The sequence below is a fragment of the Ascaphus truei genome, chromosome 9, assembly GCF_040206685.1.
Source record: "Ascaphus truei isolate aAscTru1 chromosome 9, aAscTru1.hap1, whole genome shotgun sequence".
In the NCBI taxonomy this organism is placed as follows: Eukaryota; Metazoa; Chordata; class Amphibia; order Anura; family Ascaphidae; genus Ascaphus; species Ascaphus truei.
Window position 1 is genome coordinate 12,442,382 of NC_134491.1, and position 106,844 is coordinate 12,549,225.

At 49.3% G+C, this 106,844-nt stretch overlaps 1 protein-coding gene across 5 annotated transcripts; it reads right to left on the minus strand.

The window, feature by feature from the left end:
* Positions 1 to 29,384: 29,384 nt before the first annotated feature.
* BMF (Bcl2 modifying factor) lies at positions 29,385 to 105,311 on the minus strand. 5 transcript variants are annotated; one of them, XM_075613364.1, is made up of 5 exons: positions 105,236 to 105,311; positions 83,348 to 83,458; positions 65,902 to 66,221; positions 54,920 to 55,074; positions 29,385 to 34,273 (listed from the first exon to the last, which is right to left on the minus strand). In XM_075613364.1, exons 2-5 carry the CDS (start codon positions 83,377 to 83,379, stop codon positions 34,175 to 34,177), a joined length of 606 nt encoding a protein of 201 aa, XP_075469479.1. In that variant the 5' UTR covers positions 83,380 to 83,458; positions 105,236 to 105,311; the 3' UTR covers positions 29,385 to 34,174. The 5 variants fall into 5 exon arrangements, with proteins under 5 accessions (XP_075469479.1, XP_075469484.1, XP_075469481.1 ...); XM_075613369.1 differs by lacking the exons at positions 83,348 to 83,458; positions 105,236 to 105,311 and adding an exon at positions 92,519 to 92,650; XM_075613366.1 differs by lacking the exon at positions 105,236 to 105,311 and having other exon boundaries at positions 83,348 to 83,463.
* Positions 105,312 to 106,844: the final 1,533 nt, after the last annotated feature.

Consider the following 106,844-nt stretch of genomic DNA (forward strand, 5'->3'; position numbering starts at 1 on the left):
ATGTATTATGCACGCCACGTCCCTGCAGTGTCCCGTGTAATATCCCTGCTATGTATTATGCATGCCACGTCCCTGCAGTGTCCCGTGTAATATCCCTGCTATGTATTATGCACGCCACGTCCCTGCAGTGTCCCGTGTAATATCGCTGCTATGTATTATGCACGCCACGTCCCTGCAGTGTCCCGTGTAATATCGCTGCTATGTATTATGCACGCCACGTCCCCGCAGTGTCCCGTGTAATATCCCTGCTATGTATTATGCACGCCACGTCCCCGCAGTGTCCCGTGTAATATCCCTGCTATGTATTATGCACGCCACGTCCCTGCAGTGTCCCGTGTAATATCCCTGCTATGTATTATGCACGCCACGTCCCCGCAGTGTCCCGTGTAATATCCCTGCTATGTATTATGCACGCCACGTCCCTGCAGTGTCCCGTGTAATATCCCTGCTATGTATTATGCACGCCATGTCCCCGCAGTGTCCCGTGTAATATCCCTGCTATGTATTATGCACGCCACGTCCCCGCAGTGTCCCGTGTAATATCCCTGCTATGTATTATGCACGCCACGTCCCCGCAGTGTCCCGTGTAATATCCCTGCTATGTATTATGCACGCCACGTCCCCGCAGTGTCCCGTGTAATATCCCTGCTATGTATTATGCACGCCACGTCCCCGCAGTGTCCCGTGTAATATCCCTGCTATGTATTATGCACGCCACGTCCTGCAGTGTCCCGTGTAATATCCCTGCTATGTATTATGCACGCCACGTCCCTGCAGTGTCCCGTGTAATATCCCTGCTATGTATTATGCACGCCACGTCCCTGCAGTGTCCCGTGTAATATCCCTGCTATGTATTATGCACGCCACGTCCCTGCAGTGTCCCGTGTAATATCCCTGCTATGTATTATGCACGCCACGTCCCTGCAGTGTCCCGTGTAATATCCCTGCTATGTATTATGCACGCCACGTCCCTGCAGTGTCCCGTGTAATATCCCTGCTATGTATTATGCACGCCACGTCCCTGCAGTGTCCCGTGTAATATCCCTGCTATGTATTATGCACGCCACGTCCCCGCAGTGTCCCGTGTAATATCCCTGCTATGTATTATGCATGCCACGTCCCCGCAGTGTCCCGTGTAATATCCCTGCTATGTATTATGCACGCCACGTCCCTGCAGTGTCCCGTGAAATATCCCTGCTATGTATTATGCGCGCCACGTCCCCGCAGTGTCCCGTGTAATATCCCTGCTATGTATTATGCACGCCACGTCCCGCAGTGTCCCGTGTAATATCCCTGCTATGTATTATGCACGCCACGTCCCCGCAGTGTCCCGTGTAATATCCCTGCTATGTATTATGCACGCCACGTCCCTGCAGTGTCCCGTGTAATATCCCTGCTATGTATTATGCACGCCACGTCCCCGCAGTGTCCCGTGTAATATCCCTGCTATGTATTATGCACGCCACGTCCCTGCAGTGTCCCGTGTAATATCCCTGCTATGTATTATGCACGCCACGTCCCTGCAGTGTCCCGTGTAATATCCCTGCTATGTATTATGCACGCCACGTCCCTGCAGTGTCCCGTGTAATATCCCTGCTATGTATTATGCGCGCCACGTCCCTGCAGTGTCCCGTGTAATATCCCTGCTATGTATTATGCATGCCACGTCCCCGCAGTGTCCCGTGTAATATCCCTGCTATGTATTATGCATGCCACGTCCCCGCAGTGTCCCGTGTAATATCCCTGCTATGTATTATGCACGCCACGTCCCTGCAGTGTCCCGTGTAATATCCCTGCTATGTATTATGCACGCCACGTCCCCGCAGTGTCCCGTGTAATATCCCTGCTATGTATTATGCACGCCACGTCCCTGCAGTGTCCCGTGTAATATCCCTGCTATGTATTATGCACGCCACGTCCCTGCAGTGTCCCGTGTAATATCCCTGCTATGTATTATGCGCGCCACGTCCCCGCAGTGTCCCGTGTAATATCGCTGCTATGTATTATGCACGCCACGTCCCCGCAGTGTCCCGTGTAATATCCCTGCTATGTATTATGCACGCCACGTGCCTGCAGTGCCCCGTGTAATATCCCTGCTATGTATTATGCGCGCCACGTCCCCGCAGTGTCCCGTGTAATATCCCTGCTATGTATTATGCACGCCACGTCCCCGCAGTGTCCCGTGTAATATCCCTGCTATGTATTATGCACGCCACGTCCCTGCAGTGTCCCGTGTAATATCCCTGCTATGTATTATGCACGCCACGTCCCCGCAGTGTCCCGTGTAATATCCCTGCTATGTATTATGCACGCCACGTCCCGCAGTGTCCCGTGTAATATCCCTGCTATGTATTATGCACGCCACGTCCCGCAGTGTCCCGTGTAATATCCCTGCTATGTATTATGCACGCCACGTCCCCGCAGTGTCCCGTGTAATATCCCTGCTATGTATTATGCGCGCCACGTCCCCGCAGTGTCCGTGTAATATCCCTGCTATGTATTATGCACGCCACGTCCCCGCAGTGTCCCGTGTAATATCCCTGCTATGTATTATGCACGCCACGTCCCGCAGTGTCCCGTGTAATATCCCTGCTATGTATTATGCACGCCACGTCCCCGCAGTGTCCCGTGTAATATCCCTGCTATGTATTATGCACGCCACGTCCCTGCAGTGTCCCTTGTAATATCCCTGCTATGTATTATGCACGCCACGTCCCTGCAGTATCCCGTGTAATATCCCTGCTATGTATTATGCACGCCACGTCCCGCAGTGTCCCGTGTAATATCCCTGCTATGTATTATGCACGCCACGTCCCCGCAGTGTCCCGTGTAATATCCCTGCTATGTATTATGCGCGCCACGTCCCCGCAGTGTCCCGTGTAATATCCCTGCTATGTATTATGCACGCCACGTCCCCGCAGTGTCCCGTGTAATATCCCTGCTATGTATTATGCACGCCACGTCCTCGCAGTGTCCCGTGTAATATCCCTGCTATGTATTATGCGCGCCACGTCCCTGCAGTGTCCCGTGTAATATCCCTGCTATGTATTATGCACGCCACGTCCCTGCAGTGTCCCGTGTAATATCCCTGCTATGTATTATGCACGCCACGTCCCGCAGTGTCCCGTGTAATATCCCTGCTATGTATTATGCGAGCTACGTCCCCGCAGTGTCCCGTGTAATATCCCTGCTATGTATTATGCACGCCACGTCCCTGCAGTGTCCCGTGTAATATCCCTGCTATGTATTATGCACGCCACGTCCCGCAGTGTCCCGTGTAATATCCCTGCTATGTATTATGCACGCCACGTCCCCGCAGTGTCCCGTGTAATATCCCTGCTATGTATTATGCACGCCACGTCCCGCAGTGTCCCGTGTAATATCCCTGCTATGTATTATGCACGCCACGTCCCGCAGTGTCCCGTGTAATATCGCTGCTATGTATTATGCGCGCCACGTCCCGCAGTGTCCCGTGTAATATCCCTGCTATGTATTATGCACGCCACGTCCCTGCAGTATCCCGTGTAATATCCCTGCTATGTATTATGCACGCCACGTCCCTGCAGTGTTCCGTGTAATATCCCTGCTATGTATTATGCACGCCACGTCCCGCAGTGTCCCGTGTAATATCCCTGCTATGTATTATGCACGCCACGTCCCTGCAGTGTCCCGTGTAATATCGCTGCTATGTATTATGCGCGCCACGTCCCGCAGTGTCCCGTGTAATATCGCTGCTATGTATTATGCGCGCCACGTCCCGCAGTGTCCCGTGTAATATCCCTGCTATGTATTATGCACGCCACGTCCCGCAGTGTCCCGTGTAATATCCCTGCTATGTATTATGCACGCCACGTCCCGCAGTGTCCCGTGTAATATCGCTGCTATGTATTATGCGCGCCACGTCCCGCAGTGTCCCGTGTAATATCCCTGCTATGTATTATGCACGCCACGTCCCTGCAGTATCCCGTGTAATATCCCTGCTATGTATTATGCACGCCACGTCCCTGCAGTGTCCCGTGTAATATCCCTGCTATGTATTATGCACGCCACGTCCCGCAGTGTCCCGTGTAATATCCCTGCTATGTATTATGCACGCCACGTCCCTGCAGTGTCCCGTGTAATATCCCTGCTATGTATTATGCATGCCACGTCCCTGCAGTGTCCCGTGTAATATCCCTGCTATGTATTATGCACGCCACGTCCCCGCAGTGTCCCGTGTAATATCCCTGCTATGTATTATGCACGCCACGTCCCTGCAGTGCCCCGTGTAATATCCCTGCTATGTATTATGCACGCCACGTCCCCGCAGTGTCCCGTGTAATATCCCTGCTATGTATTATGCACGCCACGTCCCTGCAGTGTCCCGTGTAATATCCCTGCTATGTATTATGCGCGCCACGTCCCTGCAGTGTCCCGTGTAATATCCCTGCTATGTATTATGCACGCCACGTCCCGCAGTGTCCCGTGTAATATCCCTGCTATGTATTATGCACGCCACGTCCCGCAGTGTCCCGTGTAATATCCCTGCTATGTATTATGCGCGCCACGTCCCTGCAGTGTCCCGTGTAATACCCCTGCTATGTATTATGCACGCCACGTCCCCGCAGTGTCCCGTGTAATATCCCTGCTATGTATTATGCGCGCCACGTCCCGCAGTGTCCCGTGTAATATCCCTGCTATGTATTATGCGCGCCACGTCCCCGCAGTGTCCCGTGTAATATCCCTGCTATGTATTATGCACGCCACGTCCCCGCAGTGTCCCGTGTAATATCCCTGCTATGTATTATGCACGCCACGTCCCTGCAGTGTCCCGTGTAATATCCCTGCTATGTATTATGCACGCCACGTCCCCGCAGTGTCCCGTGTAATATCCCTGCTATGTATTATGCACGCCACGTCCCTGCAGTGTCCCGTGTAATATCCCTGCTATGTATTATGCACGCCACGTCCCTGCAGTGTCCCGTGTAATATCCCTGCTATGTATTATGCACGCCACGTCCCCGCAGTGTCCCCGTGTAATATCCCTGCTATGTATTATGCACGCCACGTCCCCGCAGTGTCCCGTGTAATATCCCTGCTATGTATTATGCACGCCACGTCCCTGCAGTGTCCCGTGTAATATCCCTGCTATGTATTATGCACGCCACGTCCCCGCAGTGTCCCGTGTAATATCCCTGCTATGTATTATGCACGCCACGTCCCTGCAGTGTCCCGTGTAATATCCCTGCTATGTATTATGCGCGCCACGTCCCCGCAGTGTCCCGTGTAATATCCCTGCTATGTATTATGCGCGCCACGTCCCCGCAGTGTCCCGTGTAATATCCCTGCTATGTATTATGCACGCCGCGTCCCTGCAGTGTCCCGTGTAATATCCCTGCTATGTATTACGCACGCCACGTCCCTGCAGTGTCCCGTGTAATATCCCTGCTATGTATTATGCACGCCGCGTCCCTGCAGTGTCCCGTGTAATATCCCTGCTATGTATTACGCACGCCACGTCCCTGCAGTGTCCCGTGTAATATCCCTGCTATGTATTATGCACGCCACGTCCCCGCAGTGTCCCGTGTAATATCGCTGCTATGTATTATGCACGCCACGTCCCCGCAGTGTCCCGTGTAATATCCCTGCTATGTATTATGCACGCCGCGTCCCTGCAGTGTCCCGTGTAATATCCCTGCTATGTATTATGCACGCCACGTCCCCGCAGTGTCCCGTGTAATATCCCTGCTATGTATTATGCACGCCACGTCCCTGCAGTGTCCCGTGTAATATCCCTGCTATGTATTATGCGCGCCACGTCCCCGCAGTGTCCCGTGTAATATCCCTGCTATGTATTATGCGCGCCACGTCCCCGCAGTGTCCCGTGTAATATCCCTGCTATGTATTATGCACGCCGCGTCCCTGCAGTGTCCCGTGTAATATCCCTGCTATGTATTATGCACGCCACGTCCCCGCAGTGTCCCGTGTAATATCCCTGCTATGTATTATGCACGCCACATCCCCGCAGTGTCCCGTGTAATATCCCTGCTATGTATTATGCATGCCACGTCCCGCAGTGTCCCGTGTAATATCCCTGCTATGTATTATGCACGCCACGTCCCCGCAGTGTCCCGTGTAATATCCCTGCTATGTATTATGCACGCCACGTCCCTGCAGTGTCCCGTGTAATATCCCTGCTATGTATTATGCACGCCACGTCCCTGCAGTGTCCCGTCTAATATCCCTGCTATGTATTATGCACGCCACGTCCCTGCAGTGTCCCGTGTAATATCCCTGCTATGTATTATGCACGCCACGTCCCCGCAGTGTCCCGTGTAATATCCCTGCTATGTATTATGCACGCCACGTCCCTGCAGTGTCCCGTGTTATATCCCTGCTATGTATTATGCACGCCACGTCCCCGCAGTGTCCCGTGTAATATCCCTGCTATGTATTATGCACGCCACGTCCCTGCAGTGTCCCGTGTAATATCCCTGCTATGTATTATGCACGCCACGTCCCTGCAGTGTCCCGTGTAATATCCCTGCTATGTATTATGCACCCCACGTCCCTGCAGTGTCCCGTGTAATATCCCTGCTATGTATTATGCACGCCACGTCCCCGCAGTGTCCCGTGTAATATCCCTGCTATGTATTATGCGCGCCACGTCCCCGCAGTGTCCCGTGTAATATCCCTGCTATGTATTATGCACGCCACGTCCCTGCAGTGTCCCGTGTAATATCCCTGCTATGTATTATGCACGCCACGTCCCTGCAGTGTCCCGTGTAATATCCCTGCTATGTATTATGCACGCCACGTCCCCGCAGTGTCCCGTGTAATATCCCTGCTATGTATTATGCACGCCACGTCCCCGCAGTGTCCCGTGTAATATCCCTGCTATGTATTATGCACGCCACGTCCCCGCAGTGTCCCGTGTAATATCCCTGCTATGTATTATGCACGCCACGTCCCTGCAGTGTCCCGTGTAATATCCCTGCTATGTATTATGCGCGCCACGTCCCCGCAGTGTCCGTGTAATATCCCTGCTATGTATTATGCGCGCCACGTCCCCGCAGTGTCCCGTGTAATATCCCTGCTATGTATTATGCACGCCACGTCCTGCAGTGTCCCGTGTAATATCCCTGCTATGTATTATGCGCGCCACGTCCCCGCAGTGTCCCGTGTAATATCCCTGCTATGTATTATGCACGCCACGTCCCCGCAGTGTCCCGTGTAATATCCCTGCTATGTATTATGCACGCCACGTCCCCGCAGTGTCCCGTGTAATATCCCTGCTATGTATTATGCACGCCACGTCCCTGCAGTGTCCCGTGTAATATCCCTGCTATGTATTATGCACGCCACGTCCCGCAGTGTCCCGTGTAATATCCCTGCTATGTATTATGCACGCCACGTCCCTGCAGTGTCCCGTGTAATATCCCTGCTATGTATTATGCACGCCACGTCCCCGCAGTGTCCCGTGTAATATCCCTGCTATGTATTATGCACGCCACGTCCCCGCAGTGTCCCGTGTAATATCCCTGCTATGTATTATGCACGCCACGTACCCGCAGTGTCCCGTGTAATATCCCTGCTATGTATTATGCACGCCACGTCCCTGCAGTGTCCCGTGTAATATCCCTGCTATGTATTATGCACGCCACGTCCCCGCAGTGTCCCGTGTAATATCCCTGCTATGTATTATGCACGCCACGTCCCTGCAGTGTCCCGTGTAATATCCCTGCTATGTATTATGCACGCCACGTCCCCGCAGTGTCCCGTGTAATATCCCTGCTATGTATTATGCATGCCACGTCCCCGCAGTGTCCCGTGTAATATCCCTGCTATGTATTATGCACGCCACGTCCCTGCAGTGTCCCGTGTAATATCCCTGCTATGTATTATGCGCGCCACGTCCCCGCAGTGTCCCGTGTAATATCCCTGCTATGTATTATGCACGCCACGTCCCGCAGTGTCCCGTGTAATATCCCTGCTATGTATTATGCACGCCACGTCCCTGCAGTGTCCCGTGTAATATCCCTGCTATGTATTATGCACGCCACGTCCCCGCAGTGTCCCGTGTAATATCCCTGCTATGTATTATGCACGCCACGTCCCTGCAGTGTCCCGTGTAATATCCCTGCTATGTATTATGCACGCCACGTCCCTGCAGTGTCCCGTGTAATATCCCTGCTATGTATTATGCACGCCACGTCCCTGCAGTGTCCCGTGTAATATCCCTGCTATGTATTATGCACGCCACGTCCCCGCAGTGTCCCGTGTAATATCCCTGCTATGTATTATGCATGCCACGTCCCCGCAGTGTCCCGTGTAATATCCCTGCTATGTATTATGCACGCCACGTCCCCGCAGTGTCCCGTGTAATATCCCTGCTATGTATTATGCACGCCACGTCCCCGCAGTGTCCCGTGTAATATCCCTGCTATGTATTATGCACGCCACGTCCCTGCAGTGACCCGTGTAATATCCCTGCTATGTATTATGCACGCCACGTCCCTGCAATGTCCCGTGTAATATCCCTGCTATGTATTATGCACGCCACGTCCCTGCAGTGTCCCGTGTAATATCCCTGCTATGTATTATGCACGCCACGTCCCTGCAGTGTCCCGTGTAATATCCCTGCTATGTATTATGCACGCCACGTCCCTGCAGTGTCCCGTGTAATATCCCTGCTATGTATTATGCACGCCACGTCCCTGCAGTGTCCCGTGTAATATCCCTGCTATGTATTATGCACGCCACGTCCCCGCAGTGTCCCGTGTAATATCCCTGCTATGTATTATGCACGCCACGTCCCTGCAGTGTCCCGTGTAATATCCCTGCTATGTATTATGCACGCCACGTCCCTGCAGTGTCCCGTGTAATATCCCTGCTATGTATTATGCACGCCACGTCCCTGCAGTGTCCCGTGTAATATCCCTGCTATGTATTATGCACGCCACGTCCCTGCAGTGTCCCGTGTAATATCCCTGCTATGTATTATGCACGCCACGTGCCTGCAGTGCCCCGTGTAATATCCCTGCTATGTATTATGCGCGCCACGTCCCCGCAGTGTCCCGTGTAATATCCCTGCTATGTATTATGCACGCCACGTCCCCGCAGTGTCCCGTGTAATATCCCTGCTATGTATTATGCACGCCACGTCCCTGCAGTGTCCCGTGTAATATCCCTGCTATGTATTATGCACGCCACGTCCCCGCAGTGTCCCGTGTAATATCCCTGCTATGTATTATGCACGCCACGTCCCGCAGTGTCCCGTGTAATATCCCTGCTATGTATTATGCACGCCACGTCCCGCAGTGTCCCGTGTAATATCCCTGCTATGTATTATGCACGCCACGTCCCGCAGTGTCCCGTGTAATATCCCTGCTATGTATTATGCACGCCACGTCCCTGCAGTGTCCCGTGTAATATCCCTGCTATGTATTATGCACGCCACGTCCCTGCAGTATCCCGTGTAATATCCCTGCTATGTATTATGCACGCCACGTCCCCGCAGTGTCCCGTGTAATATCCCTGCTATGTATTATGCACGCCACGTCCCCGCAGTGTCCCGTGTAATATCCCTGCTATGTATTATGCGCGCCACGTCCCTGCAGTGTCCCGTGTAATATCCCTGCTATGTATTATGCACGCCACGTCCCTGCAGTGTCCCGTGTAATATCCCTGCTATGTATTATGCACGCCACGTCCCGCAGTGTCCCGTGTAATATCCCTGCTATGTATTATGCGAGCTACGTCCCCGCAGTGTCCCGTGTAATATCCCTGCTATGTATTATGCACGCCACGTCCCCGCAGTGTCCCGTGTAATATCCCTGCTATGTATTATGCACGCCACGTCCCTGCAGTGTCCCGTGTAATATCCCTGCTATGTATTATGCACGCCACGTCCCCGCAGTGTCCCGTGTAATATCCCTGCTATGTATTATGCACGCCACGTCCCGCAGTGTCCCGTGTAATATCCCTGCTATGTATTATGCACGCCACGTCCCGCAGTGTCCCGTGTAATATCCCTGCTATGTATTATGCACGCCACGTCCCGCAGTGTCCCGTGTAATATCCCTGCTATGTATTATGCACGCCACGTCCCCGCAGTGTCCCGTGTAATATCCCTGCTATGTATTATGCACGCCACGTCCCTGCAGTGTCCCGTGTAATATCCCTGCTATGTATTATGCACGCCACGTCCCGCAGTGTCCCGTGTAATATCCCTGCTATGTATTATGCACGCCACGTCCCTGCAGTGTCCCGTGTAATATCCCTGCTATGTATTATGCATGCCACGTCCCTGCAGTGTCCCGTGTAATATCCCTGCTATGTATTATGCACGCCACGTCCCCGCAGTGTCCCGTGTAATATCCCTGCTATGTATTATGCGCGCCACGTCCCTGCAGTGTCCCGTGTAATATCCCTGCTATGTATTATGCACGCCACGTCCCGCAGTGTCCCATGTAATATCCCTGCTATGTATTATGCGCGCCACGTCCCCGCAGTGTCCCGTGTAATATCCCTGCTATGTATTATGCGCGCCACGTCCCTGCAGTGTCCCGTGTAATATCCCTGCTATGTATTATGCACGCCACGTCCCGCAGTGTCCCGTGTAATATCCCTGCTATGTATTATGCGCGCCACGTCCCCGCAGTGTCCCGTGTAATATCCCTGCTATGTATTATGCACGCCACGTCCCGCAGTGTCCCGTGTAATATCCCTGCTATGTATTATGCGCGCCACGTCCCTGCAGTGTCCCGTGTAATATCCCTGCTATGTATTATGCACGCCACGTCCCGCAGTGTCCCGTGTAATATCCCTGCTATGTATTATGCGCGCCACGTCCCCGCAGTGTCCCGTGTAATATCCCTGCTATGTATTATGCACGCCACGTCCCCGCAGTGTCCCGTGTAATATCCCTGCTATGTATTATGCATGCCACGTCCCGCAGTGTCCCGTGTAATATCCCTGCTATGTATTATGCACGCCACGTCCCCGCAGTGTCCCGTGTAATATCCCTGCTATGTATTATGCACGCCACGTCCCCGCAGTGTCCCGTGTAATATCCCTGCTATGTATTATGCACGCCACGTCCCGCAGTGTCCCGTGTAATATCCCTGCTATGTATTATGCACGCCACGTCCCCGCAGTGTCCCGTGTAATATCCCTGCTATGTATTATGCACGCCACGTCCCTGCAGTGTCCCGTGTAATATCCCTGCTATGTATTATGCACGCCACGTCCCTGCAGTGTCCCGTGTAATATCCCTGCTATGTATTATGCACGCCACGTCCCTGCAGTGTCCCGTGTAATATCCCTGCTATGTATTATGCACGCCACGTCCCCGCAGTGTCCCGTGTAATATCCCTGCTATGTATTATGCACGCCACGTCCCCGCAGTGTCCCGTGTAATATCCCTGCTATGTATTATGCGCGCCACGTCCCTGCAGTGTCCCGTGTAATATCCCTGCTATGTATTATGCGCGCCACGTCCCTGCAGTGTCCCGTGTAATATCCCTGCTATGTATTATGCACGCCACGTCCCTGCAGTATCCCGTGTAATATCCCTGCTATGTATTATGCACGCCACGTCCCCGCAGTGTCCCGTGTAATATCCCTGCTATGTATTATGCACGCCACGTCCCCGCAGTGTCCCGTGTAATATCCCTGCTATGTATTATGCACGCCACGTCCCTGCAGTGTCCCGTGTAATATCCCTGCTATGTATTATGCACGCCACGTCCCCGCAGTGTCCCGTGTAATATCCCTGCTATGTATTATGCACGCCACGTCCCTGCAGTGTCCCGTGTAATATCCCTGCTATGTATTATGCACGCCACGTCCCCGCAGTGTCCCGTGTAATATCCCTGCTATGTATTATGCACGCCACGTCCCTGCAGTGTCCCGTGTAATATCCCTGCTATGTATTATGCGCGCCACGTCCCGCAGTGTCCCGTGTAATATCCCTGCTATGTATTATGCGCGCCACGTCCCGCAGTGTCCCGTGTAATATCCCTGCTATGTATTATGCACGCCACGTCCCGCAGGGTCCCGTGTAATATCCCTGCTATGTATTATGCACGCCACGTCCCGCAGTGTCCCGTGTAATATCCCTGCTATGTATTATGCACGCCACGTCCCGCAGTGTCCCGTGTAATATCCCTGCTATGTATTATGCACGCCACGTCCCCGCAGTGTCCCGTGTAATATCCCTGCTATGTATTATGCACGCCACGTCCCGCAGTGTCCCGTGTAATATCCCTGCTATGTATTATGCACGCCACGTCCCTGCAGTGTCCCGTGTAATACCCCTGCTATGTATTATGCACGCCACGTCCCTGCAGTGTCCCGTGTAATATCCCTGCTATGTATTATGCATGCCACGTCCCTGCAGTGTCCCGTGTAATATCCCTGCTATGTATTATGCACGCCACGTCCCTGCAGTGTCCCGTGTAATATCCCTGCTATGTATTATGCACGCCACGTCCCTGCAGTGTCCCGTGTAATATCGCTGCTATGTATTATGCACGCCACGTCCCCGCTGTGTCCCGTGTAATATCCCTGCTATGTATTATGCACGCCACGTCCCCGCAGTGTCCCGTGTAATATCCCTGCTATGTATTATGCACGCCACGTCCCTGCAGTGTCCCGTGTAATATCCCTGCTATGTATTATGCACGCCACGTCCCCGCAGTGTCCCGTGTAATATCCCTGCTATGTATTATGCACGCCACGTCCCTGCAGTGTCCCGTGTAATATCCCTGCTATGTATTATGCACGCCATGTCCCCGCAGTGTCCCGTGTAATATCCCTGCTATGTATTATGCACGCCACGTCCCCGCAGTGTCCCGTGTAATATCCCTGCTATGTATTATGCACGCCACGTCCCCGCAGTGTCCCGTGTAATATCCCTGCTATGTATTATGCACGCCACGCCCCTGCAGTGTCCCGTGTAATATCCCTGCTATGTATTATGCACGCCACGTCCCTGCAGTGTCCCGTGTAATATCCCTGCTATGTATTATGCACGCCACGTCCCCGCAGTGTCCCGTGTAATATCCCTGCTATGTATTATGCACGCCACGTCCCCGCAGTGTCCCGTGTAATATCCCTGCTATGTATTATGCACGCCACGTCCCCGCAGTGTCCCGTGTAATACCCCTGCTATGTATTATGCACGCCACGTCCCTGCAGTGTCCCGTGTAATATCCCTGCTATGTATTATGCACGCCACGTCCCCGCAGTGTCCCGTGTAATATCCCTGCTATGTATTATGCACGCCACGTCCCTGCAGTGTCCCGTGTAATATCCCTGCTATGTATTATGCACGCCACGTCCCCGCAGTGTCCCGTGTAATATCCCTGCTATGTATTATGCACGCCACGTCCCTGCAGTGTCCTGTGTAATATCCCTGCTATGTATTATGCACGCCACGTCCCCGCAGTGTCCCGTGTAATATCCCTGCTATGTATTATGCACGCCACGTCCCTGCAGTGTCCCGTGTAAAATCCCTGCTATGTATTATGCACGCCACGTCCCCGCAGTGTCCCGTGTAATATCCCTGCTATGTATTATGCACGCCACGTCCCTGCAGTGTCCCGTGTAATATCCCTGCTATGTATTATGCGCGCCACGTCCCCGCAGTGTCCCGTGTAATATCCCTGCTATGTATTATGCATGCCACGTCCCCGCAGTGTCCCGTGTAATATCCCTGCTATGTATTATGCGCGCCACGTCCCCGCAGTGTCCCGTGTAATATCCCTGCTATGTATTATGCACGCCGCGTCCCCGCAGTGTCCCGTGTAATATCCCTGCTATGTATTATGCACGCCACGTCCCCGCAGTGTCCCGTGTAATATCCCTGCTATGTATTATGCACGCCACGTCCCCGCAGTGTCCCGTGTAATATCCCTGCTATGTATTATGCACGCCACGTCCCCGCAGTGTCCCGTGTAATATCCCTGCTATGTATTATGCACGCCACGTCCCTGCAGTGTCCCGTGTAATATCCCTGCTATGTATTATGCACGCCACGTCCCTGCAGTGTCCCGTGTAATATTCCTGCTATGTATTATGCACGCCACGTCCCCGCAGTGTCCCGTGTAATATACCTGCTATGTATTATGCACGCCACGTCCCTGCAGTGTCCCGTGTAATATCCCTGCTATGTATTATGCACGCCACGTCCCCGCAGTGTCCCGTGTAATATCCCTGCTATGTATTATGCGCGCCACGTCCCCGCAGTGTCCCGTCTAATATCCCTGCTATGTATTATGCACGCCACGTCCCTGCAGTGTCCCGTGTAATATCCCTGCTATGTATTATGCACGCCACGTCCCCGCAGTGTCCCGTGTAATATCCCTGCTATGTATTATGCACGCCACGTCCCTGCAGTGTCCCGTGTAATATCCCTGCTATGTATTATGCACGCCGCGTCCCCGCAGTGTCCCGTGTAATATCCCTGCTATGTATTATGCACGCCACGTCCCCGCAGTGTCCCGTGTAATATCCCTGCTATGTAATATGCACGCCACGTCCCCGCAGTGTCCCGTGTAATATCCCTGCTATGTATTATGCACGCCACGTCCCCGCAGTGTCCCGTGTAATATCCCTGCTATGTATTATGCACGCCACGTCCCCGCAGTGTCCCGTGTAATATCCCTGCTATGTATTATGCACGCCACGTCCCCGCAGTGTCCCGTGTAATATCCCTGCTATGTATTATGCACGCCACGTCCCTGCAGTGTCCCGTGTAATATCCCTGCTATGTATTATGCACGCCACGTCCCTGCAGTGTCCCGTGTAATATCCCTGCTATGTATTATGCACGCCACGTCCCCGCAGTGTCCCGTGTAATATCCCTGCTATGTATTATGCACGCCACGTCCCCGCAGTGTCCCGTGTAATATCCCTGCTATGTAACAAAATACATTTCTGTATAGAAATATTATCTCAAATGCCTTGACCCAGATATGTGTTACGTTTGACTGAATCACAGACCATAACTCGCATCTCAGTTTACACCCGGAAGCCCCTGGAAGCCCCCGGAAGCCCCCGGAAGCCCCTGGAAGCCCCCGGAAGCCCCTGTGCATTAAGCACATTAGGACACATTTACTAAGTATGTCCTCGGCACAGAGTTCTGATGACAGATACATGGTTACATTAAGTGAGCAGGTTATACATTATATACAATACATGGCACGCACAGTTAAAGATAATATATGTTATTGGCGTATAAGGCAGGGGTCTCAACTCCAGTACTCAAGACACCCAAACAGGTCAGGTATTCAGGATATCCCTGCTTCAGCACAGGTGGCTCAATCAGTCCCTACTTCAGCGCAGGTGGCTCAATCTTCGACTGAGCCACTGATTGAGCCACCTGTGCTGAAGCAGGGATATCCTGAAAACCTGACCTGCTGGGGGGGGAGGGGGTGTCTTCAGGACTGGAGCTGAGCGCCCCTGTGATAAGACACCCTTTGCTGCCTTATATAGCACATTCGTGAATAGACAGTATGGTGTCTCATCGCTGCTTAGTAGATAAGTCCCGGATGTGTCCGGCTGGTCATCCGTTATCGGCGCACGCAGCGCGTCCATTGTTTTGAAACGCCTCACGGAGTTTACACAAGGTCGCAGAGAAGTTACACAATGCAGCCAGGGCATGCTCCGCCTGAGTCAATACAGGGCCATGCTGGAGTAAACAAACACGCCGTGCAGACAATGGGCTCACGGTGAATTAATAAACCCGGCATCTCGCGTTTAGCGGAGTGAGACTGGAACTGGCGCCCGTCCCTGGCACGCGTCCAAAAACTATTATTACTAGACAGAGCCAAGCGAGACTTGGCATGGAGCGCACACAGCTGTGAGCGGTGGCCGTGCCAGCATTGTGTGTGTGTGTGTCTCTGTGTTTATGCATTAGCACCAACTGTGTACGTAGCACTGTGCAGAGAGGGGATAAGACATAGTGTAATACAGAGGCATGCGGTATAGCGGGGGTACGGTCATCAAATATACAACATTACCCCACAGAGCTTACAATCTAAGTGGTGTGTTAGGAAACAGAAATAGTACATGTAATTGTGTGTTTTTATTCATATTGCAGCTACAATGTACACAGCGCTGTACAGTAAGTGCATCGCTCTCACAAGCACGGGATGGGAAATCCCGGGAAGGGCCTGAAACTCCCTAAAATAAAGCACGTTTTCCGAATATAAATGGGACAGCTGTAAATAAAGAAAGCAGCGGTCATTTTTACCCCCCTCAGTGCATCGTCATGGCAACGTGACACCTCAATGTCGCAGGGAGGAGGCGATAATGGAGAGGAGAAACCGGATGGAAGGTAAGAAGCCGCTGTCACCACTGGGTCAGTGCTGCCATTAAAATGCAGTGTTCGTGTTCGTGTTCGTGTTCGTGTGTGTGTGTGTGTGTGTGTGTGTGTGTGTGTGTGTGTGTGTGTGTGTGTATATATATCAAAATAAAATGGCGGCATGCAAGTCAGTGGTGCTCAATTCCAGTCCTCAAGCCCCTCCAACAGGTCAGGTTTTCAGGATATCACTGCTTCAGCACAGGTGGCTCGATCTGTCTTCAGCACAGGTGGCTCAATTAGTGGCTCAGTCTTCGACTACACCACCTGTGCTGAAGCAAGGACATCCTGAAAACCTGACCTGTTGGGGGGTCTTGAGGACTGGAGATGAGCCCCCCTGCACCTAGTGCCCAAAAAATGCAATCGTGGTGCAAGGTAGAAAAAAGCAATTAGAGAAGTGGACTTTCCCCTCCCCCTGGGACCGAAACGCCGGGTTAATCATTACCTTTTGTACAGAATAAATGATTTTTTCTTTACCTTTGTGACGTTCTGGTATTTTTGACCACTTCTGTTATCAAAACTGACTATACACGCACGCACACACGTGCGCTGTATACACACACACACACACACGTGCGCGCTGTATACACACACACGCACACACACACACGCACACACACACGCACACACACATGTGCGCGCTGTATACACACACACGCACACACACACGTGCGCGCTGTATACACACACACACACGTGCGCGCTGTATACACAGAGAGTATATTATTATAAATCATACACATATAAATATATTATATATATACTAGCTTTTGTACCCGGCTTCCCCCGGGGAGCTGCCGACACATATCCCCTCCACCCCACCACTGCTGGCACATCTCCCCTCCCTCCCCCACTCCACCACTGCCAGCACATATCCCCTCCCCCCCACCCCACCACTGCTGGCACATCTCCCCTCCCCCCCCCACCCCACCACTGCCGGCACATATCCCCTCCCCCCCACCCCATCACTGCTGGCACATCTCCCCTCCCCCCCCCACCCCACCACTGCTGGCACATCTCCCCTCCCTCCCCCACCCCACCACTGCCAGCACATATCCCCTCCCCCCCACCCCACCACTGCCAGCACATATCCCCTCCCCCCCACCCCACCACTGCTGGCACATCTCCCCTCCCCCCCCCCCACCCCACCACTGCTGGCACATCTCCCCCCCCCACCCCACCACTGCCAGCACATATCCCCTCCCCCCCACCCCACCACTGCTGGCACATCTCCCCCCCCCACCCCACCACTGCCGGCACATATCCCCTCCCCCCCACCCCATCACTGCTGGCACATCTCCCCTCCCCCCCCCCCACCCCACCACTGCTGGCACATCTCCCCTCCCCCCCCCACCCCACCACTGCCGGCACATATCCCCTCCCCCCCACCCCATCACTGCTGGCACATCTCCCCTCCCCCCCCCACCCCACCACTGCTGGCACATCTCCCCTCCCTCCCCCACCCCACCACTGCCAGCACATCTCCCCTCCCCCCCCCACCACTGCCGGCACATATCCCCCCCCACCCCACCACTGCCGGCACATATCCCCCCCCACCCCACCACTGCCGGCACATATCCCCTCCCGCCCACCCCACCACTGCTGGCACATCTCCCCTCCCACCCCACCACTGCTGGCACATCTCCCCTCCCTCTCCCACCCCACCACTGCCAGCACATCTCCCCTCCCCCCCCCACCACTGCCGGCACATATCCCCCCCCACCCCACCACTGCCGGCACATATCACCCCCCACCCCACCACTGCCGGCACATATCCCCCCCCACCCCACCACTGCCGGCACATATCCCCCCCCACCCCACCACTGCCGGCACATATCCCCCCCCCCACCCCACCACTGCCGGCACATATCCCCTCCCCCCCACCCCACAACTGCCGGCACATATCCCCTCCCCCCCACCCCACCACTGCTGGCACATCTCCCCCACCCCACCACTGCTGGCACATCTCCCCGCACTGCTGCCGCATCTCCCCCCCCCACACACACCCCACCACTGCTGGCACATCTCCCCCCCCCCACCACTGCTGGCACATCTCCCCCACCCCACCACTGCTGGCACATCTCCCCGCACTGCTGCCGCATCTCCCCCCCCACACACACCCCACCACTGCTGGCACATCTCCCCCCCCCCCCCCCCCCACACGCCCCACCACTGCTGGCACATCTCCCCGCGCTGCTTCCGCATCTCCCCTAGCTGCCGGCACATTTTCCCAGTCCCCCCTCCCGCTGCTGGAACATCTCCCCGCCTCCCCGCTGCTGGCTGCGAATTGGAAGGAGGAGGAGGAGGGCAGCAGAAAGGAGGCGGCCAGCATATGTAAGGGTCTAGGGGCGGCGGGTTTTGCTCTGAGGTCAGGGTAATACCGCCAGATCACCTCTTGTTATGACAGCCGAGTTTGCACTATTTCCTCCTGAGCCAGAACGGGTTTACACCCCACTTTGGCCGTGGAAAGCAAAACCAGCGGCCGCGGGGCAGATTTTTAAAATAATTTTTTGAAGTGATGTCATGTAAAGGAAATGAAGCCAGCCAATCAGAATGGCTGTGCTTCCTTTCCCTTTAACATGATGTCACCACATCTTAAATGGCCCCATGTGGTACATCAGCCAATCATATTGTGAGAACTATATCCCCAATCTGATTGGTTGTCGTAGACCATGTGACTCCCTTTGGATGACGTCACATCCTTTCCCAGAAATTAGTCCGGTCACATGGTCTACTACAGCCAATCAGATTGGGGATATAGTACTCACAATCAAATTGGCTGAAGTTCCACGTGAGACAGCCATTTTAGATTTAGTGACGTCATGTTAAAGGGAAAGGAAGTACAGCCATTCTGATTGGCTGGCTTCACTTCTTTACATGACGTCACTTCCAAAAAAAAAAGGGCACATGATTCTCACAGCCAATCAGAGCCGTGAGAACCATTTTCCAATCAAATGTGATGTCACAGGCCATATTTAAGGCCGTGACGCCTCATTTCAGCTCAAAAAGCCGACGTGTCAACATCGTGGATTTAACATGGGGTTCTTGGATTGACAGATGAAGACAGAAGCTCAAGACAGAAGATAAAGAATTTAAAGAAATAGTCACAGATGAAGAAAGAAGATGATGATTGAAGATGGAAGAAAGAATAATTTGGGTACCTGATCCGGATATTCATGGCGGATGGCATCGGATGGAGTTTGAGGCCTTCGCGGTACGTGAGCTTCCTGATTCCCGGGATTCGGAGGGCCAACGCTTCTAAAGGTAAGAAAAATATTGAATATATGTTATGTATTTTGTACAGATTTTTTTAATTGTATTTCTTTATTTTTATGTTTTTGATTGACCATTGACTTCCAATGTATTAATGTGATCCCGTTTTGGGTAAAGTTTAATACAGTGATTTGCTTTTTTGCAAATTGCTTATTTTCTATTGAGTTTTATTTTTCCGATTTTGCATGATTGTTTGGATTAAATTCTGTGTAATGTGGTTGGCTTGTTTTTATTAATGGTTTCGATTGAGTAGCGTTTTTAAATATTTATTTGTTTGGTTGGCTCTTGGTTTGAATTGATGTGTTGGATACTGTTTTTATTAATTAATTGCTTTGTTGGCTACTGGTTAAAATTAATTAATTGTTTTGTTGGTTAGTGTTTTTCTGTAATTGGTTGGCTAGTGCTTGTAGTGCTTGTAGTTATTTCACTGTTTTGATTTATTGAATGGAGTTGATTAGCTGCTTGTGTATATGTTTGATTATTGTTTATTTTTGGCCTTCATGTTTTTTGATTAGGGTACCCATTGAGTGCTATAATGGCTTATCATGCCCATATTATATGGGTATGATGTACCACTATGCCATTCAATGGGTACAGGGTGGGTATAGTGGGTCTGTGGTGGGTGGTTAGGCCTCCCGGATGGGTGGGCTAATCGCCGCTCACTGCGATTTATTTTTGATCAAAAAATTTCGGGCGATTCAGTCATTTATCACCCACTTATCGCCGCTTACTGAATAGCAGTAGGCATTTTGGGCGACAAGTGCTCGATAAGTGACTAATGAACGCTTACTGCATAGTCCCCTAAATGATTTTAACACTTCAACTTTTTGTTATAAATAACGTGTAGGATATGCTGAGGGGGACACAGTAACATATGAGGTAAACTCCTATAGTCAGGTTCTTCAACTGTGGCCCCCGGCCAATTTGGCCCCAAAAGAGCCTTGATGTGGCCCCTAGTCTCTGCTCCTGTTAATTTCATAATAGTTGTTTAGGCAGCTTCTCACAGTGACACTCCCGTGTAAGACAAGGTGATGTAAATGTATATATGGCACAGACAGTATACATGATCGCATTATTTTAAGTCTTTAGAAATACCTAAAATTGCATTAAATAAACTTGTAGGAACAAGTAGATGATGATATGTTACTCGCTTTCCAACCTCTCAGGGTGGGACCCGATGAAGGACCCCGAGAGGTTGGAAAGCGTGTATCATATCTACTACTTGTTGGTCCAATACAAGGTAACATACCCGTCCTCCCTCTCCCTCCTGTGTACATGGAAGAAAGGACCAGCACGGCCCCCCACCCTCCTTGGCCATTAAATAAACGTGTGGCCCTTCTACTCCTAAATGGTTTTTGCTCTGGCCCCTTAGGAGAATTGCTTGAAGAGCCCTCTCCTTTGGACTTTTGGGAGGGATTGCTACTTTAATAACACTAAAAGAAAGTGTTATTAAGACCAGTGTTACAATTGCAATGAATCTCTCTGCGGAGCATCAGATATTCGGAGCTTGTCTCCACCAGTGAGGTTTCCCGGCTGCCGTTAAACACCGCAGTAGTTGCCAAAAAAGCAGAACAGGGCCTGGCAGAGGGGGGCCGAGGTTATCCGTTTAGATACTCCTCTTTCCAAAAAACCTATTATGCTGCTGACTGAAATGTCAGGGTGACATGATATCGAGAGGCACGAATACTGGTGGTGTTGTGCAGTGTTACTGGCCCTCGAAGAGCATTTGGATGTGGAGAGTTTAAGGCGCGCAAATACGCCACTGGGTCATTCTAAAGGTGCAGGACAACCTGGGACCATTACAAAGCGATGACAGTGACATGTCTCAGGAGGCATATCTGGGTGGTTGACACCTACAAGTATTTTGACATTATTTTGTTAGCTCCTCCGCTGCCATGTGTTACAGACCCTTATGGTGCCAAAGAATATCACATTAATAAATACATTTGATACGCTAAGACAGGGGGGCGCAAACTTTTTTCCCTGCGCCCCCCTGCCGGCTGTCCCCTCACTCCCGCGCCCCCCCCAACCCCAACTTACCCGCGCTCCGGCGTAATGACGTCACGTTGCCATAGCAACGTGACGTCACATGACCTCGCAGCGTCATTTTGACGCCGCGTTGCCATGGCGACGCAGGGAGGAAGCCGCCGGAGCCACGGTAAGTTAGGTTTACAGAGGCCCTGCAGCTCCCCCGGCACTTAATTTAAGTGCCTTCGGGAAGCGCGCGGGGCCTCTGTAAACCCCGCGCCCCCCGTCGGCAGTGTCGCGCCCCCCCTGGGGGTCGCGCCCCACAGTTTGCGCACCGCTGCGCTAAGACACGAAGGGGCTTGATTTTCTCAGGGTGCTTTTCTTTTGAAATCCTTATGTGCTGAACAGGAGTTTGCACAGGCAACCCCCCCTCTTCCTAATCACTGGAAGTTCAGAGGACATCTCTAAGCCGGGCTCCATTTGTTAATAAAGACAATGATATTGTTACATTGTATTTAAAATGTTTTTATTTATTTTTAGAAAAGTAACAGAGCTCACAGCGATCTAAGGCCCAGGCCATAGAGGGGTGAGGAGTTCCGAGCCGCGCTGACGCTGAGGCTCGCCTGCTGAAATCTGCGCGATTTCATGCCCATGCAGGCGAGCCAGCGGGCGCGATCGGAGGCGGGGGGAGACTGAGGGAGGCGGGGCAGTGACGTCGCTGCGCAAATCGCTCGCGACGCACTGACGTCGACCTCACGGCGCCGACGTCACGGCGCCGTGACGTTGACGCAGCTCCGCGCTGATTGGATGTTTTCAGCCGACAGCGCGCTGAAAAACAGCTTGGCGCTCGGCTGAAAACTCCAGCGCCTCAGCACGCCTGCGGACGCTCGCGTGAGCCCCCTATAAAGGCATCCTCATTGAGGATGCAGGGGCTCAGCGCGGAGCGTCCGCACGGCTCAGCGCGGCCTGTCCTTCTATGGACTCGGCCTAATGCAAGTGATATATTTACCAGGTTAAGGCTTGGTAACGTATGCCTTTTATTACCTAAAAATAGCTTGAACTATAAGGACTCTTATATAAGGGTTGAACGTTCGGCAATTCTTTACCTCCTGCTTAAGCTTGGGGAGTATAATATGAGGCGTTAAGACACAGGCCGCGTGTAATCAGACGCATCATATGTAGGTTTCTCGCTGCATCATTTTTTCATTCTCCCAGAAAACGGCCAGGATTGGGGGCTGATCTAAACACAGATATTATATTCTTGTGTTTGTTTTAATATCTCAAAGACTGAGTCACTGATTAAGCAACCTGTGCTGAAGCAGGGATATCCTTAAAGACTGACCTGTTGGTGGCCCTTGAGGGCTGGAGTTGGCCGCCCCTGATACAGACTTTCTGTATACGAAGCTGTGTTGTTTCTCTCTGGATTTGGAAGCTGAAAAGAGATATTAGTGGAGCTGTGAACTTATCATTCAAACTGCCCAATAGCGAGGTTTATATGCATTAAAAAAACCATATTCCAGTTTGTTTTGGGATCCTCTGGTGTCAAAGGTGTTCATTTAGTTTGACCCTTTCAGTGCCGGTGCAGAGCAATGCGTGCCTAAAAGGGTTACCTGTAATTTATGGCAGTGAAAATATAATAGACTCAGTCATTTTCACCATAATAAATAATAATCCCATATTTACGGCAGTTGATTGGACAATTAGGAGCAATTTAACACATCGGCCTGTCGTTTATTTGTTGTGTCACATTGTATAATATTTGGCAGCAGGTCAAATGCCTTTAAAACTGAACGAGCTAAAGACATTTTTCCTGTCACAGACGCCAATAATCCCTCGCGCTATATCAACATTAGGGAGAAAAAAGCGTATTTTGTTTGAAACACATTTGTACAATAGTTACATTTCTCTATGTCCTGAGTTGTTTGTAAGAAACATCTATAAATGATTGTGAAGGATAGGAAGAAGTAATTAATCTATTTTATGTGTCAAACTCCCCTTGTACGCTGAAATTGTGTGTTTTAAAAAAAAGTTTCTGAAGCAAATTCTCTAGATGGGAAAACATGCAGTAAAAGTATCTCAGTACAGGCGGTCCTCGGTTATCCAACGGAATACGTTCTGGGAGTAGCGTTGGATAGTGAAACCGGTGTAAAGTGAGTCCCATGTTAATCAGTGGCGGTGAGCGTTGGAAAATGGCCCATAGGGTTGCATTGTAAAGCGTCGGATATGCCGTTCGTCGTAAAGTGAAACATTGGATAGCGAGGACTACCTGTACCAATTTGTAGACAATGTAGTCCAATGAGTGAAAGTGTCTTCCACTGTGTGACGTCACTTCCAATGAGTGACAGTGTCTTCCGATGAGTGACAGTGCCTTCTGATGAGTGAGAGTGTCTTACAATGAGTGAGAGTGTCTTACAATGAGTGACAGTGCCTTCCACTAAGTGTATACTTTAAGAAGAAACCTATGAGGTTTGGAAAGCTCTATGCATTATAACTTAATCTATGCAAAACTCCTGTTGTTCCACTAAAATTTATCACAACCTAACATCTAATCTACTTTTCCCCAGGACCAATACAGCTACAAGAAAGTTAAACTTCTACTAAGTGACAATGTCTTCCAATGAGTGGCAATGTCTTCCAATGAGTGACAATGTCTTCCAATGAGTGACAATGTCTTCCAATGAGTGACAATGTCTTCCAGTGAGTGACAATGTTTTCCAGTGAATGACAATGTCCTCCAGTGAGTGACAATGTCTTCCAGTGAGTGACAATGTCTTCCAGTGAGTGACAATGTCTTCCAGTGAGTGACAATGTCTTCCAGTGAGTGACAATGTCTTCCAATAAGTGACAATGTCCTCCAATGAGTGACAATGTCTTCTAGTGAATGACAATGTCCTCCAGTGAGTGACAATGTCTTCCAGTGAGTGACAATGTCCTCCAGTGAGTGACAATGTCTTCCAGTGAGTGACAATGTCCTCCAGTGAGTGACAATGTCTTCCAGTGAGTAACAATGTGCTCCAGTGAGTGACAATGTCCTCCAGTGAGTGACAATGTCTTCCAATGAGTGACAATGTCCTCCAATGAGTGACAATGTCTTCTAGTGAGTGACAATGTCCTCCAGTGAGTGACAATGTCCTCCATCCAGTGAGTAACAATGTCTTCCAGTGAGTGACAATGTCTTCTAGTGAGTGACAATGTCTTCCAATAAGTGACAATGTCTTCCAATAAGTGACAATGTCCTCCAATGAGTGACAATGTCTTCTAGTGAGTGACAATATCCTCCAGTGAGTGACAATGTCCTCCAGTGAGTGACAATGTCCTCCAGTGAGTAACAATGTCTTCCAGTGAGTGACAATGTCCTCCAATGAGTGACAATGTCTTCCAGTGAGTGACAATGGCTTTTAATTAGTGACTTGCCTTGTGTTTGCTATGCATTCAAATGACAGATCTGAAAAACAAAACAAAAATACCCTGCTGTTTGGACACTGGTCACTGCACTGGGACAAGGCGGTCATTATCACCAATAAATGTGGCTGGAGCTTATTGGGTCCCCAAGTAGGAATATACTGGGTACACAAATGTACTTTTGAACCCCTGATCTTGCACCTGCTGTCCAGCCCAAAGTCTCCGAATGTCTCTCCGCTATATTATCCTAGATGGCAATCTGCCGACTCAAATGTAACATGTCAAAGACAGAGCTCCTCATACTTCCTCCCCAACCTGATCCTATTTCTTCCGTCTACATTACTGTTGGCAGCACTATCATACACCCAGTATCACAAGCACGCTGCCCAGGGGTCACATCTGACTCTTCACTCACATGCTCCTCTTGCATTCACAATGTTGTTAAAACCGACCTATTTTCCTCCGTAACATTGCAAATATACGATCGTTCCTCTGTCGCTCTCCTGCTAAAACACAGGCCCTCATTCTCTCCCGTCTCGACTATTGCAACCTTCTACTGTCTGACCTTCCTGCATCTCACCTGTTTTCCCTACAATCTATCCTAAAAGCTGCTGCTAGAATCACTTTACTCTTTCCTAAATCTGTCTCAGCGCCTCTCCTGCTGAAATCCCTCTCCTGGCTTCCTATTAAATCCTGTATTCCTTACAAAATTCTCCTCTCTTTTAAGGCTATACACTCCTTTGCCCTCCTTACATCTCAGCCCTACTTTCTCGCTATACACCTGTCGACTCTTATGTTCTGCTCAAGGATGTCTTCTGTCTATCCCTTTTGTATCTAAAGCTCTCTCTCTCACTTAACAGCTTTCTCGCTTACTGCCCCACACCTCTGGGATGCCTTTCCCCACAATATCCGACAAGCTTCTTCTCTCTCCACTTTCAGGCCCAACACAAAAATCTTTAACAAAGCATTTCAGTATCTCCAAAACACTTACCCCTACATACGCAGTTAACCATAACACCCTCCTACTGTCTCTGTACGTTCTTCCTACTTACCAATTAGATTGTAAGCTCTTCTGGGCAGGGGTATCTTTTCCTAATGTTACTATTATCTCTATAGCACTTATTCCCATTACATGTAATATTATTATGTCACGTGTATTACTGCTGTAAAGCGCTATGTACATGGATGGCGCTATCCAAATAAAGATATACCTACATACAGCTTGCTCACTCGCCCATTAACCCACCCGTTTTTGGTTCTGCATAAACTATTGTAGCCCCCCGTTAGGGACTACTAATGGTTAAGGCCGTAAAGGGTTAACACTATGTGCTTCGAACGTGTAACGCCCCCCTCCCGTCACATGGTACAGAGTGACTGGGCAGAAACCTGGCCACGCCTGCCTTCTAGGAGCTGTTTAGCCTGCCACCTGATTCAGGATACTAAGTATAATCCAAACCACTCCCCTTGTATACATGGTGACCAGTGATGTCACTAGTAGGTGTGTGTATATAGTGGGGGTAGAAAATCCTAGATCCAGGTCCCAGGAGGAGACTCCGATGTGGGATCTCACTGTATATAGTGTGTATATAGTTGATGGATGTCTGGTCACCTTTATTACGTTATAGTTAGAGAACGTGCCCCTTCCAGTCATAGCCCATAGCAATGGTCAGAGTTTAGTCGTCTGCCCTGAAAGAGGAGGCTGCATAGTACTTCGGGGGGGGATCCTTCTAAATAAAGGGTTCTGGAGCACGGCGGGATTGAGCCCTACTGACCAGTTCTAACTGCGAGCCCCTTGTGATAAGGAGGGGACTCCTCAGGGTGACGGGATATGTATCCCGGACGATGGAAGCATCTCTACCATGGGTCCTGGTGGGAAGGAGGCCAAGCCAAACGCAGGGATAGCGGATACCATGAAGATCCAGTGCTCAGGGTACCAAGTCCAGAACCTGCCTAGGATAGTGGTGAGAGCTGTCTGGGGAAGAATACCTAATGCGACTGTATCATTTGCCACTCATTATTGCTGAAGGGAAGATGTGGAGCATCATCAAGGCAACGAATAAAGCTCTTGCTTGTACCAATAAAGTTCCTGGCGACCTTCATTACCACCTCTTTACATACATGTCCAGCCAACCTGGCGACCTTCATTACCACCTCTTTGCATACACTGGCGACACACTTTATTCGAGCTCGGCTAGTCCCACGAATTCGGGTATACCCGGGTGTATTGAGGTTTGTGACTGTTTTCTGCCCGAGTGCATTGGGTTATTTTCCAGGCAGGGATTGAAGCATTTTATTCCCGCTGGCTGCAATACTGCACAGTATATATATATATATATATATACTGCATTACAATTCATGAATTTATGCCATCTGGTAGACACGCGAAGCATTGCAGCCTATTAAATCCTAATCATTATCATTTAACAGATCAGCCGCCCGTCAGCCAGGCATGAACCCAGGCTGGGAAGGCAAACGCAACGGGGCTTGTCAGAGGTGAGGAGCGGCGCATTCCAGGTATCTGCCAGGTACAAACTGGGCATTTGCTCGAATAAAGTGTGTCGGTGCAGTACATGTCCAGCCAGCCTGGCGACCTTCATTACCACCTCTTTGCATACATGTCCAGCCAGCCTGGCGACCTTCATTACCACCTCTTTGCATACATGTCCAGCCAGCCTGGCGACCTTCATTACCACCTCTTTGCATACACACCCAGCCAGCCCGGGTGCCAGCAACCTGAGAAGGTAAATAGAGACGCTAAGCCCCGCGGTATATAAGACACGTGGATGTAGCACTCTTTTTGAGTCGAGCAAAAAGGGGTTAAACTAAAGATTTATTTACAGATATCCAAAACTAGGGCTGATTGTAAAAAGTATTCCATTTCACCCAAATAGATTCAAGGACTCCAACCATGGAGGATTCTGGGACAAAACCCCCCAATGGTTTTTAGCCGATCTTTAGGATACTGATTCCAATGTAATAACCAGTTGCTTAGTTTGCTCTCGCTCCATGTCAGGCAAGTGGGATCTGTCACCAAAATACGTGCACAGAATACCCTGCATTGACGAGATTTCAAGTCGAGAAATATTCAGCTGTTCTTGCACAATACAGAGACCACGTGTCCGTGTCCGTTTCTCGCTCGCTCTTCACTACTGTTACTGTTATGATTTGTCTGTGAGACATAAACAAGGTCGGCTCAAACCACAAGGGGTGAATGTTAGGACTGCAGCGTCACCGTTAGGAGGGGACACGTGACTTTACTGAGCAGGGAAAACAAACAGAGAAGGGCTTTATCATGTACTTTAAGTCCCGGGGCCCATCAGACAGGGAAGCTTAAAGCTGCAGACCAAGCAATATCCTACGTGAGTTCTTTTTTAATAAATCCGTTCTGTACTATGAAAAAATACTTGTAGCATTTAAAAACTAAAAAAAACATTTTAATGTATTCTAATGTAACGAGCATTTTTTGTTTCAATAGCAACCATTTACAAAGTCACATCCCCTTTCTCTTCTGAAACAGGCTCTGGCACACACCCTTTTTCAGCCCTGGCCTCTCTCTAGCAGTGCACCAATTGTATCTAGTGACTGCCTGGTCACATGATCTTCCCCACAGAACTTTGCATTTTGGGTCCTCTTCTGCTGCACTGACAGCCATTTAGTGAACCCCTGAGCTGAATCGTCACCAACCGATCACAGGAGAACGGATCGATCGGCAACTTACTTATTATTCTGTGGATTGTATTGATGCACATATTAAAGAGGGGGTGGGGAACAGCAGCTTGGACAGAATGATGTAATACAGAGGGAGTGGGCTTCCATATCCCGCTGCTAGTAGCCCACTCAACCCGCAATGGTGTCCTTGCAATGTGTTGACCCATTGGGAGCCATGGATTTAAATGTACATTGTCACATGTAGTGGATGTGTTTAATGGGTCATTAGAGAAGTCTAAAAAGTCTCTTTTCCCCCTGATTGCATCGCCTTTACTGCTGTATATCTAATCCCACAACAAGCAGCTCGCATCTTCTCCTCAGGCCCCTTATGTGTCCACGCTCCCTTCTGTTTAGATTGTAAGCTCCGTGGTTCAGAACCCGCCTCACCTTCTGTGCATGAATATTTTCTTATTGCCGTATTCCGATCCCGCCGTACATCGCGGCGGAATATATCAGCGCGTTATGAACAAGTGGCAATTCTAATCATTAACATACGGGCTAATAATCAGGGGAAGGGGCGCGTGTACGTACTGCTCTCCCCACCACGGACAGGGAATGTTACTCACACTAACAACATACATGATCTACAGTTGCTCTCGCACACGGACACAATGACTGCGACACAATGACTGCGACACAATGACTGCGACACAATGACTGCGACACAATGACTGCGACACAGGTGTTTTCTTTATAATACTTTATTATAAAACGGTACCAGTTATTTCAAATATTAAAAAGAGGACAGTGTGATCAAAAGCACAATATACAGCTGTATTGCACGGACAAAAATACACTTATTTTCCCAAGCAGTGGGAGTCCTGATGGCACACAGGATTAACCAATTCACCCCCCCCCCCCCTAAATTTTGTAGTCCGGGAGTACTGCAGGAGTAGGGTTACCACAAGCTAATCCCCACTCACAAGGAGTAACTTCATTCTTGCTCTCATCGGTACACGCAGCATGCCTAAAAGCCCACACAGTGTCCCATCACACCACAGAAACAGCTGTCAGGGATGAAGTGGTTAATGGATTGCTACATTATCACTGGGTCTCCGTTTATGGTAAAAACACGTGTGTGAGCTTCAGGACTGTCCCGTGTTATACATTTTAACCCCATCTCTGCCAGGGAGGCCCGCAGCACGCTGCAGGAGGGATTCAGGAGATTCCTTTCTCACAGGGTGCAGATACGCAGGACAGTTACTTTAAAGCGCCAAGGATTGAAGCAGGGGGTCCCCGGAGCTGACCCCCATTAATTTCAGCTCCGGGGACCCCCTGCTTCCGGAGATACAGACCTCCCTAGGAGGTGTCTGTAGCCACTCCGCTGGGCTCGCAGGGTTCACGTAATGGCGGCGTTTCAAAACTCCCACCCCCTGCGGGCCAATAGGAAGCCGTGACATCATCAGTCCATCTTCCTATTGGCCCGCGTGATGCGGGAGCTTTAAACTTTGCAGAGATGCCGGCGCCCCCTTTGGAGGGCTGTATCTCGGGAGGCAGGGGGTCCCCGGAGCTGAAATTAACGGGGTTCAGCTCTGGAGACCCCCGGCTTCAAACGTGTTAAAATAATATTTTTTTTATAAATGCAGGAATTGCTCCTTTAAGGGCGATTCCATGTTTTTAAGATGCCAATTACAGTGACAAGTCCTGTGTGTGACCTTTGCTAACTGCCACCGCTCACCCACTTTAACAATCGGAACCAGGGGTGGCCAACTCCAGTCTCAATGGCCACCAACAGGTCAAGTTTTCGGGATATCCCTGCTTCAGCACAGTCGGGTCAATCAGAGGCTCAGTTGAAGACAGCCACTTCAGCACAGGTAGCTCAATCAGTGGCTCAGTCTTGGACTGAGCCAGTGATTGAGCCACCTGTGCTGAAGCAGGGATATCCTGAAAACCTGCCCTGTTGGTGGCCTTTGAGGACTGGAGTTGCCACCCTGATCTAAACAACCGCACTGTGTTTTCTGTCTAAGTAACACTTTTACCGGCAGCTAGAAAAAGCCATCAGGGCGAAACCCGTATCCTCGGCGCTGCGCTGTGGGGCGGGCGGGGGGGAAAGTGTTACAGACACCTTCTACGTCTCTGGACATCTTATCTTGTAACATTTGGGATCCGAGATACAATTAAAGACACCTTAAAAAACAAACAAACACAAAAACATGTATTTACAGTTACAAAATGTACAATGGGTCTTAAAACAAAGCTATTGTGAGGAGCAGAAGTGTTTTTCTGTTCATACACCATTAATATATCGCTGTTCACAAGAAATACGTTCCATAGTGAGGGGTATAGCCAGCATTATTTACACACGAGCTAGGATTTTCCAGTGCATTTCACGCAGACATTACTGCTGAGCTGACGCAGAGTATTTATTGGTACTCAGGCCTGTCTCACAACTCATCCTCTGAGTATCAGCGACTCCTGAATGGTTGCACAAGAGCAGTGTGACGCCCGCGAGCTTCCTAATTCTCCGGGGTAACAGACCAAAGGGAGTGTAGCTCTGGGTTTACGTGATAACAGTTGGAACTCTCCCCTGACCCCAGATCCCTGGACGCCATCTTTAATAGGCCCAGGAGAAAAATATATTTCAATTCATTTTCATCCGACACAGGAAGATATTGAATTATTACACAAAGAGGCAGGACCAACGTGATACATAGAATACAATCATGTAGATGTATTAAAAGCTGCAACCTAACCCCCCCACCCACCACCTCCCCTCCCCCCATTATTCAGAATCAGCGGGCTTCCCCTGGGGCTGAATCCCACCATTCGCCGCTTGCGGGGCTCCCCATTCACTGGAAATGTACCTTTTAATGCACAGGTGGGTAATTCCTGTCCTCAAGGGCCACCAACAGGTCAGGTTTTCAACACAGGTAGTGCAGTCAAAGACTGAGCCACCCGTGCTGAAGCAGGGATCCCCTGGAGGACTGGAGTTTTTCACCCCTGTTTTAATGTGTCAATATTATTCCTCCCTTTCACGATGGCCACCAAGTGAAACCTCCCTCCCACTGACGTGGCGCGTGGCGCGTGGCACGTGGCGGCTCATCGCAGCTTCCGATTGAATAACCCTCGTGGTCAACTTGGTATTTCTCTTTACAGTTCACCGGCACATTAAAGAAGGTCAATGTCTCAGGAACCTCGGGGTCCACTGAGCGGGGAACAGTGTGTGGGGTTCTGACCCGGAAGCCGCTCTCTGATTCTGAATCAAAGGAACCCAAAGAGTTGTGGGATTAACCAAAAAGCCACAACAACATAAAACCAGCAAAGATCATCATCGAAATGTGCAGGCGGGTCACGTGACCGATGCGGAGATCAGGGGTGCTCAATGCCAGGCCTCAAGTTCCGCCAACAAGTCAGGTTTTAAGGATATCCCTGCTTCAGCACAAGTTGCTCAATTGATTGAACCACCTGTTCTGAAGCTAGGATATCCTTAAAATCGGACTTGTAGTTGTAGTCTTGAGGACGGCGTTGAGCCCCCCTGGATTACGTCAGCGCACACCTGGCGCCCGCGCTTATCGAGTTCCCGCGCTCTCCCCGGCCCCGGAAAATATTTAGAAAAAACAGCAACATTTGGAGCCCTTTTAAAACAAAACAAAATCCCTGTAACGTTTGTGAATTTGTGAACATTTGTGCGGCCGGTTTCCCCGCAGATCGCTGGGCTCAGTTACCGAACTCTGCGCAGCATAAACTCCACCGCGACTTCTCTGCGCTGGAAGCAGCTTCGGCGCTGGGTTTGCCGGATGCCGCTGGCTGTGCCCTGCTCAGTATCACGGGGACATTGTCCCCTCACTCAGACTGGCTCAGCTTTCAGCAACTGCAGGAAACCAGGGCAGAGATTAACATACAGCAGAGGGGAGGCCAACCCCAGCCCTCAAGGGTCAGGTTTTCAGGATATCCCTGCTTCAGCACAGGTGGCACAATCAGTGGCTCAGTCAATCACTCAATAGTCATGGGGAGGCCAACTCTAGTCCTGAAGGGCCACCAACTGGTCAGATTAAGGATATCACTGCTTCAGCACAGGTTGCTCAGTCACTGCTTCAGCACAGGCGGCTCAATCAGTGGCTCAGTCAATGACTTAATAGCCCATGGGTGGCCAACTCTAGTCCTCAAGAGCCACTAGCAGGTCAGATTACGGATATCCCTGCTTCAGCACAGGTGGCTCAATCAGTGGCTCCGTCTTCTACTGAGCCACCGATTGAGTCACTAGTGCTGAAGCAGGGATATCCTAAAAACCTGACCTGTTCGTTTTTATTTATTTCCGAAATCGAAGTGTTCAGCGCGGGTGGGTTCCTGCGCTCCCACGAGGGCGTTTTAAAGATGGCCGCTCCCAGCTTGCAACAACAATATTTTTATTAGTGGTTTGAGGCTAATGCCTTGGATTGTCAGTTGGAAAAGGCTTAACCCTTCCACTGCCAGAAGAGCAAGTAACGCATTGCGCTGCAAAGGGTTAAATATATATATATATATATATATATATATATATATATATCAGAGCTTGTTGGGTATCTGTGTGTGTTATATATATATATATATATATATATATATATAATGTATACACCCATGAATATTTGTTTAGAAATTAACAACATGAGATACACTTTGCGAAGTTCCATCCAGATAACAAAGCTCAAATGTACACTCTTAACAATACACATTTTAACTAAGAAAGACATTTTTTCCAAAGCCCCGTTTGTGTTTTACAGTTTGAATAATCCATTCCGACTGGAGGTAAAAATCAGCCTCTTTGTGTTTGCCAAAGTGAGTACAGAAGCCGGGCCCTCCCTCCGCTCACCCTGCTCCTGCCACGTGGATCTGGGGCGCCAGGGAAGATAGAGAGATATATTTTACAATCTGCCACTTGATAGAAATGAACCAATTCCAGATGGAATCATCAGGATTGGAATGGATTTCCCTGCTCACTACCTTTGCTTGTGTGGTTGTGTAAATGCACAGTGCGCAGCAGCACAGAGACAAACGTAAGCCTTTAAGGCAGGGGCGGCCAATGCCCATCCTCAAGGGCCACCAACAGGTCAGGTTTTCAGGATTTCCCTGCTTCAGCACAGTGGCTCAGACTGAGCCACTGATTGAGCCACCTGTGCTGAAGCAGGGACTGATTAAGCCACCTGTGCTGAAGCAGGGATATCCTGAAAACCTGACCTGTTGGTGGCCCTTGAGGACTGGAGCTTCCCACCCCTCCTTTAAGGTCTGTGAATAGGCCACCGCAGGCTCACATACTAAGCCACAAGGCTTCACTGCTCTGGCTAGTGATGGCCACCGATTTCTCTAGCCCTCGCCAACAACCGCAAGCCGTTTCCTTCTCAGTGTTTGACCAGAATTCCCTGATGATGCAGCGACGTCGTGTCCTGGAAATACTCGGGGACAGTGACACAGTGGGGTTTCCACGCCCGCTCTTGAGACCCGCGCCGAGTCGTTCAGTGCGTGCCGGGGCTGGGGGTCCCCGGAAGAAGTGGGCGGGTCTCACCTCCTGCCCACCTCTCGCCCGCGTCTCTCGGGGTGGAACAGGTTACGGAAGAAGAGGAGGATCTGGGACCACAGCTGATTTCGGTTCTGCTGAAGCTGCAAAAGAGGAGAAGGAGCAGATGTGAAACGCCAACGTTGGGATGAAATGTTTTTGGATTAAAGAAGCAAAAACATGTGAAATCTTATATGGCTTTAAAATAAATAAATAAATAAATCAGTTCTGTAATATTCGATATTTGTGACTGTTTTTTATTTATTTATTTTATTCAACTCTTAATGCCGTTTTTAATGAGTTGTAATATACTGAGCATTCTTTGATTTCTATAGCAGCACCTCCCCAGCAGGGCAAGATCTGTGTTACACTTTCCTGTTTGTGATCATTTGTTGCCAGTGTTCCCAGCAGTGTGAGCTGCAAACTGTAACAATAGGCAATGTTACCGTAGAACAGGGGAGCGCAAACTTTTTGTGCTGCGCCCCCCTGTCTTCCCTGCTGCGTTGCTCGCCCCCCCCTCCCTACCTAACAGCTGCGTAAAATAACGTCGTTTGGCGTGCGACGTCATGACCCCGCTGTCATTTGATGCTGCGTTGCCATGGCGACGCGTCACATAGCGGCTGAATCTGGGTAAGTAAAGTGTTGCAGAGGCCTCACGTGATCCCCCGCGAAGAGTGCGGAGCCACTGCAACCGCCCGCGCCCCCCTCCCCCAGCAAAATCTCCCGCCCGCCCCCCAGTTTGCGCACCCCTGCCTTAGAATATATTGTAGTAGCCGAGTTAAACTGACTAAAGGATTAATTGAAACTGAAATGCGGTCATTATCAGGATTTTTACAGATTTATAACCAAACGATTGCCAGCTTGGGTAAGAATGCAGAATGATACAAGGTCACACGCTTTCCATATACTGTTCAAATAAGAAGGAAAGAAAGGGGAGGTAGTATTGCTGCCTTATACCCTTGTGTCTCCCCCTGTAAGGGTTTGGTTTGATCTACATCTATAAATATATGTTGGGAAACAATGGTAGTGCGGCTCTAATAATTCGGTAGTGCCCAGTAAGTTTTTGGGGTCTCCGTTGGGTCACTGTTATCTAAGTTGAACAGACATGCACTAGAATGCATTTATACTCATCATCACTCTATTCAGCGCTGAAAGTGGGCTTCCAACCCCAAAATCCTCTCCACTCAAACATGCTGAGTAAGGGTCACAGCCACTCCATGCAAACATGCTGAGTAAGGGGCTCAGCCACTCCATGCAAACATGCTGAGTAAGGGACACAGCCACTCCATGCAAACATGCTGAGTAAGGGACACAGCCACTCCATGCAAACATGCTGAGTAAGGGGCTCAGCCACTCCATGCAAACATGCTGAGTAAGGGTCACAGCCACTCCATGCAAACATGCTGAGTAAGGGGCTCAGCCACTCCATGCAAACATGCTGAGTAAGGGGCTCAGCCACTCCATGCAAACATGCTGAGTAAGGGTCACAGCCACTCCATGCAAACATGCTGAGTAAGGGGCTCAGCCACTCCATGCAAACATGCTGAGTAACAGCCACAGCCACTCCATGCAAACATACTGAGTAAGGGTCACAGTCACTCCATGCAAACATGCTGAGTAACGGCCACAGCCACTCCATGCAAACATGCTGAGTAACAGCCCCAGCCACTCCATGCAAACATGCTGAGTAAGGGACACAGCCACTCCATGCAAACATGCTGAGTAAGGGTCACAGCCACTCCATGCAAACTTGCTGAGTAAGGGTCACAGCCACTCCATGCAAACATGCTGAGTAAGGGTCACAGCCACTCCATGCAAACATGCTGAGTAAGGATCACAGCCACTCCATGCAAACATGCTGAGTAAGGGTCACAGCCACTCCATGCAAACATGCTGAGTAACAGCCCCAGCCACTCCATGCAAACATGCTGAGTAAGGGACACAGCCACTCCATGCAAACATGCTGAGTAAGGGTCACAGCCACTCCATGCAAACATGCTGAGTAAGGGACACAGCCACTCCATGCAAACATGCTGAGTAAGGGTCACAGCCACTCCATGCAAACATGCTGAGTAAGGGTCACAGCCACTCCATGCAAACATGCTGAGTAAGGATCACAGCCACTCCATGCAAACATGCTGAGTAAGGGTCACAGCCACTCCATGCAAACATGCTGAGTAACAGCCCCAGCCACTCCATGCAAACATGCTGAGTAAGGGACACAGCCACTCCATGCAAACATGCTGAGTAAGGGTCACAGCCACTCCATGCAAACATGCTGAGTAAGGGTCACAGCCACTCCATGCAAACATGCTGAGTAAGGGTCACAGCCACTCCATGCAAACATGCTGAGTAAGGATCACAGCCACTCCATGCAAACATGCCGAGTAAGGGTCACAGCCACTCCATGCAAACATGCCGATAAGGGTCACAGCCACTCCATGCAAACATGCTGAGTAAGGGACACAGCCACTCCATGCAAACATGCTGAGTAAGGGTCACAGTCACTCAATGCAAACATGATGAGTAAGGTCACAGCCACTCCATGCAAACATGCTGAGTAAGGATCACAGCCACTCCATGCAAACATGCTGAGTAAGGGTCACAGTCACTCCATGCAAACATGCTGAGTAACAGCCACAGCCACTCCATGCAAACATGCTGAGTAACAGCCCCAGCCACTCCATGCAAACATGCTGAGTAAGGGACACAGCCACTCCATGCAAACATGCTGAGTAAGGGTCACAGCCACTCCATGCAAACATGCTGAGTAACAGCCACAGCCACTCCATGCAAACATGCTGAGTAAGGGTCACAGCCACTCCATGCAAACATGCTGAGTAAGGGTCACAGCCACTCCATGCAAACATGCTGAGTAAGGATCACAGCCACTCCATGCAAACATGCTGAGTAAGGGTCACAGTCACTCCATGCAAACATGCTGAGTAACGGCCACAGCCACTCCATGCAAACATGCTGAGTAACAGCCCCAGCCACTCCATGCAAACATGCTGAGTAAGGGACACAGCCACTCCATGCAAACATGCTGAGTAACAGCCCCAGCCACTCCATGCAAACATGCTGAGTAAGGGACACAGCCACTCCATGCAAACATGCTGAGTAACGGCCACAGCCACTCCATGCAAACATGCTGAGTAAGGGTCACAGCCACTCCATGCAAACATGCTGAGTAACAGCCCCAGCCACTCCATGCAAACATGCTGAGTAAGGGACACAGCCACTCCATGCAAACATGCTGAGTAACAGCCACAGCCACTCCATGCAAACATGCTGAGTAAGGGTCACAGCCACTCCATGCAAACATGCTGAGTAACAGCCACAGCCACTCCATGCAAACATGCTGAGTTAGGGTCACAGCCTCTCCATGCAAACATGCTGAGTAACAGCCACAGCCACTCCATGCAAACATGCTGAGTAAGGGTCACAGCCACTCCATGCAAACATGCTGAGTAAGGGTCACAGCCACTCCATGCAAACATGCTGAGTAACAGCCACAGCCACTCCATGCAAACATGCTGAGTAAGGGTCACAGCCACTCCATGCAAACATGCTGAGTAAGGGTCACAGCCACTCCATGCAAACATGCTGAGTAAGGGGCTCAGCCACTCCATGCAAACATGCTGAGTAAGGGGCTCCGCCACTCCATGCAAACATGCTGAGTAAGGGTCACAGCCACTCCATGCAAACATGCTGAGTAAGGGACACAGCCACTCCATGCACACATGCTGAGTAAGGGTCACAGCCACTCCATGCAAACATGCTGAGTAAGGGACACAGCCACTCCATGCAAACATCCTGAGTAAGGGTCACAGCCACTCCATGCAAACATGCTGAGTAAGGGACACAGCCACTCCATGCAAACATGCTGAGTAAGGGTCACAGCCACTCCATGCAAACATGCTGAGTAAGGGTCACAGCCACTCCATGGAAACATGCTGAGTAAGGGTCACAGCAACTCCATGCAAACATGCTGAGTAAGGGTCACAGCCACTCCATGCAAACATGCTGAGTAAGGGACACAGCCACTCCATGCACACATGCTGAGTAAGGGTCACAGCCACTCCATGCAAACATGCTGAGTAAGGGTCACAGCCACTCCATGCAAACATGCTGAGTAAGGGTCACAGCCACTCCATGCAAACATGCTGAGTAAGGGTCACAGCCACTCCATGCAAACATGCTGAGTAAGGGACACAGCCACTCCATGCACACATGCCGAGTAAGGGTCACAGCCACTCCATGCAAACATGCTGAGTAAGGGACACAGCCACTCCATGCACACATGCTGAGTAAGGGTCACAGCCACTCCATGCAAACATGCTGAGTAAGGGTCACAGCCACTCCATGCAAACATGCTGAGTAACAGCCACAGCCACTCCATGCAAACATGCTGAGTAAGGGACACAGCCACTCCATGCACACATGCCGAGTAAGGGTCACAGCCACTCCATGCAAACATGCTGAGTAAGGGACACAGCCACTCCATGCACACATGCTGAGTAAGGGTCACAGCCACTCCATGCAAACATGCTGAGTAAGGGACACAGCCACTCCATGCAAACATGCTGAGTAAGGGACACAGCCACTCCATGCACACATGCTGAGTAAGGGACACAGCCACTCCATGGAAACATGCTGAGTAAGGGACACAGCCACTCCATGCACACATGCCGAGTAAGGGTCACAGCCACTCCATGCAAACATGCTGAGTAAGGGACACAGCCACTCCATGCAAACATGCTGAGTAAGGGGCTCAGCCACTCCATGCAAACATGCTGAGTAAGGGACACAGGTGCTTTATGCAAGCAAAGCAAAACCTTTCCTACAATAAAGGATAGTCAGTTAAAATATCTAACCAAAAGTTTCCAAAAATAAGTTATTTGACGAACCTAAAAACATATTTTGATGTGTTCCAGCCCCGATCTTGTTATTAATTCAGGGAACAATAAGTCAAACTTGAAAGGCTTGCCAAAAAATGTTTACGTTGGTCCATTAAAAAGACACAGGTTTATGCACTTTTATATACTTCTGTCTCACAGAAAATTGGAGAAATAAAATAGAGCAAGGTGACTATTAAACACAGACATAATATCCCCACGTACAGTATGTCTGTGTTTAGCATCTGCAAAGAATCGTTACAGCTGGTCATTTATCCCTTTTGCTGGCAGCATAGGGGTTAAGTTATTGTACATAGGGGAGAGGTTTGGGCCAAAAAACGTCCAGGCAAAAGCCCAGGTCTGAGATTCACACGCAGACAATCGCTCAGGGATTCTGGAAATCTTTTTAACAAATCACATATGGACTGATAATATTTTTTCACCTCTGTATTAGGGTGTTAAGGAAACCTCCAAAGGATTACGGGATCCCGGAATCTCTGAAGCAATGAAAAGGATCACGGAATCTCTGAAGCAATGAAAAGGATCAGTGTGGACTTGGGAATAATTAAGAACCACTTTTTTTTTCTACAAACCTACGTTATTACATGGATTCCCTGGAGATGTTTCCTGCTACATTACACATTGTGTCCAGCTCAGCCTGGGACAGGGAAGTGCACAATCACTGATTCCGCTCAGAGTTAAATCCTTTGGGACTCAGCAGTTTAAAGCAGCAGATCCCTGCTTCAGTACAAGTGGCTCAAATCAGTCCCCGATTCAGCACAGGTGGTTCAATCAGTGGCTCCGTCTTCGAATGAGCCACCTGTGCTAAAGCTGGGCTATCCTGATGTGTGTGTGTCATGACCCCTTCCCCCCCCCCATTCTGGCCACGCCCCGCACCTTCCATCGCTCCCTACAGAGCGCAGATGGTGGCTATAAGCTGTGCATGCACCGCCTGGACACAAGGCGCGCGTGCCGCAGCCAACACTGGGGCCACAGCTTTGCAATAATGCGCCTGGCCATCTGCAAAGTGAACTCCGACCTTTGCATATCTTTAGAGTTGTAGGAATTGGAAGGAGGGAGAACGAGAAGGTGAGAGCACAAAGTGGGGTGTCCTGGGGTTGGGGGGGATCAGTGAGGAAGGAGGAGGAAGTCTTAGGCTAAGGCCCCGCTCCCAGAGTCAGCGCGCCCGCACTGCAGACAGGCGGGGCGCTGACATACACAGACCGCGATATGCATGGAGGGTAGGGAGCGGGAGCCGGAGCGGGAGGTGGGCGGGAGTGGGAGGTTTGACAGGGAGGGGGGCGTGGCTTGAGTGGAGGGACCCGCTACTCTCCCCCCCCCCTCCCTCCACGGACTCGGGCTGGAGCTGCTGATGGTAAGCAACACACACACACACACACACAGGCACACACATACACACAGGCACTCATATACACACACACACACACACACACACACACAGACAGAGGCAGGCACTCACGCACTCATACACACACACACACAGACAGAGGCAGGCACTCACGCACTCATACACACACACACACACACAGACAGAGGCAGGCACTCACGCACACACATACACACACACAGACAGGCACTCACGCACTCAGACACATACACACACACAGACAGGCACTCACGCTGCTTTCCCCCCACACTCCTCCCCGCTCCCGAAGCCTCTCCTCCTCCCGAAGCCTCCCCTCCTCATTGGCTCACAGCCACACCACGTGACGCGTCAACGCTAGGGATCACAATTCTCTTGTGTCCCATAGCGGCTGACGCGTCACAGCGTGTAGTGAGCTGTGCAGCCAGGGGGGACCGGGACCGGCTCCGCAGGATTCCCCTGCTGGTGGGGAACTCGCGTGTGGCCGCCCGCGCCAACGAGCGCAGCGGGACCGAGGCCTTACTCATGCCTGCTTCCCTACACTATCATTTGTAATGTTGTAGCTGGAGAGTAATGATTTTTATGGCACGGAGTATATCAGTAATAATTATTAGAATAATATGACGCCCGCTTTCAGCAATTTGAAAAGAGCGATTCTGGCTCCTGCAGTGAGAAGGTTTAGCAGTGTGCACAGATCTGTGCGCCCCTCACTCAGAACATCACAGATCTGTGCGCCCCTCACTCAGAACATCACAGATCTGTGCGCCCCTCACTCAGCACATCACAGATCTGTGCGCCCCTCACTCAGAGCATCACAGATCTGTGCGCCCCTCACTCAGAACATCACAGATCTGTGCACCCCTCACTCAGAACATCACAGATCTGTGCGCCCCTCACTCAGAACATCACAGATCTGTGCGCCCCTCACTCAGCACATCACAGATCTGTGCGCCCCTCACTCAGCACATCACAGATCTGTGCGCCCCTCACTCAGAACATCACAGATCTGTGCGCCCCTCACTCAGCACATCACAGATCTGTGCGCCCCTCACTCAGCACATCACAGATCTGTGCGCCCCTCACTCAGAACATCACAGATCTGTGCACCCCTCACTCAGAACATCACAGATCTGTGCGCCCCTCACTCCGAACATCACAGATCTGTGCGCCCCTCACTCAGCACATCACAGATCTGTGCGCCCCTCACTCAGAACATCACAGATCTGTGCGCCCCTCACTCAGAACATCACAGATCTGTGCGCCCCTCACTCAGAACATCACAGATCTGTGCACCCCTCACTCCGAACATCACAGATCTGTGCGCCCCTCACTCAGAACATCACAGATCTGTGCGTCCCTCACTCAGAACATCACAGATCTGTGCACCGCTCACTCAGCACATCACAGATCTGTGCGCCCCTCACTCAGAACATCACAGATCTGTGCACCGCTCACTCAGCACATCACAGATCTGTGCGCCCCTCACTCAGAACATCACAGATCTGTGCGCCCCTCACTCAGAACATCACAGATCTGTGCGCCCCTCACTCAGAACATCACAGATCTGTGCACCGCTCACTCAGCACATCACAGATCTGTGCGCCCCTCACTCAGAACATCACAGATCTGTGCACCGCTCACTCAGCACATCACAGATCTGTGCGCCCCTCACTCAGAACATCACAGCAGCAAAACAGGGGAAATCTTATATGCTTTTTTTTTTTTTTTAAACGAAATCAGTTTTGTAATATTAGATAATAGTGACTCTTTAAAAAAAATAAAAAATGTATTCAACTATTAATGAGGTTTAATACACTGAGCATCCTGTGATTTCTACAGCAGGTTTAGCCACCTCCCCAGCAGTGCAAGATCTTTGCAACACTTTCCTGTTTGGTATAATTTGTTGCCAATGTTCCCAGCAGTTTGAGCTGCAAAACTGTGACAATAGATACTGTACCTTAGGCTGCGATTTATAGTGGGTGCGTGCGGCAGAGCGCATAGCATCACGCGCGCCTGTCGCCAGAGCGATGGGTGCACTGCGAGGCAGCGATTGGGGAGGCGTCACCAGGCTGTTTCGCCCTCACTGGCTGAACCGCTCACGTGACGCGGGCGCCGCATGAAAAAAAAAAACTATTCATTTGTAGCTTGAAAATTCTGCCGTGTGGTCGCTCTGCATCACGCCCGGGGAGCACTGTGGCCGGCCCAATCCGTCTGCTGCCATTTGTTTGCGCAGCACGCCAAATCGCCTGCGCCGTCGCGCCCACTATAATCGCAGCGTTAATAATATCAGGATACATTGTAGCTGCTGAGTTACACTGACTGAAGGATTGATTGAAACTGAAAGGCGGCCATTATGTTGGGCACACAATCAGGTTTTTTACAGACGTATAACAGGAGCACCAGACGATTGCCAGCTTAGGTAAGAATGTAGAGTGATACATTGCCAGAAAGCAGAGGGAATAGGACCCCCGTGTAGCACGCTGTCTCCTTGTGAGATGATGGTTTAATTAAAACATATTTTGATTTTATTAGGAACAAGTTAAAACAATGGGGTTTAAAAGAAGAATGAAGTAATTTGTCAACGCTATGTAAGCTCTTAGGGTAAAATAAACCCTATAATGGGTAATGTATTAACCAGTGTTAATTGGCCGATGTTATGTGGATACACGTGTGACAATGAATTAGTCAGCCGGGTGCTGGGTTCTCTGGTTTTGGTGCACCAACTAGTACTGTAACATTACTGTGGCACTACTGTATATTTAAGGTTTCCTACTATTCTTCCCTCACACAGACATTCCCTAGGAGATGTCTTTGTACAAGTGTCACTAGGGCCAGTGAATCCACATAACACTGGCCAATTAACACTGGTTAATACATTACTCGTTATAGGGTTTATTTTACCCTAAGAGCTTACATAGCGTTGACAAATTACTTAATTCTTGTTTTAAACCCCATTGTTTTAACTTGTTCCTAATAAAATCAAAATGTTTTAATCAAACCATCATCTCACAAGGTGACAGCGTGCTACACGGGGGTCCTATTCCCTCTGCTTTCTTATATATTCAGCCCCTTTAAGCACCAACACCTACCATATTATTTAAGCTGAAGCGGGGGTATTTGTTCAGTGTGTTAATTATACATTGTCACATTTATTTATAAAAATGTTTTACTAGGAAGTAATAGTACATTGCGAGTTACCGCTTTTTTTCACGTACGTCCTGGGCAGAGAGACATGCGTTACATGTACAAAACAAAGGGGAAAGTAGCACTTCTGCTTTAAGGGCTGGGACCATTCTTCTGCTCCCTGCTACAAAGATGTCCTTTCAGCTGGTATAGTTTTGCAGACTGTAGCCAAATGCTTTTTCTAATCAGATAAATCATTGAGCTTGTCAAAGCCCCAGCTGCACTTGTAACAAAAGTTTCAACAAGAGCCCTTATTCCCCATTCCCAGAGTCATTTCTGTATCCAAACGTTAGGAAAAAGAACAGGGTGAAAGGTTTGGAAGAGAGCGGTAATCCATCTGTAAGTGATTTGACACTGTGAAGGTTGTGGGGTTAATCTTCAATTTAAACCACACTGCTGAGGCAGCAAAACTCACATTTCATACAGTACAAAAACATAACCAGCTTCCCTCTCCCACAAGTGCGCTGCTTCCAAACGCCAGCGAGATAATACAGCCCCGTCTTATAGCTGCTGCTGACACACAGCCATAAATAATGCGCCCTGCGGCCTGTTCCTAATGGCTGGAGCCAACTAAACTGAAAGCATACGTTAAAATCAAAGCAGGGGTATCATGGTGAGGCTGGAAGTTGGGGTGCAGATGGGGGGGGGTTACTATAATTAAAAAATGTATCAACGGGGGGGGGGGGTAATGTATGTACAGCCCCCCCCCCCCCCCCCCCCCACCAAAAGCAGAGTTCCTGCTCTCCTGGGCATTGTCATTGTCAGACACAGATTCTGTAGTTAGGGTTTCAAAGTAAGGGGCACAGGGCCCTCCCCACTTCTACAGCTTCTCTAAGTTACTCTGAATAATGGGGATATGTATCAAGATGCAAAAAACTGTCATGTACATCAGTCTGCACCAACACACACACACACACACACACACACACACACACACACACACACACAAACACACACACACACACACACACACACACACACACACACACACACACACACACACACACTGTTTGATACTAGTGTGCGGGAGCAGGGGGTCTTCTGAGCTGATCTTCATGACTTCAGCCTCGGGGACCCCCTGCTTCCCGAGATACAGGCCCCGTTATTGGGTGACCGGTATCCCTCTGCTTTCTTTACATCCCACGGTAAGGTGACTCACAGGATTTTATCATGGGGATACCAGCACCCCATAACGGGGCCTGTATCTCGGGAAGTAGGGGGTCCCCGGACCAGAAATCAATGCAGTTCAGCTCCGGGAGACGCCCTACTACAATACTGTAGTGTTAAAATTTAAATAAATGCCCCGCGATCGCCTGTGAGAGGTGCGCAGGTAGAGTCTCTCTCTTACTGCGCGTCTCTTACTGACAGGCAGACCCCGGTAGGATTCACACATCAGGACCCCCGCTGTGTTAATCCGATGGGCCATTAGTCTGTGGATATAAAATCCTTTTTCCATTGGATCATTGAGGTATACATCGCCTTGTACTTATGCACACATAACGACTGCGCTTGCCTTAGTATTACAACTCATAGATGGTACAGGCTTATTCTATACAGACATTGCACATCATGTTTTTAGATTGAGATTTTTGATACAGAATAAAACGGTATTATTTTGAGTCCGTTCCAGGAGGTTTTCTTCTGCGTGCTTTGCATATGGTTCTGTTCTTTCCACATGTATACTCAATTTGGAAGGCCTACAAGTATTATGGGGGTTCGGGGTGGTGGAAGTACGATAGGGACTTCAGGCAGGGAAAATCAAATAGGAAGGAGTTGAGATTTGATGGGAAGGATATGGACCTGTGGATGTCCAAGATGATGCCACATAAGACAACCCCATTTCAGGCCGGGGCTGGGAGCTTGCAACACGCTGGGCAGTCAACCGGGAATAAAAAGAGGGCTTGCTGGCAGTTTAATGAGGGACAGTGTAAGTGGGGTGGGGAGGGTGTCATCTCAGGCACGAGTGTAATGGCTGCAGAAGGTAACCACCCCGTGTCAAAGTGCTTTAGAATGGAGCAAGTGGAGAGGCTGGGGCAAAGAGTGAGGACACCGGTGAACATCGATGAGCCGGGTTCATTTCGTCTCATACATCACCTGTCATACCCGGAGGGGTTGTCGGTGAATGATGGAATCGACAAGGAATTGTATAATGTAGAGTATGAGTCATTTGATAGGGCCAGGGACCTGGCTAGAAAAGCAAGGCTGGGCACGTGGGTGGCAAGGCCGGCATAGAGTCGTCATTCCGTCTATTGCCCGTGCATCCGGAATTCTCCCACCTGCTGGGATGCATGTTGGGAAAGGAGTACTTTGGGGATCTGTGCCTCTCGATGGGGTGTTCGATCTCATGTTTTTATTCTGAGACGTTCAGCTCATTGACGGATGTAGCAAGAGTTGGACTTCCTTGACTACCTGGATGACTTTCTATTCATAGGAAGGGATGGGTCGATATGTGTGGGAGGTGAGTGGGAGAGTTTCCAGAGCTCATTGCCTGTTTTGGGGTCCCATTGGCTAAGGACAAAATGGAGGGCATCAGCTTCCTGGGAATTGAAATTGATATGGGGAGGATGGAGCATCATCTCCTGGCCAGGAAGCTGGTGAAACTGAGGGCTGTGGTGAGGGAATTTATCAGGCTTAGGAAGGCTACAGTGAGGTGGTTCCAGTCCCTGATGGGCAACCTCAATTTCACAACCAGGATCCTCCCAATGGGAAGGGTCTTTGGTTGGCGACTGGCATTTGCAATGGCTGCCAAAGCAAGTCAAAGGGGATCTCTGCGTGTGGGATGCCTTTCTGGGGTGATACAATGGTTGTATGCTGGCTTTTCAAGGAGTGGTAGAGTGGGCAGATAGAGCTCTTTACGGCAGCAGAATCCGTTGGTTTTGGGGCATTTTGGCATCGGCCTAGTCATTGGAGTTAATGTGGAACATGTGGCGGGACATAGCGCAGTTAGTGGCAAGATTTCTGCCCATGTTGTTGGCCTGGTCAGAGGTGTCTCCTAGGTTGTGTTAGCGAGGTGCCAGGAATGACCCAGCGGTAGATGGATCAAGGAAGAAAGTGAATCAGGTGCTGGCGGTATTCGTGCTGGATGCAGGGGGGAATTGCGACCTTGCAGGACGGCTGAAAGGTCTGGTTAGGGAGGATGGGGCTCACCTGTCTGACATAGGGAATATTCTGATTTTAGCGTGGCAGGGCACACTGAAGAAAGCGGAGAGGCTGGTGGTGGCTCTCAAAGCCAGTTTAAGGCGGTTTAAATGAACTTGCTGGTGGCGGGAGAGATGTTTACTCTGGGGTAGGAGGCTTCAGTCAGTATTGGCTCCTGTGGTAGGTCTCAGAATCTGTAAGTGGATATTTGGGGAAGGCGGTACCATTCTCTGCTTAGGCGGTCGGAATGGGGGTGACCTGCTGTATGAGGGCTCTGCTCCATTTGGCCTAAGGTGCTGAATGAGCACGAGCTGAGGGTATCCCTTGAGCTTTTGATGGATGTTAATCGGAGCAATGTGGCTGGGTCCCTAGTTGGGATACATGTTATATTTATCATGTTGATGGTATTATAAATAAAGCTGTGACCGTTTTTTCTCCCAGTTAGTTTAATGGTATGTTTATTGGGAATAGGAGAAGGGTCCAGCTTGAGGCATTATTAGGGATATCATAAAGGTACTAAAGGATAGTAATGGGAGGGAGAAAGATGGGGGGGGGAGAAGGGGTTAGGGGTGAAAGGAGGAGGGGAGAGATGAAGTTGATTTCTTAGAATTCCCGGAAACGCCGGGTCCTTTCAGCGTGTGTGTGTGTGTGTGTGTGTGTGTGTGTGTGTGTGTGTGTGTGTGTGTGTGTGTGTGTGTGTGTGTGTGTGTGTGTGTGTGTGTGTGTGTGTGTAATATATAAAACGCTGGTGAATCATCTCATAATGACACTGACTCTCCCCTCCACGAATTCCACCTACAGCTGTTCCCGAAAACGCTCAGTGGCGAAAAGTTGGAGCAAAGCTCGTTGATACATTGCCGCAAAAGAAAAGCAGAGTCAAAATGACGCCGTTTGTAACTGTTTTGCGGCACTTGGTACAGAACCAGGTCAATACTGGACCAAACCAAACTGTAAAAATGGACCAAACACGGTACAGGTATATACTTTACAAACCAGGCGGGGTCCCAGTGCTAGCACCATGGAGGCAAAATAAATAGAGCAAAAAAACTATTCGGCTGAGGGAAGAGTTTAGAGATTCACTTAGCAACAAATGATGCACTTAAAGCGATATGCACTCGATTTCACAGTGCAAGAGGGATTTAGTACATTTTTAACCTCTCGCTACCACATCCTGCGGTCTGGCAGTACAAGGGTCCGTAGCTGCTGTGCCATGGGTTGTTTGTTCGTTTTGCAGGAGTGATCGCCGCTGCGGAGCGCTGAAAACGATTTGAATGGCAGAGGACTCCTCCTTTCATTTGCGTCATCAGTGATGCTGATATCCCGCGAACGCTCCGAGGAATGATCACATGCTCACAGCGTGCTGGGAGACTCTGGCAATCAAATGGTTACAGCATAAAGCCCCCCATCTCCTGTGTTTTTAACCCCTCCCTGTTTTTTTTTTAGCGGATGAGAACTACTTTCAGCTTTGTGGAACCGCCGGTGAAGTTACCAGGAGCTAATGTCCCTCCAGGGGAAACAAAATGGCTGCCAAATCTCGGGCCAATATGAAGACATATCATCAAGCAAAAACAGCTACGTGGCCGACATGCCTTTAACATGGTACTGAACATATTTAATAGACCCTGAAATTTTTTTCCATTCAAACTGCTTTGAACTGAAAAACTGGACAATTTCTAATAGAAAATAAATATTTTTTTTCCAACCCTGTATACGCATCACAGGGGCGACTGAACATAGCAGACATTACATAAAGCTTGCGAAAACCATCCGAATATCGTCACTGTTCCTCGTTCACTTCTATTCTGGGCTGACCCGTTTACAGAAATAACCTGAATTATTAATCAGACCATAAAGGAAATGTTAGCAGCTATTTCCCTCGGAGGTTCAAAACCAAAAGCCCAGACGCTTGGCGCTGATCCAGACGAACAGGAAGTGTAGGCTGCTGCCATTCACAGAGCTAAGGCCAAACCCAAACATACATTCCTTGGACCCAACATCTGCAGGTCAGTATCTCTCATCTTAAACTCTCTGAGATACAGAGAAACGGGATGCCCGAGGGAGAGACCACAGTGCACAATGAGCCATGTGTCAGTGCTAAAATAGTGACAAAAAGGTGCAAATATGGGTTGGTTTCAGAAATCCTGTTATCAGACACGTTTTTGTCACGAGGGGCGACTGGGACGATGCGGGTGTACAGTTATTTAACAAAGCAGCAGCGGGGCATGTTCAAGGTGACAGATTACCCCATCTCCTCCCTCTCCCAAAATTAGAGAGAGAGCGAGAGAGCGAGAGAGAGAGAGAGCGAGAGAGAGAGAGAGAGAGCGAGAGAGAGAGCGAGAGCGAGAGAGAGAGCGAGAGAGAGAGCGAGAGCGAGAGAGAGAGCGAGAGCGAGAGCGAGAGAGAGAGCGAGAGAGAGAGCGAGAGAGAGAGCGAGAGAGAGAGCGAGAGAGAGAGCGAGAGAGAGAGCGAGAGAGAGAGCGAGAGAGAGAGCGAGAGAGAGAGCGAGAGCGAGAGAGAGCGAGAGCGAGAGAGAGAGCGAGAGAGAGCGAGAGAGCGAGAGAGAGCGAGAGAGCGAGAGAGAGAGCGAGAGAGAGAGCGAGAGAGAGAGCGAGAGAGAGAGCGAGAGAGAGAGCGAGAGAGAGAGCGAGAGAGAGAGCGAGAGAGCGAGAGAGAGAGCGAGAGAGAGAGCGAGAGAGAGAGCGAGAGAGAGGAAGAGAAGGAGAGAGAGAGGGGGAAGAGAAGGAGAAAGAGAGGGGGAAGAGAAGGAGAGAGAGAGGGGGAAGAGAAGGAGAGAGAGAGGGGGAAGAGAAGGAGAGAGAGAGAGAGATAGGGGGAATAGAGGGGGGAGAGAAGGGGAGAGAGAGATAAAGAAAGAATGATATTAAAGAATCCTTTGAAGAAACAGAATTGAAACTGTAATATTTCAACACATAAAATAGTAAAAATTTTGATAATCTACAATACTACCAAGTAACTGATAAGACTGCTGGCTAAGTTCCTGTAATAACACCGTTGCCATAACGTCGGGTTTTTATACCCATCCCAATTTTAGCTACAGTCTGTTTTTAAAAAAAAATTATGTAAAACTCAATATGATAAACGACGGGTACAAAAGAAGAATTGCCGGCAGGAAATGTTCCGATGTCCTGAGGGTCATTATCCGAACACACAGAAACCCAGCAGTCAGGTGCTGTCCCGGGGATTGTGGGTAATACAGCAGTCTCATGACTCAGAAGCTAAATATAGAGAAGCGATATAAACAGCAGAGCGGCCACAGAGCAAACACAGCCATGCTGTCCCTTGTTTTACTCACGCGATCCTCCTCCTCTCCCTCCTCCTCTCCCCTCTTCTTCCCCCCCACCTCTCCCTCCTCTTGACTGTGTTTTCACCCCCTCCAACAACCCCTTTGTCTGCGGCTCACTCAGCTGCAGGATGATTGTGGCGAGGATCGTATATATGCGACTGACGTGTGGCAAAAAAAAAACCACGCTTGCAACTTCAGCAGTGTATAGAACAGTGTATAAGTGTGTGCATTTCGGGGAACATGTATCCGTATCGGTGTATGTGTGCGTATCAGTGTACGTGTGCATGTACGTGCAAATAGGTGAACGTGTGTGCCCGTATCAGTGTACATGTGCATATAGGTGAACGTGCGTGCGCGTATCAGTGTACGTGTGCATATAGGTGAACGTGTGTGCGTATCAGTGTACGTGTGCATATAGGTGAACGTGCATGCGCGTATCAGTGTACATGTGCATATAGGTGAACGTGCATGTGCGTATCATTGTATGCATATAGGTGAACGTGCGTGTGCGTATCCATGTACGTGTGTATATAGGTGAACGTGCGTGTGCGTATCAGTGTACGTGTGCATATAGGTGAACGTGCATGTGCGTATCAGTGTACGTGTGCATATAGGTGAACGTGCATGTGCGTATCAGTGTATGCATATAGGTGAACGTGCGTGTGCGTATCCATGTACGTGTGTATATAGGTGAACGTGCGTGTGCGTATCAGTGTACGTGTGCATATAGGTGAACGTGCATGTGCGTATCAGTGTACGTGTGCATATAGGTGAACGTGCATGTGCGTATCAGTGTACATGTGCATATAGGTGAACGTGCATGTGCGTATCAGTGTACATGTGCATATAGGTGAACGTGCGTGTGCGTATCAGTGTACGTGTGCATATAGGTGAACGTGCGTGTGCGTATCAGTGTATGTGTGCATATAGGTGAACGTGCGTGTGCGTATCAGTGTACGTGTGCATATAGGTGAACGTGCGTGTGCGTATCAGTGTATGTGTGAATGTGCACGTGCATATTCCTAGATTTTGCAAAGGCTTTTGACACTGTTGATCATGTTATCTTGCTTAACAAACTCCAGAGCTCTGGAATAGGGAAACATGCTTTAAACTGGTTTCAGTCCTACCTATCAGGAAGATCCCAACATGTGTCTATCTCAGGCTCTAACTCCAACCCCCTGGATATCACCTGTGGTGTCCCGCAAGGCTCTGTTCTGGGGCCCCTACTCTTCTCAGTGTTCATTAATGATCTTCCCACAGCTTGTAAGGAAGCCTCAATACACATGTATGTGAATTACACAATCTTATATGCACACAGTATATCAATGTGTTAATGTGTATCTGTGTGTATCAATATGTTAATGTATGTGTATCTGTGTGTTAATGATTATCAGTGTGTATCAATGTGTTAATGTGTATCTGTGTTTATCAATGTGTTAATGTGTATCTGTGTTTATCAATGTGTTAATGTATGTGTATCAGTGTGTATCAGTGTTAATGTGTATCAGTGTGTCAATCTGTATCAGTGTGTATCAATGTGTTAATGTGTATCAGTGTGTTAATGTATGTGTATCAATGTGTTAGTGTATCTGTGTTTATCAGTGTGTTCATGTGTGTGTATCAGTGTATCTGTGTGTATCAGTATGTTAATATGTACAGTATCTGTGTGTATCAGTGTGTTAATGTATGTGTATCAATGTGTTAATGTGTATCTGTGCTTATCAATGTGTTCATGTGCATCAGTGTGTTAATGTGTGTGTATCAGTGTGTTAATGTGTGTGTATCAGTGTGTTAATGGGTGTGATTCAAACCTACCGAATTTCGCTCGGCCGCAGTTTAGATCATAAACTTTCCACAAAACCAGAAACCTGCAACAAATTCAATCAAACTTGTGTCTGTGTGAGTGTGTCTGTGTGTGAGTGTGTCTGTGTGAGTGTGTGTCTGTGTGAGTGTGTGAGTGTGTGTCTGTGTGAGTGTGTGTCTGTGTGAGTATGTGTCTGTGTGAGTGTGAGTGTGTGTCAGTGTGTGTCTGTGTGAGTGTGTGAGTGTGTGTCTGTGTGAGTGTGTGTCTGTGTGTCTGTGTGTCTGTGTGTCTGTGTGAGTGTGTGTCTGTGTGAGTGTGTGTCTGTGTGAGTGTGGCAGCGCGGCGACTTCTTACACTTATTACTGTTGTTGACGTTTGTTAACATTTCTGGAATAGGCGGACGCACAGACTTGGCGTTCGGGAGCGAAGCAAACGTAGTCTCCGAACCAGGAAGGGTTACACTTCGCAAAGTTAACCAACGCGGGCGAAAGGTTCACCCGTCTCTGGCACTGACGCGGTTACAGCAGCAAAGTGATAGTGCGGTATCTATACAGTAAGGTCAGTAAGGTGTGAAGGAGCGGCAGAGGTTAGGAGTGTAAGGGCAGGAGAGAGAGGGGCAGAGCTACGCACAAGTGCTGTCACCACCCGCAGCTTGCCAACCGCAAACCTGCGTGAATTAGCTGGGCCTGAGAGGGGGGTGGGGGGGAGGGAAGGGAGGGGGAGGGGAAAGAGAGAAAGATGTGGGGGGGGAGGGGGAAGAGAGGAGAAGAGGGGGAGAGACGAAAGGGGGGAGAAGGTAGAGGGAGGGGGAGAGGAGGGGGAGAAGGTAGAGAGACGGAGGAAAGAGGGGAGTGGGGGGGGAAGAGAGGAGCGGGGAGAGAGGGAGAGAGGGAGGGGGGAGAGAGGAAAGGGGGAGAGGGGAAGGAGAGAAGGTAGAGAGGGCAGAGGGAGAGGGTAGAGGGAAGGGGGAGAGGGTAGAGGGAAGGGGGAGAAGGTAGAGGGAAGGGGGAGAGGGTAGAGAGGATGGTAGAGGGTGGGAGGACAGAGGGAAGAAGAGGGGAGCAAGTTTGCATTCTCATCCCTTCGTGCTTTTTATTTTTTCTTAACAAATTATTAGTCCCGTTCCCTGACAGTCACTGGATTACAATATACCGAGAGGAGTCAGATTTCTGCTAAACCTGTTCCATGGCTGGCGCTGCTTCTTGGCATCAGCGGAAACATTACTTGGGAACAGAAAAGCAATACAACCCCCCCCCTTTCCCCCGAAAAGCGTGCTGTAACCCTGACAGATTAACCCCGTGATGCCGAGCATGGGGGAAATGTACTCAGGGTGTATCTGGCTAAAGGGGCATTAACTCAGGAGTGCTCAACACCAGTCCTCAAGACTCCCCAAACAGGTCAGGTTGGGGATATCCCAGCTTCAGCACAGGTAGCTTAATCAGTTCCTGCTTCAGCACAGGTGGCGGAATCAGTGGCTCAGTCGAAGCCGGGACTGATTGAGTCCCCCTGTGCTGAAGCAGGGACTGATTAAGGTACCTGTGCTGATGCAGGGATATCCTGAAAACCTGACCTGTTGGGGGGTCTTGAGGACTGGAGTTGAGTCCCCTGCACTAACTAATAGGGAATGATTAGTATGTTTCCTTTTAAATAAAGGGTCACAAAGGACCTTTTGAGAGAAGCTCCCAGTTCCCATATATCGCTGAGTCGTTGTCCTCCTGGAACCTTCTAGAAATGTGTTGGCTTTGGCGTTATCATTATCAGCTGAAAACGACTATTCCGCAATGTGGTCTTTTAGATTGTCAGCTTCTCGGACCAGGGACCTAATTACCGATCGTTTCATTATGTTTGAACGTCTATTTTGATGCCCCCACATTGTACTGCGCTGTGGGATTTGTTGGTGCCATAGTGACATTGTGTGCTCATTTGCATGTCACTTCCCAGAATCCCTTGCTGCAGTGGAAGCACTGTATGCTAGGAAAGAATGGTGAAGTGCATGCAGGGCGGCAGGCCTGTGTGAGACGTCAACGTGCTCACATGGGATATTTTCATTTGCTGTATGCTATATGTATAACATAGTAAGAAGTAAATATTACTGTATGCTCATTTGCATGTCTTAGACAGGTCTGCAACCCTGTCTTTCCCCATTATCGCCCAGAATACAGCGCTTCCACTGCAGCAAGGGATTCTGGGAAATGACATGCAAATGAGCACTCAGTGCCACCTTTTGTCTCAAGCTCGTATTACACAAGCAAATCGAGCTTGAGACAAAAGGTGGCACTGAGTGCTCATTTGCATGTCATTTCCCAGAATCCCTTGCTGCAGTGGAAGCGCTGTATGCTGGGCGATAATGGGGAAAGACAGGGTTGCAGACCTGTCTAAGACATGCAGATGAGCATACAGTAATATTTACAGTTGCTTTATGCTTTACTGTGGAGGGTTTTTGTCACTTTTTTTACCCACCATAACCTTAATAATTATAAAATAGTAGGAATAGAGAGAGGCGTTAGGGAGCTCCCTCGCAAATTGATCCCCAACATAAATACAACGTAATACTTTTAAAAAGGGTGTGTAACATGTAACTTGAAAGTAAAAGGGGAGGGGGGGAAGGAGAGAGGGGGGGGAGGGGAGCAGGAGGGGGAAGGAGAGAGGGGGGAGGGGAGCAGGGGGGGAAGGAGAGAGGGGGGGAAGGCGAGCGGGAAGTGGAGAGAGGTGGGGAAGGGGGGAAAGGGAGAGAGAGGGAGGGAGAAGAGGGGGGAGGAGGGAAGGGAAAAAAGGGGAGGAGGAGGGAGTGAGGGGGAAGGTGAGAGAGGTGGGGGATAGGGGAGTGGAGAGGTGGGGGGAGTGGAGAGGTGGGGGAGTGGAGATGTGGGGGGAAGGGGAAAGAGGGGGGAGGAAGGAAGGGGAAAGAGGGAGAAGGGGGAAAAGGGGGAGTGGGGAAGGGGTGAGAGGGGAAGAGTGCCAATTTAACGACTGAGAAAAAACGGGAGCAACACCAATCCCTCCCGTAACCTCCCGGTGGAGAAAAGGGTTACTTATTACCCTCTGTAGTTGAAGACGGTGAAACTGATCTCCGATACACTGCAGTTTGCGTGCAATCCGACGCCCCGCGCTCTGCTCCCGTCTCCCGTGCGCTGCGTCTTCTCGCCAACGTACAGGCAAACTCGCGGGGAGGTGCAGGAGGTGCCCGGCGTTCCCTGCAAGACACAGACACCCCACAACCGTCAAATAAGCCGCCCTGGTTCTTATACACACCGGGACGCAGACCGGCAGCACTGTATGTACAGCTCTATTATTTACACAGCGCCCACTGTGTACTCGGCGCTTCACAAAAGGGACAAATACAGAACAGGGAATTATAATGCAATAAATGCAACAAACAAAATCAGACCAAAGGAAAGGAAATCCCTGCCCCGGAGAGCTTACAATCTAAGCAAGTGGGTTAATGCTTCACTGCCAGAGGCCTGCAATGCATATGGAGCTTCTGGCAGGGAAAGGGTTAAGGTCACCTCTGGCAGATGCGTTGACGGAGAAAGAAATGGCATTGTACAAATGGTTACTATGCAATGAGAGACGGGCTAGGTCAGGGGAGGCCAACTCCCGTCCTCAAGGGCCACCAACAGGTCGGTTTTAAGGATATCCCTGCTTCAGCACAAGTGGCTCAATCAGTCCCTGCATCAACATATGTGGCTCAGTCTCTGCTTCAGCACAGGTGGCTCAATAAGTCTCTGCTTCAGCACAGGTGGCTCAATAAGTCTCTGCTTCAGCACAGGTGGCTCAATCAGTGGCTCAGTTTTTGACTGAGCCACTGATTGAGCCACCTGTGCTGAAGCAGGGATATCCCTAATACCTGGCCTGTTGGTGGCCCCTGAGGACGGGAGTTGGCCCATCCATGCCTCGGCTCCGAATCATTTAATGGGAGAGCGTAGCACCGTTTAGTGGATCTGGGCCTCGATTGTGATACTACATCAAAAAACATTCCTTTTCCGCAGCACAGGCTGTATCCGTGGCACTACGAGACAGGAGAAACACGGCACATTACGTTAAATAAAATACTAGGACGTAAACGTGGGCACTACGCACATACAGTACCGTCTAGGACAACTCGCCGTGGCCAGCTCACCGCCAGAGATCAGCCACTGGCCGTCCTCCTGCAAAGGCAACCCGCTATCCCCCTACCCAAAAACCCCAACCTAACCCCTAATGCCAACACTAATCTTCACCCTAAAATCCTTAACACCTTAGCCTAAACCCCATAACATCAACACCTTACCCTATCCCCCTAACCTGACCCCAGAAACCTTAACCCCTTACCCTAAACCCTTACCTTAACCCCTAATGCGAACTCTAATCTTCACCCTAAAAACTTTAACCCCTTACCCTAAGTTCCCTAGCCAATTCCAGTCTGGGTTTCGTCCCAAACACTCCACCGTAACTACCCTGCTAAAAGTTTGCAATGAAATCCAGTGTGGAATGGAACGGGGACAACTCACTGGTGCAGTATTCCTAGATTTTGCAAAGGCTTTTGATACTGTTGATCATGCTATCCTGCTTAACAAACTCCAGAGCTCTGGAATAGGGAAACATGCTTTAAACTGGTTTCAGTCCTACCTATCAGGTAGATCCCAACATGTGTCCATCTCAGGCTCTAACTCCAACCCCTGGATATCACCTGTGGTGTCCCGCAAGGCTCTGTTCTGGGGCCCCTACTCTTCTCAGTGTTCATCAATGATCTCCCCACAGCTAGTCAGGAAGCCTCAATACACATGTATGCAGATGACACAATCCTATATGCACACAGCCATAGCCTCTCTGACCTTCAACACATACTTCAGTCTGACTTTTTGAGACTCGAAAACTGGATTTCCCAAAACAAACTGTTTTTAAACACTGACAAGACTGTAACAATGGTATTTGGGACCAAGACTAAATTTGTAAAGCTTCCAGTGACTGAGCTCCTGATTAGAACCAACGCTAACACCACCCTAACACCTGTCACTAGTTTTAAATACCTGGACTTATGGTTTGACTCCCACTTAACATACAGGATGCACATTGATACCCTGACAACCAAGACCTATGCCAAACTAGGGGTACTTTACAGGAACAAATCCTCCCTAAGTCTCCTGGTCAGAAAGCGTATTGCACAGCAGATGCTAATGCCAATTATTGACTATGGAGACATAGTATACGGCTCGGCACCTCAAACCCACCTTAGCAAACTTGACACCCTCTACAATTCAATTTGTCGTTTTGTTCTCCAATGCAACTATAACACACATCAGTGCGAAATGCTCAAAGAACTAGATTGGTCAACACTAGAGTCTAGGCGCAAAGTTCACCTTTCCTGTCTCACCCTCAAATACTTTCTGGGCAAGCTACCCAGCTACCTGAACAAGCTCCTCACCCCTACCACATGCAGCACCTATCACCTGAGATCAGACTCCAAAAGACTATTCATGGTCCCAAGGCTCAACAAAGTATCCGGACGTTCCTCCTTCTCCTACCGTGCACCCCAAAACTGGAACAACCTACCAGAGACTCTCACATCCACCACCAGTTTAAGTTCTTTCAAATCTAAGGCTGTCTCACACTTTAACCTGGTCTGTAACTGTTTCATACGCCCATAATATATATTTTCTTTAACTGTGCACGCAATGTCTTGTATATAATGCACACCTTGTTCATTTATGTAACTGTACTTGTAACCATGTATTATTTGTTTTACTCTGTGCCCAGGACATACTTGAAAACGAGAGGTAACTCTCAGTGTATTACTTCCTGGTAAAATATTTTATAAATAAATAAATTACCCAAAACCCTTACCTCAACCCCTAACCCCCCTAGCCTTAACCACTGACCCTAAAACTCCATAAGCTCAACCTCTTACCCTATCCCCTAAACACCTTAACCCCCCGCCCCCCTTACCCTCAAACTCCCAAAAGTTAACCCCTTAATAACTTACCTTAGCGGTGAGACGGCCGGCCGGGATTGGCTGTGGCACGTTCCCCCATTCTGCACCCAATATGCTAAATGATTTAGTTAATGTATATGTTTGTCCTTCTCAGGAGTGTGGGTCAGGGAGTTCAGTCATGTCTAGCTGCAACCACATCCAGGTAAACCCAACAGGTTCCTACCGGGCCCAGCAGCCGAGGGGTCCCGTCCCGGAAATAGAGGAGGGGGGGAGTGGAGAGAGAATGAGAGGGGGGAGAGGTAAAGTGAGAGAGGGCAGTGAGAGAGGGGGGGGGTAAGGGAGAGCGGGGGAATCAGAGAGGGGGGGTGAGAGAGTGGGAGGTGGGGGGGGGGTGAGAGAGTGGGAGGTGGGGGAGTCAGAGAGGGGGGGGATGAGAGAATGGGAGGTGGGGGAGTCAGAGAGGGGGGGAATGAGAGAATGGGAGGTGGGGGAGTCAGAGAGGGGGGGGATGAGAGAATGGGAGGTGGGGGGAGTCAGAGAGGGGGGAATGAGAGAGTGGGAGGTGGGGGAGTCAGAGAGGGGGGAATGAAAGAGAGGGCGAAGTGAGAGAGGTAAGAGTGAAAGAGGGGTGAGAGAGTAAGAGAGAGGGGAGAGGTAAAGTGAGAGAGGGCAGTGAGAGAGTGGGGGGAGTAAGGGAGAGTGGGGGAGTGTGAGGGGTGGGGGAGTGTGAGGGGGGGGGGGGTGAATGAAAGAGAGGGCGAAGTGAGAGAGGGAAGAGTGAAAGAGGGGTGAGAGAGTAAGAGAGGGGAGTGTGATATATAAAAGGAAACATTGGAGGAAGGATTCTGCCCATGAGAGCTTACAATCTAGCTGGTGTATTGGGAGACAGAGTACATGGAAGAGCAAAGTTTATAGGGCAAAGGTCAGAGGTTGCGTGCGTGCGTGCGCTGTGGGTCATGTTGTCATTTAACGACACTATGAGAATACTTCCTTGTAAAGGTGACTTTTCAGGTGGGTGCTACAGATGGAGGGAGCGTGACAGGTAGTGAGGGGAAGAGAGTTCCAGAGGTTCCACCCCCCCCCCCCGGCAGCAAAGGGGTTAAACATATAATAGATGGGGGCTGCTGTAAGTGTGGTATCAGTGTATATCAGGGGTGGGCAACTCCAGTCCTCAAGGGCTACCATCAAGCCAGGTATTAGGGATATCCCTGCTTCAGCACAGGTGGCTCAGTCGATGACTCAATAGCCAACTCCAGTCATCACGTTATATATGGGGGAGGGAGGGAGGGAGGAGGGCGGGGCACGTTATATCTGGGGAGGGAGGGCGGGGCACGTTATATCTGGGGGGGAGGGAGGGCGGGGCACGTTATATCTGGGGGGGGAGGGAGGGCGGGGCACGTTATATCTTGGGGAGGGAGGGCGGAGCACGTTATATCTGGGGGGGGGGAGGGAGGGCGGGGAACGTTATATCTTGGGGAGGGAGGGCGGGGCACGTTATATCTGGGGGAGGGAGGGCGGGGCACGTTATATCTGGGGGGGAGGGAGGGCGAGGCACGTTATATCTGGGGGAGGGCGGGGCACATTATATCTGGGGGAGGGCGGGGCACATTATATCTGGGGGAGGGCGGGGCACATTATATCTGGGGGAGGGAGGGCGGGGATACATTATATCTGGGGGAGGGAGGGCGGGGCACGTTATATCTGGGGGAGGGAGGGCGGGGCACGTTATATCTGGGGGAGGGAGGGCGGGGCACGTTATATCTGGGGGGGAGGGAGGGCGGGGCACGTTATATCTGGGGGAGGGCGGGGCACATTATATCTGGGGGAGGGCGGGGCACATTATATCTGGGGGAGGGCGGGGCACATTATATCTGGGGAGGGAGGGCGGGGATACATTATATCTGGGGGAGGGAGGGCGGGGCACATTATATCTGGGGGAGGGAGGGCGGGCACATTATATCTGGGGGAGGGAGGGCGGGGCACATTATATCTGGGGGGGAGGGCGGGGCACATTATATCTGGGAGGGAGGGAGAGCGGGGCACATTATATCTGGGGGAGGGAGGGCGGGGCACATTATATCTGGGGGAGGGAGGGCGGGGCACATTATATCTGGGGGAGGGAGGGCGGGGACACATTATATCTAGGGGAGGGAGGGCGGGGCACATTATATCTGGGGGAGGGAGGGCGGGGCACATTATATCTGGGGGAGGGAGGGCGGGCACATTATATCTGGGGGAGGGAGGGCGGGGCACATTATATCTGGGGGAGGGAGGGCGGGGCACATTATATCTGGGGGAGGGAGGGCGGGGCACATTATATCTGGGGGAGGGAGGGCGGGGCACATTATATCTAGGGGAGGGAGGGCGGGGCACATTATATCTAGGGGAGGGAGGGCGGGGCACATTATATCTGGGGGAGGGAGGGCGGGGCACATTATATCTGGGGGAGGGAGGGCGGGCACATTATATCTGGGGGAGGGAGGGCGGGGCACATTATATCTGGGGGAGGGAGGGCGGGGCACATTATATCTGGGGGAGGGAGGGCGGGCACATTATATCTGGGGGAGGGAGGGCGGGGCACATTATATCTGGGGGAGGGAGGGCGGGGCACATTATATCTGGGGGAGGGAGGGCGGGGCACATTATATCTGGGGGAGGGAGGGCGGGGCACATTATATCTGGGGGAGGGAGGGCGGGGCACATTATATCTGGGGGAGGGAGGGCGGGCACATTATATCTGGGGGAGGGAGGGCGGGGCACATTATATCTGGGGGAGGGAGGGCGGGGCACATTATCTTTCCATAGAACGCCCATATTCAAAGTGGCCCATTATAAGTGGCAGGACTACTGAACAACTCAAGTTTAAAAGGAAGGAACTCTTAACCTAATGGATCTTATCCTTCTTCTCTCCTCAGGTAAAAACCATCTCTATATCCTCATTGAAGCCTTTGCTGTGTGTATTACATATATGCAAGTGACCCAATGCTAGGTAAAAACCATCTCTATATCCTCATTGAAGCCTTTGCTGTGTGTATTACATATATGCAAGTGACCCAATGCTAGGTAAAAACCATATTTGAATGTTGTTTTCTGTCTACCCCTAATCAAATTAAGTGTTGATACCTAGGCAGGGAACACCCTGTGTAGAAAACCATCTGTTTGAATGTGCCTCAGATGTGCTAATTAAGCAGACAGAACCACACTGTCAGGTGACTTTTTAGGCCTATATAACCCCAGATAGAACAGCCTTATGCTGCCTGTAGCCCATATTCAAAGTGGCCCATTATAAGTGGCAGGACTACTGAACAACTCAAGATTAAAAGGAAGTTCAAAAGATGTGAAGAAGAAGTGGACACCCCATCTGGCCCTGATTCCTGCATTTGAACTACGCTGGAAAGGAGGATATCATCAATACCAGACTGCATCATTATTGCTGTGATGCTGCCTTTACCATTTATATTTGCTGTGTGTTCACTTCTTCTCAAATTATGCACTTCTTTTTACCAGCCTCAGTATGTCTCTAACTCTATTCATATATCTCCATCTCTCCTTCCTTCCCCACTTCTCAGTTCACATGAACTCCTTTCTTACCTGCGTCCTCTGACACCACACAGCTATATCCCCTGCACTAAAAAACACCCCTACAAATCATCCTCACACATTCTTTCTATCCATGCTTCTCCTCCTTGCTTCTGGGGATATCTCTCCCAATCCTTGCCTTATTTCTACAAGCGCTCGTCCTCGTCTGCCAATTGCAACCTCTACTCCTTCTGGTGTCAACCCCTCCAACCTCATACCCATCCCCTGCCACCCTCCCTCCTCTCTCCCTTTCTACTGTGCCCTTTGGAATGCTCGCTCCCTTTCTAACAAGTTCCTCTCTGTACATGACTTCTTTCTCTCTCACTCTCTGCTCCTATTTGCTATAACTGAGACCTGGCTCACTCAGTCTGACACTGCTCTGGAAGCTGCCCTCTCCTATGGAGGCCTTTCCTTCTCCCACACTCCGCGCACGGATGGCAGGGGTGGAGGCGTGGGGCTCCTGCTCTCCTCTCTCTGCCGTTACCGAACCCTTCCTATTCCTTCATCTCTTGCTTTTCCCTCCTTTGAGGCTCACACTGTCCAGATCTTCTCTCTTCTCCCTGTCCATGTGGCGGTCATCTATCGCCCACCTACCTCTACTCAACCCCCTTCTGCCTTTCTCTCTCACTTTGAATCCTGGCTCTCTTTCTTTCTCTCCTCAGACTCCCCTGTTCTTCTCCTCTGGGACTTCAACTGCCACATTGATGACCCCTCTCTCCCTTGGGCTTCCCGCTTTCTTTCTCTAACCTCTTCTTTTGGCCTTCAACAGTGGACTGCAGCCAGCACCCACAAGGATGGCCACTACTTAGACCTGGTTTTCACTAAAAACTTCTCTCTCTCAGATTTCTCCATTTCCTCTCTCTGACATCATCTCATCTCGCTTCTCCCCTTCTCCACCTCCATCTACCCCCCGGTTCTGCAGAAACCTGCGCTCTATTCACTTACCTGACTTTGAGTCCACTTTACGCTTCTCCCTCTCCTCTCTCAGCCCTGCTACAGACCCTGACAACCTGGTCAGGAACTACAACTCTGTCTTGTCCTCGTCTCTTGATCTACATGCCCCGCTTTCTCTCTGCCGCCCTCACCCTTCTAACCCTAGACCCTGGCTAAATTCCCACACGCGCATGCTGCGCTCCTCCATTCGTTTCTCTGAACGCCTCTGGAGGAAATCTCACACTCTCGCAGACTTCCTTCACAACAAATTTATGCTATCCTGTTTCAACTCTGACCTCTAGCAAGCTAAACAAGCCTACTTTTCTACTCTAATCAACATGCACAAGTCTAACCCACGCCGACTGTTCTCTGTCTTTGATACTCTACTCAAACCACCCTCAGCTGCCTTTCCTTCCTCCATCTCCGCTCAAGACTTTGCTGACTATTTTAAGGAAAAGGTGGAATCCATACGTCAAAACATCCCCTCTGTTTCTTCCTCCCATCCTACACCTCTTCCTAACTCTCCTCCTGCCTTCCTTGACTCTTTTTCCACTGTCTCAGAGGAGGATGTGTCGCTGTTGATGTGTCTCCCTCAACCACTTGCCCTCTTGACCCCATTCCCTCCCATCTCCTAAAACCTATTGCTCCTACTATAATCCCTACGCTCACACACATTTTTAACTCCTCCCTCTGCTCTGGAACCTTTCCATCCTCCTTCAAACATGCAACAGTCATTCCATTACTCAAAAACAGCAAGCTTGACCCTACCTGTCTTTCTAACTACCGACCTGTCTCCCTCCTGCCTTTTGCCTCTAAACTCCTTGATCGTCTTGTATTCTCTCGATTGCTCCATTTTCTCAACACCTATTCTCTCCTAGACCCTCTACAATCTGGCTTCCGCACTGCTCACTCTACGGAAACAGCCCTCACTAAAATAACTGACAGGCCTCCATGCTGCCAAAGACAGAGGTCATTACACTCTGCTCATATTACTCGACCTCTCTGCAGCATTTGACACCGTGGACCACCCTCTTCTCCTTTATATTCTCCATACTCTTGGTATTCGGAAGAAAGCTCTATCCTGGATCTCATCCTACCTCTCCCATCGTACTTTCAGTGTCTCTTCTGCTAACACCTCCTCCTCCTCTATTGATCTCTCTGTGGGGGTACCCCAGGGCTCTGTCCTGGGACCTCTTCTCTTTTCTCTGTACACACTCTCTCTAGGTGACCTAATAACATCTATTGGGTTTAATTATAACCTCTATGCTGACGACACACAAATATACTTTTCAACACCTGACCTTACACCTGCTGTACAAACCAAAGTTTCTGAATGTCTCTCTGCTATATCATCCTGGATGGCCCTATGCCGCCTTAAACTCAACATGGCTAAAACAGAGCTCCTCATACTCCCTCCCAAACCTGGCCCTGCTACCTCCTTCCACATTACTGTTGGAACTACGATCATTCACCCACTAGCCCAAGCACGCTGCCTAGGGGTCACACTCGACTCCTCTCTCACATTCGCCCCTCACATTCAAAACATTTCTAAAACTTGTCGCTTTTTCCTCCGCAATATAACAAAGATACGCCCTTTCCTCTGTTGCTCGACTGCTAAAACTCTGACTCAGGCCCTCATTCTCTCCCGTCTTGATTACTGTAACCTCTTGCTGTTCGGCCATCCTGCCTCTCACCTGTCTTCCCTACAATCTATCCTAAACGCTGCTGCCAGAGTCACGCTACTCTTTCCTAGATCTGTCTCAGCATCTCCCCTCATGAAATCCCTCTCCTGGCTTCCGATCAAATCCTGCATCTCACACTCCATTCTTCTCCTCACTATTAAAGCTTTACACTCTTCTGCCCCTCCTTAGATCTCAGCCCTAATTTCTCGTTATGCACCATCCAGACTCTTGCATTCTTCTCAAGGATGTCTTCTCTCTACCCCCTTTGTATCTAAAGCCCTCTCCCGCCTTAAACCTTTTTCACTGACTGCCCCAAACCTCTGGAATGCCCTTCCCCTCAGTACCCGACTAGCACCCACTCTATCCACCTTTAAGACCCACCTTAAGACACACTTGCTTAAAGAAGCATATGAATAGCACTGTAGATATTCTGAACACATGATACATAAAGCTTGGCCCCCTGCAGACGCACTTACCAGAACTCCCTCCTACTGTCTCTGTACGGTCTCCCTACCTACCAATTAGACTGTAAGCTCCTCGGGGCAGGGACTCCTCTTCCTTAATGTTACTTTTATGTCTAAAGCACTTATTCCCATGATCTGTTATTTATATTATCTGTTATTTATTTGATTACCACATGTATTACTACTGTGAAGCGCTATGTACATTAATGGCGCTATATAAATAAAGACATACAATACAATAATAATAATAATAGCATGTTCTTGTATAGCGCTGCTAGTTTTACATAGCGCTTTACAGAGACATCTTTGCAGGCACAGGTCCCTGCCCCGTGGAGCTTACAATCTATGTTTTTGTGCCTGAGACACAGGGAGATAAAGTGACTTGCCCAAGGTCACAAGGAGCCGACACCGGGAATTGAACCAGGTTCCCCTGCTTCAAACTCAGTGCCAGTCAGTGTCGTTACTCACTGAGCCACTTCTTCTCCGAGGCTGATAAGTGGCATAAATCAATTGAGGTTGATGTTCTCACTCCATTACTATAGAAATGTCAAAGGCGTTATTACACATGGAGACAGACGCCTGCCGCGATCCCGCACCATTTAATTTATACCAGTGGGGGCCAACTCCAGTCCTCAAGAGCTACCAACAAGGCAGGTTTTTAGGATATCCCTGCTTCAGCACAGGTGGCTCAATCAGCGGCTCAGTCTTCGACCGAGCCACTGATTGAGCCACCTGTGCCGAAGCAGGGATATCCTGAAAACCTGACCTGTTACTGGCCCTTTCGAACGGCAGTGGGCCACGCCTAGGCTATTGAGTCATTGACTAAGCCAATGATTGAGCCACCTGTGCTGAAGCAGGGATATCCTGAAAACCTGTCCTGTTGGTAGCTCTTGAGGACTGGAGTTGGTGAGCCCTGATGTACACACCCACTGAATAGAACCAGTTCCATTTCTAAGCAGATACGTCATACAATACGGGGCACAGGAAGGCTCCGGGCTCCCGCTGCTCAGAGAAAGTTTCCGCAGAAAGAATTCTCTTTGGATCCACGGCATTCATCGGGAGTAACGTGGCGGTAACATCCGCCCCCAATGGACCAGCGCCAGGCGGAAGGGATTCATGTAACGGGTCTCATGAATTTAGTGCTGACACAAACTGATTGCATAGGTCAGGAGGGGCCAATTCCAGTCATCAAGGGCCACAAACAGGTCAGGTTTTAAGGCTATCCCAGCACCGGTGGCTCAATCAGTGGCTCAGTCGAAGAGCCTGCTTCAACGCAGATGGCTCAATCCGTGGCTCAGTCTTCAACCGAGCCACGGATTGAGCCACCTGCGCTGAAGCGGGGATATCCCAGAAAACCTGACCCGTTGGTGGCACTTGAGGACTGGAGTTGGCCACCCCTGGTGTTGGGGCTCCAAACGATTCCCCCAAAGAGTTAGTTGAAGGTCTCCTTACCATAGAAAAGTCTCTGGGGGGAGTCGGTGACCCCGCATGGTAACATGATGTCACGGCTGAGCGAGGGCGACCCCAGGGTCTGCGTGGCCTTGTCTTCACACTCCGTGGCCCTACACCCCGGCCCGCAGCAGTGTGACAGCGGGAAGAGCTGGAACCGGCCCAGGAGACAGGTGTACGGCTGGCTGGGCGTGAACACGGCCGACGGAATCAATGGCTGAACCGGAAAGCCGAAGTCCTCCGGGTAAAAGACGTCGTCGTCCAGTTCCTCGGGGCCGGGGTAACTGTGCCCCCCTCCGTATACATGCTCCATTCTACCGGCACTGGGGGAGAAGCAAGGGCGTGTCACAAGTAATGCAATGCCGGCACTCCCATATATACACTATCAATGCAATATATAATAATTATAACTTTCATACGGCGCGTTTCTCCCAATGGGACACACAGCGCATCACAGTTACAGTATAGTGCGCGGTACGCAGCACACAGGATTGTTACAGGCACAGGTCCCTGCCCTGTGGAGCTTACAATCTGTTTTTGGTGCCTGAGGCACAGGGAGATAAAGTGACTTGCCCAAGGTCACAAGGAGCCGACACCGGGAACTGAACCAGGCTCCCCTGCTTCAGAGGTGCGCAAACTGGGGGGCGCGACACTACCGACGGGGGGGGATTCGGGGTTTACAGAGGCCCCGCGCGCTTCCCGAAGGCACTTAAATTAAGTGCCGGGGGAGCTGCAGGGCCTCTGTAAACCTAACTTACCGTGGCTCCGGCGGCTTCCTCCCTGCGTCGCCATGGCAACGCGGCGGCAAAATGACGCTGCGAGGTCATGTGACGTCCCGTTGCTATGGCAACGTGACGTCATTACGCCGGAGCGCGGGTAAGTTGGGGTTGGGGGGGGGGGCGCAGGAGTGAGGGGACAGCCGGCAGGGGGGCGCAGGGAAAAACGTTTGCGCCCCCCTGCCCTAATTCACACTCAGTGTCGTTGTTGTCAGTCTGTGTCTTTACTCAGTCAGCTTATAGAATTCAAAATACTATAATTGTAATATTGCTGAGTGATAAAATAAATACACTCACATTGTTAAATTATGTAGAATAATTACTATTAAATAATACTTGTGGGACATATTTATTCACTACTCATGTATTTATGTATATCTTTATTTATATAGCGCCATTAATGTACATAGCGCTTCACAGCAGCAATTTTTTTATTTATAAAATATTTTACCAGTAGCAAAACATTGAGAGTTACTTGTTATTTTCAGGTATGTCCTGGGCATAGAGTTAAGATAACAAATAATACATGGTTACAATACATAGTTACATAAGTGCACGGGGTATACATACATATATATATATATATATATATATATATATATTGCATGCACAGTTAGACATAATATATATTATAGGCGTATGTAACATTTACAGACCAGATTAAAATGTGAGACAGCTTTAGTTTTGAAAGAACTTAGACTGTGGCGTCTGTGAGAGTCTCTGGTAGATTGTTCCAGTTTTGGGGTGCACGGTAAGAGAAGGAGAAACGGCCAGATACTTTGCTGAACCATGGGACCATAAACAGTCTTCTGGAGTCTGATCTCAGATGATAGGTGCTGCATGTGGTAGGGGTGAGGAGCTTGTTCAGATAGATGGGTAGCTTGCCCAGAAAGTATTTGAAGGCAAGACAGGAAAGGTGAACTTTGCGCCTAGACTCAAGTGATGACCAATCTAGATCTTTGAGCATTCCGCAGTGATGTGTGTTGTATTTGCATTGGAGAATTAAACGGCATATTGAATTGTAGAGGGTGTTAAGCTTGCTAAGGTTGGTTTGGGGTGCCGAGCCGTATACTATGTACCCATAGTCGATAATTGGCATTAGCATCTGCTGTGCGATACACTTTCTGACCAGGAGACTTAGGGAGGATTTGTTCCTGTAAAGTACCCCTAGTTTGGCATAGGTTTTGGATGTCAGGGTATCAATGTGCACCCCGAATGTTAAATGGGAGTCAAACCATATACCCAAGTATTTAAAACTAGTAACAGGACTTAGGGTGGTCATTGGAAGCTTTAGAAATTTAGCCTTGGTCCCAAATACCATTGTTACAGTCTTGTCAGTGCTTAAAAACAGTTTGTTTTGGGAAATCCAATTTTCAAGTATCAAAAAGTCAGATTGAAGTATGTGTTCAAGGTCGGAGAGGCTATGGCTGTGTGCATATAGGATTGTGTCATTTGCATACATGTGTATTGAGGCTTCCTGACAAGCTGTGGGAAGATAATTAATGAACACTGAGAAGAGAAGGGGCCTCAGAACAGAGCCTTGCGGGACACCACAGGTGATATCCAGGGGGTTGGAGTTAGAGCCTGAGATGGACACATGTTGGGATCTACCTGATAGGTAGGACTGAAACCAGTTTAAAGCATGCTTCCCTATTTCAGAGCACTGGAGTTTGTTAAGCAAGATAACATGATCAACTGTGTCAAAAGCCTGAGTTGACCCCGTTCCATTCCACAATGGATTTCATTGCAAACTTTTAGCAGGGTAGTTACGGTGGATTGTTTGGGGCGAAAGCCAGATTGGAATTGGCTAGGGAAATTTGTCTTGGTATACTGTAGTAATCGCTTAATTGGGAGTGGACACATTTTTCCATGACTTTGGATAGAATTGGGAGAAGAGAGATTGGCCTGTAGTTTGAGACAGTGTTTTTGTCCCCACTTTTGAAGATTGGGACAACTCTGGCAGTTTTCCGGGTTTTAGGGATATGGCCTGCAGACAGGATAGAGTTGACTATGGAAGCAATTGGTTTGGCAATGGCTGGGGCACCAAGTTTTAGGAACTTAGATTGCAGTAAGTCAGGTCCACATTGGCTGCTTAGTTTTAATTTGAGGAGCGGATGTGTAATCTCCTCTTCGGATACTGGGACAAATTGAAAATTGTGGGCAGTGTTGGGAGAGGGTGGGACTATAGGGGTACTCCCAGGATGAGATTCAGGTTTGTGGTATGGGCTGTGTTTTGCTAATAAGTTAGTGGCACACCCCACAAAGTAATCATTGAATGCATTTGCAATGTCAGTGGGGTTTGTCAGAGAAATATCCCCCTTAGTGATATTACTTGGTTGTTGATGGCTAGAAGGCTGGAATATATTGTTGATAACCTTCCAGAAGTTAGCTGGGTTTGATGTGTTCTGGAGGAGAATGTCAGAGTAATATTGTGCTTTTGCGTGCCTTGTTTGCCTTGTGCACATGTTCCGCAGGCATCTGTAGTGATTGAGATCCTTGGTAGTGCCAGTTACTTTGTAGCTTTTCCACAAGGCATCCCTGAACTGGTAGAGTGCAATAAGGTCGGTTGTAACCCATGAAGGTGGGCCCCCCATACCCTTATTTTGCGTAGTGGAGCATGGGTATCGCAGAGTTTTAAGAACCCGGATTGGAAATAGTCGAACGCAGAATCAGGGTCGGGAATTAAATCGATTCTGTGCCAAGGGCAGTTGGTAAGGTCATCCAGAAACTGTTGTGGGTTAAAGTTTCTAAATGTTCTAGTGAGGAGAACTTTAGGGCTTGAATGAGGTGATATAATTTTCCTTACACAGTACACTATTGCATGGTCACTGAAAATATGAGGAAGGCTGCCAGAGGATTGGATTCTGCTGGGATTTGAGGAGAGATTCCAGTCTAGCAAGGAATGGTTGTGAGATTTCAGGTTTGTCCGTGTGGGTTGGGAAATGAGTTGTGATAGGTTAAGTGACCTGAGTTGTATCTGGATTTTGTGGTTTTTAGGGTTGAGCCATTTGAAGTTGAAATCCCCTAGAACTAGCAGCTCACTCTTCTCATTCAGAGAGGAAATGGATCCAAGAAACTGGGTGGTATCAGTCAGGGACTGGAGAGGGGCTTTAGGGGGGCGGTAGATGCCAGCAACCAAGATGGGCTTAGAAAAGGGGAGGTAGATTTTGCCAACTAGGATTTCAAAAGAGGGTGGGATTGGGGAGCAATTTAACAGTGTAAATTGTAAGATGTCGGCAATGTAAAATAACACCCCTCCTCCGCTCTTTGTCTATCTCTCCTAGAAATGGAGTATCCCTGAATGGCGATATTTGCATCGGCGGTTTTAGGGGTTAGCCATGTTTCTGTGAGAACGATGGCTTTGGGTTTATGCATAAGGCCGCGCTTATAGTGCCGGCGACGCGACGTCGCCCGAAAACAAATACATTGCCACCGCCGCGTGCGCTTATAGTGCACGCGATGGCGACAAAGCGACGGAGCCGTCGCGGAAACTGGAAGCCGTCAAAATGTGATTTTTCAAGGGCTGTCGCGTCGGTATCTCTCTTCTCCGTCCATTAAAAAGTATCGGAGCATCAAGATTTGTCATTTGCTGCTAGAGATTCCAATCCCAGCTAATCCGCAATGAGCGTACTGCGAGCCAGCGCTATTCCCTATCAGGACAATTACACAGAGAAGGTTAGACTTTGCTCATCGGGCGGGAGCTGTAAGCACTCACCCCTCGGTGTGATGTGTGCTCACCCGGGAGATCCCTGCTATACTTCTTTATATTGGGTATATTAACACATTGTACATCTTGCTGCCAGAGCTGCATTTTATTACCATGTTGTAAATCAAGTCTTTGCGCAACAAATAGACATATCGGGACAGAAATGGCTATTTTTAAATTGGAACGTTGAACCCCCTTGAAACCTTTAAAGCCCCTTAGAAAATGACACCCAGTGGGCGACGAGCCGTGAAATGCAGGAACACCGCTTATGACCTCCAGTTTTTTTAAAGAGGCAGTTCAAGCGACATGAATATATATATATATATTATTGTTTTAATATATACAACTTTTGATTACTTTATTGAAAACTAATAACTTAAGCTGTCAATGGATTTGTTCTCCCGTGATCGATCAGCAAAGATCGTGCTTCCCCGGGTTCACTTAATGGCCGCCTTTCACTTTCAATCAATCCTTCAGTCAGTGTAACTCAGCAGCTACAATGTATACTTTTATTAAGGTAACATTGACTATTGTTTGCTCAAACTGCTGGGAGTAAATGATCAGAAACAGGAAAGTGTTGCAAAGATCTTGCACTGCTGGGGAGGTGTGCTAAACCTGCTATAGAAAATCACAGGATGCTCTGTGTATTAAACCTCATTAAAAATGGCCTTGAGTTGAATTAAACAAGGTACAGCAGTATTATCTAATACTACAGAACCGATTTATTTTAAAGAACACACGTGTAGGATATTGCAAAACTTCCGTCTCCCATTATTCACCTGGAGAATTATAAGAAAGGAAACATGACGTGTGCAGACCCAGTGCACAGGCTCACATGTATGTGCTCGCATGTATGTGCTCGCATGTATGCGTGTCCTCAGACACGGTTATGAAGTCAGCTTCCTGTACAAACGTACATTGGAGCCCCCACAGAGTGAGGCGTCCCGATACTTCTCTGCCACGTGGAATGGGAAGTGGTGGTCTTGTGCCCTGGGCACGGTCCTGCTCGGGGGGCACGGTCCTGCTCGGGGGGCACGGTCCTGCTCGGGGGGCACGGTCCTGCTCGGGGAACACAGGGATTTACACAGTGGGACGGAGGTCGCGGAAATCAAACCCCTCCCCTATATCAGCTTACACCGGGGGTGGCCAAATTCAGTCCTCAAGGGCCACCAACAGGTCAGATTTTAAGGATATCCCTGCTTCAGCACAGGTGGCTCAAATAGTGGCTTAGCAGAAGAGCCTGCTTCAGCACAGGTGGCTTAATCACTGGCTCAGTCTTTGACGGGGCCACCTGTGCTGAAGCAGGGATATCCTGAAAACCTGACCTGTTGGTGCTAGGCTGCGTCCACTGTGCCGCTGACCGCGCTCATGCTTGAGAACGGTGACTTCACCAACTCTCCAAGCATGAGCGTTCGGCTGTCCGGCAAATGTTTTTGTAAGCGTGAGCGGGGGCCGTGGCCGAGCAGGGACTGGCGCTGATTGGCTGAGGAGGTCATGTGACCCTTCAGCGCACCTGAAACACAATTTTATCCGTCTCGGCTAGCACCCGCGAGCGTAAGGGCCCAGGCGCGCGCACGCCACGTGAGTGTGTCTGGACAGATGAAACGTCATTGTTTTCACCGTGCTAAGCGCCAAGCACGGTCAGCAGCACAGCGGACTCAGCCTTAGCCGCTCCTGGCTTACAAACTAAGGCCGCGGGCATAGTAAAAAATACCGTGCTGAGCCGCGCCCGCACACTTACCCCCTGCATCTTGTATGTGTGTGGCTTTAGCAGGCGCGTGCTGAATTGCAGCCGCCATATTAAATTAAGTTTTCGCGCTCACAGGAGCGGAGGGCAAGTCACGTGACCGCAAACAGCCAATGGGAACAAGGGACTAGCCCCGCCTCCCACCACGCCTCTGTCCCGCCCACTGCCTCGCCTGCCAGGACACAAAAAAACACCAGCTTGAGCAGGAGCGCGGCTCAGCGCGGCCCGAGGCCTAACTTTCTGAAATGGATACAAACTTACAGGGGGAAAAAATACATTATTCAGCTAAATGTAACCCCTTCCGTGCTGAAAAGGATAAACATGACACAGCTATTCACAAGTGCTGCTTCTAGATGTGGCTGCAGCTTAAAAGCAGTGTCAGGCGTGGCTGTTATGTTAATATAAGTCCCCTGTGCAGGTGCACTGTCCTCTTGTGAACTGTGCTGGGTGTTTATTTACCTGTCACATCCCTTATTAGTCTCCCTCCTGTTGTTTCATTATCTGCCGGAGTGCAGAAACATTTTCCATGCAGAAATGATGACAAACCAGCCCAATATTCACCTGAACTGATTGCAGGGCTGTCGACAGGGGGGGAGAGTCGGGACAGGTGTCCCGGGCCCGGTGGCTGCGGGGGGGGGGGGGGGGAGCGAGGGGGAGGGTAGGGCAAGGCCGGCGCTTAGGCCCAACCTCTGGCCAGATCTGGCTGCCGGTCCTCTCTTGGCACCGGGCTCTAGCTGTGGGTCGGGCCCAACTTGCAGCCCCGGCCGTGCCCCCCGCAGCCACTAGACCCGGCCTGACCATCCCCAAGGTAGATAAATGTATCTGAAAGGTGTACAATAACACGCAGAGATATATAATAACGCGCAGAGATATACAATAACGCGCAGAGATATACAATAACGCGCAGAGAGATACAATAACACGCAGAGATATATAATAACGCGCAGAGATATACAATAACGCGCAGAGAGATACAATAACACACAGAGATACAATAACGCGCAGAGAGATACAATAACACACAGAGATACAATAACGCGCAGAGAGATACAATAACACACAGAGATACAATAACGCGCAGAGATACAATAACGCGCAGAGAGATACAATAACACGCAGAGAGATATAATAACGCGCAGAGATATAATAACACGCAGAGAGATATAATAACGCGCAGAGAGAAACAATAACGCGCAGAGATATAATAACACGCAGAGAGATACAATAACGCGCAGAGAGATACAATAACGCGCAGAGATATAATAACACGCAGAGAGATACAATAACGCGCAGAGATACAATAACGCGCAGAGAGAAACAATAACGCGCAGAGAGATACAATAACGCGCAGAGAGATACAATAACGCGCAGAGAGAAACAATAACGCGCAGAGAGATACAATAACGCGCAGAGATATAATAACGCGCAGAGAGATACAATAACGCGCAGAGAGATACAATAACGCGCAGAGATATAATAACACGCAGAGAGATACAATAACGCGCAGAGAGATACAATAACGCGCAGAGATATAATAACGCGCAGAGAGAAACAATAACGCGCAGAGATATAATAACGCGCAGAGAGATACAATAACGCGCAGAGATATAATAACACGCAGAGAGATACAATAACACGCAGAGAGATACAATAACGCGCAGAGATACAATAACGCGCAGAGAGATACAGTAACGCGCAGAGAGATACAATAACGCGCAGAGAGATACAGTAACGCGCAGAGATATAATAACACGCAGAGAGATACAATAACGCGCAGAGAGATACAATAACGCGCAGAGATATAATAACACGCAGAGAGATACAATAACGCGCAGAGAGATACAATAACGCGCAGAGAGATACAGTAACGCGCAGAGATATAATAACACGCAGAGATATAATAACACGCAGAGAGATACAATAACGCGCAGAGATATAATAACACGCAGAGATATAATAACGCGCAGAGAGATATAATAACACGCAGAGAGATATAATAACGCGCAGAGATATAGGATAACACGCAGAGAGATAGGATAACACGCAGAGAGATAGGATAACACGCAGAGAGATATATAATAATAACACGCAGAGAGATAATAACACGCAGAGAGATATAATAACTCACAGAGAGATACAATAACGCGCAGAGATACAATAACGCGCAGAGAAACAATAACGCGCAGAGATATAATAACACGCAGAGAGATACAATAACGCGCAGAGAGATACAATAACGCGCAGAGATATAATAACGTGCAGAGAGAAACAATAACGCGCAGAGAGATACAATAACGCGCAGAGAGATACAGTAACGCGCAGAGATATAATAACACGCAGAGATATAATAACACGCAGAGATACAATAACGCGCAGAGATATAATAACACGCAGAGATATAATAACGCGCAGAGAGATATAATAACGCGCAGAGAGATATAATAACGCGCAGAGATATAGGATAACACGCAGAGAGATAGGATAACACGCAGAGAGATAGGATAACACGCAGAGAGATATATAATAATAACACGCAGAGAGATAATAACACGCAGAGAGATATAATAACTCACAGAGAGATAATAACACGCAGAGAGATATAATAACTCACAGAGAGATAATAACACGCAGAGAGATATAATAACTCAGAGAGATAATAACACGCAGAGATATAATAACTCACAGAGAGATATAATAACATGCAGAGATATAATAACATGCAGAGATATAATAACACGCAGAGATATAATAACACGCAGAGATATAATAACACGCAGAGATATAATAACACGCAGAGATATAATAAAACGCAGAGAGATATAATAACACGCAGCGAGATATAATAAGATGCAGAGCTGTATAATAATGCACAGAGAGATATAATAACATGCTGAAATATAATAACTCACAGAGATATATAATAACATGCAGAGATATAACGCGCAGAGAGATATAATAACATGCAGAGATATAACACGCAGAATGATATAATAACATGCAGAGCAATGTAATAACACAGAGCAATGTAATAATGCGCAGAGCGATATTGTAACATGCAGAGCAATGGGTTGCCGACCTCAGTGGCAGAGAAGAGGTTAATGGTGACCGCCTTCATTTGTAGCTGCTCACCCCTAGTTCCAACACCTGATGCTCTTTAATCACTGCACAAATTCACCAACACAATAATACACACACACAGTGATACAGACACACACCAATACTGTACATACACACACACACACACACACACACTAGTATATGGCTGAAATTGTCCTACACTCTAACTCTCTAGTCTCTACCATGTGTGATATATGTGGCCAAGCAGGTGTCAGTATTGAAGCTGATGATGGGTGCAGTGTCCTGGGACACACAAGAGGTTCAAATATAATGTTTGGGCCCACACCCTCACCCCTTCCTCCCCATAGGCCCTGGCCGACTCTGGGGTTCTCCTGTGACTGACAGGTCTCCCTTACACCCCCCAGCTATAAACGGGCAGGGCTGCCGGCTGACGGGAGAAGGTAGTTGTAGAATGGAGTCCTACACAGGGTGTGTAAGTGGGGGGGTCAGAAGATCACTCACTGCCAGTCGGGGTATCACACTCCGTGCATGTGTCACACTCCGTGCATGTGTCACAGCCTGCTCACATGACCGGCTGTAGTGCCGTACGCTGGATACTTACACCCATAACAAAGGAGGAAGTGAGCTGCAGATTGCTATCTCCGGCCTGGGCCCTCGCTCTGCCCTCACTATATTGCACAACCCCGCAACGCACGTGCCTCTGGAACCCAAGGGGTTAATGCTACCGCATAAAAACAGAATACTGCTGAAAGAGAAACGCACTTAGAATGGAAGTACTGCTAAAAATGCACAGCATTGTGTTCCTAATTTCCGTACGCCCATCAGTAGAAATGCCAAGATAAGCATGTATCACCTATCCCATTGACTTCTATGGGGAACATGGCTGCCATCTTAATTTCAGCCAAACGTCTGCAAAGAAGGGTGGGTCGCTGTCTTGGTCCTTTCTTCCATGTAGTAACACAGGAGGGAGAGGGAGGAGGGGGTATGGTACCTTGTATTGGACAAACAAGTGGTTGATACGTTACACGCTTTCCAACCTCTCAGCGTGGGACCTGAAGAAGGACCCCGAGAGGTTGGAAAGCGTGTAACATCTACTACTTGTTGTTCCAATAAAAGGCATCATACCCGTCCTCCCTTTCAATGATTTTGGAGGCTGATATTTTTGGATTGCAAAATTATAAGAGAAAACAAGAAGAAGATAATACATTAACGAGGACGAGGAAGTCTATTAAATGGCTACATTAACAAATACAAGACAAGAACCCCGGGCAGAGCCTTTAAATAACCCCGTCACTGCCTTGAATTCACTATTGGGCAATCAATTGCACAGGTACTTTAATTAAGTGATGGTAGTTCTGCCCGAGGGACATGTGGTACAATTAGGATGCAGTATTTGTTACCATGAGATTAATACCTGGCACAAAGTATTATTGCAGCTCTAGAAAAGAGCAACAGAGTATCTTTGTAACAGCTGCAGCCTGTCCCTAATTCCCACTGCTGATACTATGTAACCCCTGTACACACACACACACACACACACACACACACACACACACACACACACACACACATACACATACACACACTGATACGTGCAGACATGATGATGCACACTAATACACACACACACGCAGACATGATGATGCACACTAATACACACACACACACAGACATGATGATGCACACTAATACACACACACGCAGACATGATGATGCACACTAATACACACACACGCAGACATGATGATGCACACTAATACACACACACACGCAGACATGATGATGCACACTAATACACACACACACGCAGACATGATGATGCACACTAATACACACACACGCAGACATGATGATGCACACTAATACACACACACGCAGACATGATGATGCACACTAATACACACACACGCAGACATGATGATGCACAATGATACACACAGACACACACACACAGATACACACATGATGATGCACAATGATACACACACACACAGACACACACACTGATACACACACAGACACTTTCATATCAAATTCTCCAGGCTTCTAAATCAGTGATAAAATAACAACAAATGTATCAAAGGAAAAATAACCCAGGACTTTTTTTTTGTCCTAGTTCTGCAGCCAGGAGACTAATAAACATACGCCAGCCGTGCATTGCACGCCCACCTGGGAGTGAAGGGGTTAATGATGCCCCCTGTGTTCAGCTCACAAACCACAGCAGGAAACCGCGTGCCACGAGATAAACAGACTTCTCAGAAAGAAAGTGCCAGGCCGGTGTGATACGGCCACCTGAAAGATGCACAATCAGGTGGCCACGGAGACACGGATCTATCCGCAAACGTGGCCGGTGGTGACGGGAATCCAGTTGTGTGCACTGTTACTACTTCCTTTTATTACTGCTAGTACTATGATTATTACTGCTAATATCACAAAGACGACTTCTATTAATATTACTTCTACCACCATTATTATTACTATCACTTTTTTTACTTCGAGTATTAGCACCATTAATGCTGCTTTTATTACTATTACTACCCTTTATTACTCTTGCTATTGTTACCATCACTATTACCATTATTGTTACTATTAATACTGCTGTTATCACTACTGATACTTTTATTACCATTATGAAAACTACTAACATCCTCATCTTTCCTATTATTACTGCTAGTATTACAATTATTATTACCACTATTACTATTGTCACTGTACAGCAGGGGTCTCAAACTCAGTCCTCAGGGGCCACAAACAGGCCAGCTTTTATGGATATCCCTGCTTTAGCACAGGTGGCTCAGTCAAAGACTGAACCACTGATTGAGCCACCTGTGCTGAAGCAGGGATATCTATAACACCTGGCCTGTTTGTGGCCCTTGAGGACTGAGGTTGAGACCCCTGCTGTAAAGCGTTGCATTCCTGACTGCTCCGGCAACCCAAGGGTTACCTTATTTGATATAAATAGTTGTGAAATGTTAACAGGACTGGCTTGTTTTGGGGTCCTGAGAGTGGGATAGCAGCAGGCGTGTTCCCTCCATGTGACAGTGAGGACCGAATCTGCAATACCATAAAAGAGAGGTACTTTGTGTATAATAAAAGGGAGCGTTGTGAGCGTGAGCCGGGGGAGAAGTGTGTACCAGCGCTGAGTCATGTTTGGGACAGGGGTTTAAAGAGCTGAGCAATCGAATACAGAGATCGAGTAGGACTGACTGGGCAGAAGGAGCAGCTCAGTGAGTAAAGGCACTCACTCAGAATACAATGACACTGAGTGTGCAGCAGGGGAGCCAAAAGGTCAGGTTTTCCGGATATCCAGCTTCGGCACAGGTGGCTCAATCAGTGCCTCCTTCGGCAGGGGTGGCGCAGTCTCTGCTTCAGCACAGGTGGCGCAATCAGTCTCTGCTTCAGCACAGGTGGCGCAATCAGTCCCTGCTTCAGCACAGGTGGCGCAAACAGAGGCTCAGTCTTTGACTGTGCTCCCATTATATCAGCAGAAGCGGGTTTATGAGCCACAGAACAGATGTGCTGTTTACAGCTGGTCTGGCCTCAGATACTTTATATCCCAGACATCTGCTGCCAATTTATCCTGACACCAACCTGGCACATGGGATCATCCACTCCTGGCATCACCCTGGGCACAGACTGTGCTCATCTTAAAAGGCAGCGAAGGGGTTAAGGCCAGACTAGAAAGGCCAGCGCCCCCCGGCATCAAAGGGGTTAAATGTATTCATCTGGCACCATAGGGGTTCAATGAAGTTCCTTGCTATCAAAGGGTTAACTACATGTCTTTGGCATTGAAAGGGATTACATTTATTTATCTGGCCTCAAAGGGGTTAAATGTATTCTTTTCCATTATAGGATATTTACCTAACCCAAGCGCTGCACACCCTCCCACCTCCCAGTGTATAAGGGAACGTGTCCTCCAGTGTATGGGAAATCCTATACTTTCTTTCCCATGGAATAAGATGACCCCTGTCTGACAATGTGAATAATAGGATTCCCAATAAACATGAAGCACAGAGATCAGGCAGGGTGTGACCCTACCCAATATCCGCAAACCCCGCCAAATCAATGGGAAGACATGTGTGTGCAGATGGCAGGATGTGAGATGTTCAGGGGGAGAGGAGATGTTCAGGGGGGAGAGGGGAGGGTCTGTGAGCGCCCCCAGACTCACACACTCCTGCTCACACAGCCTTGAACTTGGCAGAACTTTCTATCCACAGAAGCTGTTACTAGCAAGTAATGTATCTGTCTCATACTCAGTCACTGTACAGCCCTGCACACACTACCCACCCAAAGCAGACCCCCTACACATACCCACCCAACATATACCCCCCCCCCTACACATGTTCCCCTGCACATGAGATGCACAGCAAAGCTACAGGGCTGGAAAGTCCCTTCCCTCCTTAGGGTTAAATCCCTTCCTTCCCAGTTCTTCACTAGTTTGACCCTTTCGTGCCCGTGGGCAATCTGCTTCTCCCAAAGCTGCATTATTTGACATCAGATGTATATTTTATTGCAGCACATTTACAATCTACCCTCCCTCCTTATTGCAATTACCCCCCAGGCAGCAAGGGGGAAGGGTAACTAGTATTAACCCCTTCAGTGCCACGGACTCCATCTATCTCAGAGCCTTCAGGCTGTAATCTGCTTCTCTTTCCCCAGTCACTACCCCCCTTGTTCCCCTATATACTGTTATATAGTCCAGCACTGTGATAACTTACACTGGGGGGTTGTTATTATTATCCTGTGAGTATGAGTGTGAGTGCTGCTCAGACAGTCTTACCTGCAGCTCACAGAAGGGAAGTCAGTCCAGCAGCTCTCTGCTTCGCTCACTTACTGGGTGAATGTTTGTACAGAGCAGCGCCGGCTGGGGAGGGACAGACTGTGATTGGCAGGAGGTGCACTCACTGCTTCTTATACACACTCACTGCTTCTTAAACACACTCATTATACACACTCACTGCTTCTTATACACACTCACTGCTTCTTAAACACACTCATTATACACACTCACTGCTTCTTATACACACTCATTATACACACTCACTGCTTCTTATACACACTCACTGCTTCTTAAACACACTCATTATACACACTCACTGCTTCTTATACACACTCACTGCTTCTTATACACACTCATTATACACACTCACTGCTTCTTATACACACTCATTATACACAGTCATTATACACACTCACTGCTTCTTATACACACTCATTATACATACTCACTGCTTCTTATACACACTGACTGCTTCTTATACACACTCACTGCTTCTTATACACACTCACTGCTTCTTTTACACACACTCACTGCTTCTTTTACACACACTCAATGCTTCTTTTACACACACTCAATGCTTCTTTTACACACACTCAATGCTTCTTATATACACACTCAATGCTTCTTATACATACACACTGTTTCTTTTACTCACTGGCTGCTTCTTATATACACTGCTTCTTATACACACACACACACACACACACACACTCGCTGCTTCATATACACACTCGCTGCTTCATATACACACTCGCTGCTTCATATACACACACTGCATATTTTACAATCTCGCTGCTTCTCATACACACTCTGCTTCTTATACACACTCGCTGCTTCTTATACACACTCACTGCTTCTTATGCACACTCACTGCTTCGTATGCACACTCACTGCTTCTTATGCACACTCACTGCTTCTTTTACTCACTCGCTGCTTCTTATACACACACACTGCTTCTTATACACACACTGCTTATTATATACACTCACTGATTCTCATACACACTCACTGCTTCTTATATACACTCACTGCTTCTTATACACACTCACTGCTTCTCATACACACTCACTGCTTCTCATACACACTCACTGCTTCTCATACACACTCACTGCTTCTCATACACACTCACTGCTTCTCATACACACTCACTGCTTCTCATATACACTCTCTGCTTCTCATACACACTCACTGCTTCTTATATACACACTCAATGCTTCTTATACATAGACACTGTTTCTTTTACTCACTGGCTGCTTCTTATATACACTGCTTCTTATACTCACTCACTGCTTCTTATACACACACACACACCTTCTTAAACACACTCACTGATTCTTATGCACACTGCTTCTCATACACACTCACTGCTTCTCATACACACTCACTGCTTCTCATACACACTCACTGCTTCTCATATACACTCACTGCTTCTCATATACACTCACTGCTTCTCATACACACTCACTGCTTCTTATATACACACTCAATGCTTCTTATACATACACACTGTTTCTTTTACTCACTGGCTGCTTCTTATATACACTGCTTCTTATACTCACTCACTGCTTCTTATACACACACACACACACACACCTTCTTAAACACACTCACTGATTCTTATGCACACTGCTTCTTATGCACACTCACTGCATATTATTCACACACTGCATATTATACACACACTGCTTCTTATATACACTCACTGCTTTTTATATACACTCACTGCTTCTTATACACACTCACTGCTTCTTATACACACTCACTGCTTCTCATACACACTCACTGCTTCTCATACACACTCACTGCTTCTCATACACACTCACTGCTTCTTATACACACTCACTGCTTCTTATATACACTCACTGCTTCTTATGCACACTCGCTACATCTTATAGACACTGCTTCTTATAGTCACTCACTGCTTCTTATACACACACTGCTTAAACTCCCTCACTGCATCTTATACACACTGCTTCGTATACACACTCACTGCTTCTTATACTCACACTCACTGCTTCTTATATACTCTAACTGAACTGATTTATAGACACACATTGCTTCTTATACACACTCACTGCACCTTACATACACTCACTGTGTGCTATATAAACTCACAGTCCTCTATTGTATATACACTCACTACATGCTGTATACACTCGCTGCTTCTTATACTGTACACTCATGCAATCTTTATAAACTCACTGCTTTTTATACACACATTCACTGATTCTTATATACACTAACTGCTACTTGCATACACACTCACACTGCAGAGACTGCAGCCAGCTGAGCTGTGCCTGTGATGTCACTCACTGCCACACCACACAGCTCTCACACACACACACACACACACACACACACACACACACCCTCTCACACAACCAATGCTCCCACACTCTCACACAGCCCTCTCTCACACAGCCAATGCGCTAGCTATCTCTGTCACACTCGCAGCTCTCTCTTTCTCACACACATGCTCTCTATTACACATACACATTATGTCCCTCACAGACTCCTGTACACCCTCTCATTCACACTCACGATCTTACACACATAATCATCTTTATGGGGGGGGGGGTTCGTTTTTTGTTTTTACTGTGCATCTGTTGCCACTTGTGAAACCTTTAAATGGACCAACAAAAAGTTCTTCCCTGAATTATAAAGTACACAGTAATACAACAGACACTGGGCAGCTTCCCTTATAGATGCAGAAATAATGCAATAAAATGGTCTGGTGCTATTAAGCTGCATTACAGAGCCCAGGGATTACGTACCCCGGCTATTTAAAGCGGGGCAATTATTTTCACGTTTATCAATTTGTGCGGGAGCCGGATACATGAAATTTGTTACGCAAATGATATATCTGACACTGCTCCATTACCCGCTCACTGCCAGAGCAGCCTGTAATCAATTAGGCTGTAATCAAAGGGGTTAGATCAGGGTCGGGCAACTCCAGTCCTCAAGGGCCACCAAAAGGCCAGGTATATCCCTGCTTCAGCACAGGTAGCTCAATCTACTACTATTTGAAGACTGAGTCACTGATTGAGCCACCTGTGCTGAAGCATAGACTGATTGAGACACCTATGCTGACGCAGGGGCTGATTGAGACACCTGTGCTGAAGCAAGGCTACCCTGAAAACCTGACCTGTTGGTGGCCCTTGAGGACTGGAGTTGCCCACCCCTGGGTTAGAGAGGAACCGTTTCAGCCTGTAGGATAAATAAGAGCCATCATATTCTGTGGCATGGTGTATTAGAGGCAACACAAATAACATCACATATTGTCAGCTTACCCATGCTGACACACAAGGGTAAGGAAGCTCCTGCCCCGAGGAGCTGACACTCTACAGACACAGACGACTTACCTGTCCCAGCCCAGCGAGTAGGATGCCCACATTAAGCCAATGCTCAGGATATAAAGGAGGCAGCCTGGTCCGAAATCACTTCTCACCGCCTTCTCCCCTTTCCCACGCCGGCTGATGTTTCAGAAGACAGAGAGGCCCGAGAGACAGATTTTCATTTTTAATACGTGGAGTTCAGGTTCCACAGAGCGGAGAACCACAAGCGTGTCACCCGCGGAGTTTACTTATTAAACAGGCAGGTGAGATCTGCTTACAAATCTCCAGCTAAGGCGACTCCTAAAATCTCATTAGGTTTGGGTATCTGTTTAGTGCATCTGTACACTGTATTGTATTGTATGTCTTTATATAGCGCCAAAAGTGTACTCAGCGCTTCACTAAGAATACAGTACGGGGAATTATAATAATACAATAAGCGCAGCAAAATCAGACAATAGGAAAGGAAATCCCTGTCCCGGAGAGCTTACAATCTAAGAGATATGATGGGAGACTTACAGAGACTGCAGGTGAGGGAACAAGGATGTCTTCTTTCTACCCACTTTGTATCTAAAGCCCTCTCCCGTCTTAAACCTTTTTCACTGACTGCCCCGCACCTCTGGAATGCCCTTCCCCTCAGTACCCGACTAGCACCCTCTCTATCCACCTTTACCACCCACCTTAAGACACCCTTGCTTAAAGAAGCATACGAGTAGCACTGTGGATAATTCTGGACACACAATACATAAAGCTTGGCCCCCTGCAGACGCACTTACCAGAACTCCCTCCTACTGTCTCTGTACGTTCTCCATACCTACCAATTAGACTGTAAGCTCCTCGGGGCAGGGACTCCTCTTCCTTAATGTTACTTTTATGTCTGAAGCACTTATTCCCATTACCTGTTATTTATATTATTTGCTATTTATATGATTACCCCGTGTATCACTACTGTGAAGCGCTATGTACATTTATATACAATACAATACAATAAGTGCTGTAGCTGGCAGAATGCAGTCATAAATGAATTTATTCATTCTTTAAGAAAGAAGGAAGTTAGAAATGCTGGTCTGTCAAAATGATTACATTTAAATATTCTGCAAAGATTTATAACATCGGGTGCCATACTGTATATATTTACATGACCGTAACGTACGCGTTTCAGTGTGAACTCTGGCACTTAGCTGCAATTAGTAAGGAATTAGCAGGAGCAGAGTCCGGGGGTCACATCAAGGTCCTGTGCTGGGTGCCAGGGGAAGAGCCTTGCTATCGACCAGTGTTTTTCAACCTTGGGTTCCCCGGGCGTCCCTAAAGGGCCCCTGACATTTTCTGATCATTTGAAAATTGTACCAAATACAGAAGAATTTACAATGCATCTGATCTCAGACGCGCTATTAGAGAGGGTTGGGGTTCCTTACAATGCATCTGATCTCAGACACGCTATTAGAGAGGGTTGGGGTTCCTTACAATGCATCTGATCTCAGACGCGCTATTAGAGAGGGTTGGGGTTCCTTACAATGCATCTGATCTCAGACGCGCTATTAGAGAGGGTTGGGGTTCCTTACAATGCATCTGATCTCAGACGCGCTATTAGAGAGGGTTGGAGTTCCTTACAATGCATCTAATCTCAGACGCGCTATTAGAGAGGGTTGGGGTTCCTTACAGTGCATCTGATCTCAGACGCGCTATTAGAGAGGGTTGGGGTTCCTTACAATGCATCTGATGTCAGACGCGCTATTAGAGAGGGTTGGGGTTCCTTACAATGCATCTGATCTCAGACGCGCTATTAGAGAGGGTTGGGGTTCCTTACAATGCATCTGATCTCAGACGCGCTATTAGAGAGGGTTGGGGTTCCTTACAATGTATCTGATCTCAGACGCGCTATTAGAGAGGGTTGGGGTTCCTTACAATGCATCTGATCTCAGACGCGCTATTAGAGAGGGTTGGGGTTCCTTACAATGCATCTGATCTCAGACGCGCTATTAGAGAGGGTTGGGGTTCCTCACAATGCATCTGATCTCAGACGCGCTATTAGAGAGGGTTGGGGTTCCTTACAATGCATCTGATCTCAGACGCGCTATTAGAGAGGGTTGGAGTTCCTTACAATGCATATGATCACAGACGCGCTATTAGAGAGAGTTGGGGTTCCTTACAATGCATCTGATCTCAGACGCGCTATTAGAGAGGGTTGGGGTTCCTTACAATGCATCTGATCACAGACGCGCTATTAGAGAGGGTTGGGGTTCCTTACAATGCATCTGATCTCAGACGCGCTATTAGAGAGGGTTGGGGTTCCTTACAATGCATCTGATAACAGACGCGCTATTAGAGAGGGTTGGGGTTCCTTACAATGCATCTGATCTCAGACGCGCTATTAGAGAGGTTTGGAGTTCATCAGATTTTCACAATATAATTATAGGGTTCCTTAACCAATTTTTTTTTAAAAAACAACACTATCTTCAACAGATGAGCATGAAACAAAGTTTAATTCCTATGTATAACCTTCTTACATTTAATGCTGGGACAAATTAATTCAGAAAATACTCTGGCAAGGCACAAATAATATCAACTTGAATTTGTTTTAGTTAGTATAGAGAGTATGCATCCCATAACGTATGGTAAAATATAGTGATAGTAACAATGTGCATGTAGGGAGTAGCTGATTGGTAACCTCTGGGCATTGAGACAGCACCTGTAATTACAACACCGCAGTTGGCATCATCCGCCGTTATAAAGAAGCAGCTCGCTGAGTGAAGCCAAGTTTGTGTTATTGTAACTCCCTCTAGTGTGAGAAATAGAGAACTGCAGCACAGATTTATTCTAGTTGATTCTCGTAAATTAGTATGTGCTAGTTCTAATCAGATATCACAGGGGTGGGCAACTCCAGTCCTCAAGGGCCACAACAGGTAAGTATTAGGGATATCCCTGCTTCAGCACAGGTGGCTCAGTCAGAGGCCCCTGATCAATGGAGTTGGCCACCCCTGAGATATCAGGATGTTTATTTACAACGATAACACAATGGTAACTGTACCGAGCTTTCCTGACTGTAACTGGTCTTTATTTGCAATGAGGGACCCTTTTTGTTGACCACAAATAACATTCAGTGACACCTCTCTTGGCGTGGGGCTGCCATATCACCCAGCCCCAGTGGCACTGTTCTTACGGGTCACTGGACATGCTAGGGGTTAATCCTGGAGATGTGCCAGTAATGAGTCCGCGAAATGAAATCCTGTAAAGATGGCGGTCAGGAATCTCGCTCACCTTTTTTTCTTAACAGATCCTGATATACAATTAGGTCCGGAAATAATTGGACACTGACGCAATTTTCATAATATTGGCTCTGTACGCCACCACAATGGATTTGAAATGAAACAACTGAGATGCAATAGAAGTGCAGACTTTCAGCTTTAATTCAAGGGGTTGAACAAAATTATTGTATGAAACGTTTAGGAATTGCAACCATTTTCATACACAGTCCCCTTATCTCAGGGGCTCAAATGTAATTGGACAAATTAACACAATCATAAATAAATGTTAATTTTTGATACTTTGTCGAGAATCCTTTGCAGGCAATGACTGCTTGAAGTCTGGAACGCATAGACATCACCAAACGCTGGGTTCCTCCTTTGTGATGCTTTGCCAGGCCTTTACTGCAGCTGTCTTCAGTTGTTGTTTGTTCGTGGGTCTTTCTGCCTTAAGTTTTGTCTTCAGCAAGTGAAATGCATGCTCGATCGGGTTGAGATCAGGTGATTGACTCGGCCATTGCAGAATATTCCACTTCTTTGCCTTAAAAAACTCCTGGGTTGCTTTCGCAGTATGTTTTTGGTCATTGTCCATCTGTAAAGTGAAGCGCCGTCCAATCAATGTCACTGAATTTGGCTGAATCTGAGCAGACAATATATCCCTATACACTTCAGAATTCATCCGGCTGCTTCTGTCTTCTGTCACATCATCAATAAACACTAGTGACCCATGCCATTGTAAGCCATGCATGCCCATGCCATCACACTGCCTCCACCGTGTTTTACAGTGGTGGTACAGGTTGATCTGTCCAAAGAATGCTGTTCCAGAACTGGACTGGCTTTTTTAGATATTGTTTGGCAAACTACAACACACATCACTGCGAAATGCTCAAAGAACTAGATTGGTCAACACTAGAGTCTAGGCGCAAAGTTCACCTTTCCTGTCTTGCCTTTAAATTCTTCATGGGCAAGCTACCCAGCTACCTGAACAAGCTCCTCACCCCTACCACTTGCAGCACTTATCACCTGAGATCAGACTCCAAAAGACTGTTCATGGTCCTGTAAGGAATCCGCTCCACGGTTTACTGGTTGCCTTACCTTGCAGACCGGTGCAGTTCTGGAACTCTTCACCTGATATTACTGCAGCCTGGATTCACTCACCAAAGCAATACTGCCACACACTCCCTCTGGTATCTACTGCAGCTGTGCAATCTATCACTGCAATCCAGCCTTGTATTCTTATTGGAGCAGGCCCTTCACACCCCCGCCGGGAATTGGCCCGCTGGCCTTTAAGTACTATGTTCCCACAATGCTCCCTGCCGAGCATAGTCCTTTCCGGATGTCACTTACTGTTCTGCCACAAGCCCTCGCTTGTTCTCCTATGCTGATACGGAGGTCTCCCCTGCGTCCTTCAGCTTCCTTCTCCTATGCTGATACGGAGGTTTCCCCTGCGTCCTTCAGCTTCCGTTCTCCTATGCTGAAGCAAAAGTATCCCCTACGTCTTCAGTTGCCTGCTTTCCTGCACTAGCGGAGGTTTCCCTGTGTGTCTTCAGCTTCCTGGTTCCTGGGGCCTACTCTTTCCCTAATCTAGAGAGGCCGTGTCCTGGTTCCCGCTCTGAAACGGAGGATTCCCTAGCCCGCTCAGGACTCTTGCGCTGTAGCACTGGTTTACCCGTGCAGCTAGGCGCTGTGTAATTCTGGTCTGTCTTCCACCTCCTGAGACCAGTACCATGGGCCATGGTCGCCGCACGCGCAGAGGCCACCCCCGTGCTCCTAAGCTGAAGCGGGGCTTTCCTGACTCCCTGTTGCCGAACTCCTGCGTGGACAATGTTTATTCTGACGTCTCCTGTCCTGACCCTGGCTTGTACAACGACGATGCTGTCTTCTCCTATCCTGATCCTGCTACGTATGACTACGAACTGCGCAATCCGGATCAGCCTGCGCGGTCTAAGGTTGGTGCTTTTACAACCCCACCTCAGCCTCGCGGTCCGACCCAGGTTTGTGGCGAGCACAACCGTGACAGGTCCCAAGGCTCAACAAAGTATTCGGACGTTCCTCCTTCTGCTACCGTGCACCCCAAAACTGGAAAAACCTACCAGAGACTCTCACATCCACCACCAGTCTAAATTCTTTCAAATCTAAGGCTGTCTCACACTTTAACCTGGTCTGTAACTGTTTCATACGCTCATAATATATATTTTCTTTAACTGTGCATGCAATGTCTTGTATATAATGTATACCCTGTTCATTTATGTAACTGTACTTGTAACCATGTATTATTTGTTTTACTCTGTGCCCAGGACATACTTGAAAACGAGAGGTAACTCTCAATGTATTACTTCCTGGTAAAATATTTTATAAATAAATAATAAATAAAAGTCTAATCTGGCCTTTCTATTCTTGAGGCTTATGAATGGTTTGCACCTTGTGGTGAACTCTCTGTATTTACTCTCTTGAAGTCTTCTCTTTATGGTAGACTTGGATAATGATATGCCTACCTCCTGGAGAGTGTTCTTCACTTGGCTGGATGTTGTGAAGGGGTTTTTCTTTACCATGGAAAGGATCCTACAATCATCCACCACTGTTGTCTTCCGTGGATGTCCAGGCCTTTTTGTGTTGCAGAGCTCACCAGTGTGTTCTTTTTTTCTCAGAATGTACCAAACTGTTGATTTGGCCGCTCCTAATGTTCCTGCTATCTCTCTGATGGATTTTCTTTTTTTTTGCAGCCTAAGGATGCCCTGTTTCATTTGCATTGAGAGCTCCTTTGACCACATGTTGTGGGTTCATAGCAACAGCTTCCAAATGCGAATGCCACACCTGGAATCAGACCTTTTACCTGCTTAATTGATGATGAAATAACGAAGGAATAGCCCACACCTGTCCATGAAACAACTTTTGAGTCAATTGTCCAATTACTTTTGGTCCCTTGAAAAAGAGGGGGCTTCATATTAAAGAGATGTAATTCCTAAATCCTTCCTCCAATTTGGATGTGAATACTCTCAAATTAAAGCTGATAGTCTGCACTTTGCGCCCATATTCATTATTTAACTGTAACTTGAATTTATTTTGGTACAAAGCCGAAATAACAAAACTTGTATCAGTGTCCAATTAATTCCGGACCTAACTGTATCATGATCAAGAGTTGTCCCCATAACAAGCTAGTCAAGTCCAGCAGGAGTGGTGAAGCTGCCCCGACCATCCGATCAGCCCCTACTTGTCTGCAAGTCCAGCAGGAGTGGTGAAGCTGCCCCGACCATCCCAGCAGCCCCTACTTGTCTGCAGATTAATATGGCCAAGGGCGAGCCAGGGAGTGAGATCCTCCCAACATCAACACAGACTGTTAGAAAACCAGCCTTCCCTGGGAGCCTCCAGGGTCTTCAAGACAACCCGTAACCATGCCAATGTCACCAAAAATGTCAGTTTCAAAACATGCACCCCATGAAACGACCCTCAAATAAAAACGGTTGGAAAGCAGCAGTTCCCCATGCCCCCCGCACCCCCCCAAAAAATGTTTTTCCTTACCTGAACCAAGGGATTCTCTGGAGACCCCCATGTTCCGGATTAATTAGCAGTTGTGTCTACCGTGGAGGTATTCCGGCCAGATGGACACAACTGTTTTCCGCTTGGGAACCAGAAAGCCCCCAGAGGGCGGGTGACCATGGATCAGCTCCGGAGGGCCCCACTGTTCAGATAAGCTAGTATCCGTATGTAGTCATAGCTGGTTCCTGGCTACCATTCTGCCCTCACTGGCATGCAAGTCCTGGTAAGAGCAGGCTGTGCCAGTAGCTAGCATGGGTTTTCCCCACACAGACAGTCCCTTGAGTGACAGGGGAGGGGGTGTGACTAGATCTGTGTTTTGCCCAATCCTGGGTTCAGACTTAGTACCTTCCCCCTACTGTACTTAAGGGAGATGCAACCCCAAATTGAGTAATGTGTCTCTACCGTGAGAGAGATAAGGTATCACACAGGCCTGCTGAGCACTGGCCGAGCCTGGTCCTCTAAGGGGAGAGTGAGTGATTACCTATTCCCCTGGTCCTGCTAGAGGACTGAGCAAGAGCAAGGACTGCTGCGAGGGCCCTTGTCCCGTAGTGAAGGTCCAGGGACCATCCTGAGTTTGGGAGACCAGAACAGCGACTGTGTTGGTCAGAGAACTGCCATGTGCTGTGAGTGTACAGGAATAAACCCGTTCCAGTTATATATACCTCCTGCCTGGTGTGTGAGCTTACTGGGGGGAGAGGTAACCATTTCTACGGTAGGAGATCGCCTCCATACATCTGGAGCTTACGGCGGATGGAGGCGCTGTGTACTATGGAGTAAATGTCGGGTATATACCCCAGAAGCCTGTCCTGCAGTCCCCACAACCATCGGCGGACAACTCAGCCTCTTGTGCACCAACAGGTAGCATCCACCGTACACCTGGGAATCTCCCAGAGGGCGGGGGAAACACCGTTACACGTATTTGTGCCTGTGCGTCTAACTCGTATAATAATGTTGGTATCATGTCCCCTGAGCATGTCCTGCTCCATTTTGTTTTCTTTCTTAATCTCTTAGCGTCTGAAGTTACCATGGTAACCTCAGACTGCACTGGGCTCTGGGAAAAGCTCCATTTTGACCTTCCGAACACTTCATATTTCAAACATTTATATCTCCTGAACGTCTAAATGGGCGAAAAGAGATCTCTTGTATGGGGGAAAAAAATGTCATGAGATCGGACTGCTGCTTCAAGGAACAAAAGAAAAGGGTTCTTCATAGATAAAGTGTACAGAGTTTAATAAACCTCACAGGTCTCTTCTTCAAGGACACAGCACAACACTTGAATGATTCCACAATGGAGTGAAAATAGTATAGAAAATGGAAAGTTAATTAAACATATATAAAAAAAATATATATATATACATATTTTTTGACAGACCACATGTGGCTACGGTTGAAGGCGATGTGTAAATGAGTTATATATATATATATATATATGCCCTCTTGGTTGGCCATGGTTGAGTGTCTTCGCCAATGATCCATTACATCAGGGCCTTCCTACCATATCATTAACATTTCATGTTGTTTTCCTCTTGGGCTCTTCTGTTCCTCTCAGGCCACTGCTGACCAGAAGGCCGGACATTGTGTGCGAGCGAGGAGACAGACGCTGCCCACGGTTAGGGTTTCTCCAGTCTGGCAATCTCCTAGCCGGCTGCCAATCAAAAGCACACAATGAAATGTTTATCTTGGGAGGCTGGCGTGGCTGGCGGCCTGGAACACATGCAGCTCATGAGCGGAAGGAGAAAGTCATTAAAGGACAGAGCAGCCTGTGGTTTCTTTATTCCTGGGAGTTAGCTGATGCCGCGTTAGATCTTACATCAGCATTTTGTACAATGTATTGTAATGTGTATTCGCGCCTCAGGTTAAAGCTATAGGCAGCGACGCGTTAAGCGGTTAAAATGGCAATCCACGCTAGTGGGCTTTTTGTGTGAATTTTTATTAACATAGAATTGAAGCAGTGGGGTCTCTGGAGCTGAACCCCATTAATTTCAGCTCCGGGGATCCCCTGCTTCTGGAGACACAGACCTCCCTCCGTACAGGGTGCTGGTAACCCCTCCGCTCGGCTAGCAGGGTTCACGTGATGGTGGAGTTTTAGAGCTCCCGCGTCCTGCTGGCCAATAGGAAGCTGTGATGTCATCAACTTCGGCTTCTTATTGGACCACATGACGTGGGAGCTTTAAACTGTGCAGAGATTCCGGCACCCCCTTTGGAGGTCTGTATTTCGGGAAGTAGGGGGTTCCCGGCAGTGTAGGACATCTGGTTGCGACCGTTTTGCCGCCACTTACCTCACCTCTGGGACATCTCTCCACTGGCTGCTTCACCACCAAGGTACGCCCCTAACCTTACCCTTCACCCTAATCTTAACCCCTAATACGAACGCTACTCCCTACCCTAGAAACGTTAACCCCCTTACCCTAAAACCCCTTACCCTAGTGGAGAGGCGGGTCCCTCGGCGGTCAAACACCAACGCAGACTTGTTCGCGGTGATACGGCCCACGACCAAATGTCAAATTCCGGTTCCCGGAGCTGAAAATAACGGGGTTCCTCTCCAGGGACCCCCGCCTCCTACCTATGTTAAAAAAATAAAATATTTCAAAATGAAACGCGGCGAAGATTTGCGTTTTTCCCTCGCACTTTCGCCACTGCGTGTGGCGCAGGATTGCGCACAAGCAGCGTCCTATCACACTCTCTTGCTCTGATGATGTGTCACTGGGTTTTTTGTTTACCTTCTTCTAGATCAATATACTGTAAGTACGGATATAGGATAAAGTATCTGTCGTCTAAACTTAGCATAGGTTGAACTTGATGGATGTCTTTTTTCAACCTCATCTACCATGTAACTATGTAACTATGTAACGATGTAAGTATGCGACTCCCAAAAGGCCAAGGGGGGGATTGCTGCTTGAAAGAATCTTTGTCACTTTTTTCAATATATTGTCATTATTGGCGAGTATGCAGGAGGCTCAACTCCAGTCCCCTCTCCCTCCCCCCCAAACAAGTCAGGTTTTCAGGATATCTCTGCTTCAGCACAGGTGGCTCAATCAGAGGCTCAGTCGAAGACTACACCACCTGTGCTGAAGCAGGGACTGATTGAGCCACCTGTGCTGAAGCTGTGATATCCTGAAAACCTGACCTGTTGGGTGGGGGGGGGGCAGCTTGAGGACTGGAGTTTACCACCGCTGACCGAATGTATACAACAAAAGACAAGGAATAATCAAAAAGATGAGGAAAGACAAACGTTGCAGCCAAACGCATGGGGTTTGTGACACATGCAGTGCCTAAAGGACATACTTGGAAACGAGAGGTAACTCTCAATGTATTACTTCCTGGTAAAACATTTTATAAATAAATAAAGAATTAACATTTAAGATTATATGGTTGTTGTGACAGAGTAAATAAAAGCCACCAGTTATATGCCTGGAAAACCTATGTCTAGTCGTCAGTGCAGCACTGACTAGGTTAACTTCAGCTGGGAACCTCAGGACAATTAGTTGGATCCCAGCTGCCTAATCAAGGTGTGTTAAAACCCAGGCTGTAGACACATGGAGCTGGATGTTGAGGAGAGAGGAGTAAGCTGCTAAAGAGATTACTGAAACAAGGTCTGAGTAGCAAAGTAGTTGAATTGTGAACTGTCTGTCCCATGCATAGAAAAAGGGTAGCTACCTTATATATAGACTGTCTGCTAAAGAGAAACTGTTTTGTTTGGTTTGCTGAAGAAAAAGCCATTCTTTCTTTTGTTTGCTGAAGAAAAGCTATTTTTGTTTTGTGTGCTGTATATCATTTAAGGCTGAATAAATAAGCCTTGTCAAGAAACCCATGTGTGTTGTTGCATGTACCCTGCACTATATGATGTCAAGAATTGGGAAGGATTTTTTTCAAAAGGCTCCTGCAGTTAAAGAGCCACACACACACACACAAGAATGGAAGAACTTTTGAAAGAGTTTCTGTGCCTGCAGACCAGACAGCAGGGACAGTTAATGCAGGAGCAGGCCCGGCTGCAAGCGGAGATAGATGAAAGACTACAAGTAGCACAGGATGAGCGGATTGCCAAGCTGCTGACCCAATTCCAAGGGTCTGCCAGTGCAGAACTGGCAAGCAGACCCCCGATACTCCTGAGGAAAATGGCGCCGAACGAGGATCCAGAGGCTTTTTTACTGACATTTGAAAGAGTCGCCGAAGCTCAGGGCTGGGCTGCAGATCGATGGGCAACTGCTTTGGCCCCGCTCCTCATAGGAGAAGCCCAGGCCTCATATCAGGGCCTCCCTACAGATCAGGCAATGGACTACCGACAAGTAAAAGCCACCATACTGGATCGCTTAGGTCTGACCCCAGAGACCTACCGGCAGCAGTTCTGGAACATGAAGTACACCGCTAAGATAAGACCCCGGGTCCTCGCCCAGCGATTATTGGACTTGTGTACGCGCTGGATACAACCTGAGGAGTGCACTAAGGAGGCAATTCTTGAGCAGGTGGTTTTGGAACAATTTCCACAAATAATACCCCCTTCCACACGCTCGTGGGTAAAACGCCACGCTGCTGAAACCCTAGCTTTGGCGGTCCGACTCGTGGAGAACTTCCTTGGGGCTGAGCAGCAGGCGAGTGTCCTGGATCCGACTCCACCGGCATTTGCGGACGCCCAAAGAGGGAGATCGGATCAATGGGGAACCTACGGCCCGTCACGGAACCGCCAAGTCTAACGGAAGGAGCAGTCGTTCCAGCAAGGACGGAGTCCAAATGCTGGTCCCCGCAGAGACCCTCATCTCCTTCCGGATGTCGGCTCGTCGCAAAATGAGAGGAACTTCCGAGGACGTCGCCCACAGGACCCACCAGATGCCTGGTCTCCAGTAACCGGTCCAGCGGAGCACTACCCACATCCCTCTCCTGCGAGGGAAACCTCTCCATGTTCCTCCTGCGGAGAACAAGGCCACCGGTATGTGGACTGTCCACAGATGGATTGCACATTCAGCAGAACCGTCGCCTCGGCTTTTACTGGGGAAAATTAGAAGCCCTGGCTACTTCCAGCCCTGATTGGGGGAAAAACCGTCCAGGCCCTTGTAGATTCGGGCTCTGGGAAAACTCTGGTCCTCCAGAAACTGTTACCGCCTAACGTGTGTTCTTTTGACTCCCCATGGAGCATAGAATGTATACACGGCGATGTAAAACGCTATCCGATGGCCAAAATCCGGCTACAGGTAAAAGGTCAGGAGGCTTACCTCGAAGTAGGAGTCGCTCCTTGGCTCCCTGCCCCCGTTGTGCTCGGTCGGGACTGGCCTTTCTTTTCGGACCTAATGGCCCCAGTCTTTCACGAGGAGCCTCCTTCTAGGGCTCGGGAGAACCCTGGCAAACTGTTCCCCTTCTCGGCAGACCTTTTTCCCAGTAGACACCGGGTTCAAAAGACTCGGAAGCAAAGACGCTTGGACATACAGGACTGGTTGCAGAAATCTGGGTCTCAAGGTGACCATTCTAGTAGTCAGAGGTCACAAGTGATGGCTGGGGATGGCCAAAGGGAGGGGGACATGGGCCCTGGAGATTTACCAGACCTGTACCTCCCTAATTTTCGCCAGAAGCAAAGGGAAGACCCAGTCCTTGCTAGACAGTATGACAAGGTGGTGAAAATTGATGAGCAGATTTTAGATGCACAGGGGGTGATAGTATTCCCCCATTTTGAGCTATCAAAGGATATCCTATATAGGGTGAATAGGCAGACACAAACAGGGGAGGTCACCAGACAGATATTGGTTCCCAAGGCGTTTGTTAAATCTGTGTTCACTCTAGCCCATACTGTCCCTTGGGGTGGTCACCTGGGCAGGGATAAAACATTGGACCGTATTTCATCCCGATTCTATTGGCCAGGGATGCATAGTGATATTGCTAAGCTATGTTCAGCATGTCCAGAGTGCCAGCTAACTTGTCCAAAAGGACAAAAACCAGCCCCTTTGGTTCCTCTACCCTTGGTGTCAGTTCCCTTTGAGAGGATTGGGGTAGACTTGGTAGGACCTCTAGAACCTTCTGCGAAAGGACACAGGTTTATGCTTGTAATAGTTGATTATGCGACAAGATATCCTGAGGCGTTCCCCCTGAGAACAGCAACGGCGAAGCAAGTAGCCAACAAGTTGTTGGAACTGTTCTCACGGGTTGGGCTTCCCCAGGTTATGTTGACAGACCAAGGTACAAATTTCATGGCTAAACTGATGCTGGATGTCTTAAAGTTACTAGAGGTCAAGTCTGTTCGGACATCGGTCTACCATCCACAGACTGACGGATTGGTGTAAAGATTTAACCGAACTCTAAAAGGGATGCTGAGGAAATTTGTAGATTCAGAGGAGAGCCTGGGATGAACTTCTCCCTTTTCTGCAGTTTGCAGTGCGGGAAGTTCCCCAGGCCTCCACGGGATTCTCTCCATTTGAATTGCTCTATGGCCGCCAACCCTGGGGTATCCTAGACCTCCTAAAGGAGTCCTGGGAGGAACAGCAGTCCCCTTCTAAGAATACCCTGCAATATGTACTAGACCTTAGGAAGCGCCTAGATGTGGTCGGCCATTTTGCCAGGGAGAATCTTAGATCAGCCCAGGACAGTCAGGAGAGACATTACAATCAGAATGCTCGCATGAGAGTATTTCACCCAGGAGACCAGATGATGTTATTGTTACCCAGTTGCGAGAGTAAACTCCTGGCCAAATGGCAGGGCCCATTCGAAGTACTCCGCCGTACGGGTGATGTGGATTATGAGATCGCTCAACCAGGGTCCAGGAAGTGTAAACAAATTTACCATGTGAACTTGCTGAAACCCTGGAAGATGCAGCGGTCTCTATTCATCCACCCGGTGGAGGAAGAAACGGACTTGGGTCCTCAGCCTCCACGGGAGAACATCGTGAGTGACGATAAAATCCCAATGGGTAAACAGTTGTCCTCTGAACAAAAAGGGGACTTGTTAGCAATAATTACACAATTCCAGGATGTTTTTTCTGACTTACCAGGACAAACTAACTTAATTTCCCATGCAATCGAGACAGCACCTGGGGTAAAAGTACATTCCCGTCCTTATAGGTTGCCTGAAAGTCATAGGGCTCTGGTAGAGAAGGAGGTACAAGAAATGTTACACTTAGGAGTGATTGAGGAATCATGCAGTGAGTGGTGTAGTCCACTAATTATGGTCCCTAAACCCGATGGGAAGGTAAGATTTTGTGTGGACCTCCGAAAGGTTAATGCGGTATCCAAGTTTGACGCATATCCGATGCCAAGGGTGGACGAATTAATTGACGCCCTTGGTAACGCGGAATATATATCCACGTTGGACTTGACAAAAGGATACTGGCAAATACCCTTAGAGGAAAAGTCCAAATGCAAAACAGCCTTTGCCACTCCCATGGGTTTATACCAGTTTGTGACAATGCCATTTGGACTGCATGGAGCCCCAGTCACATTTCAGAGACTCATGGATAAGGTACTGAGGCCCCATAGGACTTATGCCGCAGCCTACCTGGATGACATTGTCATTTATAGTAAACACTGGCGGGCCCATCTAAATAGGCTGAAAGCGGTCCTCAAATCTCTAAGAGAGGCAGGGCTCACAGCCAACCCAAAGAAATGTGCCTTGGGTAAGGCAGAAACCAAATACTTAGGGTATGCAGTGGGAGGTGGAAAAGTAAGGCCACTAGCCGACAAGGTAGTTGCCCTGAATGAAGTTCCGACCCCCCAAACAAAAACGCAGGTACGCTCTCTGCTGGGTTTAGCACGGTACTACCGGCGGTTCATCCCCAACTATTCGGAAGTGGCAGCCCCTTTAACGGACCTCACAAAAAAGTGTGCCCCTACACAAGTGGTGTGGTTAAGGGATTGTCAGACAGCCTTTGAGGACATAAAAAGGTGTCTATCAGAGGGTCCCATCCTTAGAAGCCCAGACTTCAACAGCCCTTTTATAGTGCAAACAGATGCATCAGAGATAGGGCTAGGGGCAGTGTTGTCACAACAGTTTGAGGGAGTTGAACATCCTATCCTTTTCCTGAGTAGGAAATTGTTCCCAAGGGAAAAAAACTACTCAGTGATTGAGAAAGAGTGCCTCGCAGTAAAGTGGGCAATCGAGGTTTTGAGGCATTACCTGGCAGGAGTCCATTTTACTTTGGTGATGGATCATGCTCCACTGAAGTGGTTAAATAGCATGAAGGATTCCAATGCTAGATTGACTAGGTGGTATATGGCCCTCCAACCCTTCTCATTTGAGATTCAGCATAGGCCGGGAAAAGAGAACGCAAATGCTGACTTCTTTTCTAGAGAAGGGGTGCATGGTCGGGCTTCAGCCATGCATAGCCCCAGCCACACACTAACAGGGGAGGAATGTGACAGGGTAAATATAAGCCACCAGTTATATGCCTGGAAAACCGATGTCTAGTCTGCAGTGCAGCACTGACTAGGTTAACTTCAGCTGGGAACCTCAGGAGAATTAGTTGGATCCCAGCTGCCTAATCAAGGTGTGTTAAAACCCAGGCTGTAGACACATGGAGCTGGCTGTTGAGCAGAGAGGAGTAATCTGCTAAAGAGATTACTGAAACAAGGTCTGAGTAGCAAAGTAGTTGAATTGTGAACTGTCTGTCCCCTGCATAGAAAAAGGGTAGCTACCTTATATATAGACTGTCTGCTAAAGAGAAATTGTTTTGTTTGGTTTGCTGAAGAAAAAGCCATTCTTTCTTTTGTTTGCTGAAGAAAAGCTATTTTTGTTTTGTGTGCTGTATATATTTTAAGGCTGAATAAATAAGCCTTGTCAAGAAACCCATGTGTGTAGTTGCATGTACCCTGCAACAGTTGTCAAGTGGCTTCTCCAAAAATACTGGACACAATGGTGAAAGGTTGACACGCTCAAGACACACACCCCTCTCACCTCCATGCTGTTTCCTCCCCTCCTTGGCCCACCCCCAGGCTCCTGACACCGCCTCCTGATTGGCTGATTCCCAGCAGCAGCCAATCAGGATGGAGGAAGCTGCTCAGCCCCCTATCAACAGCCCTGCTGTCTGCCTACTCAGGGAAATCCTGCTGTCCCCAAGCCAGTCAGGTCACTATGTCAAGAGAGGTAATACCGGTATACACATACATGTCTAGAGAGGTAATACCGGTATACACATACACGCCCAGAGAGGTAATACCGGTATACACATACACGCCCAGAGAGGTAATACCGGTATACACATACACGCCCAGAGAGGTAATACCGGTATACACATACTCGCCCAGAGAGGTAATACCGGTATACACATACACGCCCAGAGAGGTAATACCGGTATACACATACACGCCCAGAGAGGTAATACCGGTATACACATACACGCCCAGAGAGGTAATACCAGTATACACATACACGCCCAGAGAGGTAATACCGGTATACACATACACGCCCAGAGAGGTAATACCGGTATACACATACACGCCCAGAGAGGTAATACCGGTATACACATACACGCCCAGAGAGGTAATACCGGTATACACATACACGTCCAGAGAGGTAATACCGGTATACACATACACGTCCAGAGGGGTAATACCGGTATACACATACACGTCCAGAGGGGTAATACCGGTATACACATACACACACAGAGAGGTAATACCGGTAAACACATACACATCCAGAGGGGTAATACCGGTATACACATACACACACAGAGAGGTAATACCAGTATACACATACACGCCCAGAGAGGTAATACCGGTATACACATACACGTCCAGAGAGGTAATACCGGTATACACATACACGTCCAGAGGGGTAATACCGGTATACACATACACACACAGAGAGGTAATACCGGTATACACATACACGTCCAGAGGGGTAATACCGGTATACACATACACACACAGAGAGGTAATACCTGTATACACATTTATGTCCAGTATTATCTCTAATATTTTGCCGGACAGAGTGTCCAAATACAGGACAGTCCGGTTCAATACTGGACACCTGGCAACCCTATAATGAAGTCTTATTTGTGCTATATATCAGCTACAAGGCATTTAAAACTGGTTAAAAAACAGAAGTGCCCTAATAATTATAGTTAAAAAATATGTATCCTTTTTGTCTTTGACCTTTTTTTTACCAGAAATACCAAATCAGGGAGTATTCACCCGACAGGCAGCATCCGATGTATGTATACAAAGGCCCAAACGTGTCTATCAATCCATCTGCTGATATTATTATTACGAGTCAATTCATTGTAACAATAAACCGGTTCATCATGTTTCTTAAATAAGCTGCAGCTAGCGTCTCCTTTCCAGAAAACATCCTCCGACGGATGGATCCTATAGAAATGATTGTACTCAATCAACTGAAGTAAAAATACAACGATTTACTGTTGCCGGCTTTGCAGATCGCACGCTGTGTCCCAGCGATACCAGCAGGAGATTTGCACGTTGAGACCCTTTTGATTGGTCTGGACGGGGACCTAAGGGTTAACATATCCTGCGAAAGCGAAAGAGACCGGCTGAGTGACGGGTAATGTTTGTGTAAATCCTGCTGTGAATTATTCAAGTGGAATCTGGAATACACACCACGTTATAAGAGGCCCCACGTAATGTCTCAAGATCCCCGTGTCACCTGAGAAGACGTTCACAGTAAGTAATGCCCACCCCTGGCCGGGCAACCAGAGAGAGGTGTGAGGGTATGATCGTTGGCATCGAAAGATGAAGTGTGGAAGTCAAACGTTACTATTAACCTGTTCACTGTCAGAGCCGGTATAGCATGGCCGAAGTGTGATTGTTCTAGTTCTGTGGTATCCAACCTTTTTATGGTTAAGGAAACCTATGTGAAATTCTGAGGAACCCCAACCCTCTCTAATAGCGCGTCTGAGATCAGATGCATTGTAAGGAACCCCAAATCGCTCTAATAGCGCGTCTGTGATCAGATGCATTGTAAGGAACCCCAAATCGCTCTAATAGCGCGTCTGAGATCAGATGCATTGTAAGGAACCCCAACCCTCTCTAATAGCGTGTCTGAGATCAGGTGCATTGTAAGGAACCCCAACCCTCTCTAATAGCGCGTCTGAGAGTCTTTATCCTATATCTATACTTGTGTATTGATCCAGAGGAAGGCAAACAAAAAACCTCTGTGTCATATCATCCAATGATTTCTCATAAGGGGAAAAATAAATACCTTCCTGACTCCAAGAATTGGCAATCGGATTACCGGATCAACATTCTTCGAATGTATACTTATTTGGTATATCCCTGTATACCTTTCCCTTCTAAAAAGATGTCAAACCTTTTTTAACAAATCCATTGTATCTGTCATCACAGTCTCCATGAGTAATGAATTCCACATTTTAACTGCCATTACTGTAAAGAACCCTTTCCTTTGTTGCTGGTGAAATCTCCTTTCCTGCAACCTAAAGTGATGCCCCAGAGTCCTTTGTACTGCCCTTGGGATGAATTGTAAGGAACCCCAACCCTCTCTAATAGCGCGTCTGAGATCAGATGCATTGTAAGGAACCCCAACCCTCTCCAATAGCGCGTTTGCAATCAGATGCATTGTAAGGAACCCCAACCCTCTCTAATAGCGCGTCTGAGATCAGATGCATTGTAAGGATCCCCAACCCTCTCTAGTAGCGCGTCTGAGATGAGATGCATTATAAGGAAAAGTGAAAAAGAAAATACCATAATAATCTTATACTATATTAGTGAAAGCACTGTATGTTTGCCTGCCTGCATGCATGCATGCCTGCTGGATGTCCGGTGTCCCTAGGGGAAATCTGATTGGTCCCTTGGCCCGCCCCCGCACACCTCTCATTGGCCTGAGGCGGAGTGACGGGCCAAAGGACACACAGGGACACACACACACAGGGACACACACACACAGGGACACACACACACAGGGACACACACACACAGGGACATACACACACACACACACACACAATGACAGACACACACACAGTGACACACACACACACACACACACACACACACACACACACACAGGGACACACACACACAGTGACACACACACAGTGACACACACACACACACACTGTTACATACATTAGCGGGGCTCACAGTTAGCAGCACCCGCGCGCACCTCCTCCTCTCCCCGTGTCTCCCGCGCTTTCACCCCGACCCCCCCTCCCCCGGCGCCGCTACAGTCAGCGGGACACACACACTATTATTACCCCTTCAGCGCCCCCCCCCCCACCCAGTGTCAGCGGCCGTGCGAGACCCCCCCTCTATATCTCCCACCTCTCCCCCCCCACACATATACATGCCCCCCCTCACCGGCGCTACAACTCACCCCCTCCCCGGCGGGGGAACAGCCAGTGGCCAGGCAGGCTGCCTCGCGGCGCCGAGTGCCCAAGATGGCGGCGCCCGGGACACAGCGGGGGAGCGGCCACAACACGCTGCCTCCCGCCTCAGATCCACGTGGGACCTGCCGGACGGGTGAGTGAGCGGCCTTCACCTCCCCTCCACCCCCCCTTCACCTCCCCTCCATACCCCCCTTCACCTCCCCTCCACCCCCCCTTCACCTCCCCTCCACCCCCCCTCCCCTCCAGTGTCAGTGTCTCCCCGATACCCCCCCCCCCGGCGCCGCTACAGTCAGCGGGGGAGCGAGCGAGCGCCCGGGACACAGCGGGAGAGCGGCCACAACACGCTGCCTCCCGCCTCAGATCCACGTGGGACCTGCCGGACGGGTGAGTGAGCGGCCTTCACCACCCCTCACCCCCCATCACCTCCCCTCACCCCCCATCACCTCCCCTCACCCCCTTTCACCTCCCCTCACTCCACTTCTCCCTTCCACCCCCCTTCACCTCCCCATTTACCTCCCCCCCCTCCACCCCCCCTTCACCTCCCCTCCACCCCCCCCCTTCACCTCCCCTCCACCCCCCCTCCCTTTCACCCCCCCCTTCACCTCCCTTCCACCCCCTCCCTTCCACTCCCCCCCCTTCACCTCCCCTCCACCCCCCCTCCACCTCCCCTCCACCCCCCCCCCTTCACCCCCCCTCCACCCCCCCCCTTCACCACCCCCCCTTCCCACCGCCCCCCCCTTCCCACCGCCTCCCCCCCCCTTCCCACTGCCTCCCCCCCCTTCCCACTGCCTCCCCCCCCTTCCCCACCGCCCCCCCCCCCTTCCCCACCGCCTCCCCCCCCTTCCCCACCGCCTCCCCCCCCTTCCCCACCGCCTCCCCCCCCTTCCCACCGCCTCCCCCCCTTCACACCGCCTCCCACCCCCCCTTCCCACCGCCTCCCACCGCCTCCCACCCCCCCTTCCCACCACCTCCCACCCCCCCTTCCCACCGCCTCCCACCCCCCCTTCCCACCGCCTCCCTCCCCCCCTTCCCACCGCCTCCCTCCCCCCCTTCCCACCGCCTCCCACCCCCCTTCCCACCGCCTCCCACCCCCCCTTCCCACCGCCTCCCACCCCCCCTTCCCACCGCCTCCCACCCCCCCTTCCCACCGCCTCCCTCCCCCCCTTCTCACCGCCTCCCCCCCCTTCCCACCGCCTCCCACCCCCCGCCCCACCGCCTCCCACCCCCCGCCTTCCCACCGCCTCCCACCCCCCGCCTTCCCTCCGCCTCCCCCTTCCCACCTCCTCCCCCTTCCCACCACCTCACCCCTCCCCCCCCCCTTCCCACCACCTCCCCCCCTTCCCACCACCTCCCCCCCTTCCCACCACCTCCCCCCCCTTCCCACCACCTCCCCCCCCTTCCCACCACCTCCCCCCTCCTCCCCCTTCCCACCACCTTCCCCCCCTTCCCACCACCTCCCCCCTCCTACCACCTTCCCCCTCCTCCCCCTTCCCACCACCTTCCCCCTCCTCCCCCTTCCCACCACATCCCCCCTTCTCTCCCTTTCCACCACCTTCCCCCTCCTCCTCCTTCCCACCACCTCCCCCCTTCCCACCACCTCCCCCCTTCTCCCCCTTTCCACCACCTCCCCCCTCCTCCCCCTTCCCACCACTTCTCCCCTCCCCCCCCCCGCTCCCCTTCCCCCCCGCTCCCCTTCCCCCCCGCTCCCCTTCCCCCCCCCCCCGCTCCCCTTCACCCCCCCTCCGCTCCCCTTTCCACCCCCCCCTCCACCTCTTTTTACCCTTTCCCCTCCCACCCCCTCCCACACTTCAACCCCCTCCTCAAACCCTTCCCCCCCTCCTCTAACCCTTCCCCCCCTCCTCTAACCCTTCCCCCCCTCCTCTAACCCTTCCCCCCCTCCTCTAACCCTTCCCCCCCCCTCCTCTAACCCTTCCCCCCCCCTCCTCTAACCCTTCCCCCCTCCTCCACCCCTTGCCCCCCTCCTCCACCCCCTCCTCCCCTTCCCGCCGCCCTTCGCCTTCATGCCCGCCTTACCGCCTCCCCACCCCCGCCTCTGCCTTTCACCCGCCCTTACTCCGGCCGCCTCTGCCTTTCACCCACCGCCTCACAGCCGCTGCACGCACTCAACAGACACCCGCCACACTCGACACATACCTGCCGCCACACACACCTGCTGCCTCCCGCCCCTACCCCCCGACATCACTGACCCACCGCCTCACACCCTAGCAGGACCCCCACTCACAGACAGCACTCACAACCCACGCGCCAGCCGCCGCCTCACACCCTAGCAGGACCCCCACTCACAGACAGCACTCACAACCCACGCGCCACCCGCCGCCTCACACCCTTGCAGGACCCCCACTCACAGACAGCAATCACAACCCACGCGCCACCCGCCGCCTCACACCCTAGCAGGACCCCCACTCACAGACAGCACTCACAACCCACGCGCCACCCGCCGCCTCACACCCTAGCAGGACACACGACTCAGATTTTTACATCACTTATGGCACCAAAATATACATTGTACTGTGGTGTGGTTACAATAAACCATTTTTATACAACATCGTATTACATTTTCTTCCATCTTTCTTTTCAATATTATTATCCAACCTTTACAACAAACAGTCACCTATTGTTCCACGATTTATAAATAATACTACCTATTACGCATTTACATCCCGGGCAACGCCGGGTCTCTCAGCTAGTATATAATATAATTCACATAATAAATCTTTAGCAGAACATTTAAGAAGTATATATATATATATGTATTAAAAGAACATAACCAGTGCTGCACAGAACATGAAACAATGCTACATAGAAGAATGCCAATGTTGCATTAAATAGATACAGTATTACCAGGTTTCCCATATGTATCACGAGCTGATCCCAGAAGAAACCGCCAGAGCAGTGAGTGTCCGCACACAGAAAGAGGGGCCGGTAGGGACACCGTCATGAAAGTGAGTGTGGGGGCGGGATCACCTGGGCTTCAGCACAGCTGTGGGTGCTGAGCACAAATTATCCTCGTCTTCTAAGTGAATTCATTGGCTTGCAATGAAAATAGCCAGAAGGTCAATAAAGAGCTAAATATAGAGTCTAGCAAAGAACACACAATCTACATTGTGATAGAAGACGAGGATGATTTGTGCTCAGCACCCACAGCTGCGGTTTAGTCCTGGTGAACCAGCTCTCACTCACTTTCATGACGGTGTCACGTGGAGCCTAAAGCTGAGGACCTGGCGCGGGTGCATTCCGTATCCTCAATTGAACCGCGTCCAACGGGCAGCGGACGTCTGGTTGTCGTGACGATCGGAGGTGGGGAGTCATCTGAGGTTGAACTTGCCCGTTTCCTCGCCTGGAGCGTGACTGTTTACACCATAGAGCCGGGAGCGGGCGCCTTCCCTACCGGCGCCTCTTTCTTTCTCTGCGCAGACACTCACTGCTCTGCCTTACAACATGGCGGTTTCTTCTGGGATCTGCTCGTGATACATCTGGGAAACCTGGTAATACTGTATCTATTTAAGCAGGATATCCTCACCGGGGAGGAAAGATGACAGCGGACACGGCAGCGCAGCAAATTGGCAAAGGCTGGACTGTGCTGAAAAATACTTTATTATAGCATGGATATGGAGTTGTGGTTTATGTAGTAGCGGGACTTATGTATGGGGTCTGGGTGGGTTCTAGGACTTCCCCCAGACAACCCTTCACAGTCGCCGCCAGACCACATCCCAACTAGGGGTTAATCATTGTTCAGCTCCCCTACTTCTCTGTGTCTCCGGAAAAAGCAGCAAACAATCATTTAAGTGGATTTATGCCCTGCAGCGCATGGAGGACCGTGTACCTCAATGTTCTCTCTGTATCTATTTAATGCAACATTGGCATTCTTCTATGCAGCATTGTTTCATGTTCTGTGCAGCACTGGTTATGTGTTTTCATTGAGCAAGAGTTTGCCTAATTATTTACCATATTTGGAAGTAGCACCGTTAGTTTTGAGCTCACCTCTATCCATATTTCAAACTCTATCCTGCATTGTAAGAAATTGCAACCCTCTCTAATAGCGCGTCTGAGATCAGATGCATTGTAAGGAACCCCAACCCTCTCTAATAACGCGTCTGAGATCAGATGCATTGTAAGGATCCCCAACCCTCTCTAATAGCGCGTCTGAGATCAGATGCATTGTAAGGAACCCCAACCCTCTCTAATAGTGCGTCTGAGATCAGATGCATTGTAAGGAACCCCAACAATCTCTCATAGCGCGTCTGAGATCAGATGCATTGTAAGGAACCCCAACCCTCTCTAATAGCCTGTCTGAGATTAGATGCATTGTAAGGAACCCCAACCCTCTCTAATAGCGCGTCTGAGATCAGATGCGTTGTAAGGAACCCCAACCCTCTCTAATAGCAGATTCTTTGCAAATTCTTCTGTATTTGGTACAATTTTAAAATTACCTGAAAATGACAGAGAACCC

What these genes read in the sequence shown, in the direction of transcription:
- BMF (XM_075613364.1), bottom strand. Translation starts at nt 83,379, where the DNA reads ATGTGGGCATCCTACTCGCTGGGCTGGGACAG. An exon ending in TACTCGCTGGGCTGGGACAG is followed by an intron (nt 66,222 to 83,347) that starts GTAAGTCGTCTG and finishes CTTCTCCCCCAG; the next exon opens with TGCCGGTAGAATGGAGCATG. An exon ending in ACCGTCTTCAACTACAGAGG is followed by an intron (nt 34,274 to 54,919) that starts GTAATAAGTAAC and finishes CCTCTTTTGCAG; the next exon opens with CTTCAGCAGAACCGAAATCA.